Source organism: Rhamphochromis sp. 'chilingali', assembly GCF_963969265.1.
Source record: "Rhamphochromis sp. 'chilingali' genome assembly, chromosome: 2".
NCBI classification, from domain to species: domain Eukaryota; kingdom Metazoa; phylum Chordata; class Actinopteri; order Cichliformes; family Cichlidae; genus Rhamphochromis; species Rhamphochromis sp. 'chilingali'.
Window position 1 is genome coordinate 52,752,783 of NC_137930.1, and position 101,986 is coordinate 52,854,768.

Here is a 101,986-nt window from a genome sequence, read left to right on the forward strand (position 1 = left end):
CAGACTGCCAGCAATGCAAACAGACTCCCCCAGAGTGTCTATGTGTATATATAGTAACATTTAACTTCTAAACCCTCATCAGGCAAATGGTTAATGACAAAGAGAAGACCTCTTATACAGGAAGCTTAAGTCATACAGACACCCACATTCTGCAGGTGCTTCACAAGGTGAGACTGAACTTTCTTGTGAGACTGTTTACAAAATTACTATAATTTAGTGAACTAAATAATAGAACAATATACAGCTTTTACTACTACTGCCTACTTTTGCCTAAGTCACCTTCATGCTTAGAAAACAGCTCGGACTCATCAGGGGACCTTTTGATGTGTACTTTGGTGTCTGGCACTTGGAAGTAGATCCTTTGTGTTATGTTTACATACACTGCTAAGATGGTGAAAGGTTGCTTAACAGGGGGACTGAATATGAACATATACACAGTTACCAGTTGGGGGTTCTGTGACTGATAGAGATAGAATAATGAGAGGAAGAGAGAGAGTATTGTGGTATGTAATGGATGGCTAGCTACTGCTGAATACACGTTCCACTATAAACCAAGCTCCATCTCCGTTCTTCTGTCGAATACACCACACTTTGGATTTTGTGGGCTGAGGGCACCAGGCCTCTGAATCCCGCAGAAGCTCAATCAGATTAGGATGTGAACTCTAGCTATTCTTGAGCTGTCTCCTCGATGTGGCTGTTCTGCTGGGTCCTTGTTATCAGGGAGCACCGCAGCCATCAGGAGAAGGGCTTGATTTGCAGAGATGCTTGGATAGATGGTATCTGTCAAATTGAAATATGCATGCCAAGGTCTCTTAACAGAACACCACCTTGCTATGAAAAGATCAATATTATTTGCATCACTTGTCAGTGGTTTAAATGTTTTGGGTGTAACTGAATCAAGAAAATAAGCATCATTAGGTTTTAATACCCCTTTTTGTCATGCTGCTCTGGTCACAAGTTGTTTTGGTGTCCTGTCAAGACCAAAGCAAGACCATGCTCAGAGTTTTGCTGAGGGTTGACCCCAAAATCTTCACATTTTCAATCTTCACATTACCTGCCGTGTTACAGTGTGTGCTGCACTGTCAAAGGGCTGCTGGACTCTGATATTAGGTCAGCCTGGAATCATCTGCATACAAGTTGTTGCCATGTGGCAGATAGTCTCCACCAGCCCACACCATGGAAATCTTGTGTTTTCTCTAAAACAAATGAAGCATTACTTCAATGTGTTCATAAACAGGGTCACCTTAAAGCAGAGGGGCTGATCTCCCTCTCTGCTTTCACTTAGCTTTCTGTTATTTGTTTTAAGATGATGCAGGGTGCTTGATGGTCCTATTGTATTTCTGCAAAGCAGCTTCTGAGCCCAGTGGATCTTTGGGTTACTCACATAACCGATGGAGAACTGGTTTTGTGATGACATCACATGCTGAGCTGTCCTGGGGTGCTTTGCAGTTTGTTGCACTTTGTATTCCAACTAAGAGTCAGTCAGCATGCTAAGAAAATAAACGCACAGCATGGTATATTTAACAGCCTCTCTTTTGAAGATCCACCACTGCATAGTTCGGCTATTGTAAACACAGCACAATAACCTCTGTAAACCCTGTCATATTAAGAATTTACACTCGTGTTTGTGTCTGTATAGATGCTGTATTTTCATCTTTCAGCAGTGCTGTAATTGAATCCCGCTCACAGAGCAGCCCTCCGCAGTGAACCTTAGAGACTCCTATAAATAAACTGACAACTCTCCTTCAACACTTGCCTATATGGCATATGGAATGATTAGCTCATGGCTGGAGCCCTCTGATCTTACAGTGTGTAGCCACAACTATTTTCTGTCAGCTATTTGCATTGCTTAACTCGTGGATTGCATCAAGAATGGGGTCTCTGAGGAATTCATAAAATGTAGCTGTGTTGCTGTGTGTGTTGGCCAAACATTAACTTATTATGTGTAACATGATATTGTATTAACAGGATAATTTGTTACAAGAAATGTTTATAAGAGGACTTATTAAGATTGGTCAGTATAACTGTATAAATTGTTGTTTTGATCATTAAAAAGTGCAGTGAAATCTGCATCGATGGCAGCAATAGATAAAACAGATGCATTTAATCCCTTTGATTTTTGCGCTGTCCTGTAAAGACTTTGCTATGACATGTTCTTAATACTAATCTTGTCACCTCTACACTGTGGCAGAGGATCTTTTGGCATTTTTCACCTGTGTTAAGGAAAGTCTTACATGGATCAAGAAAAAGGATGGGCCAGCTAAGCTGCCTGCTCTATCCTCTGAACACCTTGCCATCACCGTGACGGAGACAGTGGTCACCTTTAGGTGCCTGTAGTAGAATAGCTCCAGCTCCAGTCCCTGCTTTCTTTTCAACTTTCTCATGTGCATGAAAACAACATGGAGCTTTCATGTCAGCTGTAATGGGTAAACACTCTTTACCCATTCTGAATGAGGCCATTTGTGTTGGATTTAAGACTTTTTTTAGCGCATTGTTAGTACTTATTTTAACATCATTTTCGACATTGCTGTTGATTCCTTCATCGACCACAGGTGTTATAGGTCACCAGTTCTAATGTAGGTATGATGCAGCACAAAACACTGGAGCTGGTAACCCAGTGCACCAGCATTTTTATTCAATAGGAGTATTTTTAGTTTCAAGCACACTGTACAAAAATATGACGCACAACTCTTGTTATGCATTTTACTTTTCATTTATTCAACATTAAGTGAAGTATTAATTTGAGGTAAGCCTTAAACTAACTGTTAGTTTTGATTCTTTGCTGTTAGATGATTTTATTTTGTTGAGCAGTTAATAAAGCTGCTATTTTGACTTGAGTTCAGTTCATTTGCCCTGTTTTAACTGCTCAGTGTTAGTTCATTTTGTACATGTTACGGTTCTGGGTCAGTTTCTACCCAGTATTTTGAGTTTATTATGTTTTGGTTTAATTTTGCATCAGGAATTGTTCTCTTGTTTGTGTTCTCATGCTTTGTGTGGGTTTAGTTCCATGTGTTTTTTTCTGTCGGTCTCTCAGTGTCAAGTCTGCGTCTTTGTGTAGTGTTCTTGTTTCCTGTTTTATTGTGAAGGTCTGCATCTCATGTGAGTGTGTGTGTGTGTTCAGTTTTACCTCTGTGTCGTCTTGTTGATTACTCCCAGCTGTGTTCCCCACCTGTGTGTAATCGCCCTGTGTTTCTCTGTGTGTATTTAAGTCGCGTCTTCTGTGTATCCACCCTGCTTCATCTGTGTGTTTCCCTGCTGTCAACCGTCATCTTTTTCCGCCCACTCTCATTCATGTCCAGGTTCGTGTTCTGTAGTCAGTTTGTTCCCAGTTTAGTTTAGTCTTTGCTCCGTTTGCCGTTTGTCCATTTCATTTTTGTGTTTAATAAACCACCCTCACACCTGTACAAGTGCCTGCGTTTGGATCCTCCTTTATTTTCCACACGGCTCATCTCACTCGCTGTGACAGTATATTTTTGCATTTTGGGGGTAAATAAAATGCACTTTTTCAAAATACCCACCGTGTCCTCGTGTCTAACCATCTCAGTCCCTCACAGTATACATATTATAAGTAAGTGTGTATATATGTATGTGTGTGTGTGTGTGTGTGTGTGTGTGTGTGTGTATGATGCAACGTCTGGGCTTCAACTGAGGCCACAACTCAGCATGAGTAAAACTGCATTATAAGGGATGAAAGAACGATGAAGAGGAAAGTCATACAACACTTGCTGGAAGCCAACTACACACTACTGGGGCACTTATTCTGTCAGTAAGCAAACTGAACTGCTAATACAAAGTAAAACACCACACTAACAAAACATGCAAACAAATGATATCACCAGCACAAGTGAGCAAACTCCCAGGACAACAACCGCTCATGTGACCTGGGTGCAGCCACCTATCAGGGTATGGCACTGACAACCCAAATACAGAGGCAAAATAAGTGAAAGCAAGCTTTAGCTGCTGATGAAAAGTTCAAAGGTAACGAAAAGAGAAGTATGAAAACACAGGCAGCCAAAGACACCGGGAGTACACACTGAGTAAATCTTACAAGGAAGGGGACACATCCAGGAACATACACAGATCCTCTGCCAGAGAGGAGACAGGACTATATTTAAACTGACGACTGTCTGGGGACTGACAAACAGGAGAGGAATGAGATGAAGGTAAAAGTGACACAGAGGTGAGATAATCACAAAACAGGAAGTAAAACAAGACAAGAATGCAAAGAAAGCTTTAAAGAAAAATGGGAAATAAACAAAAAACATCACTAGAAATAGGATTATCATTAAACACACAGAGAGGGTAGAAGTTCTTAGTAGTCTTCACAAGGGGTAACACGGGAAGATATCACATCAAAACTGCAAAAACTAAACAACACAGTAAAAACCTAATTACCACAGCAGCAATAACAACAACTACAGTGAATTAAACTGATTTCAAAATAAAATAAAACTTCCATACAACAGGACCTCTGTGACCGGAGGAGTCGTCCCCTGCTGGCCATTAGAGAGGAATTTTAAAGTTGCCTCGTATTTACTTAGTTTTTCATACCTCTGAGCTACATCCATGTTTTCTTAATAGTTTTTGATCTATCCTCATACTTAAAACACACAAATAGCTCTGATCGTATTGGCTATTGTTCCACAAAGGACCAACCAATCGGCTACGACTGCACAACTTATAGCCTGGCAAGCTATTTAATAACCAGACATTGTTACCTATAGTTTTTTCCCTGCTAAATTGTATTAGCATCCTCTAGCTTTGCCACAATAAAGTTATTTTGACAAATGCCATCAGAACAAGTTCTTTATCACTAATCTTCCTCTGAAAACAGTACATTTGTTTTTGCTACACTGAAACACTCTGCGTGCATTCTTTATTGTCTCACCACATACAGCATAGGGACTGACTACTAGCCTTACTGGTCAGTACAAGTCAGGCCAGCTGTACGGTAAAGAGAAGGCCAAAAGTCAGGGGGCAAGCTGACAGAGGGAGGGGCTGGTTGTCTCCTATTACTTGCTGCCAGAACTCAGCCAGCCTCATTATAACTTCTCTCACTCTGCTTTCTGTTTAACCACAACACCTGATACACAGTCATCATCTTACACCCTCCACAAACTTTAGGCCTGTCTCATCAAAGAGTGTGAACATAGATGTGGGCTTTTATCTGGGACCTGTGATCTTTTTGTGAAAGAGAAATATCAACCGCTGTTGGCGGTGCTGCCATGTGGTTAATCAGCAGCTCTTGAAAGGTTGAGCTCATTTTTAAATGAACATTATTGGTAAGGTTTGATTGTGCAGTTAGGATGTGGTTAAACCCCCAGTAAACAGCTGATCGCATCACCTTATATCATGCAGTCACTGCCCTCAGACAATCACAAAACAGCATTAAGAGAAATATCAAATACAAAATCACGCTTACGTGAACTCTCCAGTGTGAGAGTTTGGACCCGAGGCTTTCGAGATGTCACTTTTGATGGCTCAATTGAATTGTGTGAAGGTGAAAGCTGCGGCTGACCTCTGGGTTCTTCATTACATGTAATGTAGTGTAATACTACTGGATCATATAGTCCATATTTAATAGCCATTAGATGCCAAAGTAGCAAAATTTACTGAATGATTTATGGCTGTTTGGAAGAATAGCTGCTCTGTGAATGGAAACCAGATTTGTGGCAGGGTGGGTGGGGGGTGGAGGTATGTGCACACATGTGTAGAGAATAACAGGAAGCAGACCAGCTTTCTCAAATAAATCATTAAATAATTAAATTTCAAGTTTCTCTCCAAGCAATATTCTACTTTCTGTGTACTTTATGACAAAAAAAAAAAGAGTATCAATATCAGCTGGTTTCTAGTGAGTCTCCCACCCTGTCAATGAACTCAGTGCCCACCATCTTTGACTGCAGCCTCTGGTGGTAACCTTAATCACACACGAGCTAGTTCTACACCTGCTACAGGTTCTGATTAGAGTGGCCCTCCACCTCAAAGCTGGTCATCAGAGCCGAACAAGGACTACAAATTCCACTTTTTTTCCAGATGGATGAGACTGGAGTGCTTTGAACCACAGGATGAGATCCTCTCTGAATGATATGGAGTACTGTCACAACAGCAACCTGAACACTGCAGCGTGTTTTATGAGGCTTGTTATTATATTCCTAGAAACAGAAGCAAATATTTAAGAGAAACACTGCGGCAAAACAAAAGAAAAAGCAAACTGTGTGCAATCAGTGTCCTGACCTTTTATCCATCCGTTTATTTACTGTTAAAAACATAAAACTACAGAATAATTGAGGTCATCATATTAGTTTTATTCTGAAATTTTAGTGTGTAAGTAGTGAAGGTAACAGTGAAAGATTGTGTACAAAGTTTCTCTTAAAAAAAGTGAAGGAAAAAATCCAAACAGGGATACAAAAACATTCAAGCTTCATGATGTATTAAGTCTGAAAAACCTCTACATATTTTTACATTTACACCACAAATACAGACGGTTTCTCTAGTGATTGTGATCTCATGATTCTTCTGAATGTGTTTCTGTTAAAACAGATAAATTGTAATCAGATCTGTATTAATCCTCAAACACATTTCAACATGATGGGGAAAGAAAATTGACCCCCCGATGGTGATGGGAAATCACAGTCATTTGTAAAAATAAAGTAGGATATTGTTTCAAAGACAAATCGTCATTAAGATAGCGATACAGAAACTGATTCCTCCTGCTTTTTAAGGCACATAGCAGATGTGTCACGCCTGAAAATAGACTTTTGATGTCTACTTACTTCTATATTTAAAGCGCACACTTGGAATGGGAAACTGAAATAATCACAAATGTCAACAACAGCAACAACTAAAAAAAATGGCAGACACAGCAGAAATTTTGATTTGTACAAACAGTAACTGTAACAAAAAGGTGTCTTCAGCTCACAAACAAATCAGCTGACTCTAAAGGCTGTCTGTGGTAACACTGGTGACCTGCGGCTGCACCCTGTTCCTGTTACAGCTGAAGAGCCAGGCTGCCCTCCTGTGGCGGTAGCGCTTAGACAGCAGCACATAGAGCACTGGGTTGACACAGGGGTGCAGGTATTGGAGCACAGTACAGATAAAGTGGAATATATCCCAAGCCGCTCTGTGGCGATACAGCCCCAGGTACACACACAGCTCCAGCACATAACTAGGCAGCCAGCACACTGAGAAGGTAGCTGCAGCCAAGAAAACCATGACAGAGGCTCTGCGGGTGTTTTTGGCACTGGACACTGACATTACGGGACTCTTGTGGAGAAACAGAGCCAGACGGACATAGTTGAATGCAATGACTAGCATCGGAATAAAGTAGTAAAGTACAAACTGGCTTAGGACCACTTGGTAGTGGTGCTCATGAATGGTTGGAAGGCAGAAGGTGAAGTTCGTCAGGTTTGGGCCCATGCTCTTTTTGGTAGCAAACATTCGCAGAGGCAGGCTAATAAAGAAGCTGAGGGCCCAGACTAAGACAAACATAAGAATGACCAGATCCATGGTGGGAGGCTGGTACGGGTTGGTGATGATCATGGCTCGGGTCATGGACACAGCGCATAGCGAATAGGTGCTAGCTGCCAGACTGAAGGCTAGCAGGAACTGGTAAACCTTGCAGGAGATGTCACCAAGAGGCCAGGAGTGACTTACAGCAGAGTGCAGTGTGAAAGGGATGAGCAGGAGAGTTAGGAAGTCAGCCAGAGTCATGCTGAACAGAAGGATATCGAGCCGGTTCTTACGCAGTGTGTTGTACTTGGCAAACAAAGAGAAGACCAGCAGGTTGGCACACAGCCCAATGCCCAGGATCACACCACAGGTACAGGCAAAGATTAACCCATAGGTGTTGGGAAAAGCCATGTTGTCATCGGAGTGACATCATCTGTCAGAAAAGAATGACATTTGGATTTTGAGATTTGGGTTAAAAAAGAACAATAAATTAATTAGGGAAATAAAATCCCGATTAATGACTCAACAAACTGAAGTCCTGTTTATATCACATTTACTCTGCTTAATGTTAACACACAAGTGACAGCTTCATCACATGGCACCTGTAAGGCTTGTGTAGACCTACGTGTCACAGTAAATGACACATATATACCAAAACACATATATGATGCAAGGCAGAGTAAATGTACTGATCAACACTTTTGTTTACTGACAAGCCAAATTTATTTCAATATCACTTTAAGACAACGCTGAAAGCTACTAAATATCTACATTTACACTAAATATAGTGTTAAACAAATTAATATGGTTTAACTCAGACGTGATAGCACTGGAAAGAGACATCAGGTTAATCATTTTTTACTTACCATTGTTGTACCTCCATTATTAGCTCATGTCCACAAGTGAACTAACCTCATTATGTAAAATGAAACATTTGCTGGTTTGTATCCCGTTAAAACAAACTGTGAGATGTGAGAGCCTCTAAGGACTCATTACAAAGTGTGATCGCTGAATGTGAAGGCAAGAAAGGCAAACATTACTTGGGCCAGATTGATTCTGGTTGACTAGGTTTAAAGAGAAATGGACTCTGGTCACTCTGGGAGAGATCAGTGATATACAGTGCATACGTGTTTTGTTAGCATTCATGTTTCTTAGTTTTGTTATATGATGTTTGAAGCTCTGTAGTCTAGCAGTACATGAATAGACAACACTGGCCTATTTAGGGACATAAAAGGTGCTTTGTAAAAGGTCTGGTCTGGCAATTAATCATCAAAGCTAACTAGGCACCTATGTAAACCTGAGCAGATGATAAACACACTGATAAATGTGAATGCCCTATAAGATGTGTGGCAACAGCAGCAATGAGCATTGCAAAAGTAAACAGTAGCAGTTTTTCTTTAACCTCTAATCAAACAAAAGTGTTGATCATTTCACTAATGTGATATTTGCAGTACGATAGTGATAAGTTTTACTTGAGGGAAAGATTTCTTTTGCATTTAAAACATGAAAAAGAAAGAAAACGGGGCTACTGCAGTAGGCCTACCCTTGATGGTAGGCCTACTGCAGGAGTTCACAACCAATTCACTGTATTTATATGAAATGTTTAATGTCTGAGTGCGTATGCCCTGTGAGCCAAACACTTCCTGTCAGAAGTCTATTTAGAACTAGAAACGTCTGTTCTTGAACACAAGCAACAGAATGAAAGCTTTTCGAAGATTTGGCAGTTCAAGCTGATATTGTGCCAATTTCACTGTTTTATGTTTGAATGTGATATCTTAGCCCTGAGATGTTTTTCTTGAGATTTTCTTATTATTCATCACAAATGTTCACTTGGACTCAAGGATGAACTGATTAGATTTTATTTTTACTTCATAAAACAAGTTCTTATTCTAATTCTTACAAAAATTTTACACAAATTTCTAATAGGATAAAATGATAAAATAATAATGTTTTAAAACCAAAAGGTCAAAGTTCACCTTCACTACCCCATAAAACACTCCACCACAACTAAGGAACAGAGGGAAAGATGGATTTATGTTATCTATGTTTCGTAAGTAGGCGCAGCAGCGACCTGTCTTTGATGGTAAATGGTAAATGGCCTGCATTTGTATAGCGCTTTTCTAGTCCATAGGACCCCAAAGCGCTTCACACTACATTCAGTCATTCACCCATAGGCAATAGCAAGCTACATTGTAGCCACAGCTGCCCTGGGACGCACTGACAGAGGCGAGGCTGCCGGACACAGGCGCCACCGGGCCCTCTGACCACCACCAGTAGGCAAACATGGGGTTAGTATCTTGCCCAAGGATATTTGGCATGCAGCCAGGATGCAGCCTGGGATCGAACCACCGACCTTCTGATTATTGGCTGACCTGCTCTGCCACCTGAGCTACAGCCACCCCGATAGCAACAAACTAGCATTAGCTTCACAAGCTTTTCACCAGTACTTACCTGCAGTGTGCATTTGGTTATATGTGTGGACCAAAGAGAGGGAGCAAAATACTGACAACTCTACATCAAATGTAACCTGAGAGAATATAAAGATAAATGCATGAATATAAATGTGCTTACCTCTCTCTTTACCACTAGTCTTTGGTGTATTATAAACCATCTTTTGCTCGTATTATGTTTTTTTGATGTTTTGTTTTTGTTTTCTCTTGTTTTGTTGTTTTTCTAATCCCATAATATGGCCAGTGAGCGATGTCAAAAAAACCCCCACCTAGCTCATTGATTATGTTCTCTGTTCTTTCACGTCTATAGATATTAATTTTTCTCTGCACTGTTTGATTTCTTCAGTGTGAGTTGCAGGCTCCTAACGGTGGCTTTATCAGGCTTTCCACAGCTTTTATGACTCATTTTAGCTAATGGTGTACACTGCTGCTCTTAGTTCAGGATAGCTGACGTCGATGCATCTGCTAACCCCTCCATTATCAGTGTCTGTATCTTACGTTCAGTGGCTGTTAAAGTGCCACGTGTTCTCAAGTGGAACATTAACAGCTTCATTGTGTTCTGTTCATGCCGAAAGTCAACAACACTGTTTTTCACGCTGCTACCTTCAGCAAACATTTTAAACGTCTGTTTTGACCCAAATGTTACACTTACTATTATTTGTACTATTTTATCTTGATAATAATACAGCATTTGTAACTATTTTTCAAAGACTTTGAGGGAAAACTTACTATGAGCACTATAATAACAATATAATATAATAATTAATCAGTTATTGGATAAACGTTTTTTCAGACAATGTTGTAATCTTATATGAGTCACAGAATTCATGGAATATGTTTCTATTCTGAAGTGCTGGTTAAAATAAAAAAAGCAACTTGGTAGTGATCTCAAAGGCAACACACGGTCACAATAGGCTCTTAAAAATTGCATTTTCTAGCTCAGATTAGTTATTGATGATGCAAATAATCCCTTGTGTTGTCAGAAAATGTATATATTGCATACATACATCTGTAGGATATAAAAGAGTACTGAACGCCAAGTTTACTTATAATGGGTTGGATCCCCTTTTGCTCTCAGAACTGCCTTAACTTTTTATGTTAAAGATGCTCCTCAGGAATTTTGGTCCACGTTGACATGACAACATCACACAATTGCTGCAGATTGGTGATGTGAATCTCCTGTTTCATCACATGCCAAAGGTGGTCCAGCAGGTAGAGATCTGGTGACTGTGGAGGCTGGTGAGTGCAGTGAACTAATGATCACATTCAAGAAACCAGTTTAAGATGATCTGAGCAAGTTATCCTGCTGGGAACAACCATTAGAAGACGGGTACACTGTGAAAAAGCGATTACTGGGTAACATTACTCAGGCTGTGGGATACAAGTGATGCTCACTTCATTTCTAAGGGGCTCAAGTGTGACAAGACGATATCCCTAACACCATTATACCACCAGCAGCTGGAACCATTGATACCATTGATGGAGCCATGCTCTCATGTTGTTAATGCCAGATTCTAGTCCTACCATCCAAATGCTGCAGCAGAAACCTAGACTCATCAGACCAGGCAACATTTTTCAACTATTTTATTGTCTAGTTTTTGTGAAGTTGTGTAATTTCTATCCTTGGGTTTTTGCTCTTAGCACAGCACTTGGTGTGGGCTTCATCAAAGGTTGATTTGTGGTGCTGTGTGAGTGTATTTCCAATCTAACCATTCTCTGATCTCTGGCATCAAAAAGGCATTTCTTACCCAGAGAACTGCCACTCAGTGAGTATTTTCTCTTTTTTAGACTATTCTTTGTAAACCCAAGAGATGTTTGTGTTGGAAAATTCCAGTAGACCATCAGTTTTTGAAATATTCAGACCTGGCTATTTGGCACCAACAACTATGCCACGTTCGGAGTCACTTAAATCACCTTGCTTTCCCATTCTTAAACTTGAGCTTTAGCAGGTCATTCAGGTCATCGTGCCCATGGCTAAATACACAAGGTGTGACTGGTTTATTAGATAGTTGCATTTGTGAGTAGCTCAACATATCTACCTAACAAGTTGGCCATTGAGTTTAGGATTTCTAGGTGATACAGACGACACAGTTCACTGCATCATAATGTTGTAGTGTGACACCCACGAGGAGCTGGCAATGCCTGGTTAAAGGGGGATATTTTGCTGATAATCATATGATCAGGTCTGTGGTAAAAAACTAAAAATAAAATGTTTTTTTCATGTTTTTTCTTAATTCATCCTCTCTAAAGACTTGAGCTGTGACTTGAACCATGGTTTTAGAGGATTATTAGTCTCTTAGTAATTTGCCATTTCTAAATTTTCTCTTATTTTCTACATTTGTATAATTTGAATAACAAATTCACAATTATCAGTGCCTTTATACGCTTCTTTTTCTCTTTTTTTTTGTTTTTGCTTTATTTTGGTCTCACAGTCAAAAATTAAATATTAAAAATATTAAATGCTTTATTTTTAGAAGGAGTCCCAATTAATCAAATTGTTTGAATAATTTTTCTCAGCAAATCATTTTGGCTCTTTCTTAATGCCAGATTTTCCATTTGAGCTGCATATATCCTGGTAATAAAGACACAGAGAATAAAAAAATAGCTCTAAGGACTACATATTTAATGTTTGAATAACTGGAAAATTATACAGTATGCCCTCAGTGCACGTGCAGAACATTATCCAGTAGATGATTCTGGCTTAATGTAAAAGAAAAATCCAATGTTAAGTGATTGAAGTGGGTTTAATGAAGCGTACGCTGAGTTATCTAAGGTGTGAAAGAAAAGCAGGACCATCATAGAAAAAAAAATTACTAAACCATAATCTCAACCACAAAAGAACATATACAGGATATAGCTAAAGTGCATTATGGGATTTAGTCAGCAGCACTGAAATACATTCACAAAATAAATATACATTTTAAAGTACAATAAATTATGAACTGATGTATTCATTGACCAGTTTGTTGTGTGTAGGTCCATAACGGTCAGCACTCAGAGCCAAACAAAAAGCAGGGTGCCCAGCATCGCATTATTTGTAGAAGTTATCATGTATAGGAAATAAATACTTCCTCCCGTGCTCTTGCATACATCTGAAACTACAAAACATATCACTGCTTGGAAGTATATCAGGGCTGCAGAGTTGTAAAGATTTTCCAAATAAATATGGACCTAAGCAGGTGTTATCATGAAACTAAAATGAAGTGTGAGATTGTTTTACAGCAAAAATACAAACAACAAAGCCAAATATTAATATACACGCACAAACTCAGGGTTAAGATATAAAGTGACTGAGTCTGGCATCGTTAGTCTGTCAGGCATCAGTCAGCCTGCGTCAGTGTCTTAGTGCAGTACATAAAGGGTACTGTTTTTTTTTCATTTTTTGCTTTTAGATAGCCATCCGTGGTGGCGCCTTTGTTAGAACAGACCGTGCTCGCCTCCTCTTCTTATCGTTTTCTCTACGCCGGCCCAGCCTCACCTTTTTTTTCCTCTTGGTGGCAACTTTAAGTGACTCCTTATAAGCCTGAGCTTTGTTGGTCTCCTGAGGGAGGTTAGGGCCCACTCTGTCCTGCCTGAACCTGTCAGAGAGATCTTTGGTGGCTCCCGAGGGCTTCTGGTGGTTTCCACTGAAGCTTTGGCTCGAGGTTCTGCTTTGTGCAGGTGGAGCACGATCATCAGCCGTGTGCACCTCCTCCAGCAGCTCGTGTAGCCACATGCGGCGCGTGTACTCATGTATGGTGCGGCCCTTATCATGCATCAGCTGGGCGTGGCCTACTGACCTCTTCCTTACAGCAAAAAAAAAAGTGCCAAAGTTAGATTAAATTGTATCAAAAACAAAGGTAGTAAAAAAGCCACATGGTGGACTATTAGAAATCCGTTTCAGTCTCTGATATCTCTTAGATTACTGCTGAACATTAATCCCAGAGGAATATATCATTTCCTCTGGGATTAATAAAGTGTCTGATTCTCAGTCAGTCATTTAAGAACTTTTTTTGTTCCAACTTTAAATTTTATTTGACATCTCAGTGTTAAGTTAATAGAAGAAGTGGTTGGCTATTATAAATTTTAGGTCAAGCTTTATGAAACCTCAATACAGTAGGTGGCAGCATAAACAAGTGTGAGAGCTGTCACTAATCTGAGTTTGATATGGACCTAAAACAGAGAAAACATCCCATGCCTTACTTTAAAATATTCAAACTGCAGAAAATCTCAAATATTTTTTTCTTAAATTGCTAGCTTTTCGAGATCTTGCATAGAATTTGTTTTTTCATTTTTTTAAAGGTATCACAAAGGTAACTCACATTCTGCTACTAAGTGCATCAACTGGTCTCCCATCGAGAGTCACCGGAGAGCACAGCAAGAACACAGCCAGACTCCACTGATGAAGCACGACTATAGAGCACATCCCTGAGGCAAAAACGTAAGCAACACAATGAATATCATCAGTCTCTCTAATGAGTAATGAATTAATCCTAAACTGTGTCTGTTTTTTCAGTAGAGTTCGTTTCATCTGAAAAATGACACACACAGCCTTTAAACAGTCCTCTAAAAATATAAACATTTAAACTTACTTTGTTTCCAGTGAAAATCCCCCCAAAAAACCGTAAGCTCTTAAGTGTTGATGTTCTTGCAAAAATGATTTCACAAAAAAGATGTGTGAAAATTAATGTGCCAAACACAGTTTGGCCCATTCAGAACTTGTGAGCAGATCCATTGGTGTAAATGTAGCCTAGGGAAATCCCCTCCGAGTCGACTCCATTAATTTGCCTCCCAACAGTGTGTGTTAAGCTATTTATAACTTCCCAGTGTCCGAATAAAAGTGGGATAAAGATAGAAAGAAGAGAAGCCCATCAGCTGCAGAGCCACAACTCTGCTCAGTCCTGCAGTAATCTCATGTGAAGTCGCACTGAAGCATCATCTGCGGTAGTCAGAGCTGCTGAGCCGAGCTGAGAGCTCTGTGTGTGAGCCTGTGTGAGTCCGTGTGAGAACAGGCACTGAGAGAAAGTCAAACTCCTCTTTGGGTGAAGATGCATGCGCTACCTCAGCCCCTACCCATTAAGTCCAGTGCTAACACCCTGCCCAACCTCCCAACCCTCACCTCACTCTCACTCCCCACCAACCCTTCACTCACACCTGCTGTGACATGAACGTGGCACTGATGCAAAGTCCAGTCATACAACAAACAGCGTACTGAAAAAAAACTAATGAATAAACATATATTTAGAGGAATTTCTATGGAATTTCGCCATACTTTCAAAATGCAGTCTACTAGTATATTTTCATTGGGTGCTCAGAAATGACAGGTGTGCACCAGTGTAGGTAATCACGAGTTACCAAGCAGAGAGTGAATGGTATAAGGGGAGGGGCAGGGTTACTCCAAAGTAAACAGCCAGGCCTAACCACTTTCCCAGGGGAGAATGACCATAACCTCAGAGAAACCCAACCCACAGCCTCTCACTGCAGACCATTCAGTTCACCTCCACTCTGCCTCTGCAAACCAGCTCACCACCAAATGGTTACAGTGGGTTCTGAGGTATCTTTCATATTCAGCTCATAATGAGACTACTGAGGTTTGCATTAAGGCAGCTGTATACAACCTGAGGTTCACTATGCATATTCAGGTGCTGAACCGAGTCTCGAGTGCCTAGTGATTTAATAAATGCACTTGTTAAAGGCTTGGCACTCTCACATAAGAGGTGCCTCTGTGACTAAAAGTGCATGTATTTTTAGTCTCACATTGACAGACAGTGCATCATGTCCCAAGTGTGGAAGTGCATGCAGCAAGAAGGAGTGTCTTTTTTAAATATAATGCATTGCTTATATTTGAACCTTTGTTTTTTGTTTTTTCTGAAAAGCCTGATGTACACAATCAGACACTTGCAGTGCTACTGTGAGCAATAAATTGTGCAGAAATACCAGATGTAGCAAAAATAATAAAAAATTAAAACTCAAATATACAAATTGACATTCAATCTTCAAGTGCCCCAAGTTTCAGTAACATTAGAGTTTCAAAATAATATGAATTTTCTAGCAATTATTTCATGGGTCAGGTTTTACAGTGTTAATTTGAACTACAACTCCTGTCACCATTTGAAAAGCTGGGCTAAAAAATAAGTGAAAATTACATTCATTTATAATTTACTAGACCAGTATGCAAACAAAGAAGTTTTTGGAATAGTTTCTTAATTTGATGATTTTTATATAATTGCACATCTCACAAAACAGATATATTTATGTTTTATCAAACATGCTACCAGTGCCACGCTAAAGTCCTAAATGCGGCACAGCTATTTGTATTGAGCTAAATAGAACTCTACTGTTTTTACAAGCTTTGTCACTTGTTTTTTATCTTTAATCATGCATGCTTTGTCTGGTATCTGTGACAGCAGGCTAATGTTTCTGTATGTTTATGACAAAGCACATCACTAGATGCTAGCAATAGAGTTAACATAGCATGGAGGAAGCTAAAAGCCAAGGGTCCTCTAGTTTAAAGTTTGCACTGCTATGCCAACAACTTTTGTTTGATTGCAAATTTTTGACTTACCTGGAGTTTGCATGGCTCACTAGTTCAGATGGTGCTTTCCCTGTTGGCTTCTTTCATCCATGCTTACGTTTGTAACATTTCGTCAGGAAGATTTTATTACACATGTGACCATGTTTTGTTGTCACCTCAGTTAATATCCTATTGCCGGTTACTTATGAGCTCAACTCCACAAGATGAGGTGCACTCGCAGTAAAAGCATGTAAGTGAGAAACTACCATGACCATAAATGACTGCTGTATGCATAAAGACTCTCACACTAAGCTGAAATCAGACTAATGGAAAATAAATATTAATAAAAGTTGTTAAATAGGAAATCCATATTTAAATTTTTTATTAGACCCCTTGTCATAATGTAATTTTTGTCGTCTGCTTGCAGAGTGAAATAAAGCCTCTTGATTTATTAATCGAATCTGGAATCGGCATATTTTAGAAATCTATATACTGTTAGCATTTATCTAGTTTACTATTCATATTTTGTTCTTTCCTGTTTATATTATGCACACCTGTATTTTAAGCCTTTTAGTTTGTGTTCTCCTTACTGTTTTATAAAGTCTATTATTTGTACTTTGTTTCCTCAGTGTTCTTTTTGTTCAGCGAGTCTGTGTCTGTGTATAAAAGTTGTCCTTTGAGTTAGATTCAAGTTTACTTTGGTAGTTAGTTGTGTCCTGTGTTGAGTTTACTTCCTCCCCTCCCTCACTGTCTTGATTGTCTACAGCTATGTCTAGTTTGGTCCCCTCTATATTCTTGCTTTTTGGACTTTGTGTCTCTGAGTCTTGACCTGGGCTAATGAAAACGGTTGCTTTCTGTTTTCTTACTCTGTCTCCTGTGTTTTGGGTCCTTTTAAAAGACTTCCCTATAACATCAGCTACATAACTCCAGATTTAGTCTTTTCTTTCTTAAATATTGTTTAGGTTGCTGGGATATTTGAATTGCTTTACTGATGAATTTTGTCACGCACTATTTGGTTTTCTTTCTTTTCATTTGGATTTTGAAACCCAGCATTGTGCCTGCAGTTTATTACAATAATAACCAGCACTTATTCAAATGCTGGTTATGTAAGTCTAAATGTAAGTCTTTTTTTTATTATGTAAAAAAATGCAATGTAATGTACACGATGAACAGACTCCACAATTGTTCATCTATTAATATTTATATATTATTTCTAAGGCAGTAAATACAGTTTATTCAAAATCCTGAGTCATTTATGTAGTTGCTGTAGCTTGCTGTTTTACTGGATGGAATAACTGGCATTTATCCTCATGAAAAGGAACCATAAATAATTTCTGTGTGCAGTGATGATTACTAGAATCACTTCAGGGCAGTCTGGAGACCAGTTGGTGGTAAATTATTTAATAGAGGGCTCTGTATTTTACAAGCAGTCATGATTCAGTTCAGCAAGGTGTCCAGAAAGGGTTTGGGGCTAGGACAAATATATGGCGGACCCCCCTGCTGTCTCCCAAATTTTAGCTTTCTTCTCCTGCCAGTGAGTCTGCCCCAAACTTCCAACACTTAAACATTTGGTAGGGAAAAAATACCTCATCTGATTCCGTTCTGCAAAGACTTTACCTACAAGAAATATGAAAAAAATCCCATTTCCTGGCAGACTGCAGCATATGGAATAGGAGCCAGGAAAGCTGCTTTTGATTCATGCTAAATTGCACTCTCAACACAGAACAGTATTCCTGTCGGTTTTTCATCCTTTTCACTTTGCCCCTACTTTACATTCGCACATACAGAACATATACACACCCGCCCACTCTACTTTCAAAAAATGTGGAACCAACCGGCATTGACACACATTGCATTCACAGAAACACCTTCATTTCATCTTTAAATTCAGAGTTCATCATCTATTTTTAGATGCTTTTTACCCATTGCCTGCACTGGCCCACCCTATTAGGTCATAAATCCTGTCTCAAGATGCAGTCACAGTTCCTGCTTTTGTTGTGGAGTTGCATTCAGAGTCACCATGTGGATGTATGATTTTGATTTTAGCAGTTCCCTATGATCGCAGTCAACATCCTTTATTATATTATAACTATCTCAAAGTTCGTCTTTAACTCTGAATGCTGTTTGTTCTTTAAGAGGGATTAAAACATTTTAGCAAAAATAAAAGCAGTAGAATTTCTTTTTAACATCTGTAGTTTAGTATAAGCTTGTTTGATATAAATATGTGACAATAATCAGCTGCAATGAATAAAGTTTTAAGTTTTAATGTGTGTTTGATAATGGTTCCTTTATTACGCAGTCCGGACTTTGATCGTTTGACCATTTGTTCACATGAGAACTTCAGGTTTGTTATCCTGGAAAACCTCACTTGAAGAATGACTTTTGCAGAGTTATTTTCCCCTCTTAATGGTTTTTTAACGGCGAATTTCTGTATGGACCATTTCAGTTAGTTCATCTGAGGCATGCTTCATAATGTCGAATTGTGGGAAGTTGGAGGAGTTTTCTGCAGATCATTCACACCTAACAATCATAACTGTCATCCAAGGAATGCTCTTTATTCCTTTTTACCTTCAGCTATTTTCATCAGCTCGGCTACAGGGGCCCATTTTTATTCACAAGTACTCCTGAGGCAAAATGTTAAATTGATCCGCTCTGTTTTCTTTGCTTTTGGTGGTTTATTGATGCTTAAATCGTCACTTATTTAAGAGCAGGTTTTGAATATCAAGCACATACTTTAGTGAATAAAATGAAATCTGTATTAAGTTGAGTTTACTTTTTTTTTTAACAAACTCACTTAAAATGGGGGAACTTTTAAAAATGCATATGAAGTGTAACTATCATGTTTATAAGTCCTAGGGATGTGGCACATTTAATGCATTGTTTTTGCACTGTATGATCATGAGATTTTAATAATATAAGCATCAAATTGACCAAATCCCCCCACCCTGCCCTGACCTGTATTATTGAGCTTCTAGAATGTCAGAAAAAATTTGGCACACTGTGTTAAATGTAAATAAAAATGGAACCCAATGACTTTCTAATCTCAAAACCAACATTTGGTCAAATGTTTAAATTGAGAGGAAACAAAATGTAGAAAAATAAGGTCATTTTGGATTTGATGGCAGCACCATGTCTCAGAAAGTTGGGTTAGGATCAACAAAAGTCTTGAAAATAAGTTGTACTACAGCTGGGGGAACATTTTTGCAGCCAATTAGAGTAACTGAGAACAGGTCAGTAACATGAGTATGAAAAGTATTAAGAGTGCACATTAGTTTTTCAACAGTAAAGACAGGCAGTGGTTTACCAGTCTACAAAAACTGCGTCTACAAATAATGTTCCTCAACATACAACAGTAAAGACTTTGAATACCTAATTATTTACTAGGGGTGCAACGATACACAAAATTCACGGTTCGGTTCGGTTCGATACTTTGGTGTCACGGTTCGATATTTTTTCGATACAAAAAAAATGTTCATGCCTTTTTAATTTGTCATTTATTAAAATTATAAATATATATATTTTAACTCAAAAGTACAGTTTTTAAATTTAACCCTAACCCTTGTGCGTGTTTTTTATTTTGACAGCGAATGCGCACCTGCGGACCACTTATGTGCAGCCCTGGTTATTTAGCTCGTCATATTGCAGCCACAGAAATTCTTTTGTCCATGAAACCATAAAGCTGCACTTTCTTTTTGCCTTATAGTCTGATTTGTCATAACTTCTCCGTTTTGTGGTAAGCTTTTCTTTGGCTGTCACTTCTTCACCCTGACCTGTCTTATTTGGCTCAGCAGAACTAAAATATATATCCTGCTGCTTTTACACACGCACTCACATAAGCTCAGCGATTCTCTGCGCGATCAACCTCTCACATGTTTAAGCTTGCTGCGGGAGATTTCACTTGTCATGTTTGCATAGTAAGCTAACGATTAATAAGACGATGTCAGAGGAATTGGTGCACAAATTATCATCACTCACAGATCAGTGCTGTCGCTCTCTATACACAGTTCGCACGATTGCAAAGTGAAAGCAAAAAAACAAGCGCAAATTCAAACGCGACTTCAATATGTCACATATTGACAGTGGCTCACCGATGCCAATGACATAATTACCCAGCTACATTTCCGAAAGAATGCAAAAGCATTGACATATATTTTTCCTTCCTACAATAGCCCGACGGGCAGGGAAGAGATAGATTTTGGTACCCCGACTGAAAAAAATCGCTAGCCCCAGGACGTCGGGCTAGCGATATTGCAAGCCCTGTATCTGATTGAGGAATCACTCATCTTTGGAAAAGAGAGTTTATTACAGAGAAATGTCTCTTTCCAAAATAAAAGCTATACTATCCGCTTCTTCTGGGCTATATTCTCAGCAGCATAAGGAGAATCATGTGCTAACAGCTGTCTAAATGACTCGGCTAAAGTTAGTAGCATGCTTGCTTTTTTTTGTCTGCTTCCACTTGTCTTTGCACTAGGATGATGTCGGCGTAAATGTGCAGTCATATTTGTTGTGTTCCCACTAGTGCTTTCAGGTTAATCTCGTTGAAATGACCTTAACGCCACAACACGGCAAATCTCCGTTAACGAGCTACCGCCGATCGCCCGTGCATGGGGCTAGACGGCCAACACGTTAACGAGCTAACTGCGCTAACACACTAGTTCCCACCCATGTAATTGAGCATTGCATGGCACATCCAACATACTGTTTTACTTTAGTCCATGACTCGCTTACCTTCAGGGTCATACGTCACATGAAAACCAAAATAATTCCAAACGCCAGATCTGAATGAGGGTGGGGGAGGTCCATGTTGCAAGGAGAGCTTAACTTCTGTCTTGCTAGCTTGCCCTGTGCTCTTCCTTCTGACTATGCTGTCTGTGTTGAGCGCTCAGTGGATCTGCGCTCGACAATGCAGCCTAGGCGGAGTAGTCGAACGCAGATTCACTGAGCGCTCAACACAGACAGCATCGTCAGAAGGAAAGTTGATAAAATAAATTACAAATGTTGTATTGTTCGATACATATGCATCCCGAACCGAAAGCACTGTATCGAACGGTTCAATATCGATACGAATATCGTTGCACCCCTATTATTTACAGCACATAATGTCATCAAATGATACTGAGAATCTGGAAAAATCTCTGTGTGGAAGGGACAAGGTGGAAAATCAGGCATGAAAATCACTGCATGGGCTCAGGAACACTTTCAGTTCACCGTGACAATGTTCACAAAAAGGCAGAGTAAAGCTCTATCATGCAAAGAAGAAGCACGTGTGGACAAGATCCAAGTTTTAGAATATGAGAGGTGAAAACTGAAGTCTGGGAGTGCCAACTACATGACATCTTTTCCGGCAAAGTCATTTTTCAGTCTCTCACTTTGTAGATGGTCCCTGTACACTCATTTCGCAGACAGCTCCACATGGACACAAGGAGAAAGGAGAACAATATAGAATTTTTACGACTCATACCGATATTTGGTGATTTAAAAATCAGCCGATGTTTTTTTTCCTTCAGACACACAAAACATACACAGATTTCCCTAATATTTGCCATTGCTAAGATCACAAGGCAATGCAGTTTAAAAAATAATCGTTTATTGTCACAAGTCTACTCATTTACTGGCCAGCTCTGCTCGGATGAGCTGGTTGTTGTGTTTGTGGAGTTTCAAACAGGTGGTGCTAACAGAGAAAACACAGAGTGCCCCCTGATGGAAAAATTACGGAACATCAACACTCACAGCATCTCTTCTTTACCTTATAATATTTGTATTAATTGGCCATTATAAATGTCAATACTGATATATCAGGAAATAGCCAACATCGGGATCTTAAAGTTGTTCTTGTTTACCAGATTGGAGGATGACTTGTTTTATTTTAAACAAGCTCATAGTTTGTTGTCTGCCTTAATGATATAATTTGAAAGTGGTGTTATTGATCTTTGAAGAGGTTCAAATATGATACATTTTTTTCCAACTTACGTAAAAACTATTTTTTTAAAAATAAACCCTTCCCATTACCCAGCCCTTGTGTATGTTACTTTGACTCAAAATAACATTTAAAATGGTTTTGTACCACCACCACCACCACCCCCACCCGAATCCACATTCATGTAAAGTTTGACAATGATATGGCTTAATTTATCTCTCATTATAATGTGCCAACATGATCAAGGTCTGCAGCTATTGTGCAACGACATGATCAGCTTGTTGGTTTTCCATTTGGCTGTAATAGAGTTCAGAGTTCCTCTTTGGAGAAAATGGCTGGAATAGTCATAGTTTTTGGCCTTGCAGAATTCACCCCAAGTTTTAAATTCAGGATTTGTTGCCATCCTCCATCCATCCTCAAGATATGCAGGAGGTTAGGTTAATTGCTGGTTCTAAATTGACTTTAGGTGTGATCAGATGGATGGATGGATGTTTACTGTAATTTCTTTGTGTCAGTCGCTGAAAAAAACGGGATCCCAACAATACTGTGAATGTAGCTCAGGGTGTTTAACACTGTATTTCACACCTCAATCTCCATTGTATAACATATATCAATTCACAGCTTTTGGGTTATTTTCCAGCTGCAAATACAGACTTTCACCCACAATGCACAATGGCCTGTTCAGTCAGAATGTCACAGAAGGGTCACTGCTCCACGCTTTAAGAGGCGTACATCCTGAACATTACCTAATTCCTGTTCAGGGTTACCCAAACACGGCCTCCTCCAACATTTATTTGATCTGCAAGTAGCTGCAAGATTTGTCTGTTTCTGCTGCCCGATATATAATAATCCTTCTCAGGTAATGCTTTGGGGCCGATTTCTTATTTACAACTCCTTTTTAAAAAAATGTTAACCATAAATGTCAAGCTCCTGGAGACAGTGAGTCGGGGAGGTCCTGCCAGGACAAAAGCATGCTGTCCAGACTCAGTCTACAGCATAGGTGCATTAAATCATTATTTTTCAGACAGGAAATCTGCCATTGGACATTTTGCCTGTAAAATGTATTTTTAAGATTAAATGATTCCTGCCTGGCATTGCTGAAGTGTTCTTACACTCATCTATTCAGTGTTAAAGCTTGTCTCTAGTGAAAACTTAAAATGTTGTTCATCTTATGATTAATCCGTGCCTGATCAAGGTTTACTTAAATGTGATTCAGACTGATTCCAAAAGGGGGAAAAAACAAGTCCGGAGCTTGAGTCTTTGACCTGGCCTTATGCAGAGCCCACCACATTAGCATTTTTCTCTTGGCAGATGTTAATGGTGAGGTGCCTGACTCTCTGCAGTAGCCCTGTGCTTGAGGCTCTAGGGAAGAGGGGGGGCTTCTTGCTTCTTACTCCTTACTCACCCACCTCCAAACCACAATATGCTCAATGTCTGATGCCCCCCTCTCATCTGACCTCAGAGGCAGGTACCAGAGCAGTTGGACGTGGCTTAAAGCCCCACAGGGCCACCACCAGTGACCACCACCACCCTCCTGTCCCTGACCTATCACCCAAAACATTACCATAAACTCCTGCCCAGGTGCCAAGCATCACAGACACAGCCGTGCTTACAGTTATATGCTCTGCACTGACTCTCCGTGTAAAGATAGCTTTGTCAGAGGGCAGAAAGTGGAGCTGGTGGAGAGGGAGAAGCACCCTGGTTTATAATTGCATTTTACACGCGACGTTAAACCTACTGTGGTGTTTTTACGTTTTGTGGCTTGGGGCATTGCCCGTGGAACGCGCCCCTACCCGCTGCATCAACTACTGTGCGATATTTGAGGCTGATGAAAAATGCGCCCGCCAGTGTGTGAACTGTTTTATAACATGCCACAAGCCAGCATGTGCCATGTCCTTTACTCACTTGACAAATCACGCCGTTTTGCGTTGCCCCAGCCCCTGTGAAAATTGAAGAATCAATAGAGGTCTGAGGGAGAAGACCACACACACATGGTGTTACGGTAATGATGGGCTGAGTCTGTTTGTTTGCACAAGCGAAGAGCAGGCTCAAATCATTAATGAGTACTTTGCGTCCAGCGTGTAACCACAGCTAAGCCAGTGGGTCAACAAGGTAGGCCAGACTAACCACTTTGTGTGTGTCGTGCGCAGATGCATGTGTGTGTGTGTGAGTGTGTGTGCTTAAGACAGAGCGAGAGAGACAGAGATCTGTACATTTCTGCATGTCTTTGAAAATAAAAATGAAATCATTTATTATTAAAATGTGTCTTTTTCTTGATGTGTTAGTCGCTCTTCCATTATCTAGAAAGACTCACTATAACGTTTCTATATTTAACATGGTGCTATATTTACTTGCGCCGTGACACACAAATGCTGTTTTGTTTTCCCAGTGAGTAATATTTCTGAGACATTTCGTTGTGAATATTTAAACACGTCAAAAAAATGCTTCACTTGAAATTTCCAAATCGTTATAATGCAGTTTTAGCCAAGTGCACTTCAGCAACTCAAAGCTGATGCATTTACTGTAAATGAGCTTGTCTCTGTTGGTTTCCTGGCCAATTACTGTACAGTGAACTTAGGTCCTGTATTTATTTATCCATAGGTTATTTTAAATGGACTGCACTCAATGTAGAGGCCTTGTTGAACGGTCTTGTCCTCCCAGCCTGCCCTGGGACATGCTAGCAGTGCTTGGCAGACAGACACGGATGCTGAAGGCAGCCTCTGGACAGCTTTATCCTGAGTCGAGAGAGGCCACCCGCTTCGTTCTCACCAGGGCACAGTGACTGGCACGGCACTCCCAGGCTTCAGTTTTCACCTCTCAATTTTCTGCTTCTCTAAGAAAACTAGAGAACACTGAACACTGTTTAAAACCCAGAGTCCATGAGAGGATATCAACATTACAAGAGAATAGGAAAGTTCAAACTTGGCATAATACATTAGTGAGCAAATTATGCTTTAAAACTTTCCAATAAGATGATAATTAAGGGGATTGAATACATGCATAATGACTAAGTTACAGTTCCCAAGAAGTGTTGTCAAAAATCAAATGAGCTTATGCTGGATCTAAATGGCCACTAGGGAAGTTATACAAAGAAGGGGAGGAGAAAAATGCTTTTCAGATTATCTTTCTGTGCAGCAACAAGGTGCTGGAAAGGTTTCTCAGAGATTTTACTCCATATTTACATGATAGCATCACACCATTGTCACAGATTTGTTGCTTGCACGTCCATGATGGGTGTCTCTCTTCCACCACACTCCAAAGGTGCTCTAATGGGTTAAGATCTGGTGATTTCATGTTCAAGGAACCAGTTTAAGGCGACACAAGGCAAGATTGATCCATGTTCTCAAGTTGTTTCTCCCACATTCAGAGCCTAATATCTGAAATCTAGATTCATCGAACCAGTTAGCAGACAGGCGTTGTCACTCTTACCCAGTGTGGTCTTCTGCTGCTGTAACCCTTCTGCTTCAAGGTTATGTTAGTAGAGATGCTCTCCTGCATATCTTGGCTGTAATAAAGGGTTATTTGAGTTACTGTTGCCTTCCTCTGCCATTCTCTGTAAACCCTAGAGAGTCACATTTGTGGTAACAAGGAGTTGGACACTAACAAAGTGACTAGTTAGTGTATACTCTAATCAGCTGCAATCAGTAAGCAAAAGAATTGTTGCTGCAGTCCTATCAAAGATATCAGTATTAGGCCTTCAGCAGAGCTCTCTAAGAGTATCTATTAATTCTGCTTTATTCAACTATGGGATTTGTTGTTTTGTTGAAAACACTTTCAAGTTTGTTTATAAACCTAAAGTAGTCAAATGTGGTGAACAGTGACATCATGTCCTTTTACTGACAACCACATCTTTTGTTACTGGGGTTTTTAACTAACACAGACAGACAAACATTTAAAATTACATGAGCTCGGTCATCTACGTATTGAGACACAATAAATTACAGCAGCAGTAATAAATGACTAAATGAGAGGGGACGCTGTTCATGGATGTAGTGTTTATGTCTCTGTAGAGCTGTGCAGATGAACAGATTCATAGCCTAATAAAATTAAATGAAGACCAAAGTCAAGCAGGTAAAATGAAGCTACTGTGGCTTACATATGAAATTAAAACTCTGTATACATTTGTAAAATCATCAGCATTCTGCCCATTTAGTTGTTGTATTAAATGTGATTGTCTTGAGAGCAATTTGGCGTGATAGTATTTTAACATAAACCACAATATCGCATTTATAAACCCTTTAAAGTAGCTATTTACAGTCTCTTTAAATCTTTATGAGGCATGTGTTTAGAAGTGTTGTGGCATTTCGTTGGCCTTCGGTTGATGAGGCATGTTCAGTATTTTTCAGAAAGCTTCATACAGAGAAAAATATCTCCACCCTGTTACCAAAAACTCAAAAATAAGTTTCCCTTTCATAAATTGAAAACACGTGTTCGGCCTTGATGATGTAAATGTTCAAAAGTGTTAATTTACTAATGAGCAGTGAGTCCATTAGACATTTGATTACATACTCTGGGCAGGAGGTAAATCAACACTGCGTCTAATTCAAACATGAGCTCTGGCCAGGCAGCTTGTTTTCTGTCCGACTGTGGTTTTCCAACAGTCAAAGTCCATGAAGTGGATTTGCTCACAACAGCCAACATATTTCTCCAATCTGCATCCCCTTGTAAAGCAAAGGAAGGAAGGCAGCGCTCACAACTGTTTGTTTTGCACTGCCCACGGTCTCACAACCCTGTAACATAAGGCCGGGCTTTCATTGCCTCTCGGCTGCATGAGCAAAAGGGAATTAGCTTTTAAAAGTTTGTTTTGTGAGAATTTTAAATAAAGAAACACTGATTTAGACCCAGATCCCCTTTCTCTCAGATGGGGTATGGCTTGTGTGGGTGGCTTTGGAAATACTGAGGCAAGCTGAACATGTTTATGTTACACTGTCCCCAAGGAGAGTCGAGCTTTGTGGTGCAGATGGATTACAGGGGGAAAAGAGCTGTTGTAGACGCTTAAAGTTCAGTGTTAATGGTGGGAGTGAAGTGGCTGTGTAGGTGTGATGTGTTCATTTCACAGGTTGCTGGCATTTCTGTACACGTCAGTGAGGGGAAAGGGGGGGATTCCCACGCCTGCCCAAAAGGGCGTTTAAAGGTACAGATTTTAAAGCTGCACACAGTGGGTCCCATGTGTAAAGGAACGCCTATAATGAGTCCACGGGGAAATATAACCCGAGTATTTTTCCACTTTTTAGCTCACTGTTTTGGTTTTGCCACGAAATTCAGTCTCACCACTTTACTTTCCACAAAACCTACTTAACCTCACCAGCACTAAACAGCAGATATAGTTAGCAAGCTAGCCGGTGAGCATAGCAGACTATTTATTAGTTCTAACCCTAACCCAAGCTGAATATCTTCTGTTTCCAGCACTAAGATAAGGTTAGAGATGCTCGAATTTACCACGACAGTGATTTCTTTTCTTTCTTGGCCAATGAATAAATAAGCTTGTCTGATTATGGTTACATTTATCATTGAGCAGTGTACTCCCATGTTTTTGCTTTAAAATGTCTGACTTGTTACAATATTACAATATTTACACCTAGCATCCACAATATGTTCCAGTGGGTTTTTTGACTGCATTTTAATTTGAAATTTTGGCTGTGTTTTACTATGTACAGGCAAAAACATTATAAAAGAACTGATTTTCAGAAATGATGATGCTGGCGTCAGTATCCCTTCCCAGTTGGTATTGGTTTTGAGGACACCTCACCTGACACTCACTGGCTAATGACGTGATTGACAAGACATGTGCTAATGACTCTAGTAATGACTATAATTTAATGTTATACTCGGAGTCTGGGTACATGAAGTCTTCAGGACAGTGTTTTTCCACTAGTACCAACTCAGTTCGACTCGACTCGGTTTCAGATGTTTCCGACTAGAAATGAGTATCACTATCGTGTGTGGGGTCGTTATTCCAATGTGGCCGAACATCCTGTGACGTCATTTGTATGCGACACAAACACCACAACAATGGAGGACGTCAAGGCAATGGTATACCTGCTGGTTTTTGGTCAGACTCAGATACCACAGTGTTGCTCTTTGTGCAGCCTTTTTCCTCGCTGAAAGATTTCAAAAAAGGCAGTTTGGATTTTTGTGAAGAAGATGCTCTCATGACTCATCGAGTGAGTCACTGACTAGCCAATCTGTGGCAGGCACTCTGACCTCACATTTTCCAATTCCTTGGAACCCCGTACAAGGTACAAGGTACTACCACCTAATGGAAAACCCTTAAAACTGAGTCTAGTCAAGCTGAGCCAAGTAGGTATCAGCGAACGGCTAAGAGAGCCAGATAAGTCGCCCCCTGCTGGTCATTAAATAGAATGCATGTTTTTTATGCTGGTTAAAACTGTGCTGAGATGCTCATCTGGGTGAAAATATGCAATATTTGTGTGGATGTATTCTCAGTATCGCTCAATGTCTAAATAGGCAACTCACTGCAAAAATGCCCATTTTCGGTTTCCAGCATGCTATCCTGGCATCTTGCAACCAAATAATATTTAAATTTAGGTTAAAAGATGGGAATAAAGTCTCATGGCCCGGGGGGGTAAAATACAGTAAAAGATGTCAATGGATTTGTTTTAACACCTCCACAGCTGTAGATATCTGTTCCCAATCAGAACTTTTCTTGTAAGAGCACACCGGCTCTCCGGTACAGTAATGAACCGCAGTGAGAGTTTGCCTATGCTGTTTGGATGGGAGTGTGTGTGTTGTGTGTATATGCGTGTGTGGGCAGGCATGCCTGAGGTTGCTGAGCCTCAGCCTTCCCCTCAACATTAATAAGGACTTCCTTCCTACCAGACAGTCAAACACCTGATCATTTACCAAGGAGGACATGCCCACGCATCCCTCAGAGCTGGCAGTCTTCAGCCTCTAATAAGGATCACTCTGTGTTCTTAAGCTGCCCATCAATCAAACTGTTCACATGCTGGACATCCATACACAAATCATGTTTTCTCTCTCTCTCCACTCCACCCCTAATGTGTTAGAGTGTGTTTGCGTGTTAGGTTTAGACTTAGATATCATGGGTGGCGACTATATCCAGAGAGACAGAGCAAGAAATAATCCCACTCGTACACAGACCACTTCAAAACTCCAGTTGGCTTCTTGTAAAAGTGTTGAGCCAAAATACACTAGGTGAAATGTGCATTTTTATGATGTGCATAACCTCTTATTTCTCCTCCTTAAATATCAAGTTTTGAAATGTTTTTTCCTTAATTGAATTAGAGTGGCTAGTCACAACTGACTCAGAGGCGCAGATGCGGTCGAGAATCACTTGACTAGGCAGTTTGCTGAACAGAAGATTGTCCTGTTTGCAGAGTTAATGCTTTTAACTGCAATCAGAATTACTCTTAAAGTTGAAGTTGAATCTAATTTTCTTTTGACAGTTGTCATGTCTGATGTCTTACTACATTGCTGGCTGTTATGAATCTGGTTGTGTTATGTTAGAGTTTCAGGGTTCATATTCTGTCTCGATACCTCCAACAATGTTTCAGCAACAATGTTTGTGCTCGCAGGCTAAGAGGGGAATAAAATATCCTTAAACTTAAATGGAAACTGACTATTCATAGCTCTTTCATCCCAGGAGTTTATCACAATGCAATTCAGGATAACTTAGTTAATCAAATACAGATCAATCAACCGAAACTCATCTGGTCTTTTGTCCTGTATCCCTCAGAATCAACAGATGCTGAATTCAATTATTACTTTTTGTGTATCAGGCAAAAAGTCAAGATGTGATCATATTGTTGGGCATAAGATTTTGTTTTTAACTAAATACAGTGTTGAAAACTGAAACAAATGGACAAAACCAGCACTAAAGCAACAGAAAGCTTTCTACATGGGAAAGAAGTTTGGGAGATGATGTCATAAATGCTTTGAGGTGGAATAAGATTTTGATGCCAAACCAAGTGCAAGAGATGCCGTTTGAGGTCGTTCTTACTGACACCTGCTGTAAATTGTTCTTTTAAAAAAAACAGAACTATCCCCCACATGAGTGAACAGTTTACCCTGTGAAGGAGTTGATAGAAATTTGTAAATTAGATTTGATACGTTTATTGTCAGTAGCTCATGAAACAGAATCCAGCTACTTTTAAAGATGAAGTCATTAGGTACACCTGTTCAATTGCTTGTTAATGCAAATTTCTAAACAGCCAATCACATGGCAGCACCTCAAAGCAATAGATGTGTAGACATGATCGAGGACACCTGCTGAAGTTCAGATGTGAAGAAAGGTGATTTGACTGCATGCAACTGCTGATCTGCTGGGATTTTCCCATATGACATCTCTAGAGTTTAAACAGAAAAAGAGAAAATATCCAGTGAACGGCAGTTCCCCTTTGATGCCAGGGGGAAAAGAGGAAAATGGCTTGACTGCTTTGAGGTGGAAGGCAACACTAATTTTAAAAAGCATTGGTTACACCCAAGGTGTGCAGAAGCTCGTCTCTGAATGTACAACGCATCAAACCTTGTATAAGATCGGCTGTTGCAGCAGAAGACAACTGGTGGCAACCGGAGGCTGAGGCTACATTTCACTCAGGTTCAATTTCAGTCTCAGTTTCTGCTGCAACGGTCAGATGGTAGGATCATGATTTAGAGTAAACAGCATGACAGCATGAATCCATCTTGCTTTGTATCAGTGGTTCAGGCTGCTGCTGGTGGTGTAATGGACTGGGGTTTAGTTCCTCTGCGCACTTTGGGCTCCTTAGTACCAAATGAAAATCGCTTAAACACCACAACCTACCTGAGTGTTGTTTTGGACTATGTCCATCCCTTTATGACCTGATCTCTGAGAAATGTTTCCAGCACCTCGTTGACTCTGTGGCACAAAGAATTTGAGCAGTTCTGAACTTAGTACTAGCAAGATGTACCTAATAAAGTGTCCAGATTGCCATCCAGACTAAAAAGATTGAGTTATAATGCCCACACACACACACACACACGCGCGCGCGCGTGCACACACACTGGCCAACCCCACTCTGTAGCTGAAGTTGCAGTCAAATATTCCTCTTAACCTCATGTTTGATAGTTGCTCCTGAAACCACGAAATTCAGTGGCCCTATCAAAGACAAACAGCACAAATCTTTATTAAGCGCAATTTCCATAATGTAGTTTCTTTTTGAATATCCCTCTGTGTGGGTTTTCCACAAATTTAAGCCCTGCTTTTCTGCAGTGCGAAGGTTCTTAGCTCTGTTTGATTAGGGCAACACACAGGAGGTCCACTGCCACGGTGTTTTCTTTACCTGGGCCCATAACTCTTAAAAACACACAAACACTTGGGTTGTAAATGACCTGTTCATCACACAGTGACAGGAGAGGTGATTCTGGACTCTTGGTGGGCCAGGTGTGCAGATCAGGACAGCTGTGGCATGCCAAGACCTGTTGGCATGGCGACGCGGGACCGTGGAAAGTTCTGGAATCTGTCGCTGCTGGCAGAGCTGAGCTTCTGAGCAGGACTGGTGTTGGCTTTGCCTCCAGCTGTTTCTTTACAGACATGCTGAACGCCAGCTAGAGCCGGGGGCCAAGATCAGCCCAGAGAGTCTGGCCACACACAGCCCACTTATACACACGCATACAGGCACCCACAGTCATACTACAAGCCCACACAAACAAACACACACGCATTTGCTGCAAGCTGCCAGTCTTTGCCAGAACAACAAAATGCAACAGATCTGTTAAAGCTCCCACAAGCTTGCTGTTACTGTTTATTTTATATTTCAAATCTAGCTTTTTTTGTGTGGTATTTGACTCCTTTCTTTTAATCGCTTTCCCTCCAACCATCTATTTTCTTTTTTGTCGCTTTGCCAGCTTCGGTTCATCCTGTCTCTCCGAAGAAACCAAACCTATTTATTCTCAGTTATTTATAGATGCTTCTTTGCTTTTTAACTTTTCTCACTTTCTAATATTTCTTGTAAGTTTTTCCATATTTTCTGTCTTATACTGGTGAAACATGACCCAGGTTTCCAATAATGACGTTGGGGTATGTACAGATGATAACTGTACACTTAAAAAAAAAAATTAGGCTTTAGACTGCTCGAAAGACTCAATTTCAGAGATTTTTTTTCCTTCTTTAAGATCTGTGTGATGTCAGTGAGAGCTACATTCCAAATATGGTCACCTCTTTAGCAGCCAATCAGAAGACAGTTAACTTTAAGGACCTAAAGGCAAGGTGGAACCAATGCAGTCTGCATAAATACCCAAAACAGCCACATCGATCGTGTTATTGGAGTTTAAATCACTTAGATCACTTTGAACTCTCAGTGGCACCTCAGTATTTGTTTGCATTGGGGAACTGAAAGAGCACCGGGGCGCAGAAAATAACTACTGATTTCTTGCAGCCAAAAAATGCCAAGATATGATTTCATGCTCTTAAACGAGAAGTGTGAATACAGCTAATTTCACACTGTCAATGAACCGAGGTGCACAAATGCTAATTATAAGATAAATAAGGATTATTTTCAATTGTTTTTAACTGTTACCAAGGAAATATATGACTTGTGAGATTAAAAATCTCTGTTGCAGCAGTGTCCTGGCCAAGATAGACAGCATTTCAATTAGCAGTGGTCACACTAACTAAAAATACACATGTATACGCATGTACACTGCAAAGCTAAGGAGAGTGAAAATATCAGAAAATGTAATTGTCCCAATCTTCTCAGGCAAAACAGGTGCAGTAATGTTGAGGCTGAAGGAAGTGTCTCCAGGTAATTTAAAATAACTTTAAATTGACTGTGAATCCAAGAATAAAAATATGGGGCTGGAAATGAGCATAATAGTCTCTTTAAAATATTTATTCAATTTATTATATTGAACTTTTGCAACTGTGAAGCACTTTGACTTTCTTTTGAGCTTATCTTGCATACGATGCCACGTAGTACTTCAATCACCCTCTGTTTTTACATGTGCTGTATGAGTAAACTGATTTGGGTAACTTTACAAAACAAACAGCAACTCATTAATGACTTAAAGTCATACTTTTAACGTGATTCCAGTCAGATTTGCAACATTAAACTTTGCTAAATATACATGTTACTTTTATTCCATATACCAGATAAACACAGCTATATCTTTCCATGCCCTACTAATCATAATGTGACAGTGTATTACACAGTGCTGTAATGTTCCCACTGTTGCTACCCACTATCACTGGTGCTTGAAACCTTTGATTGAAGTACCTTTGAAGGTGGTGTCAATGAATAATTGCTATGTTGAAATGGCTCCACCACAGAAAAATAAACTTACCATCTTTTGTTTTCTTTGTGTGGTCGATGGTAATTCATTGAGTAAAGAGGAATGGGAGGGAATTCTTTTGAGGCTCTTGTTTGCTAATTCATTACCTTCTCAAGACTGGGAAAAAGTGGCTGCGGAAATTAAAATTTATTGAAAACTATTTCAGTGGTAAAGTTGGCTGTGTTTCTTGGAGAACGTTTTGGTCATTGAGGAGCTGACCTGCTTTTGTGGCTGCGCTCAGAGGAGGAATGTGTAGGTTTTGCGGCTGGTGGAAACCTACAGTAAGAGGAACTGGTAGCATAGGCAACATATGGACTGATCAGCAGTCTTTCATGTTTAAAATGAAAACACAGGGATTCTTGTTCCTGTAGGTAAGTGGGCAATATTTTACCAGCAGAGTAGTACATTAAGTGCTAAAGTGAATTTGTCATAAGTATCATTATGCATTATTTACTTTTACTGTCTGAACTTCAGAGTCACAGGCTTCTTCAACCTAGAGATATGCTTTACTGAACAACAAAAGAAAAAACTTTTCTTTTTCTTTAGTAGCAAAGGTATAATATACACTATATGAACAAATATACCGGGCCACCAAAATATTAGAGCTACAGAAGCTGCTTGGGCATGGAAGCCCATACAGCTGATGTTAATGCCAGAGGAGGTTTATTGAGTTTTTTTCTTCATTTCTTAACATTTGTGAAAGAATGGGTCATTCTAAAGAGCTCATTGAATTAGAGCATCGTACTGTAACAGGTTACCGTCATTGCTTATAGTGTATATAGTGTCACGTCCTTTATGCTATCTGAAATTTCAAATCTGCTTCCTTTGCTGGCTTTTAGAGCAGGGATAGCTCAGTAGGTAGAGTGGTCACCATGCTCGCAAGATCGGGGGTTCGAATCCACTGACTACCTGCCATGAGGTACCCCTGAGCAACCTACACTCTGCTTCCCGGGCGCTGGATTGGTGGCTGCCCACTGCTTCACTAAGTGAATGGGTTAAATGCAGAGAAGTAATTTCCCTACAAGGATCAATAAAGTACACATATCATTATTATTTAAGTTCAACTGAAACCAACATTGAAAACAGTTAATATAAAACACTTTAGAACGTGTCTGAAATTACTGACAAAGTCAAATTCAGCAGTTTAAACACAGTTTAAAACGGTTTTTGCACACCAACAGGTTTAAAATTGTTGGATGATGGTAGACTATAATGCAGATTTTATAGTCCAAAAACTTTGTATTTAACACGGTAAAATCTAAAAGATATGATTAGGTAAGTTTGGTATGGGCAGAAATCTGTGCCATCAGAAACTGAATTTGAATAAGTTCAATTTGAATTTGAATTGCTCAGATTGAATCTGAATTGTAACTTGAATAAATGCTTTTGAAAACTGAATTTGAATTAGTCTAATTTGAAATTGAATTTATGGTTTGAAAATGATCATCACTAATTGAAATTGAATTTTATATTTTGAAAATGAATTGATTTGCTTTGAAACTGCATTTTATCCTTTAAAAATTCAGCTCTCGAATAATTTCAGTTTCACTTCTCACCATTCAGTTTCAGTTCTACAATTCAATTTCAGTTCCAAAATTCAGTTTTTTGGAACTTACATCCGGTTCCGGTTCAAGCGCAGATTAATAGAACTACGTTTTACTAGCGGACCGAAAGTGTTACTGACGGGAATCTACAGCGTCTTGAGCTGAATTAAGACTTCAGAAGTCATTCGTCATGTCGAATGACCAGCGGATAAACTCTCAGGTTGGTAATAAATGTATTACATGTATAAGAACAAGCGTCATGTTAACAAATGATAGCCGTAAGGTAACTTTTATGCTTATTGTAGCTGTTAGCTAAAAGCGCTAATTTAGCATAGTTTGCCCTGAATTCAGATTTGACAACAAATATGATCGACTGTTTCTAGTAGAATTCCAGAGTTGTCATCTTGGACCCTCTCAGAGTACCCCTCTGTATGCTTGCAGAGACCCCTACAGTAGGGAAACATGCAAAACGGTGTCCAAACCTTTGTGTTTTAGCTTTATTTATGTCTTATGCTGGGCAGACACTGTGCGATTTTTTCAGTCGCGCGATTCAGCTTCTGCTCAAACTGTACGATTGACTCGCAGGGGTTAGAAGTTCGTAGGTCACGATGCAGGTCTCACACTATACGGCCCGATGCTCTGATGCGACCCGAGTGCTCACACTGTGCGTCCATAAAATGAAGGTTATAAGAGAAATTCTGTTGCTCGCTCTCTCTCTCTGTCTTTCACTCACACAGACACACCACCACCATCAACTTTGCTAAATTGCTAATGAAAAACATTGATCAGGCAGCTGTGATTGAGCAGCAATGTAAATCCAACTATTTTCACGGTTGTTGTGGTCGTGATAATTTTGTGAGGCCACATCGAAAAGGTTCGGGTGAGCTTGCCATAGTTCTACAAGTTGTGCCTCCATCGCTTGTGTGTCCAGATCACACGCTGCACTGCCGTGCTGCGCCGTCTTTTTCGCTGACATTTGTGTTTGCGCGTGCGCAGTGTGAGAAGCTGCGGCGACACCCTCACGACCAAGCGATTGATGATCGGGAGCTGGTCGTGAGGTGTTAATCGCTTCTCGTTACCCCACGTATACTACACGACGCACGATGAAGGCCAAAATCGGGCCGATCGCCAAAACGGTCGCACGACTCAAAAATCGGCTCAAAATGGGCCAAAAATCGCACAGTGTAAGCCCAGCATAACACAGCATCCCAACTCTTTAGCTAACTTAATAACTTTAGCTAAAGTGAATAGTTAGTCTAATTCATTAGTGCAGCATTACTGGATCACCTCTGTTTGAAGTGATATAATATGATATACAACTATCACTGAAACAGCAAACTTTGTAAATAAGCAAACAACACTTCTCATTCTCTAAACGTTTGGCCACAGCTGTAGATTACACTATCAGTGCTTGTTCACTCTTGACAATAATAACATTTCTAAATTTACTTTGTGCATGTACAGGTAAACAATATCTAATATTTTATTTAAATGACTGCTTTGTCTTTGAAAAGGGTGAAGAGCCTGAGGCTGGTGACAGTCCAGTTCTACTCTAAGTACATCCTTACAGTGGCTCACAGGACTAGGCCACATTCCTGTCCTGCCAGAAGAGAAGAGAAACTTCAGAGTCTTCATGCAGTTCAACCACACCTGTCATATTCCATATGACAGGGGTCTCAAACTCCAGTCCTCAAAGGTCAAAGTGTCATGCAACTTTTCCATGCCCTCGAGGACTGGAGTTTGAGACCCCTGCCGTATGGTGTTCATGCTGTTTTCTACCCCACAGTTACAGCATGTCTGACTGCCTGTTCAGCATATGCAAAAATATATGATGAGTTTAAGCATGTGATGACTAAGGCCTTCCATTATGGTGTTTGTCATCACATGTCACAGACATCTGGATGATCATTTGGAATAAATAAAATACTAAAAACGTGTTACTTCATCTTTTATCTTTATTATTATTGTTCTTATTTTACACTTTTCATTGTTAGGCATTAGGTTTATTTGTAGTAGTCCTTTCCAACGTCTTTCCCTCTTCCATGTTACTGTGTCAGCATCTATTTGGGTTTGGAAGTGGAACAGAAAGTAAAGAAATCCAAAGTGCCATTAAAACCAGGAGAGGTTCTTATATTTCAGAAGAAGGGATTAATTCAAAAGAAATGACCTCAACGCCATATTTTATTTAGGAACCCTGGAGAGCACTTTGCAAAATAACACATTCTTATAATTTCACCCTCAGATGAGCCAAGCTACGACTGTCAGGGAAGGTGATGTAGGTACAGAGCATATGAGAGTGGTTAAGTTAATGTCTCTTGTCTAGATGAAGGCACAAGAGGGATCAATGGCAAGGCGTAGAGATTCAGTATCTTCAGTCTTCAGTGGACACTCCATTTCTGGCACAAAACACCTGTAAAAGATGGTCGATTTAGGAGGTGACCCGACAACTTCAGCCTGTCAAACATATTAATGGAGCAGTATGCTTTAAAAAAAAAAAAATTTAATTAAGCATTCACTCAGTACCCTAAGAATTATTATGGTAGTTAAACACAGTGATAGTTGTATATCATATTATATCACTTCAAACAGAGATGATCCAGTAATGCTGCACTAATGAATTAGACTAACTATTCACTTTAGCTAAAGTTATTAAGTTAGCTACAGAGTTGGGATGCTGTGTAAGACATAAATAAAGCTAAAATACAAAGGTTTGGACACCGTTTTGCATGTTTCCCTACTGTAGGGGTCTCTGCAAGCATTCTGAGAGGGTACAAGATGACAACTTTGGAATTCTACTAGAAACAGTCGATCATATTTGTTTGTCAAAGCTGAATCCAGGGCAAACTACGCTAAATTAGCGTTTTTAGCTAACAGCTACAATAAGCATAAAAGTTACCTTACGGCTATCATTTGTTAACATGACGCTTGTTCTCATACATGTAATACATTTATTACCAACCTGAGAGTTTATCCGCTGGTCATTCGACATGACGAATGACTTCTGAAGTCTTACTTCAGCTCAAGACGCTGTAGATTCCCGTCAGTAACACTTTCGGTCCGCTAGTAGAACATAGTGCTATTAATCTGCGCTTGAACCGGAACCGGATGTAAGTTCCAAAAAACTGAATTTTGGAACTGAAATTGAATTGTAGAACTGAAACTGAATGGTGAGAAGTGAAACTGAAATTATTCGAGAGCTGAATTTTTAAAGGATAAAATGCAGTTTCAAAGCAAATCAATTCATTTTCAAAATATAAAATTCAATTTCAATTTAGTGATGATCATTTTCAAACCATAAATTCAATTTCAAATTAGACTAATTCAAATTCAGTTTTCAAAAGCATTTATTCAAGTTACAATTCAGATTCAATCTGAGCAATTCAAATTCAAATTGAACTTATTCAAATTCAGTTTCTGATGGCACAGATTTCTGCCCATAGTTTGGCTACCAAACCTAGTAAAACTAATTCTTAATCCTTTTCAGGGGAATATTTTTTCTTGGCATCTAGAAAATTATGTCACAGTTCTTTGCACTGCCTATAAAGTTTTGTCTGGCTCTATTTTTTCCACTTATGGAAACAGTTGCCAATTTTCAGAGGTCTGGTCTAGGTGACCTATTTGGATGGTAGAAGACATTGGTAGGAGGGAGGGAAGTATAAGCTTTTGTGACTATGAAGGTTTTTGGCAAAACTCAGGATATTGAGATTGATTTTACTGTCTTGACCCCTAATTCCAAGAATAACTATTCCCAACATATTAACAAAGGGAAGAGCTGCTTTTACAGCAGTGAGCTCACTTTTTTCGTTCAGAAAGCTGTTTTACTGCTTCTGTCTTTTGCAATTAAGTTGGGTAAAACAATCAGTTAAAGTCTTGCCATTCACTCATTTGATAGTCTGCTGGGAACCAGTATAACCAGACTGACTGAAAGACTTCCTGTCTTCTGTCCCCCTCTTACCAGGCGCAGAGTTGGTGGATATGGTTAGCAGCAGTCATAACAAGCATTTTTCAAAATGAGCTTAGTCTGATGACAAGCTCAGACAAATTGAATGCCTGACAGTGTTTTCCAGCCCAAGCCTCTGATGACGCTGCTCAACAAGGGCCTTCTCTCCAACGCTGTTGAGGGAGGAAACAGAAAAACATGTTCTTGTAAATGGAGCAGACATCATCTAGGAAGGGAATGTTTTTAGCGTCTTACACCCAGCTGGACATGCAGTTTCCTCAAGCTGCTGCAGGGATTTTTATTGAATTTGCCCCAAATCATTATGTTGTCACTTCAATTTCAGTCTCACATATGGCATTATACTTACAGTATATCTTAATGTGTGTGGTTAAAACATTTATTACCTAGCCAGAGCGTGTCCATCAACTCGCAATGTTTCACCAATAAACCAATTTCCATTTATTGTCTGCTGCTGAAGCACATCCACTCTGTCCATATCCATAGTGACTGCCAGCAGTCGGCCAACCCACCCATCTGGTCTCACTTTGACACCCAAGGCTACCATCTTGTAAGACTGAAAAAAGTAAGAGCTATAGAAAGGTGACAACAGTTTTCCTTCCTAGTTTACCTCCCTGCACCACACTGAGCCTGACAAGCTGCTGAAAAATAGGACCAGGTCACATTTCACCCTCAAAAGAATGTGCAACGGCTGTGAGTAACCCTGTGGTCTGGCTTGGCATGTTTGGTCTGGCTCCTCATAATATCATGTAGTGTGCCACTGAGGACCAAGGGCATGAACACCAAAGAGAAGTGTTGAGGGCGTTCCTACTTTGGTCCAAAATCGATGCCAGAACCTAATAGTAGCACTGTAATCAGTCTCCCCCCCCCTAATATTAGCACCATAGCTTTTTTTCTCCAGGGTGGCGGTTGGTGTGTTTGGCTCAGTGTGTCCTCTTTGACCTTAGATTCAGTCCTGCGGCTGTGTAAAGCACCTCTTGGCATCATCGGCAAGCAGCACATTAATAAAGCACAGTATTAGCCTTGTGTATGATGATTTTACCTGAATGTAACATAGAAGATAATGATACCAGTGATTTAAAAAACATTCTCCGTTTTGACATTAATCCTGCATAACAGAACAGATTACACAGCCGATCCATAACGCTACTCGGCATGTCAGTTATATTAACTTCTTGAGCTATTGTGGCCATATGTTTTTGTCATCGAACACTCCCAAGAACTGATTTCCCTTTTATCAGAACCAGAAGTGCCTTACAATGGTGGGCTAAAGCAGAGACTGCAAAAAGGTTCAGTTACATAAGGAAATAAATTGTGTGTCCCAAAAGGACTGGATATTACCTTAAAGATAACTTGGTCAATTTACTTTAAATCATAGCTGATATTCAATATCACCCCCGCTGGCGGCTCTTACACTGCAGGGTGGCTTTCTAGTGATGCACCTGTGCTGAATTTGCAGGAAAACTCATATCCTTGTCTGAACGAGAAGAGCACGTCACTTTTGACTAGAAGCCGATCTCTGCTCAATCAAACCACCCAGTAGGCACTCTCACTCTAAATTAAAATTAAAATTGATATCCCCAGCAAGGCCAATATTTTTTGTTCTGCCACTAAATGTCGGCGATTTATCATTCAAACATCCTAGGGTTTTGTGTAGGTACTTTTGGACCTCAGGTACAGTGGGTTTGATGCTCAGCCAGAGACAATATCAGATCCATGCCAAGAGTCCAAGCTGTGAACGCTTGTCTGAGAGTTACCGTAAATCCTTCTGCTCGCACCACTAAGAAGCTCAGAAAGCCACAACCCTGCTATTTGCCACCCCTGTGGTCCTTACAGGTAGCCGCTGAGACTCCCTAAATAATGATCGCCATGTATAGGAGAGCAATGCAAGAACAGAGCTCAATGGATAAAGGCTTACCTGTTGCCCCTCATTTTCCTCAGCGGATAAGGACCGGGACTGTCAGTTTTTCTCTGTGTTGATTAATCTGGAGCTTTATTGGATATGATTCTGATGATTAATGGCATATTATCCTGCCCCTCTGATAAAAAACATTCAGCTTTAAGATATTTCCTGATTGAACCTGATATTCCTGGCTGTTATTCCTGAAAACACTAAACTTTTGAATGTAAAAATGTAATCAGCTCACTGTATTTATTGTAGAATTACAATGTTTAGGATTTTGCTGGGACTGTATTCAACCTTTTACCATTAATACTATGTAAACTCAGGAAGCATTTGAATTTGAACATATATACACGTGCATGATTTCGCTTTGATAAATAAAAAGTAAATGTTTTTCTGAGTTGATTGATAGTGGCCGCATGGTTCATTAACGTGGACCCGTGTTCATTAATTTTAATGACCCTGCACATAAAAAGTGATAACTAGGGCAATGTCAATAAACATGATAATGTTCTTAATTTAGACGTTGGCAGATGGAAACTGTTTGATCAAAGCTGTCCAGAGAGGTCAAGCCCAACACTGCCTCCACCAGGAGTTCCCAGCAGGCTCCTGGAGTCACACATCAAGGTCTGTCGCTGGCCCTCGACCCCAAGGCCAAGTTTGAGTGAGCCAGAGGGAGACAACACACCATAGCTATGTGTAACTACACAGTGAGTCCTTTTGCTCGTTGCCATGCTGTAGCTGACCGCAGGATTGCAGTGTTTACTTAAGAGCCGGTGCATAAGAGAAAGGCGGACCACCGGCAGTAGCCACCCGCCGGGCTCTGGGCAGGACCTGGGGTTCATCTTTGTTGAAAATGGCTGTAGAACCTGTCACCTCCCACCGGACTGGCCTATATTTAGCAACAAACTGAAAAACCTCTTCATTCTTAAAAAGCTGTTTAGGTTTCCATTGAGAAGAGGCTTCAGAGGTGAGTGATGCTGCACTCCTGTGGTCTGAGGGATGCTTCTCTTTGGCATGGAGGACATATTTTGCTTACAGTCATAATCTAACTTCAAAGCACAGCCTAATACGATGTGGTCTAATAAAAACATGGAAAAACACATTTTGAGACAGTTATGGCATACAGCTCCACAGCTGAACAGAAAGAAGGCGATAAGAGCAGGCTGTGGAAAATACCTCGAACACATGTGAACACTTTTGCCAGTGCAATTATTTTCTTTACTTGGAAGTAAATTGAAATTTTTTTTAATCATTTCACTCTCTCACCAATACAAAATGTGACTACCAAGTCTGTAAGCTGTGCGCTTCTAATGTGCTGACCAACATACGGCGTAATTGCATGTGAACCGCTCGGCTCATTCCAGACTCACGAGGTGATATCGGATGAAAACGTTAAAAAAAAAATTGCACCTGATCACTGAGGACAAAACAAATATTATATCTTCCCTTTTCAAACTTCCACTAGCAGTTTTGATGAATGGTTGCTGTAGAAAACAACAATAACAATATATATATAAATAAATGTTATGTGTGTATTTGTGCCTAACTATCATTTCTTCTTCTCCATTCTGTAACAAACATGTTTTAAAAGCTAAATTTCTTATACATTTGAATGAGAATTGAGTTTTAGGTTCATTTGCTGAGAAAAAAAAAAGAAAAGATTGCATGTTTTCTGTCCTAATGAAGATGTTTTATTAATGACGATTTGCTGACTCTTGACTTTTTCTGTTTGCACGCCGCTCTCACTTCTCAACGTCTCATTGAGCTCGAGAGGAAAGCAAATCCAAGACAGGACATGCGTATTACATGTTTTCATTTGCCCTCGTATATGCCTGAATGGTGAAACAATCCCTCTTTTCATGCCCATGGTTTCATTCAGTGGGTGGCAAGAGCACCTCTATGATTGGGGATGAGAGAGCTGGGTGATTTTTTCCAAGGTGAGCACCTCACGGGAGATGACTGTTTGCTGCCATTAGTTTAAGTGCAGGAGTGTCAGTTAACCCGACACTGGCACCAGGAATACTTAATACCAGATGGAGGGAGCTGTCCTTGAAGTCTTAACAAGCAGGCGTGCAGAAACAAGCCTTTATTCAGTATGAGAGGACGTAGAAAAAACTGATAACTTAGCAAGGTTACCACAAAGTGTATGTTAAATCCCACATAGGAAAGGGAGGGATAAAGGAGATTGAAGGGGGTGGGGAGGGGCAGAAGTCCAAAGTGGATAAAAACACAGTTTAGATGTTGCTGACTATAATTTTTTATTGCGTTCAAAATACACAGGAATATAAAACAAAGCAGTGGTTGTCACGCTAAAGGGTCCAGCTGGTTAAGAGGTGTCAAATTATTGTACCTCAGCTGGATACATCGGTGTTGGACGCCAGGGGGTGAGAAAAGAGCCAAACTCAGCAGACTTTGGCACATTTGTCCTTTACCGCTGGCATGGACAAGCCACGCTGTGAGGCTTCGGAGCATCGATAGGCTTGCGGTGTTTTACTACCCAAAACTATGAGCTGCTACATAATCTGAACCATCAAGACTACCTCCTGGAAGAACAGCAAACACGAAGACAAGTGCCTTTTTCACATGATTCACCTCGGGTCTACTGACCAAATAGTTCTGGTGTAGGATGAGCTGAAGAGCAGCTCATTCAGGTAATGAGGCCTGAATGTTTTTACATTTCCAAAATTGAATAAGATAAGAACGTATCAGCAAGTACCAGATTTGTCTTGGCTGCAGCAGATACAGAGCTGAGATCTATTACTTAAAATAACTTGACACCAGAAACTCCCAAAACTGGCGAGGAAATTGCAAGAAGCCACGTCGGTCTATGGAAGCACCTCACATGAAGATCCCCAAAGAGGTCTCTGTTTGTCAGCTCTGATAAAATCCATTCCCTTTTCTTTATTCTCTTTTTTTTTTTTTTGGTACTTAATTGAAAATTGAGCTTCAGTTCTGCCAATGATTGCAATAAAATGATGAATGCACTGCATTGTTGGCGAGCTCACAGATCTGGCACTTGGCAACTGTGAGTCCTGCTGAGTCTCTGTTGATTGTCTACTTCTCATTCATTAGGGCCACTTAATGGGCCCTTCTAGCTTGACTGTGGAAACCTGTGAGCTCAGAGCCCAGGTTTCTGCGAAAGAGAGGAAACAGTCGCAGGGCATTGGGGTGTCACTACCGACACATCACAGGAGCCTTTCGAGAAGTCTTTGGCTCTTCCCATGCTGGTCTGGTACCTGTGTTCGGCCATGTAGACAGAAAAACTAAGCAGAGGCAGGTCTGTGTAGAACTTTTGCCAAGTTAAGCACGGAAATATTTCTTTCCTGTTAACTTGAGGCTCTGGCAGTCACTTGTGTGAGGTTGCCCTTTCTTTTTATTCAAGGGCCACTAGCCACTGTCTTCAGCCATGTTAGGCATGTAAAACAAAAAAGCTTACCCAACATCACCACCAGTCCATTCAGGGTTAGGGTGGGATTGGTGGTCACTTACTATCCATCCATTTTTGTAGAAGTTACACCTGTTTGGAACATAATTATGAAAAACAAAAAACGTATTTCAACATCATTTTAAGACTTGATTTCAAAAGCAAAATCTTCTAGTTTCTTAAAATTCACTCCACTCTAACCTTAGACAAGCTGCGAGTGACCTGGTAACTGGTAACCTGGTAACTGTCTCCAACGTGTTTTTTTTTTTGTCTGACATTAACTTTTGTGACATTTGGTATCAAATAGCAGTGGATTCTTGCTGAGACTCTCAAAAGTGATTGCCCTCCTATAACTTGCATTAGTAATATATTTAGCCAACTGAGAGTAGCAGAGACAAACTGTGAAAACAGCACAGCAACTTTGATCTGGATAACTAGTTTGCAGACTGTTCAAACAGTTTCTCTTCACGACAGCAGATACAGAGAAACATTAGGATTTTGTAGGATTTTTTTTTCTGTCACTTTTGCAAATGTACACACACACTCCTTTGTTTGTTCCTGAAGTTATTATCTGAAGAAACATTAGTACTGCTAAAACAATAGTATCAAGGAAGTGCTGACTTTTAATCAAGGATAACAACGCTGACTGATACCCATCACCTGGAGAGAATCTAACATAACCTTAGTGATGGACTCCAGAAGGGATGTTACTCATTTTACATTGTGGTCCAGATGCAGCTTTCTTTGACAACAAGTTCAAGCCATTCCAGAAAAGTGAAACTCCACTTGCTGTCAGTGTAAAGAAGATTAATTACACATTGAATCCCTGAGATAATTAAGAAAAGAGGCACAATTTCAAAAGCACGTCTCAGTTTTTCTACATTACAGAGAAATGCTGTTGTGGTTAATGGAGGGAATCTGACATAGATGTGTAAAATTACAGACAAGTTTTTTGTTAATTGACAGGAAATGTTATTTTTAATTTCTATTGTAAGTAAATACAGGAGCTTTTCTATCATTTAAATGTTACTTAGTTCATTTAATGCCGTTTAAATGGTCATGGAGGACAACTTTATCAGTGCAATGCTGTGATTGCAGCCATTCCCCAACTCTCTGTGAATGGTACTCATGGCCTTTGATCAGTGGTTGTTGAGCAATGGTCATGAGAATTTGCATAATTATGATGAAGGAACTGACCTCCCAGCCCATTGTTCCTTCAGTGGTGCTAGTTTCAATCCTTATGCAAACGTACTGTTTATAAGGTTGGGGAAACCTGCAGTCAGCTGAGACTGAAGAAGTCACTTGGATGAGTGACGAAACGTTTCTCCCACTGAAAACGTCACGTCCAGATGAACAGAATCAACCTTCGGAAACCTTATCAGTAGGAAAAACTGTAAAACTATAAGTCAGAAGTCTACACGCCCTCCGGGATTGGAGTCTTCGGTGGGCCAATTCTGCCCCTCCGGGCCTTATGTTTGACACCTCTGAACTACTGAACTACAGGATTTGAGCAGATTGCTCAGTTTAAAAGGGATAGGGCGTTAAATGTGTTTTCTTGGAATAAACTGCCTTTACATATCAGGACCTCTCCAACACTGGATACTTTTAAAACTCGTTTTAAGATCCATTTTTACTCCTTGGCTTTTAATTCTGTATGAGTCTGTCATTATTTTATTCTTATTATTTTCTTATCTTTTATTTTACTTTCCTTTTAAATTTTATCTGATTATTCTATTGCACAGTACTTTGGTCAACAGTTGTTGTTTTTTAAAGCGCTATATAAATAAAATTGATTTGATTTGATTTCAATAAAAATGGGGCATCAGGTGCACCAGAATTTTGTATCAATAAACTGAAAGAGAACAAGAAGGAAGACTTTGGTGTTTGGTTTGATTTCTTAGTACCTCTCTGAAACATTCATAAATTACTTTTGTAAAAAAATAACATTTTGAACCTTTGTATGTGCTTATTGACAATGAGCAAAACTGTGAAGTGAATTAAAGCTCTAAAGCAGTACAGTGTCACAAGCAACTGCTCCGACTGATAAGAGCTGAACCTTTATTTAGGCAAGTGGATGGCTTGTACTAAATTTTCCACCAGATGAGCTACATGAGTGCCTCGGTGGGGACTTAATAGAAAATCTTCAATGACTACTTGAAATTTCACACACAGTTATGTTTGCCTTAAGTTCAGCGAGGACATGAGCAAGTTTGTCTCTGCTCTCAATAGCCAAATAAAACGGGAAAAAGCCTAAATCATAATAGGAATGCAAATACACGGAGGAGTACGCCTGATACAAACAGGCAGGCCGCCAAATGGGCATCAGCAAGGGCCAGAAGGGCAGTCTCATTTTTCCTTCTGACAGAAATGTCTACAACTAAGTGCGTGTCCGTTAAGTAGAGTTTAGATTGTCAACAGATGAAAATATACTGTGTGAGCATTACTAGATGGCTGTTCCTAAGCCAGGACACACAAAACCCTGGTGAAATACACTGCTGCCCGCATCCTACCCTCCTTTTTGCACAGGAAACTGCCCAGGATTTGATCTTAATTAGTTTGGCAGCAAGTAATAACATCCTTGGAGGATTAGAGATTGTTGTGATAGATTAGTGCAGCAAAACTGACCGTTTTTAGCTTTTCGTGATACTGCAAAATGTTTCACATTATGTAAAAATTTGTGAATCTTGTTAGACGGGGGGGGGGGGGGGAATGAATGCACGCCTGTTGCGTAAATTTAGACCATGCAGCAGTTCTACGCCCGGGAAGTGACAGGTCTGTTGTCATACAGTATGCTGAAGCTTTGTAAGACCGATTAATTTCACAAGTATGTGTTTTGTTGTGTCAGTGGAATTGGATCAGACATTGACTGGGTGGTAAAGGTTGACTTTTCCTAAGGTACTTCTGTGGTTGGCTCATTTTGGATGTAGAGATGCTTAAAATCCAAGATAAACTCAAGCGAGGAGCCTGCGTTCAACATTTTTCTAAATGATCAGAAATCCTCTTTTAGAACATGGATGTTGGCATTTAAGTTCATTTGAGAGGTGCCGTCTTTTCCAAACACAACACAACATTTAATATTTCAATTGCCAATTCAACTCTCTCTCTCGGGGTAGCCGCCTGCTGGCTCTTGCTTTCACCTAAATTGTTTTTTTGTCTTCCTTCAGCCAGTTGTTACATTTGTTCTGTCAGTTTATTTAACAATCATCTGTCAAGAAATGCCATCAAATAAACTGACTGCTCGACATTAGGTGGAGCAGGGCCATTTCAAATGAATTCATTCTGAAAATGTGAACGTTGACGATTAAAGAGTAGTCTTTGATCATTTTTCAGAGGCCATGACTGTTATGCTTAAAGAGGCACTCTCTGTGATTCTTGGCCCAAGTCTTATTTTCTGTATAAATTACATACAAAGAAAGCTTAAGAGGTGTTTCTCAAGGGCTCAACATTTTTTACGCTTACACTCCATTGGCAAATCCGCTATGGAAAAGCTGAACTATACTTCAAGTGCTGTATTTTAGTGTGGTTTGGAGCTGAGGTGGGGATCAATTGCTTGGTTTCTGCAGCAGCATCCCAGAAAAGCCCCAGAGGGGCAGGTCTGAAGGACAGGTGGGGAGCCACACAGTGCCACCTCAAACCACTGTCCCCACACTGAGGGGAGGAGGAGGAGGAGAGTGTTCAGAGACCAAGACAAAGAGGAGGCAGTCGAACACTGCCGTGTCTGTGAGGGAGTGCGTAGATCCGCACCTAGTGATTTTCTGTTAAGGGGTCATTAAAAATAATTGACAGATTGTTTGGGCAACATTTGTCTTCTCCCAGACTCTTGAATTACCACCAACATCACGTGTTTGTTCAGCAATTCAGTGCAGCGAAATGAAATGTCACTTTAGCACAATTACCATCCCACCGAATAAACATCCATCCCAACTTCCGGTGTCTCATTTCTGCAAGTGGTAAATGCTTTTCTACTTTACTTGAGCACTCACAGTGCTTTATACAACATGCCTCATTCACCCATTCATAAAAGCACTTTTTATATGTCTTTTCTACCTAACATTCACACACATTCATCGTTTGATGGATGCATCAGAGAGCAACTTAAAATTTAGTATCTTACCGAAGGATACTCTGGCATACATAAAGGAGCAGCAAGGTATCAAACCACCAACCTTCCAATTAGTAGATGACCCCATTTGTCCAGCACTCTATAAAAAAAACTAAAGATGTGCAACTTGTAATGCAATATAGCAAGCATGTTTTCATCTTTTAAGCTGTCCTTCTGTCTACAAAAGTATTCATGCTTATAGATTAAAATCTGATGATCATGCAGATCCTTGGTAAACATCCATGGAAAAAAGTCTTAAAACATATTCTTGGCTTTTTTTCAGTGCTCTTTTTCTTTCTTTAAATATATTTTTTTATTATTCTTGTGAAAGTTGCCAAGTAATTATACCTGCTTGCCTTATCCCTGCAAAGCAGCATTTGTGCATTTATAACGTTAATAAAGTTTGCTTGCTTTCTGACTTCATAATAAACAGCATTAAGCCTTGGATAACCGATTTCTTTTCAAAAACTATGCGGCATTATGCTGCCCTCTTCTGTTACAGAGGCAGATTTCATCTAAATCGTGGAACATACGCCCATTGCCATGTGTAGCATGAAAATCTGTAGGGGCTCTATATTATTACAGATAATCAAGTTATTTACTACTAATGATTAGACTAAATTCATGTGGCAAACGGGATGGATAGAAACTGCAGCTGTATGAAAGCTTTTAACAGCTATTGCCATTGTAACATTGTTATCTCTTTCCTTGTTGCAGCGAATCAAATTAGTGTTTTAAACTCGCATCTGGCCGCTTCATAAAATCCCAGTATCAATAAAGTCCTGAAAATGAAACTAATATGCGAATTTCGTCGACGGGATTTAATGTAAAGCTGTTCTCCAAAACCCACAAAGCTTCGGTTTCTTTGTCGCGGCAGCCTGCCAAGGTTCCATTCATAGCAAGCCAATCAGAGAAGAGTTTACTGAGGACTTCCATCCAATAGCGGCGCTGTTTGATGTTTGGCCCTGTTGCGACCGCGGACAGACAGAAGCAAGTGGACCGGTTTGAAGCTAAGCTAATTCAGTCAAATTACATTAAGTTAATTTAGCTTTTTTCACTGATTTCATTTACAGCAAACGCGCTTATCTGTTTTCGAAAAATCAAAGCTATCTGTAAATAGTTGAACCGATAGGCTAACGAGAAGAATTGGGCGTTTATCTTAATAAACCGCTTCTGTCCTGCTAGCTTAATTGGCAGCGGGTAGGCGCCACTTCTGTTTGACAACAGCGCTATTCCGTCACGTTCCCGGTGTTGTTTGTAGCGGCTCGGCGAACTAGCTTCCGTTAGTCACGAAGGAAATCGCTCAGAGATTTTTTAACAATAAAAATAAAGTTAGAATGGCAGAATTCCTCGAAGATCCGTCAGTTCTCACGAAAGACAAGCTGAAAAACGAGCTTACGGCAAACAATGTGCCCCTTCCGAGCGGAGAGCATAAAAAAGAAGTGTATGTGCAGCTGTATCTGAAGAACCTGACCGTACTGAACAACAAGAAGACCCCACCTGCAGACACCTTCTCCAGCGATGAAGAGTTACCTGCCCCGGTGGTGTCAAACAAAAGTCGCTCCGGAAGGGTAAGTTTCTAATTGCTAAAAATTAGGTTTTATTTTTACTTTTTCCCACCTGTGGTTTGATGGTAGTCTCCACGCGTCTGATTGGACTGGTTTATGTTTCGAAAATTGCAACACTAATGTTTCTTCTTTTCTTTTTTTTCACCTTTTTTACAGAAAGCTACCAGAAAGACAGACAAGCCTCGCGCGGAGGAAGTGGAGGTGACAGATCTGACTGATGAAGACTTAAAACAGCAGCTGGCAAAGCATGGTGTGGACGTAGGACCCATTGTTGGTGAGTTCCCTGGATTCATTCATTCATGTCCTACACATGCAAAATAAAACAAATGTAATTTATCAAGATGGCAAGAGCACAGATACAAACAGAAAAATTAAAAATATTTTTAAAAAGGAAAATTTTAAAAAAGAAAAAAAGCAATCGCAATAAATCCTTTAAAAACTGAATCAAACAATGATACGAATAGCGTGATATTTTTATACTAATCACAGTTGAAACAGGAAAATCTGGCTTCTTTTTTTTTTTTTTTTTTTTTAGTGTAAGATTTGATCTAATTCCAACCCAACCCAAGACTATACAAATGTACAACACCGTAGTCAAAACAAGTCTAGTCCAACAATAAATGTCAAGACCTATGCTGTCATAAGAGAATATGTTTGTTTTAAAGGTAAATTATATTTTTAAACCCATTTTTTGTAACAGCAAAACAGTTAGTCAAGGGTTTTCCAGTTATAAAAATAAAAATGGCAGTGCATTTGTTACACTGTGCCGTGGATTGTTGCTAAATCCACGACTACAAGGAGCCTAATATATTAGTTATGTGAGATGAACATAATTACTTGCAATGATTAAATACAAAGGTGATGAGAGGTCAGGGAAAAGAAACAGATTAGAGTTGGGCTAAATTAGTGAACTAAACAAATCTAAAACTGAAAACAGTCATTTTTAGTAAGTTTGTTTCTACTGTTAGTTACTGCTGGTAACTCCCACTCCACTTATAATAAATAAGAAAAATGCAAAAAGCAACTGAGGAAAAAAAGCTTGAGGAGAGGGAGACGTGCAGATGAGCCTCCACAGCCAGTCAGTACGGTGAATCAGCGAGCATTTTAACCAGATGATAGAAAAAAAACAATATGCAGGCAGATTAACCAATGCATCAAGGCACACCTAACACAAAACGTTTTATGATAAGAATCAAATCCATTGTCCAAAAAAATTATAAAAATCTGTACTATGCAGAACATTGCATAATCATACAATGAAAATGAAATGATACAAAGATACCGGTAAATCTGAAAAGAAAACTAAGGCAAATACTATGCAAACGTTTAATGAAAGGCATGAATTATTTCCCCTTTAATCCCTCTGTGTCCTTTCAGCCTCTACCCGTAAGGTGTATGAGAAGAGGCTGCAGAAGCTTTTGGACCAGCCTCCAGCTGAACCCGAAGCTCCTACTGTCACAACTCTCCCCAAGGCAGACAGTAATCAGAACGGCAACACAAACTCCGACCAGTACAGCGACAAAGAAGACGGTGAGCCCTTGGGGGGGTGTTGGTTGGTTGGGGGTTTCATCGAGGAAAAAGTTTTCAAATTGGTTGCAATAGGCCCATGAGTATTACACATTATACATATTTGTAATATCCCATGGGTATTACAAATACACATCATGATATTGATGTTCCCTCATTTCAATCTTCACACAGAGGAGGTCCCTGCCCCTGAACCAGAGCCAGTTCCTGTGGTAGAGAAGTCTGTGAGGAGCAGAGGAAAAGCTCCTGTCACTGTCAGAACCAGCAGCAAACGGCAGACAAAGGTGAGGCTCACTCTACCAGCTCTGCATCAGTAATAATAATTGGCAGTCTCAGAGTGCAAAGTGTCTTAAGTGGATTTAGTTATTTAATATTATAGATTACTAAAAAGCCAACAAATAGACTAATATTTTTCTAACCCATCTTATTCACAACAATTCCCACAGAGTAAAACAGACCAAGCATAAAGATAAGTTCATGTGTCACTTGACCCACTCTGGATTCAGTTGATGATGTTTTTCTGCATCACCAACTGAATGCATGCACGTTCTCGTCACTCTGCAGCACGCAGAGTTTGCACAGCTTCAGTTTAACTGCAGGGTGCGATGTGGTGGTATTCCCAATGTTCAGCTCAAAAGGGTGAATGTGTAACACATTTCCTCAGCAAAAGGAAATATTCAGTAAAAATGTGACACTATAAAATATTTGGGCATATTGGGGCCTGATAAATGTAAAAAGAAAGAATTACCAGATTTTTTTTTTAACCTTATTTTTGTTTTTAAGAAAAATAAGAGCCACATGAGGATATTTGTTTCAATTGTTTAGTAGAACAGTATCAGTATAATGTCCTCGTAAGTGGATATCAGGCCCTTGTAGAGCAAAATTGAGTATTTTGGTCTAAATAATCCAAAATGTGATGTCCACATATGTGGACACCAGGTCCTAGGAGGTTAAAGTCAATTTTAAACTAAAACTTCACCAGCTTCAGGCCAGGAGTTGTGGTTAGTTTTATTTAGTATCAGCATCTAGTTAGGTAAAAAGAGTGCCACTAGAATAACACTGAAATCATAACACTAAAGATGTTGACTTCAAGCTCTGCATACCTCACTAACCTGCTCATCTCCCTTCATCGCTCCCCACTATAATTACAGCATAGTTTCAGTTTGCGTGAACATGTTTTATGTTACACTGACAGGTGGTGGAGGAAATTCCTGAAGAGACCCCTAAAAAGGCCACTGAGAGTGTGGTTGAAGATATCCTTGCCAATGAAATAAGCACACCAACCGGCATCAGGTAAACACCTGATAATCATGTTTTATGTTATTTGTCTTTATTTGTTTTGAGACAGTTGTATGGAACATGCGAACCGGATATTTGGAAATATTAAAGAACACGACTACTGTGATGTGTTAGAGAGTCGGAGGGCTTTTGACAGTGCTACAGTGCAGACTCCAGCAAGTGTAATTGTTCTTGGTAGCCAAAAAAAAAACTAAACATGGGTTGTTATTAGAGCTCGGCGATAGAACGATAACGATATGTATCGCGATATAACTTTTACTCGATAGAGAAATTAAGCTATCGCGATAGACCTCGCCGCTCTTGTCCTCTTAAAAAAAAAAAAAAAAAAAAAAAGGTCAGCCGATCCAAATTCAGTAGCGCAGAGCTGAACCAATCACAGCCGCAGCGTCACGTCGCGTGACTTGTTACGTACAGCACAAGTGCCAAGCCGCACGTGTGTTTGTTTGGGAAGCAGCCAGCGGGTAATGGAGGAAATGAGTGTGCCGACTAGAAAAATCAACCGAGCGTGACCGAAGAGAAAACAGATGATGGTTCCAATGCCGGAGAGATTGTCGAACGGAAGAGCCATAGAAGTTCCGTAGTTTGAAGGTATTTCGGCTATTTCAAGTCTGACAAAAAACAGAGTAGCGTGCACTGTAAATTGTGCCGAAAGCAAGTCTGGAAATACAATAAACTGGTGCATGCGTCACACTGTGCGCCACGTTATTGTTTCGGTGAAATGAATTTCTACAATACTGTTACTGTTAATTCTACTCTCTGCAGTGTTTAAATGCTTACATATACACACAGTTACTGTCCCTCCACACATACGACTCGGTTCTGCTTCTGTGCCGCAGCTTTGTTTACTTTTTCCCACTGAGGCTTCTAGACTTCTGATTGGCCAACATTTCTGCACGGTTAGGAATCTAGCGCCACCTGCTGCTTTGGCATGTTCATAGCAGCGTTTTCCTTCATTTCTGCCTTTACGTGTGGACGGGATTATTTTTTAAAACGAAAACCGAAAATCTCCGTTTTCAAAAATACCCGTGTACGTGTGGACGTAGCCTCAGTCTCTGACTGGAAGCGCTAATTCGTCATTCGGCTTTTGTCAGACTAAAGTAACTGTTAAAACTGTTTGAAAAGCTAAGCTATACAACAAGGAGAGATTGAGAATTTCCTTTTAGTTCTCAGTTTATTTGATATTGACAAAAGTTAGTCAGTTTTGTCTGTTCTTCTGTAAAACAAACTAAGATTTATTTTTAGAATTAATATTTTGTTTCTAAGTGGAATTGACAATTTAGTCTGTTTTGTTTGTTCTATTTTGAAACTTAAACGCTTTAGCGGCTGCCTTTTGTGTAGTTTGCAATATTTGCCTTTATTTATCTGAAAAAGTCTCATGTTCCTTAAGTACATCTACCCTGTTGAACTTATTATGGGAAATAAATATTTAAATAAAAACAAGCTGCTGATTATTTCACATTTTACTTGTGAGCAATGGCACATTTAAATCTTACAAATATAGTTATTTGGCTTATATCGTGATATATATCATTATCGCCTGAAATGAAAAAAACATATCGTGATATGAAAAAATCTCATATCGCCCAGCTCTAGTTGTTATAATTTGGAATACACAGAAGGCTGTGACTATGTCTGTTTACTAGGGCTGCTCAATTAATCGAATTTTAATCACGATTACGATCTGGGCTTTCAACGATCATTAAAAATGACTGAGCCGATTATTAGACCCTCCCTCATGCTTTACTCTCGCGCTGCTCCGTGTGGTAAGTCAAGCGCACCGCTCTCCATTTCGAACACGCGTCACAACAATTAAGAGGACCCGAGGGAAGCTCGGAAAGCTAAGCAGAAGTTATTTGGAGAGGAGAGTGACTGCCGTTGGTTGAAAAGAGGTTAAAAAAAAAACTTCAGTGGTGTGGAAACATTATGGGTTGGCGGAGTTAGACGTGGATCAAGTAGACAGTGTGTAAACTTTGCTACGATGTAGTACCTGCACCACAGAGCAACACTGCAAAGTTGACTAAACATAGATGTTTACATTTTTCATTTATTTCTTATATTGCAAACATTTGCACTGTTATCAGTATTTGCACACTATTTTATATTATTTTTTAAAGTCATTATTCAATACATTGTTATTGTTAACCCTTTAAAGCCGGTCAGAGCAGCACACTCCGTTTTGCGTAACTATTTTTAAATCCCTGTAGAACCTGAACCGCTAAGCTAGCGCAATAATTTGTTTTGCATATGAAACCGGAGGAGTTGTACTTACATCTTATGCCATCAGCTTGTCCTCGGTCACGGTTTCCTTCCACATAAAGCTTTGCAAAAAATTGCATAAAAAGCGCTTGCAGGAACAAAAACATAATATTCCAGAAACACGCTTTGCCGATCCATCAGCTGTTCCTAACACTTCCCACTTTGAAAAAGACGTCAACTCGAACTATCGCATTTCCTGCCCGAAACCGGAAGTGATGTCATTTTTGCGGAAAATGTAGTTTTTTACTTGTAGGCCTTAAGTAAAAAACTATACTATACTATACTTATACTAGTGTTTTTATAAGTCATGTTTGACTCTATACTTTTCTGAATAGTTTCTGGGATGCTTAGAACTCGAATTGCACAGCTGGAAATAGTTTATTTTGATGCACGTGCTGTTTTCTTTGCAAATTTGCATCATAGGATTGTTTTTTTTGTTTTTCCTGCAGTATATAAAAATTGCTGTATCTCCAAAATAAAACTATGAAGACACTCAAAATAAATTTCCTGTTGTTGTAAACTATTTTTTGCAACTTTTTTGTATTTAAAGTTTTGAGGGATAAACCTCTTAAATTTCTCCAAGTAGAAATATATGTAAACAAAACAAAAACGATTTTCAATTTTTTTGTAGTTTATTGCACTTGTTTGCAATTAATGTAGTTACTATGGACTTAATGCATACATATTATTAAAATATGGGCTATAACAGTTGTATTGATGTATAGCAACTTGAAATGCTCCCACAAATGGCACTACAGCATGTACAAAAAAAATAATATAAGCTCTGGCGGACTTGGTTCTATGGTAGGTCTTAAAGGGTTAAATAAATATCGTCAAATAATCGTGATCTCAATTTCGGTGAAAATAATCGTGATTATCATTTTTGCCATAATCGAGCAGCCCTACTGTTTACTACGTAATGCTAACACAAAGCCAGTAATCTGCAAGGTGTGTAAGTAAAACTGATCAACATTTGTTAGCTCAAACTAAAAATCTGCTTGGCTTTGACACTTTACCCAAACTACATAAAAAAGCTAAACATAGCATACAAAGACTAGAGATGGCACGATACCACTTTTTTATGTCCAATACCGATATCATAAATTTGGATATCGGCCGATACCGATATGAATCCGATATAGTGTGTTTTTAATCAATAAAACTGTTTTTTTTTAATATCTTGCTGCATTTTGTATAAGTTCAAACTCAAGTTTTAAAAACCCACTAAAGCTATTGTTATACCTGTATGCAAGAAATACACTGCACCCAAAATATTTCATAGTTCAGCAATAATGATCAATCTAATAAACTTAAACCTACTCCATCTTTCCTATTCTGGTATTTTAAGGAGTACTTACCTACTTAACTAATAGGGTTGTAAACTCCCAGCAAAAAAAAATAAAAAATAGGGAACCCCCCCCCCCCCCCCCCACCCTCCACCTCATGATGCTTAATCGACATAATCAACTTTAATTTGATGCAGTGTGGGGAAAAAAAAAAAAAAATCCACAGAAATCAATTATTTTTCTACAATATTTAAATAGATTCAACATCTTTCTTCAACAGAACTGCAGACTGCACAGCTGGTACCTTCCCAAAGGGAAAAAGTACTATAGCTTACTAGGGTATATTAGACTTAATAGGTACTATATACAGTAATGGACTTCTATACATTTTACATCAGATTAAACCTTTGGGTGTAAGATTCAGATAATTATTTATTAAAAGTGTTACGTTCTTAGTCTAGGCAAGTATTGAACGCAACAAGAAGTTGGCCCACTCACACACCACCCAAACAAGAATGACCGCTTCAGCCTTCGTCTGTCTTCGCTGGCGTGTTCTTTATGTTACGTTCTAGGTCTAGGCCTGTCTTGAACGCAACAAAACATTGGCCCACTCACACTCCACCCAAGCAAGAACACAAACAACAATCTCTTTTAAAATGCTAAGCAGCCATTTATTTGCTTCAGCAGTGAGCAGTGCCAAAAATAACAAACAAAACTCCCTAATGGTCCCTATGCTTTCTTACCCAAACTGAAAACCAAACAAAAGACAATTCCCTTACCTAACTCGCTACATGAAAAACAGGAGAAAACTTAATCAACAAAAATGGCTTCTCACGCCTACTAGGCTGCTACAGTGAACAATATATACAAGGTGGAAAAAATACTCAATTGCTACTTTACAAATCTATTTACAGCTATTTACAAAACTACAATACCAACATCACAATGATCACGACCCATGACAAACTGAAACACAGGGCTTAAATACATAGAGGGAGCAATCAGGGAATGAACAACAGGAGGGAAACACAGCTGGGGCAAATCAGAACTGACGAGACAAGGAAGCGTAAACTGAACACACTGAGATAAGACAGACCTTCAAAGTAAAACAGGAAACACATAACAGTCACGCCCAACACAAAACACTGACAACATTGGATCGTAACAGCTAGACATTTTAAATGAGAATAAGAAAGAAAAGTATGTCTTTGTGCACCCTTTTCCCTGTTAATGCCCTATCGGCCCCCCTGGCTAAACTTTGCTAGATCCGCCCCTGCACAGTTACCAGCCGTTAGCTGCGCAGAAATGGATCCTGGTGTAGAAAGTAATATTAAATAAATTCTAACAACAGCTTATCAAGCGTAAACGTGCTGCTGTTGTTCAGCCGCTGGTTTCCTCTTTCTGGCGCGAAGTGGGTGATAAACAAACAAGAGAGACAGTCGCGACAGAAAAGCCGATCAGCTGATCATTAATCAGTTTCATGATTGAAGTAGCAGCAGGAGAGGGAGGGAGAGAGGCAGTCGCTCCATATATCTGTTGTTAAGCTTAACGCTGGAATGCTTTACAAACATTCAGAGATGAACTTACACACTTGCTTTACTTCTCTCTGGGATCACTTTCTCAGAGATGAAATGCCGGTTTGGTAGCGAGGCTCCAAATGCTCAGCCTGACCGCAGACAGGTCCCGCACCCACAGCCGCTCTATCACGTGACGCATACTGCTCCGACGTGCTACGGTTATGAGCCGAGTTATGCCATGTTGCAAGTGCTTTTTGATATTTACTGATATTTCTCTCCGATATCGATCCAGTAATTTAGGTCAGTATCGGACCGATACGTAATATCGGATCGGTCCATCTCTAACAAAGACATTAAAAATGGCTGGGAAATGCTGTAAATCACTTGCAGTTCTTTCCATCTACTTGGAGCACTTTTAATAAAATACCAAAACTTATACAAGTTTTTTTTCTGAACACACAAAAAATCAACTGAAGAAAATACTGAATTTTTGTTTTGTGTGCTGACAATATTGGTCACAAAGGCTCATAAAAATTCCCATTGAAGAAAACTTCAATCAGTTCCTCTCAAAACCCAGCTCACACTTGAAGTATTCACCTCATGCTCTAGAGCAGCCTTTTATTGAACTACTAAATAAACAAATTGGTATTCTCCTTCTGGCCAGATACGCGGCAGCGCTTCAGCTACAGTTTTGTTCGTATTTAGCAAAAGTAAAATGCAGACATAACTGTACACATTAGTTTTTGATTGCTAGTGAAAAAATGTTTTCTTTACAAATACTCTCTCACTGAACTAACACAGCCAATCCCTCAACATGTTTGTACTCTCTGCTCATATGGCCTTCATATTGAATATTTGTTTTTTGCTTTTTAAAGAACTTATTTTAACATTGCACTCAATAAAAAAAAAAACAAATCCTCCCTAACAAAAAATAACTTCAAGGGCCAAATTGCATTATGCAAGTAGGGGTGACGTGGGCCGCGAGTTTGAGATGCCCCTGCTCTAGAGTTTTTGGGGTTTTTTTTTGTTTTTTTGGAACTAGATTAATTCACATTACAGCACAAAAAGATAATGTTGCTTTATTTTGTGCAAAGAAAAGAAGTTCTTTAAATGGCAAGGTTAAATATTTAAAATCTTTAAATTTGGGTCTAGATCCTTTTGATCTGCTCAGAAAAGATCGTAATATGTGAGCGCGAGCTGTGGGGAAAACTGTTGAGTGCACAGATGTATTTATTTAATTTCAGTCTAATCAAATTTTTCCTGCTTTTGTTTTGGGTTTTTTGGGGGTTTTTTTTTTTATCAGTGCGACCTGCAGGCGTCCAATCAGAGGGGCAGCTGGTCGGCCTTTAAAACCAAGTGAGTACTGGCTGGATGAGTCCCGCGTGAAGACCGATGTCCACACCGAATACAACTTGTATTCTGAGTCTCTGTCCCGGCCGAGCTTCACGGTCTCCCCAAACGCAGCACCGGTTCGACGAAGCTTCCTGCCCCTGCTGCTCAAGCTCCTGCTCCTTGTGGTGGTGTGCGCTTCTCTGTTCTTTGTCTACCAGAACCTGGACGCCGATCAGATCAATACCCTCAAAGGCCTCTCTGACAGCGTCGTCGTCCCGGTCCAAAGCGCCGTGGACAAAGTCGCCACCTACCTGGGCATCAGCGGCAGCGGTGTCACAGAGGGCATCCCCAAGTAAAGACCATCAGCAGCCCCTCGCCATATCCACAGCACCTCCCTGCCGCCCACCACAGCACACCACAACTCAAGCAGTAAACCTTGCTCACCTCTTTTCCTCCATGTGTGGACAGATTTAATTGGAACGATTAAAAATTGTCCTCTCTGGACTCTGACTTTCCTCCTGCCACAAGAGGGAGGTATATTCAAACAGTAGCTTCTGGATAACACTGTTTGTGGCAGTCAGAAGAGACTAATTTTAATGTTGATTTTAATCTGTGAATTGTTTGTGTCTTTGTGTGTATTATAACCCTCATATGTAGAAATGAGTGCAGAACGGAGAGGCTATTTTTATCCGTGCATGGTTGTAGTTTTTAAAGGTCATACTGTAGTTTTTTTTTTTTTTTCCGACGCCGTGTGCCAGGTGTTTTCTGACGGTGAAGTGCCTGGACACTATTAGCACTTAGTGCCCTCCCGTACATCTACATATATATAATTTTCTTTTTTCTTTTTATCCCCAAGCACAGAGCAGCGCTTATACTAACACCAGAATGTCTACACCCGTGTTTCTTTATCAAATAGGGACGCACTCATGTATCGAATGGTGTTGGTTGTTACTGGCCTTGTTAACTGATCAGCTTATTGGCAAATATGATGACATTTCATTGGCATTGGGGGAGGGGGTTATTTGTTGTGTGTCATCTGTTTTGTGCTAAATGTTCACAGATGGTTTGATAAAATGATATTTAGTTAATATGATGATGATTTATGTGTTTCCCTGCCACAAAAGAGGAATATAAAAACAAGATAAATAAAAGCCAGCATTAGCTTTAGGCCGTACTGTCACTGTAAGCATCGCTGTCAGGCCAAATTTTCACAATCAGTGCGTCATTGGTATCAATTTCAACATTTTCTCTCCAGCTATAGTGTTAAGTAGAATATTTGATTTATTTCTATGGTGCTCAGGTTGATTCAGCTCAAGCGTTTTTCATGTGGTCTGTGTTGGGAGGAGGCGTGGTGTAATCAGGTCACATCACTGCATGAGGAAAATCGGCCCACGTTCAAGCATGAATTAGAAGCTCTTTTTTTTTTTTTTTTTTTAATCTTTTTTTAAATAGCTGATCACTGCTAAGATCTCTCATAATGGGATTTGTGATCATGGCTTAAATTTTAATTCTCAGCTTTGTGTATTGTAGCGATTTTTACACTTGGCAGGTTGAGGTTATAAAGTTTACTCTGCTTTCTGCCTCTTGCATCGACATTTTCGTTTAAGACTTGCAAACAGAAAATTATGAGGAAAATAAAGAATTCAGCGATCACAGGTTACTGGTTTCGTCCATCCCTGCCAGTCCAGTTCATGTGAGTTTCTACGCGTTGAGTTGTAGTGCTCTGTTGTGCTTTTTCTTTTGTCCTGTTTTTATAAGATTTCTGATCCTTCGGTCCTTTATGCAGGGCTGGCTGTTTAGCGTGCACCCACATAGCCCACCTCACAGGCTGCAGGTGTTTCCAAGAGGAGGAAAGTAAATCCTTTTATTTTTTTATTTTTAATTTTTTCTCTCCTCTTTTTTTTTTTTTTTTCTCCAAACAGTTAGCCTCATTTTATTTTTGTCACAAGTTCCGCCTGGGCAAAATTGTAAAGACGCTCCAGGTTTCTCCGAATGGGGTCGTTTATCCGCTTGGAGTAACAAGCAAGGATGCATTTACTCGAGGGGATGTTGGAAGATTTCTCGGTGGCGGGGATTGTTTCTATTTTGATATTTTTCTAAAGTGGCGTGTTCAACTTTTTATAGCATATTGTAAAGCAATACATGCAAGTAATACTGTATCTTAATCTGAACCTTGCTGAGTTAACTCAAGTGATTTGATCATCAGGCAGCTCTCCCACAACGGACAGAAACGGCAGGGGTTATGTGGGTAAGGATTCTGAATCTGTTTATTTATGATAATGTAGGCAGTGTATCATAAAATAAACTTGGTTGTTGCTAGATTATTTTTTTTTCTTCTGTCTGTGAATCCTTTGAGACCAATAAGTGTTTTATGCATGTTTTGTTTTTCTTTTTTGAACGCCATAGCTTTTCATTTATTGAACATTTGTTGTGATATTAAATAAGAAATCAGATATGGTAGCTTCTGTTGTCATCACTGTAAACTCATGGAGACAATTACAATCTCTGAAGTAAAAATGGTGTTCATTGCTCTCAGAAGCTAGCTTTAATTTGTTTGACAGCGGGCCTCTTCCAGACCAGGCTCCAGGATGGCCCCAGTAACCCTACCCAGGGTAAGGTAACCTGCACCATTGGTCTATAAGTCAAGGTCTTAGTCAGGCCCCTCACCCAGGACCAATTTGCCTTAAGAGACGCTACAAGCAGCAAATTGTCCAGGACAAGATCACTCAGTCACACAGACACCTCCATGACAATAGAGTAGTAGGTCATGGAGTTGAGTTCAGGGGCCTCACTAAGATGCCTACAGAAAGCCTCATAGGTAAGGTGTTTCATGCACGTGGTACTGGGTGAAGACCCAAGACAAGCTGGAGAGATTATGCATCTCAGCTGGTTTAGGTACCTCCCAATATTCCCCCAGAAGATATGTAGGAAGTGGCTGGAGAGAGGGAGGTCCAGGGAACCTCTGCTTGGACTGCTGCCTCCAGGACAGCACGTGCACTGGTGGATTTTTAAAGGCGATGAAAGAATGCGTTTGCACTTTGCTGCATTTCATGCCTTCCCTCATGAACTGCACACAGTGTTTTATGAATCTTTTCTGCATGAGACTGTATCCCCCTGCTGGTTTACTGGTGTGTGTGCTTGTGTTTGACAAAGTGTCCTCATGACACTCAGATCCAGCAGCGTGTAAAAAAGGACTCCGCGTCCAAATGCTCGGTCAGTCCACACCTGCAGCTGAATCACACATCTATTTCTTGGAACAGTTTAAAGAAAAATACAAGCTGAAATAAGTTTGTTTGTTTGTTTGTTTGTTTTTTTTAAAGATAATTGAAAGTCAGGAAATAAAGGCAAAATTACCTAATTTATATTAAGTATATTTACATAGTGAGGTAAAAGGCAGGCCCATCAGAGTGCGTGAGTGTTGTACTGACACTAAAACGCAGGGCTTTTTGTTTGATAATTATTAACTTTGCTAATTCCAACCCAAGACCGGCTAGAAGGACAAACGCCACAAGACCAAATCTGCTGGAGTCACCGGCATGTGGCATTCATTCACCGACTGAATATGTAAAGTAAATGTGACAATAATGTCCGCAACAATAACAGCTCTATTTTTGGTTTATGTTTTTGGAATACGTAGTCATGTTTTGTTATTTTGCATGAAGTGTCAGTGAATGATGTACCAGCTGACTGTGGTGGCCGATGGAGTGCCAAATTGAGTCTTTGCAGGGGACGGAGAGGCTTAGCCCATTAAATCCGGCAGGCTGACAGCACAACAGGAAGAAGAGTAGCCACACCGTACAGCACAACAGAGGAGAGTCTCACTGTAGCCCAAGGAGTTATACCTGGACGCTCAACAAAACAGGTGAACTGCGGTATTTCCGTGTTGTGTAGATAGTATAATTTTATCTTTCTGTTGTTGAAATATGTGTAGCAGTTTGTGACACCTGAATGCCTTTGGCTTTGTTTTGCTTGCATCAGTCCTCTCTTCATTCTCACTTTAGGGTGGTCCATTTCAGTGTGTGCAGAACTGTGAGTCACATTTAAGTTTACATATACGTAGGGTCTGCTTGTGTTTACAGTGGCAGTCAGAGTATTTTTTTTTTTTTAAGGGATTTGTTTTCACAACCACAAATGAAAAGTTTATGTATAAGCAGGGCAATTAGCTAGAAGTTAAAATTCTGCATTACATTAATTTTATAGCTGAGTTTGGGGCTTTAGGCTTTCCTGTTGCTTTGTTTTGTCATCATGTATTCATTATATCTCATCCTCCCCCGCAGTGGCTGTTTAGGTTCAAGTTCAAGGCAGATGTAACTTTTTTCAGACGTCGCAGCCGACTACCTCACTGTGTTGGAGTACCAACCATGCTTCTACTGCAGTTGACTGAGAGTTATGAAAACTGCTGTCACCCTCCCTCCCTCCTTCCCTCCCCAATGACCTTGGATGCTAAGCCATCTCATTAACCGCTCACATTTACATGACTGGAGTGCATGGTGCTGTCAGCTGGTAATCCAGCTTCGGTCTTGGATAATGAATGGATCGTTTCAGCATTGCACTTTCAATAGCAGCATATTCAGCATTCATGCCTGCTATTAGAGACGCACAGGGATGTTAATGTCTGTCTCTTCAAGCATAAGTGCCCCTTGCTTTACATTATTTGCAATTTGCAGTGCATGGTTTTAATCTAATTATTTCTAAACGTATCTGATGGTTGTTTAACAACAGCATCATTTCAGATTCATTACAGGCCAGTGTTTTAAACTGTGCTTAGAGAGACATAAAGCAGGTCCCTTCATTCATTTAGAATAAATTATCAAGCCTTTTAAATAGAAATCAGCTGTTCTTTTGAGACCTCCCATTAGAGGTGAGGTGTAGCAGATGGAAGCAGCGTTAAGGGATTACAGTAACTCCTTTAACAGTCTGCAGTCAGTCAATCAAGTTTGGCATCCGATTATACTGCTACGTCCTCCTCGTTTGGGAAGGAGGGAGGGAGGTGAGGAGCGGAGCTCTGTGCAGCTGACAGCTCCTCCATCTAACCCTGAGTCACATGAGCTCTGTGGGACTGCTGCAGCTGAGCGGATACTTGCCTGGATCGACTGCATTGCAAAAACTGTGACTCAGGGAGGTGTTGTGGATGCAGGAGGGGGGACAGAGCTCTGTAGGAACACGACTTAGTCATCCATCCAGGTGGCCATGCTGATTACATGGTGGTATTTATACCTTGCAGCTCGGAGCTTCATCGGACAATGCAAGTATTGCTGGTGTTTTTGTGTCTGGCCATATGTCATTTCAAGGTGAACTCTCTGCAAATAGAGAACGCGTGAGACAGGACCTAATACGTTTCTGTCTGAGAGCAGATCGCCTTCTTCATACCTGCTAGAAAGGGAAATAATGCACTCTCTAGTTGTCCTTGAAGCCTTTTCTTTTTCCTGCCCTCCTTCCTTTGCCTTCAGTTCCATTTCAAAAAAGAGAAAACTGCTGTAAATGATCGAAGTGTCTGAGAAGTGGTTTTCTTCTATGCCACTGTATGTCAGGCTTGCGTTAGAAATCCCTCTGCACTCTGACTTATTTATGAGTTGTGTGCATGCGAGGCTGCACGCAGGACCATTGGCTACTGTCGTGTCTGTGTAAAATGCTTTGCTGCTTCACCTGACCCTAAACGCTCATCCCTTTCTTCTTTCATTTACACTTCTCAGCACTGAAAATGGCTTCAGTCCTGCAGAAACTGATCACACCGCTGTTCAGTGGTCCACCTGAGCCTCCGAGGAATAAAGTTACAGTGGTGGGTGTGGGCCAGGTTGGCATGGCCTGCGCTCTCAGCATCCTACTCAGGGTAAGAGTCTCACTGGTTCTGCCTCTCAGATTACCACGCTGCCTGCTGGGGTCACGAGATGGGATCATACTCAGGCTCTTCCAAGATTGCCACGAGATTACTGATCTCTTGGTGTCTGATCTGACCGTTATCCCTTTACTGCACTTGTTAACAAGGAAACATGTATTTGTAATCAAAAAGGAAGAATTACAGTGGAGTTCTCCTAAAGCTGTTCAGGTTTTATTTTCATTCACTTAAATTAGATAACCCGTTTCACCGTTGGACTGAATCATACATCATAAAACAATTATTTAAGCCATTAGGCTTAAAACAGACTCACTTGAAGCTCTCTATTATGTTCTTTTTTTCAACTAGTTCTAATGGCAACAAGCAAACTGTACTATGGATCGGTTTGACCTTGTCTGATATGTGCAGGAGCTGGCTGATGAGCTGGCGCTGGTGGATGTGGTGGAGGATAAGCTGAAAGGAGAGATGATGGACCTGCAGCATGGCAGCCTCTTCCTCAAAACCCCCAAAATAGTTGCAGATAAAGGCGAGTTCATATCGCAGACAAACACACATACACACACACATGCAAACACACAGGAGCTCAATCTCATAAAGCAGCCTTAGTTTTAATTAAAACTCTTTAAAAAGTATTTACAGGGTGCAGCTCACTATGGAGCTGTTTAAATTTAATTTCCCACCTTTGCAAAGGTTTGAAGGAGAATGTGAACCCAAACTGATCTGTTTTTTAAAATTTGTATTTCAGACTATTCGGTTACAGCTAACTCCCGCATCGTCGTGGTGACCGCTGGAGTCCGTCAGCAGGAGGGGGAGAGCAGGCTGAACCTCGTTCAGAGAAACGTCAACATCTTTAAGCACATCGTCCCCCAGATTGTCAGATACAGCCCTGACTGCGTCATCATTGTTGTTTCCAATCCAGGTTCAGCCAACCACATAGCTCTTCTTTATTTACGTCCTCAGACATGAAATCTTGCAGTATTCACCTTTTAACACTATAAATCTCTCCCTCTCTCTGACAGTCGATATACTGACTTATGTGACCTGGAAACTGAGCGGGCTTCCAAAGCACCGTGTCATCGGCAGCGGCACCAACTTGGACTCGGCACGCTTCCGTTTCCTGATGGCTGACAAACTGGGAATCCACCCGAGCAGCTTCAACGGATGGATCCTGGGAGAGCATGGAGACACAAGTGGTGAGGATGCTGTAGGCAATAACTGTGTATGGTGTGTACGTGCATGAAGGTTGATGGTTTCCAGATGTGTTACAGTGCCTGTGTGGAGTGGAACAAACGTGGCTGGAGTCAGCCTGCAGACGTTAAACCCTGATATCGGCACTGACAGCGACGACGAGAACTGGAAAGAGACTCACAAGAAGGTGGTGGACAGGTAGGCTGGAGGTCGCTTAAATCTAGTTTATGGATACAATATTTTAAAGTATGATCTTTTTAAACTCACCTGCTAGTGGTGAGCCGATATCTCTGTTCACTGATGGGCAAGTTGATAACACAGTCACAGTCAATGCTGGACATGTGCACTGTCAGCAAAGAGCTGCACCTTATTGGTCGGAAACCCTGACATGGGTCAGATTTCAAACTAAGGCCAACATGGAAGCTCATCTGCAAACTTTCTCTTCAATTCTGAAATTCTTCAGGCTAAAAGTCTCTCTTTCTTTCATGCTGGATCAACATCAGCGAGTTTAAAATATTGTGTAGATGAGTGTAGATCTCATCTTTACCGAGTCAACACCACGTCACAATACAATGGCTGACCGTTTAGACACGACACAGACGTATCACCTATCGCTACCTTAGCTGTTACCTGTCACTGTCTTAATCAATCTCGGTGAATTTTCATGATTTTAGACACTTTAGACATGTTTTTGTTTGTTTGTTTGTTTTACATCTCTTAGTGCCTATGAGGTGATCAAACTGAAAGGCTACACCAACTGGGCCATCGGTCTCAGCGTAGCCGACCTGACAGAGAGTCTCATAAGGAACATGAACAGGATTCATCCCGTCTCCACCATGGTGGAGGTAACAGACGCTCATGTTCATGTACTCGTTAAAGAATTTCCCAGTATTCTTTAAAATATAACTTTAACTAGAATTTTGAATCCAAAATGTATAAAGTGTGAGTGTAATTACCAGTTGTGTTAAATAAAGCTCTTTTTTTTCCCAAGCCACTTTTCTGATAGTAAGAGTGAAACACTAAGCCAAAAAAGAATCATCAGATGTAATCATCTGTTTGGATAATCATTATATATTCCAAAAGGCAAGTTTCAAGGAAAAACGCAGAACATTTGCAGGTTCAGTCGACACGTTCTCTAGAGTTGAAGCCCGGCAACCTCAGTCACCAGAGCAAGGGTGGGGAACTCCAGGCCTCAAGGGCCTGTGTCCTGCAGGTTTTAGATATCACCCTGGGTCAACACACATGAATCAAATGATAAGTTCATTACTAGGCCTCATTACCGGACATGTTGAGGAGGTAATTTAACCATTTAAATCAGCTGTGTTGGATCACGGACACGTCTAAAACATGCAGGACACCGGTCCTTGAGGCCCAGAGTTCCCCACCCCTGGGCTAGAGCATAAGACTGTTGATCTCAGGGTCGTGGGCTCAAGCTCCACGTTGGGTGTTCAGATTTCAACTCCACCCCCTTTGAGCTTGTGCGAGTACATATGTAATATATTTCATGATGTGTAGATGCACTAGATCAGCGGTGTCGAACTGCAGGCCTCGAGGGCTGGTGTCCTGCAGGTTTTAGATGGGTCCTTGAGCCAACACAGCTGATTTAAATGCCAAATGACCTACTCAACATGTCTTGAAGTTCTCCAGAGACCTGGTAATGAACTAATCATGTGATTCAGGTGTGTTGACCCAGGGTGATATCTAAAACCTGCAGGACACCAGCCCTCGAGGCCTGGAGTTCGACACCCCTGTTCTATACACAGTAATGTCATATTTTAATATTTAAAAAACAATTGCTTTCCCTATAGTTCCCCTCTTTAGACCTCTATAGCAAGTCTTTGTTATGACGCTAAGCCCTTCCACATAAAGACAGTGTGCTTTGTCATTAACAGGGCATGTACGGGATCAGTGACGAGGTCTATCTGAGTCTGCCCTGCGTGCTGAACAGCGGGGGTGTGGCTAGCGTGATCAACATGACCCTGACAGATGAAGAGGTGGCCCAGCTGCAGGCCAGCGCTAACACACTCTGGGACATCCAGAAGGACTTGCAGGATGTCTAACCTGCCCGCAGGGGGAGCTAATAGCTACACCTTCCTGACTACTCATGACCTTCAGCATCACTCCACGGTCACACCAGAAAGCTTTGCCCCTCTGCACCTTCAGCCTACTGCACTATGTAGATTCCCAGATTTTTGGAGGGGTTTCATCCAGCCAGATTTAGCCGTAGGGGTCAGTTTGTGCACTTCTGCTCGCTGGAGACCAAAAGGTGACCCCAATAATGAGTGAGATGCTCTGACTCATTTGTCCTTTGCTGTGTTGCACTGTGGGACCACGTGTCATGTTGCTTTGGCAACTAATAAAAGAAGCAGGGACTAAAGCAATAAGTGCAGTGTTTCAGTTCTTCAGTGTTGGCTATTTATGTAGCGTGATAGAAATCTGTGAACATGGGCTTTCTCTTTTGCTGAAAGTGAAGAGCAGAGTGTTACATGTGGCCTATGATCTAACAACATGGTTCAATAAAATAAATCCTAAAACCCTGCTGGAAGCTCATGGTGATTTTACTGGAATGTATTAGTCGATGAACTCTGTCTGATCCCGATCGTCTACCTCCGACACGGCTCTCTCAGTGACCGCTGTGAAGACGGCGCGATGATGAGTGACTGATAGTTTGTCATCCTGGTGTTAATCACTTCATGGTGTGAATGAGTGACTGGCGTAATTGTTTTAATAAGTTGACAAGGATGAGTGTAAATGGAAATCCATCCATGCGTCACACCACCAAACTGCACATGATGACAGTCAAATGAAGAGATAAACTCACGCATAAATCAGACTCTAACATCTTGCAGATGGACATTTTCATTTATTTTGCGCATTTTATTATAAGTTAAGTCAAATTTGCGACACGCAGACAAACATCAACAATAACAATAAAATGTAACAAGCAACATAAGAAACAGAAAAACATAGAACTGGGCTCTGATGAATGTTCACAAGTGGGTTCTATTCACCTCCTGATAGTCCAGGTGATTATCTGGATTGCCTGCATCTGAGGATTAAAAAAAAGAGCCATAAATAATCTTAAAGCAGTTCAGGAGGATCTGGTAAGTCAGGGTGTTGGTGGTGATGAATTCCAAGGTTTTACCTTCTTCTACAGCTCGCTGTAGGAGTTCCAGTAAAATGGATAAAAGCAAAGAAGAGCCTCGGCCATCGCTGTTCTGCTTGTGAGTCCCTGCAGAGAATCGGAGCAGAAATGGCAGTATTTGGAAAAGAAACAAAAAACTGTGCAACCAACAAAATACAAATATAGCTGTGTGAAGAGGAGACTAAGATTTCCTCTTTTTTATCTTCCGTATGAAACCCTCGGAAATAAACACCCAGGATCAGGCTGATGAAATCACATATGTGGCACTTCACCCTCTTAACGCCTCGTGTATCATATTTGACACATACAGTTTTTGAGACTTCTACATCATCAGTGGGGATTGTCTAAAATCTAAATAAATTCCACAATACACTTTGTTTTTTTTTTAAAAATTAATTTTCTGGTAATTATTTCATTGTTCAGGCTTTAAAGGGTTAAAACAAGGAACACAAAATTAATAAGTAAACATAACAAAATGTAATATTTATTATGATTTCTAACTCTGGTAATAAGCCATCACTTCAAACATGATAGCAAAATAATTTATTCATGGAGTTTTTACTCTGATGGAAATAAAATACCTGCAAACTAAAAAATTTAACAAACTCTTAAAACTGCCTAGGATTAAAAAGCAGAAGAAGAAGAAGAAGCTCTCATTAATGACTGATTTCTGAAACATTAGTAAATGTTTCAGAAAATGTAACCAGTTCAAAATCACAATATCAGCCTTATTTCTAGAGTACATTTAAAACAAACAAGCTCGACCATAGTGCTTTACAAGTTAGTGTAAAACAAACAAGATCAATAAAATGAATAAAATCAAGTAAATCATTAAAAAACTAACAAATACAATAAATGTGAGTAAAAACAAACTAAAACAAAAAGTTACCACAATATTAAGTACAAACTTATTCCAAAGGATGATTTCTTACAAATGAATACAGGCTCCTAAGAGCCAAATACAATACTAGTCAGCTTACACAGAATATTTACTTGTTTATCTGATTACACTACTCGAGCTGCATCATGTATTCACACACCTGAGTGAAAAGTGCTTTCTTCCTCTCTTCTGGCACGCTCCAAAAATGAGCGGCGTCCCTCTGTAAAAGATCAGCACACTATATTGTTTCGATCTGATAGACGTCTAAAATCTGGGTGACTGTTTGCTGCCGTCAGTGCGTTCTTACGTGCTCCTTTCAGGTATAGGATCGCCTGAGAAGTCCAGTTTCTCCTCTGAAAAGGGAAAAGAAAATTCTGTTCCAGCTCAGGCTGATCAGGGTTAAACATGACAAAAGAAAAATACCGACTAACCTGTGGAGCAGTCCAACACTGAGAAACCAGCGACAGCAAAAGCAGCGTGACTAGTAGAGACATTGTTGAACTCTGCAACAGAACAAGAGGGGGAAAAATGTTTTTCTGAGAAGTATACGTTTAATTACAGTCATCCAGCACACATCTATTTCTCTGTGTTTAGATGTAAACTCACTGTAAACAAATTTTAAAGCACCTCATCGGCATCTAGATGCCAGTAATTTACAGTAAAATGTTTGCAGTAACTTTACAGTAAATTACATTTTCTGTCATTTTTATTACAGTAAATGTACTTTAAATTAAATTACAGCCACTACCTTCAAGTAAATTTACAGTTGGACACCAGTAAGTTGTGGTTTGTGTACATTATACAGTTAAAATGTATTTATAATAACAGTATTTGTAGCATATTTTCATTAATAGTGTTTTATTTTACTTCAATTTATAGCATTCTGACTTTGTTACATGTTACTAATGTAAACACACTATAATAAATCTCTGTAAGCAGGTTTAAGAAATTGCCCGTGTATTTTTAGCAAGTAAACTTCTCCTGTACACACAATTGTGAGCTGTTGTATTGTACTAACACCTCACTATACTAACTACTACTGAATGACAATAGTTACATGTTTTCTGTCTGTGCTTTATTAGCTTTATGATTTATTATGCTGTATTGTGTTATAAACAAATTTTATTTTGCTCATAAATAGTAAAAGGTAGACTTAGAAAGTAAAAGTTTAATTTACTTAATTTTTTCACATTTAAGAAAATTAAAATATTATATATAACTAAGAAGAGGGATATCTTACCTTTTACTTTAAGCGTTGTGCTCTCCTGCAGGTTGCAGCTGGTTTAAATGTTTAATGTTTCCCTGTCAGTGCAGTCACATCGTTTGTAAGAAAAAAACAACTGATGACGCTGACAGGTGTCTTAATCACTTCACACCTACTTCTTCAGCTGACGGTGCTGTTAAAGATGTCGCTGCACATTAATCGCAGACGCATGAGAGACACTCAAACTTTTAAGTCTTGCAAGCAGCAGAGTATTTTCACAGGGTCACTGCAGGACGACAACGCCGGTGAGATTTTATGAATGAAGTTGATGCGGTGAGCAGTGATGAGGTGGCAGGTGCAGATGCCAGAATAAGACAATTCTAGTCCTTCAAGGGCCCTGTGTAATCTGCAAATCTATTTTATTGGCTACAACTGATTTGTCCATGACTTCAGTAGGTCTTCTCCCAAATTGCGGTCATCATTGTGAGGAGCACTACTTGCTCATAGGGGGCGGAGTCATATGATTGTTCAAGTGTCTTGGTAATATTGCAGGGTCTTTGTCTCTTTAATATAAAGCCTTGGGGCAACTGTTGTTTTGAACTGCAGCTATGTAATAAAACTAAAGTGAATGGTGGTCTTTGCTAAAATAAGACCAGCACTGTATTAATGTGAACTATGGATGAACTTAAGTCTTGCCGTGGCTTAAGTGCATTGGTCCTTCAGCCAGGTGAGCTAAAAATATACACATACTAATACATTTTAACCTCTCAAACATTTTCTAAGAGACATTTAGGCCTTTACTATCACAACATGGCAATTAATGTGTTTATTTCAAAGGCAAATATAAGTGTAGTTAAATTAAATGTGTTTGTTCTACCAAGGGCTCTAGCAAAAATATTTAAGTAACCCATCATTAGTTTTTCTTCCACTTTTATTATGAATGCAGTGCATTTGCTTGAAGATGATGGATTTGTATCAAAGTTTGAGAATGTGGGTTCGACATGAGGAGCAGAAGCCTGGATCAGCTGAAAGCATGAAGGACATTGGATGACATGAGGACCTTGAATTTATTTGTTATTTTTGTTTCAACTGTTTTAGAAATTTCACACATACATAAATCTCTGTGTTTATGACCTGTACACACTGTGTATAAACAGTTAATTCGTTTTGAATTATAAATCTAATCTCTGATATGTGAATGCTTAAAGGGAACGTATTATCATTTCACAGTGGTTGACGTTGTCATATAAAGCTGGCTTAAGACTCATCAGAGTAAACACCAGTTTGATGACCAACCTTTCCATCAGAAGTTGACCGTACAGCACCCTCAACCAGTGAGTGACCACTTTGAATCACAAAGTGACCGCACAGGTCGCCTGTTGGGAGGCAACCTGCGGGCCACTCGGACTAACTGCAATCAGTCTCATGCAGATTGGTGAATATTTACAATGCCGACCAATTAAAAACGCAGAGTGCCAACACACTGCAATCTAAACAAGTCAGTCTGTGCCAATCAGCGCAACTCATCTGCAACACGCCTCTCTGTAACAGGACTCAACTGGTTTCCAGCTGCTTATATAGTTAAATCCCTGTCCTGTAACAACACCGTCACTGTTTTTGGATGAATTTGTTTCAAATCAATGAGTTTTCAGCTGGACTCTGAATCTAAATGGTTTAGACTTCTGTTTATATACATGGCAACAAATTTGGAAATTTATGCTAGTAAATCTTATATATATTATTGAGTATAACCACCGTATTATCACAAACAGATTGCATGTGGATGCCAACTTGAGCACATTCAATCGTACACTGATAGCAGACTGAATCCATTTAATGCTGTTGTATTGCCACCTTTGAATCCAGCAACTGACTACAAGTGGTTGCAGACTTGGTCCCTGCCTCTGAAGCAACCAAGACAATGAGATTAGTTTACTACACACGATCATACAGTCTCCAACCGCCTTCTTCTAAATATGTCCCTGCTGCAACAACCTGAATAAAATTAGTAGGTCATTAGCAAGACTTGACCACATGCTCAGGTGGCAACACCTAACCATACTGAAGTTTAAATAAATGTAAGTAAATATAAGTTTTTGGAAGAAAATAAAACTACTTTTAAAAGTACTTTTATTGTACCATGTTAATTTAGTCATGAGCTGCTGTAACATGAATCAAATGGATGAATTGCCACCTCAGCATCAGTGGAGTTCTATAAAGTCTAATGACCTACTGATTTTATTCAGGTGTGCTGCAGAGGGACACATGGAAAAGTTTCAGGACACCGGCCATCGAGGACTGAAGTTGAACACCTGTGCATTAAAGGGTAAAACAGCTTGTTTCAGAGGACATGTGCATTAGAGGAGCTTCACCAAGGCCCAGTATGGGTGAACCATGTAAAGCTCTTCTAGTAGAGTCCCTGAATAGATGGAGCTGGGCTTCTTTTAGCAAATCATACTGTTATTACCCAAAACGCAGGTAAGATCTGGGACATCTAAATTACTTACGCTACAAAACAAAATTTATAAAATGCACACTTTATTTCAAGCGCTTAGAAAAGTTACAGTTAAACATCTCCATCCAGGACAATATAAACTGTTTTTACATTTCTGCCACATTTAGCTCAACTGCACATTTTTTTAAAGTATAAAATTCCACTAACTCTTCATGGAGGGAAAAAAAAGGCCCTCAGTGTCTGTTCAGGCACACAGATGCTGTCACTGTCCTCCGAGTTAATCCAGTGGTCCCAGATTATCAGTCCATAAATATCAGAGTGGAATGACATAAAAGAGAAACTGCTTTCAGCCTTAAAAAAAGATCTCTTGGTAATGTTTTCCAGTAGCAGTCAGAAACAGTTTCCCTCTAATAGAATTAAATGTACAGTCAGTCAGACATCCACAGATGCGTGTGTCTTTTGTGCAGAGTAATGTTTGGATTCACAGCTCTGGAATGGCAATGGTCAAAATATACAGTCACCATGAGGCGGTAAGAAACGCTGAAACTGTCCTCTTTGTTATACCATCGTGTTGCTCTCACCAATTTTGTCCACCAGCTGAAATAAAACATGAAAAAGGGCAGAATTATTTACGAGTTGTTATGCGAAGGATGATTTAAAATAACATGTATGAAGCAGAACATGCAAGGATGATGATGTTGATAATGCAGTGAGGTTTTTATATTGGTAAACAGCTGTAAAATATTAGCAACCACGGCAGAATTAACTGATCCTGGACGCTGACGGTTTCCAAGAAGCTACAAAAGGCTTCAAAGACACGAGACTGAGCGGGGAATCCCATGAGGTCGTGCTCAGGACAACAGGGACCCTGTTATTAGACTAGATGAGAGAAAGACCAGAGCCCTCTCATCTAAAAAACCTTCCTCAGCTTTTGGAGCCATTTCACTCTAAAAATCTTTAAAGCCCACATAGATCAACAAAGTAATATCAGCTTCTTTAAAAACTTTCAGCTGCTTTTTGCCGTAAATGCCATTTGTATCATCTAATGGAAAAAGTTCATGTTTAGCTTAGAGAACTAATCCCCAAATATTTTGATAATCAATTCTTTGCACTTAACATTATTCAAATACGAATAAAGAAAACAAATCCCTGGTTCCAGCTTCTCAAATGCAAGATTTTAAATGGTGTATTTTAGTCATATATGGTGGTAAACTGAATTTTGTTTAGCACAAATAAAACAAGATAGTTTAGTATTCGTATAATTATACTTGCATGACTTTTTAGACAACGGGCTGCAAATACCAGATTTTTCCATGTCTGCCAAAGACTGTATTTAAAAGATGGAGGAGGCCACCGTGACACCCTTTGATTAGCAAAATTCTGCTTCCAGGCCTTGAGCTTAAATAGATGCAAGGTGCGGATCAGACCATGAGTCTGAGTGACTCGGCCACAATGTAGGTGGCGTACCCTGCTATTTCAACTACAGCTGGAATCTCATGTACACAGTGGACATCATGTTGTATTTAATGAAACCTGAAAGTAGCAACTGAGACCATAACCTAAGCAGGAGAGCCAGAAGCCATTTTCTCATGCACTTCTATAGAATCTGACTTCTTACTGCAACCAGAGAGGCTTGCATAAAAGAAAACTGCAGGTGCACTCAGAGAGCACCTTCTCCACCATGACCAACTTTTATTATTACTGCATCAAAGATTAGTGGAATCTTCCTCTCCACAAAGTTTCATCAAATTCAGACAGTGTTTATTTACTGTTAGTCCTGCAGACAAATGTCATTGAAAGCCTTATAAAGCTAAACAATATTTGTGATTAGTGACCCTTATTAAGGTTAAAGTGCCTGAGAGTGACACTTACCGCACTGATCCCCGGTAAGCTGAGCAAAGATCCGAGCACAGGCACTCGTCTGATGAATCCGACTGCCACCGGGAAGAATCCCCTGTTAACGAGTGCAAGAATAAAGTGAGACTTGGAAATTGTTTTGGACATGTGCAGAGGAGAGATAGTGGACAGTGTTGAATATGGAGGTGCCAGGCAGGAGGAAAGAGGGAAGACGGCAGAAGAGGTTCATGGATATAGTGAAGGAGGACATGCAGAGGGATTGAGGTGACAAAGGACGTTAGGTATAGGGAGAGATTCGGGTAGATGATCCACCGTGGCAACCCCTAATAGGGAGCAGCCAAACGAGGAAGAAGAGGAAAAGGAGTTCAGCCCTTTCTGACTGAGCTGACCTGAATAAGAGGAAGAAACCGTAGATCTCCAGAACAACCCCAACAATCGGCCAGCCAAGCAGAACCACCAACACTCCTCCCAGGAAGAAGCTGGTGGCTTTTAGTTTGTGCCTCTGGAAGAAAAACCTGAAGGTACGCTCGAGGCCGATGACGAACGACAGTCCGGAGACAAATAGAATCTGCACAGGAAACAACATGTCACGGGTCCAAGATCTTTTAGGTTATATAGGATAGACTTTCACACTGTGTTATAATTACTAGGTAGGTTCTGTGCTCACAGCAATTTTTAATCTAATAATTTACCCGATATAAACATTCATTTTTAACATCTGTTTCCTTTTTACTGCCCTGCTCTAGAGCAGCAAAGAAAAGATCAACTTCCACTCACATCAGCAAATGTGATCATATGGACCAACAGCCAAATGGCAATCAACAATACAGGTACTACTCTGATATATCAATGAACCCAAAAACCATCAACTCACATTTCCAATGGCAAGGAGAGCTTTATCAAAAAACAGCATCATCCCAAAGAAGAGGAAAAACACACCAAACCCCGTCAGACCCATCCCAATCTCTGCAGACATCAAGAAAAAGAAAGAAGTTATTAATAAGTCGCATGATCTACTTTGGTTTACATGGATTTCAATTTTATTAAAGAAATGCAGAATGACTATTCATTAAGGGGGGTATTCATATTCATTTCCAGCTTCACATTTTATTACAAGGCAGCTTTGCATGATCCAGTCCAAAATAAGCCTTGTTTTTCTTACAGTGGGACTCTGGATTAGCCAGCTTTAAGCAAGCTTTCTTATTATTGGCTGCCCTTTGCAGACAGAAGGTTTGAACAGCAGGTAGGTGGGACTTCTGTGCTGACATCACACAGCCAAGTGTAAAAAAACAACAACAAAAAACCAAGCAGTTAAATGACTCGTGCACATACGCTAACCTCGTTGGTTTACACTTCGGCCGTGCTCGATATACGTTTTTTTTTTTTTTAAACAAGAAACAAGTGAAAAAGAAAAAAAAACAGTTCCCCTTTACAGCTACTTCACGTGGTGACGTAGCGTTGCTCTCAGCCAATCGTGTTTGAGCTGCTGGCCTCGTACATTCAGCTAAACCCGGTTTCGCACAGAAACACTAGAAAGACAAAGAACAGCATAGAAACAGAAGCGGCTCTTACTTTGTGAATCCGTGAGCGAAATCATTTTGGTATCCGCTGAAGACTCTGTCCAATCACCAAGAGGTCGCAACGACTCAAACTGGCAGCTTTACGAAAGCAGCGTAGCCAAAGTGTTGATGCTACAAGCGGCAGTAGCAGCAGTGGAGGCAAAGGTAGCGGTTCATTACGCAACCACGTCAGCCGGAGCCACGTATACGCGCACGCCAGCAAAGATCGTCTATGATGACACTCACTGATCCAACACACTCTGCCAATTTTGCTGTCTGTGTGTGCACGTTTAGAAAAAAAGTACTTGTTATCCTTTGGTCTTATTAATTTGATTTATTTGGCTGTTGTAATCATTTAACTGTAAGACATCTGTAGTCCAAAAATATATAAGGTGTCATATCAGATAATTATTAGATGTTTCAAATTGTAAATGTTATTGATATTGGATCGATGCTAGCGCGAAATAATCAGTACTTTATTTTTATCCCTCAAGTTTAGTATGTAGATCATTGAATTGTGTTATATATTTTTTTTTAATTAAAACATTTGGAAAAAGAAAAATGTCTGAACCTTTTTTGGCTTGACTGTCATATCTATTTTATCTATAGTCTATAACATATTTAAAAACAAAGTCCGTCAGAGACAGGCATATTTACATTCCAGCTCTCCAAAAAGGTCATTGTTAAAATCCATGAAACGCTGATTGTGTTGACTTTTTATTATGGAAAGTAAAACCACAGTGATTTAAATCTTTTCAAAATTTGCAAATGGATGATGATTCATGTCATAAATCCCAGCACCCTGCTCTTCCCTATATAAGCTCCCTTCATAGATTAAAAGTAATAGTATCAGTAATAATCTTCCTGTATTTACTTGGTATCAAATCGATACCAAAATTTGCACGATCATAGTTCATAGTGAGCAGCTCCCCTGCTCCAACAGCCTTGCGTGGCTTCATGTACCTATAAAATGAGGCAGAGTGATATCTCATTATTTTTCAGTCTGTAATGAGCTGCGCATGCGTGTCGTCAGAGCTGGACCGTGATTACGCTGAACGCATATTTATTCATTCGTTTGTTACATTTTTCTCTAATATTCACATGTAGTGTTGCTTCCTGTACAATACGTTTTTTAACTCGTAATGTGTTACATGAAACTATAAATATTACGCACACGGGAAACCCCTTTTCCTATTTTTTAAATAAACTACAACTCCCATGAAGCACCTGGAACAAGGAAGAGCGAAATCTCGGATTCAGACGTGTTCAGCTGAAACCGGAGTTTGTGTGAAAGCACAAGAAGTCGGACACACAAACCGCTGCCGTAATGCAAACATGCTCCGTTCATTGTCCCGTTTGATTAAGTGACACATCTTCCACCGAGTTTTTCCCGCCGTGAACACCATGGGGCCCGTGTTTGCCGTTGTTCTTGTTTTTGTCGGCTGTTGTAGCAATGTGGTGTTTCTGGAGCTGCTTGTGAGGTCAGTGAGAAACTTACACCGTGTCTACACCAATGACTCATGAAGACTTTACTTCACAAACGTTTGTGTGAACAGTTTGTTTTTAGATTCCTCGTTGCACAGGTGTTTTCACTGAATTCATACAGGAAGTGAAGTCTCGTTTGCATGTTTGTCTAAGTGTCTGAGCGTTACTAAGCTACCCTTCTCCTCCTGAATAATTTTAACTCGTTTTCAACGGTTTTTGCTTCTTAAATCATACTTGATCAAGACGTTTTTTAAGTTACTCCTGACCTCACGTAGTTAATGGATGGTGTTAACGAGAAAACTGGCTACGCTGCGTGCAGTATATGTAGCAGAGCAGTATCACTGTGTGTCATAATCACTTGCATTACGAGTTTATGCTGGAAGGAGTTCAGTCTTTTGACATGTACTTTGTGCTTCTGTGGTTATTCGGTGTTTCTGTGTTATCAGCTGTTGGTCAGTGTTACTGAAGTGAAAGTAAGAGAGTGGTTTCCTGTAGTTAGTGAGATTCTATGGAAATACTTTTACTGCACACTTATTTGGTCCAAGTTTGGACCTTTTGCCTTCAGAACTGTTTAATTCTCCCTGGCAACAGATTTAACAAGGTGCCTATGATTGGCTGATGAGATAATTTATTTAACAAGAGCTGAGCAGGTATTCCAAATAAAGTGTCAGGTGACTATGTGTATGCACAGTGTCAATACTATACACACCCATATTTGGGGTGTCTGTCAGCACCTTGTTTTAGTTGTTTGTTTTTATCCCCCCTTCCTTACCTGTGAAAGTTGTGCGTCCATACAGGTGAGGCTGGGTGTAAATCTGACTGTAAATTTAAGAATTTCTGAATAAATAATCACAGCACTTGTGCAGGCACCTGGCTCATATTCATGTAGATATCCCTATGTCTAGAAACAGCCATGCAAAAGCCTGCTCATGGTATAGTATCCATAGATTGGGCCACATTACCAAAGACTAAAACTAAAGATTTACTTCTATCTTTATTTTCTTTTAGCACATTTATTCTGAAGCTAGTTTTTATTTTCATTACAGTTACATAATGCCATTCAATTATACTAAGTGGGTATGTAGATTAGAGAAAAAGTTATACATGTTCTTTTTTTTTTTTTTTTTTTTTTTTTTTTTTTTTCCAGTGTATTCATTTTTGAAATGTCTGTCGTTAGCATTAAATGATGCATTATTAATTAACTCTTGGCTCTTTTTCTTCTTTTTTTTCATAGAGATTTTCCAGGATGTGGCAACATAGTCACCTTTGCTCAGTTTGTCTTCATCGCATTGGAAGGTTTCATCTTTGAAACAAACTTTGGACGCAAGAAACCAGCAATACCTATTAGGTGAAAATTAAATAATTTATTAACAAAAAAGATTGACGTGAATATTTTTCAGCTGGTGACTTTTTAAAGCTGACACTGAATCACATTGTCCATTATTTATTTATTTTTTTTCAGTAACTATGTGATCATGGTGACCATGTTCTTCACTGTCAGTGTGATCAACAACTACGCTCTCAACTTCAACATCGCCATGCCTCTACACATGATCTTTAGATCAGTAAGTTTCACACTATGACTCTTGAATGTTTCCTGTTATCACTGACCATCACTTCCTTCACCAAAACGTGATCTCTGAACTGTTTTCTTGTTTCTCTGTAGGGATCACTAATCGCTAACATGATCCTGGGAATAATCATCCTGAAGAAAAGGTACCCAGCATCCCCCAACAACATACATAACGTTTCCCCACTATGTTTTTGACTTTGTAAATTTAGCAACTAGAACGCTTCATGGAGTGTACTTAATGACCACACACTTTGATTAAATGCTAATAGGATCAATTTTTTGCTGACAGAGATTATAATGATCAGGGTTTTATTCTGTGGACAGACAGTTGCAAAAATCCCTGCATCTGAACTGATTCATTCATATTTCACAAAGACAATCCCGTGTTCCACAAATTTGGCTGTTTTATAGAAATAAAATCATCTTCACCAGATCCTGTTGGAGCAGGTTTACTACGACAGTCTGATTTACACATTCATCTTCATTGTCTTGAAAGTTTGTAGTGGTGCTGTCTACAGTACCCATCATTATATTTTATACATTGATAGTTTTAAAGATGGACATAGCAGCCAGGTTGGACAAAGGAAGCTATTGTGGAAACACCTGCATTATATCTGAAGGCCACCAGATGACGCTTGCTTAGGTTGCAAAGATACTTCCATACTATAGAAGTCTATGGGAGGAAAAGCTGTCTGTGTTCCCCCTCTCGGTCACTCGGTTTTGGTTATATTCAGTAACAAATACATTCTATTTTGTAAATCTTGGTTACATTATGTTTAGGAACGGAGAATTATCCGCTCATTGGTTAATGAGTCAGCTTTCCTCCCTTCCTTGTCCCAGCCAAGTTTTCAACCAAGGTGGCGACAATGAAAACGCTCATCTCGGGCTTAAAAATGCAAATTTTATTCACTTTTTTCAGCTGTGTAGTTGAAGCTATTGAAAAGAGGAAGCTTTCAAATCGAAATAAAAGTTGAAAAGAGTCGTAGTGAATCTACCCACATTTTTCTTCTCTCTCCGCAGATATTCGGCCAGCAAATATCTGTCTATAGCCTTAGTTTCTGCAGGTATCTTCATCTGCACCATCATGTCTGCCAAACAAGTGGTGAGTCCTCTGCAGAACACTGGGTACTGCTGCAGTTTGACTGTGAGTCATTTTAGCATTTGTTTAAGTGTGCTCTCATAAACTGCACTCCTGATTTTGCAGAATGTGTCAAATGAGGGTTCAGAAGACCAAGGCTTTTACACCTTTATGCATTGGCTTATAGGTGAGTGGCAGCTGATGCTGGCTTTTTGCAGATATGTGAATATCGGTGTGTATGTTTAGTAGTAAGTCACAAGTTTCTGTCCAATCATTTTGTGTGTTGGAGGCATTTGCAGGGGTGGGAAGTCATGTTGATCATGACATGTTGATAATCCATATACATGTTGTACGGATGCATTCAGGTATCGCCATGTTGACCTTTGCCCTGCTGATGTCTGCGAGGATGGGCATTTTTCAGGAGACACTGTACAAGAAGTATGGAAAACACTCCAAAGAGGCGCTCTTCTACAATGTGAGTTTTCCTCCAGCACCAACAGCCCAGGAATTCACTCCACAAATGTTTTCATGGAGCTGTTTTAAAATGTGCAATCCTTTAACATGATTCCTTTGCATCTTTTTGCAGCACTGCCTGCCTCTGCCGGGCTTCCTGCTTCTCTCTACAAATATCTACAACCACTGTGTCCTCTTCAGTCAGAGCAGTGAGTGCCGTCAATTCATTCTGGGAGTCTTTTTCAGAGTGCGTGTTTCATCACAGGTGTCAATGATTACTTTCTTTGCAGCTCCCACGCTGATTCCTGGGGTCGAACTGACCGTGCCGATAATGTGGATCTACCTGCTGATCAATGTCATCACACAGTATCCTACCAAAACAAGTACTTTTGCAGTTTGCTTGTACTGTTTTTCTCTTTTCCTACTAAACACAATATCACAGTTCATAACTTGCTTTTTTCCCCCAGCAGCTAAAAATAGAAACTGTAACCTCAGCTTATTGCTGTTTTATTAAATCACAAATTTAGATCCAAATGACCTTCATCAGATGCAAAAAACAATGTTCATATCATTAAGCACACACAGTTTTAAAGAAATGTTTACACCCACATACCAAGCAGAGTTTAATCATCTAATTAGGCAGAGATAACTGTCGAGCACTTCACATATGTGTGTGCTATTAAAGCTAATATTAAAAAAAAAAAATCGGTTTAGTTTGATCAATCTTGTCTCAGCTTGCACTAAAGACACATTCAGCCCACTGTTGACATTATGAACAGCCGTTGAGTTTGAAAGTATCGCGCTCTTACTGGACTTAAAAACTGTGGTGTCACAAACAGCTCTTCACACCACAGCAGAGGATCTATCTGAGGTGGCCCTCGCTTCAGCAGCCCTGTGGTTTTAGTCACGTCTGGGTGGGATTCACAGAGTCAGCAGGTCTTAGTCCCACAGATGGTAGCGTCGCTTCTCGGCGAGCTCACAGATCAAGTATCCGGACATGTTCACAGCACTGAGCCCGGTTTCTGTGACAACATCAGTGAAGTAATACCTCTCGTTGTGAGAGGCCAGCTCATGTTTCCCCTGAGTGGGTTGACAACTCTGTGCTGATGAAGGCTTGTTTGGATTTTCTTTTGTTTTGTTTAAATAAAGGCATGAAAGGCACTGCTGTAAAGGAAGAAGGTGCTTGGATTTTTATACCAAAAGTCAAAACTGCAGCGTGGTTTTAATCATGGAAATTTTATACATCACCTCTTGCTTTAAGTAGCTGACTCATCAAATTTCATTGTTTCTGAGCATCAGCTGAATTTTGATTACTGACTTTGCCTTTATTTATAATGATAAAACAGAGTTATTTGGGCAAAGCCGCTTATGCGCTGTTTTTAATGCTTAACTCTTATGCTGGTTCCTGGTTGGGCCTCTCAGCTTAGAACCAAAAGCGTGTCTGAGATAACTTTGGTAGTGATATCCTTTTTATTTGACAATACAAAGCCGTGTGTTCAGAGCAGTCTGAAACCAGAGCTTATGGTTCACAGAGATTACTTGTACATATACTGATTCATTTGAAATTCAGAAAATATTCGTGGGGATTCAGCCTTTGTAGCATGTATGTAAACTATAATGCTGTCTCAGTAAGAGAAACAGTATGACCCAGAATCTAAATTCGTGCTGTAACAACTGCTAAAATAGTTCGTAACACAAAGTAATATTATAAGTGAGAAAACTAAAGAGTGGCCCTTATTTTTTTACTTTAAAAAAATGAAAGTTTAAGTTGTTTTCCTAAATATTTGTAAACTAATATTAATTAATGGAACTAAACTATAAATCAGCTGTAAAATAAAACCTTAATAATCCACTATGGGCTTCATAGAAAAATGTTAATTAAAATAAATACTACAATAATTTACCAGAATAATTTTATATTACTACCAAAACTAGGTTTGAATATTTCTGTTATACACGGGATCACAATATTAACTGATTAATCCCTGCCTGATCTGTCCAGTGATGCTGATCGTGAAAAATAACATTAATTAAATGGCGGTTTAGCTTACGAGGTCAATTGACACAGACCGTCTTAGCAACACGTGAAGAAATTAGGTTTTTGTCTTCTGTGTCTCAAGTCTTGTTGCAGTCTTTAACCGTTTCTTCAGGTACGTTTGCATCCGTGGTGTTTTCATCCTGACCACCGAGTGCGCCTCACTGACGGTCACGCTGGTGGTGACGCTCAGGAAGTTCCTCAGCCTCATCTTCTCCATCATTTATTTCCAAAACCCCTTCACCACCTGGCACTGGGTGGGGACGGCCGTGGTCTTCGTCGGTACTCTTCTGTACACGGAGGTGTGGAGCAGCGTGCGGGCGGCTCTACGGGGACCCGACGCCAAAGAGAAGAAGGCAGAGTGACGAACCAGAGACTGGCGGTGGACAGAAAATCAGTTATCGTGTTGGACGTAGAGTGATGTTGTTATCCCGCAGCAGTTTTATACAGTTTTAGGGTCATTTAGATTTATACTTGATTACACGGTGCTCAGTCATACACCACCTGAACAGTTTAAAGGATGGTGGTGTTCTGCATTTTTATTGTTGTCAGCAAATCCCATGAACAGATCAAATCCAGCAGATTATTAAAAATCAGCACAGATTTATTGCTAGGAGCTTTTTGAGTCAGTTGAGCCAGATCTCATTCATGATGGATTTATTTATTTTAATTCCACGTGTGAATGAATCTGTGTTTTGTCTGTCTGTGCTCTCTGACTCCAAGCACCAAGCCCATTCGCTGTGACTGAAGATGTAGATCTCTAAAACCAGCTATAGTCAATATTTTTACACTACTTGATCACGTGACTACTTGATTATGGTGATGAACCCACAGAGAGTTTTCACCCTCTCTTCAGGCCCAAAGAGATACATGCCATCATTTACCCCAGAACTTGTTTTTCTTGTGCTTGATTGCAGAAAGTTGTAAAAACGACTTACTGTGAGCTTCCTGTCAAGCATTTTACCACAAACTTGAAGAGTGATTATTAGTCAGATTAAATTGTCTTTTTTTTTTTTCATACAAAATCCATAAACATTCTTGTTTCCGCTTGACAGACTCTAGGTAAAGATGTTTTCAGTGTTTAATCTGTTATAATTATAATGATAGATTTGAAGGGGAAAGAAATATGTTTGCAGCATGTATATGCTGTGTCGACAGTTTTACTGCCCCCTGTGGCCAAAACGTCAGATTTTCACACTAAAGTCCCACTTTTCCAGCCGGTGTCATTTAACGAAATCATTTCTGAATACAGCTGGAGACTGTTTTTATCAGGACGAGTTAATATTTTATTTTGTAGGTACTGTTCGAAGTGTGTGATTGGGGGTCTGGTGAGAGCTTTGTCAGCCAGTGCAACAGTGTCGGTCAGTGTTGTGTTGTAATACTTTGGCTACACAGATTCTGAGTTTGGTCTTTATTTTGGATTTGCTAACAATAGGAAAAATACGAATACTCTCGGTGTTAGGTGTTTTAACATTAGTACCTCATTATGGTGCGTTCACAGACACAAATTCAGTGCCACTTTTCTTTTTTGCCTATGATGTTGTTTGGATATTTATTTTTTTAGCCTCTAGCTGCTCCAGGTTCGTGTTCATTTTAAGGACTTCACCGATTCATGTGTGAAGAGCTGCTGGAGTCAGATTGCGTGATTAGATAGGGGGACAGGTTATGCAGTGCATATTAAAGTCCCCGTGTCCTTGTCATATTGTCTCAGGTGTATTTGTCAACAATAAATCTTTACACTCCCTGGTGACTGAAATTAAAGTGGGAACATAGCTGAAGACTGAGACTGTTTTTATTTTGTTTTTTTATCTGTGCATGCTTCCTTTTTAAGTGAGTTTTATGAATGTTTAAAGCTGGGACACTCTGTTCTCTTACGTTTCACTGACTAATGCGCAATGGACCAATCCAGGGGGGTGGTGTTCAACTCCATCCAATGGCTGCTCATGTTATTCCCCGTCGGTGGTGGGAAGGGCAGCTGTTTGGGTTTTATGTCACTAAGCACTCGTCCACGCTGTGGGTGCTGTAGTTTCAGCAGGGGCAGTGATGGGGGGAAACAGCCCGAGTCACTTCTGTGAGGAAGATGAAGGCGGAGGAATTACTTTTCTGAAGGGCATTCGGGTGAGTGAAGGCTTGTTTAGAGCTGTTTCCATCAGTATAGCGCACGGCTGCACAGCGCATCAGTGCAAGTCAGTGATTTCCTGTCATTCCAGTGTGTGAATGGGTGGATGACTGGATATGTAAAGTGCTTTGGGGTCCTTGGGGACTAGTAAAGCGCTATATAAATACAGGCCATTTACCATTCCTGTCTCAGACGCCCTTGTTGAAAAATATTTTTCTTTCCATTTTTTAAAGTCTGCTAAAATCACCCCGCACAAAGTCAGCGGCATCCCTCTGGTGTAGGGGTTAAAAATAGAAAGTGCATGCTCGCCTTACATTCCCCACACGTGTGGAAGTGCTGCTTCACAAAGTCTTTAAATTCCTGTAATATCCAAACTATGGGTTAATTCTTTACGGCATCATATCTATAATTAAATCAGCTTTATTTCAGGTAAATAATGCCATTCTCAATCTGCGACCTTTATCGACCTCTATTGGTGACATTACAGTGTAACAACAGCACTTTTACCTTGGTTTGTATCAGGGGTGTCAAATATTAGACCCGCGTGCCTGAATCCGGCCAGTCTGGCCCACAGGATTGGAGTTTGTTCTTTTTTTTTTATTTTGGACTTTGAACTGTATTTTCATAAATTTTACAGCTTGTTCTGCTAATAAAGACAGCCCAGCCACCATTCATACTACACAGAATCAGAATATCTTTATTGTCATTGTAACAAATTAAGTGAAAGTCCCTGCGGGGTCAAGAGAAAAGGTTTAAATATAATTACAAAAGAGTAATATAAGAAAAACAGGATAGAAACTGCTATTCAGTATTTGACTCTGTATTTGTCACCAAAGTTATGAAGTAATAGTTAAATGAAAAACACTAAAGTTACTATTTTTCTCACTATCCACTACAGAAATTCCTTTTTTAATCTGTCTACTTTAAAGTAAAATAAACAAATAAATAAAATAGGAAACTTTCTGTGAATTAACAAAAATATTATTCTTTATAATTACCGGATGGTCTGGGCAATGACCTACCAGAACATCTTTCTGTAATTTTATGCTTTTATTTGTTACAATTTAAGCCAGAATAGTCCTGCTCAAAGATTTCTTTTATTAACTACAGCACAGTTCCTTTGTCACGTAGAAAAACATACTTCCTTTTTCTTACATTGAGATATCACAGGGATTAAGTGTGCAGTTACATTTCTTTACACTGACAGAGGGGATTTTCACCCCAATTAAAATCAAAGTGGGCTGGATGTGACCAACAGGGTAAAATGAGTTTGACATCCCTGGCTTCAAAGAATAAAATTTTACTGCATGAATTGATCGCAATAAAAAATGATCCTAAAATATATAATTCTCCAGTAGGAGCTGGCTCAAGCCTCTGATTTTGTCAAGAATGATCGTATTTACAGATTGTATTAAAGTGTGTCCAAATATGCAGAAGGCATATTGCTAGTTGGTGTTATGTGCTGTCAGTGGGAGGCAGCATAATACCAAAAAAGTCCCGAGAAATGTGAATGATTTAAATACAGGCACTGGGGTCCTTAAATACAGCAAGGTGCAAAAGTCTTGAGCCACCTCTCATTTCTTTCCTTTTTCTCTCATTTTGAAGTGGCAGGCTTAAAAAAACTATGCAGATTAGATGAAACGCATCTGAAAGTTAAGTCCTAATAATAATTATAATAGGACACTTTTTGCTAAAGCTTCATCAGAAATGGTCTCAGTGGAAGGGTGGCTGAAATTCAAGGCCAACTAAATTTATATAGTGATGAAGCTAAATTTGAAGTTGTAGGTTCAAATCTTGAATTTATGGAGGAGGTCAGGAGAGAAGTGTCTACAGAGCCTCCGCTGTGTAAAAGCACGACGGAGGCTCTGTCATGGTTTGGAGCATCATTTGAGCCAGTGGTGTTTGAGATTGTGTTTTAAAAACAGCACAATTTCAATTTAAAAACTGTCAGTTATTGTTTTGTTTGACATATCATTGGATTGATTGGCTTGTTTTCAATGCTGCAATACTGCTGGGCTTTCTATTTTCTTAAAAGTCACTAAACTTCTCCACTGATGTAGCCTTGGTCATGGTATTTGATAAGAACTCTTTTAAGAAAATATATTGTTGCATAAAAGTGATAGGTTCTTCACTCTTAAACAAATAAAGTTATATACCATTTATGCTTTCATCTTTCTCAGTAAGTGTTACTTTTTCAAAGGGCAGCAAGGCTGTACCAAAGTCGCTTCTCTGGATTTTGAATGTGTATTTATGTCACTGCCGGTGGCTGTTCAACAGACAAAAGCACAAATAAAATAACATTATTTCTCATTTGTTCTTATTCTGAATTTCTCTTAGAAAATATTAAAGGTCAGACAGTCTGAAGGTCTTTTCAATTATATTTACAAGAAACAAGACCTATTTTCTGATGTATTTGATATAAAATTCCTTTGGACACTTGTTCAGTGGCACGCTGAGTCTTATGAAATAACGCTGCAGTGTTTAATGGCAGTGATGCGTAAACTTCACATTACTTACGCAAGACTTGAACCTGTGATAGAGAGCAGAGCACCAGCATGGGAAACATTTGAATTTGCTCTTTGTGGCCTGCAGGTGGCGCTTATGGTTATTATTATTCTTCTTTCATCAGCTGTCAGACCGAGTCATCAAGCGGATGAAGCTGTCGCCAGAGGTCGTCTCGCCGCATCTCGCTCATGCATCAAAACCAGTGGCTTCTCCAGATCCCACCTCTTCTGTGGAACACTTGTCACCTCCTCCACCTACAGTTATCGCAGCACCACCTCCTTCTCTTTCTCCTCCTTCTCAGGGAGCCACAGTTCCAACAGTGGAACCTGCTCCTGCTGTTAAGCTCATCCCGCCTCCTCCTGTGCAGTTTCACTCCTTTCCTCCAGCCCCTCCAGAGCCTGCAGCTCAAACTCCATCCACCCCTTCCCCAGGAGTCAAAGCACCTGTAGAGCCCCTTCCTCCACCCCCTGCTGAAGTCCCACCTTCTGCTGAAACCTTAATCCTACCCACGTCTGTAGAGTCATCTCAAGCATCTCTGGCTCCACCTGAACCTTCATCTCAAACACCCCCCACTATTATTGAGCCCGCTACTGTCACTCCATCTGTTGAACCTCTAGAATCTGTTACCCCATCACCTCCACCAGTAGAAACAGTCCAACTTCCACCCACGGTTGAATCTACTCCATCTGGACCAGTGGAGGAAGTGGACCAGCGGTGTCAAGTGGAGGCACCAGTCGTGGTTCCAGCTATTGATCCAGAGCCTCCATGTGCTCAATCTCCACCTCCTCCAGAGGACGCTCTAGCACCTCCAATGCTCTCTTTTGAAGAAACATCTCCATCTTGTCACTGTGTGGAGCAAGCTGTTGCCCCAACTCACCCACCTCTAGCTCCACCGCCACCAACCGAGGAGTCCCCCAAGAACCCATCTGTGCCTCCTTTTGATGAGAAGGAAGTACCTGTTGTCACAACACCACCCCCACCTGTGACAGGTGAGTCTGAACCATCCTAATCTTTTGGCATTTCCAATTAGCTCTTGTGATGCTTTGAAGTGCATGCTGTGGCTAAGGACATGGAGGTTAATAGGACAAACCTTATAATGTTGCTCAGTCAGATAAGATAAGATAAGATAAGATAAGATAGAACTTTATTAATCCCTCGGGTGGGTTCCTCTGGGAAATTCGATTTCCAAAAAAGCACAGCACCGACAGAAGTTACAGAGTTACAGAATATTATATATATATACACACACACACACACACACACACACACACACACACACACACATAAATACAGAGACAATATAAATAAAATATACGAAGGGGATAAATAGAATAAATAGGAATAAAAATAAAAATACAAGTGAATTGCACATTTCAAGTATTGAGTCTATTGCACTGTTGACTATTTACAAAAAGTATTGCACAAGGTATTGTACAGTGAGGTGAAGAGGCACTACAGCTTAGTTGTTCCCCCCTCCTTTGTCCTCCTGTTTCCCCTCCCTCTCCCCTCCAGAGAGGAGTTAAACAGTCTGATGGCGTGTGGGACAAAGGAGTTTTTAAGTCTGTTAGTTCTTGTCTTGGGGAGAAGCAACCTGTCACTGAACAGACTCTTCTGGTTGTTAATGGCCGTGTGCAGAGGATGTCTGGCATTGTCCATAATGTCCATCAGTTTCTTTAATGTCCTTTTCTCTGCCACTGTCACCAGAGTGTCCAGCTTCATGCCGACCACAGAGCTAGCCCTCCTGGTCAGTTTCTCCAGCCTGGATGAGTCCTTCTTTGCTGTGCTGCTCCCCCAGCACACCACAGCATAGAAAAGTACTCCTGCAACCACCGACTGGTAAAACATCCTCAGGAGCTTCCTGCAGATGTTAAAAGACCTCAGCCTCCTGAGGAAGTACAGTCGGCTTTGGGCTTTTTTATACAGGTGCTCTGTGTTGCATGACCAGTCCAGTTTATTGTCCACCCACAGCCCGAGGTACTTGTACTTGTTGACCACCTCCTCCCCCTCTATCTGAACTGGCAGTGGACCTTCTCTGGACCTCCCGAAGTCCACAACCAGTTCCTTAGTCTTTGAGGTGTTGAGTTGCAGGTGGTTTGTGTGACTCCATGCGACAAAGTTCCTCACCAGACTTCTGTACTCCTCTTCCTGATCATCCCAGATACACCCCATGATGGCCGTGTCATCTGCAAACTTCTGAATATGGCATAATTCAGAGTTGTAGCCGAAGTCAGAGGTGTACAGGGTGAAGAGAAGAGGGGACAGCACAGTTCCCTGTGGTGCTCCTGTGCTGCTGACCACTGTGTCAGACGTGATGTCCTTCAGCCTGACGTACTGTGGTCTGTCGGTGAGGTAGTCGGAGATCCAAGCCACCAGGCAGGGGTCCACCTCCATCCTGTTCAGTTTTTCCTGAAGCATACAGGGCCGGATGGTATTAAAGGCACTGGAAAAGTCAAGAAACAGTATCCTGACCGTGCCTTTTCCCCCATCCAGGTGTGAGTGGGCTCTGTGTAGGAGGTACAGGATGGCATCCTCCACTCCGACACCCGCCTTGTATGCAAACTGTAGTGGGTCCTGGGCATGTTGTACCTGTGGTCGGAGGAGGTTGAGGAAGAGCCGCTCTAGAGTCTTCATAAGATGTGACGTCAGTGCCACCGGTCGGAAGTCATTCAGCTCATTGGGCCGGTTCCTTTTAGGGACCGGGACGATGCAGGATGTCTTCCATAGGGCGGGCACTCTCCCCAGTCGCAGACTGAGGTTGAAGACTCGTTGTAGATACACAAGTATGCAGAATTAAAGTCCAAATCACATGACTCTGAGGAAATGAGAGAGATACAGCTGATGAAGCATCCAAAAAGTGTAATAATAACAATAATAAACCACTTGTCTCTAAGGTGGGATTAAGATTTGAGAATGAGCATTTCCGTCTATTGTCTGCAGGATCATTTCAGTTAACAAGAGCTGAAAGCAGCAGTTTGAAGTTTCCAAGCCTAAAATACATTACAGAGTTACAGTGTAACATCCGGAAATCTCTGAGGCAGAGCATTCAGTGGAATTGACCCGAACTGTAGCGTGTGCCAGAACACGCCACCTACCACCTCAGCAGATTTGCCTCCCAGTGAGGTTCTCCGTTTCCTTGCTTCTTACTATACTGACTCTGTGAAGAAGATCAAGCACTCATATCAGAAAAATAAGTACACAGGGACACACCATTTGTTGCTTTTCTTATTACCAATGTGTAACCATTATTTCAGACCATTATTTCTGGTAGAAGTTTCATTTCAGCGTTCTAAAGCAGTGATGTTCAAGTTATGTTTGAGGCTTTCATTTGGAAAGAGTTTCAGGCTTTTAGTAGGAGATCAAATTTAATCAGTAGATTTAACATGTTTGCAATCATTGCTTTGTTTGTTTCTTCTCAAGTGTCGGAAGACGAGTTGAGGCAGAAGCTCAAAGAGGAGATGCAGAGAAGTCTGAAGGAGGAGATCGACCAGAAGAGGCAGGAGCTACAGAGGCAGTAAGGACACAAGACTGAATGTTTTACTGAGTTTTGAATCTTGCTGTCTCATTTGTCCCTTCTGATAAGATAAAAACACAACTGTAGAGGTTTGTAGTCGATCCGTACCGATGCACACATTTCTGCTCAAGATGCCACATTAATTATTTAGTCACTAATTCTATTTAATAGGAAAACATTCAAATTTATTCATTTTTAAGCAAAAACGCCATAAATCAATAATAAATATAATATTTAAATAGCGATAACAAAGATTTTAAAGTTAAACTGCAATCAAAACTTTGAATATCAGAGAATATATTCTTATTTTTTTTAATCAGTGTTTTTATTGAGTTTTCAGAAAGCATATCATTCATACAGAAAAGCTCGAACTCAATTCCTACAACACAGTGTAAGACAAACTATACCCAGACAGAGAAAAGATAAATAAATAAATAAAAGGGGGGGGGGGGGGGGAGTTGCCAGTTATGGAGTAGACGAAAACTCATCTTCAAAATAGGAAATGAAAGGCTGCCAGACCTTAAAGAATTTCTTGGTGTTGCCCTGTATAGTAAATCTGAGATGTTCTAATTTGAGGTGTGCCATCACCTCCTCCACCCAGCGTTTATGGGATGGCAGTGTTGCCTTTATCCAGTTGAATAGAATCAATCTCCTAGCCAACAATGAGGTGAATGCTATTGCCTTCCTCTGAGAGGCTGTTAGTTGAGTTTCCCTCGGTGCCACACCAAAGATGGCTGTCAGAGGCATTGGTTCCATATCTTTAGTATAAATGAATGAGAATGTTCTAAAGATGTTAGCCCAAAAGTCTTTCAGCCTGGAACAAGACCAGAACATGTGGCATAAGTTGGCTGGCACCTGTTTACATCTGGGGCAGGTCGGATCGGCCCCCTGGTACATTCTTGCCAGTTTCTCCCTTGACAAGTGGAGTCTGTGTAACACCTTGAACTGTATCAATCCGTGTCTTACACATACAGAAGCAGAGTGTACTAGATCTACAGCCCCTCCCCAGTCAGAGAATATATTCTTATTAATTAAGTACAATTATCCCAGGATATCTGCACACTTGAGCAGTTGCTGCTGATGCATTCTCAGTTGATCAGCTTATCGATTAATCAACTCTAAGTTCTTTAAAAGATGCACTTTGTGCATGTGAAGGTTGGAGGAGATGAGGGTGCAGGTTCGAGCTGAGGCGAGGGCAGCAGCTCGGGCTCGGGTGGAGGAGCAGGTGAAGAAGATTCTGGAGGCTGAGAGGGCGGCGAGCACGGAGAAGCTCACAGAGACTATCATGAAAGAGCGAATGAAGACGGAAGATGAGAAGCTCATGGTGCAGCTTTATGTAAGCAAAGGAAGACACGCTTGACTCTGAATATGTGAGGAACTCTGCTGTAAATACAAAACTCTTTCCTCCTTTTAATGTGCTTCTTTTTCTTTCTTGCCGCGTTGTTGTTTCAGTGGATGGAGCTGAAGGTAGGACGATAGAGATGCATGCATGCATGCCTCACTCTCAAACAGCTGCAAATCACAGACATGAGTTGCAGCTGTAACTTTGAAAAACAGGAAAAATTGACCCTGAAAAAACCGCATGTAAATTGAGTGTCAGCCTCTAAAAAATTTCAATATGACGTTTTCAGAGCTGTACTGATATCTTCTATGAATGTTACATTATCGCAGGCTCATCAGCTGGAGGAGAAGGAGAAAGAGCTGAAGAAACGAGACGCTCTCTACAAGGAACATCTTGCAAAACTCGATACAAAGGTTAGTTAACATTTTTGAGACTTGAAGTAATTCTTATATGTTTAAAGTTCTTACAGGTTTAAAGCGAGACTATGTTTTGCTAGAGATGTGTCGAGTGGCCGGGGGGGGGAGACTGTAAACAAAAGACAACGTGTATGCCTAACTGGCTTTTTAACTAGTTTTGAAAAATTCCAGTTGTAATCTAATCTAATGTGATGTATATATTACTCCAAAATTTAGGCAACCCTCAACACACAATCAGACATCAGATCTTGATAAATTAAATGTTCAACTTGAAAATCTTTACTGACATATGGTACTGAGCAAAAGTCTTGAGTCACCCTTTATTATATTTTGCTTCTAAGGAGCCAAACTATCTTGTAACTTGTGTAATCTCAGTGTGTCCTTCAAAGTATTAAAGGTAACCAGAGACATTAGGGACAAAAGAGCGAGTTGTAGGCCGAAAAAGTATCTACAGCAAATGATCAAAATCTGAATGTCATGTAATTAAGAAATGGGGGGGAAAATCCAGCAAAGACCTGACACAGGACCTGAGTTTCATTTGGCCTTTCAGCTGTCTGCTGTTCACTGAAGCCGTGTTAGAAATGGTCTCTCTGGTGGATGTCAAGAAGCTATTTTTAAGGCAGGAAAACAGGGAGAAAAAGATAAGCTGGATTAATTCAATTCAATTCAATTTTATTTATATAGCACCAAATCACAACAACAGTCATCTCAAGGCGCTTTATATTGTACAGTAGATCGTACAATAATAGATTCAGAGAAAACCCAACAACTAAAGTGGGAAGGAAAAACTCCCTTTTAACAGGAAGAAACCTCCGGCAGAACCAGGCTCAGGGAGGGGCGGCCATCTGCTGCGACCGGTTGGGGTGAGGGAAGGAAGACAGGATAAAAGACATGCTGTGGAAGAGAGACAGAGGTTAATAACAGACATGATTCGATGCAGAGAGGTCTATTAACACATAGTGAGTGAGAAAGATGACTGGAAAGGAAAAACTCAATGCATCATGGGAATCCCCGGCAGCCTACGTCTATTGCAGCATAACTAAGGGAGGATTCAGGGTCACCTGGTCCAGCCCTAACTATATGCTTTAGCAAAAAGGAAAGTTTTAAGCCTAATCTTAAAAGTAGAGATAGTGTCTGTCTCCCGAATCCAAACTGGAAGCTGGTTCCACAGAAGAGGGGCCTGAAAACTGAAGGCTCTCCCTCCCATTCTACTTTTAAATACTCTAGGAACAACAAGTAGGCCTGCAGAGCGAAGTGCTCTAATAGGGTGATATGGTACTACAAGGTCATTAAGATAAGATGGGGCCTGATTAATTAAGACCTTGTATGTGAGGAGCTGGACTTTGAATTCAATTCTGGATTTAACAGGGAGCCAATGAAGGGAAGCCAAAACAGGAGAAATATGCTCTCTCTTTCTAGTCCCTGTCAGTACTCTTGCTGCAGCATTTTGGATCAGCTGAAGGCTTTTCAGGGAGTTTTTTGGACATCCTGATAATAATGAATTACAGTCGTCCAGCCTGGAAGTAATAAAAGCATGAACTAGTTTTTCAGCGTCACTCTGAGACAGGATATTTCTAATTTTAGAGATGTTGCGCAAATGGAAGAACGCAGTCTTACATATTTGTTTAATATGTGCGTTGAAGGACATGTCCTGGTCAAAAATGACTCCAAGGTTCCTCACAGCGTTACTGGAGGCCAAGGTAATGTCATCCAGAGTAAGAATCTGGTTAGAGACCATATGTCTAAGATTTTCAGGACCGAGTACAATAACCTCAGTTTTATCTGAATTAAGAAGCAGAAAGTTAGCGGCCATCCAGGTCTTTATGTCTTTCAGCCCATTATCTTTACACAAGATAATGGGCTGAAAATCAGTAGCAGCAGGTCTTATGTAGTGATGAACCCAGATTTGAATGACGTTTTTGTTTTCAAGTGATTATCAATCTGTACAGCAGGGGTCAGAAGAGAGGTTCAACAGTGACTGACTGCTCTGTCATCACTTGGAGCTGCATTTCAGTCAGTGGTGTTGGGGATTTTTGTCAAAACTGATGGAATTATGAACGCAGAAAAGTACGTTCAGATTTTGATCCACCATCTAGGATCATCTGGAAAGTGACTTTTCAGCATGAAAATGATCCCAAAGGCACTGCACAAAACATGCAATGACTAACCATGACTAGCACTCATGGATTGCCCCCCCCAAGAGCCCAGACCTGAACATTATTAAAGCAGTGTGGGGTCATCTTGAAAGAGAACAGAATAAAAAGAGGCCAGGATCCAAAGAAGAGCTTTGAATGTCTTTCAAGAAATTTACAGAGCGATTCCTTGAGGACAGTTGTTAGAATTATACAACTTTGTTTTCCATGTATATCTGCACGTTTTGGCTATTTCCCATTTTCCTAACAAAAAAGACTTTTGCACAGTACTGCACACTGAATAATTTGTGGAGAAAGAAATGAAACAACACCAGTTAGTGGAAACCAAAATTATCAAATCGTCAATCCTTTCTGGGCTTGATGTTAAAATTATTAAGTGATCCTTTAATTTTTCAGCAGTATATCTGGAACTATTTGAAACTGTTAATTACTTTCTTCAGGTATCAAATTGCATTGTAAATGCACCCATGTGCCAATCCAAGATACAGCAGTATGCTTTGTTTTCATTTTATTAACAGTGCCATAGGTACATGATCAAACACCTTAACAAATGTCATCACGCTTTAATTCCAACATGTCTGGATCCTAATTAGAGCCTACACACATGTAGCACCACCTTTTACAGACGACACCAGTGATAGAACTGTGAAGTTGAGCTAAAACATGTTTTCGGGGTCTTTAAATGCAAATTTTGGCCACTGAGGAGCTGTCACGTCCTGAATTTCTTTTGTGGGATTTTGTTGAAGCAGTTGTGATATGTTATGTTGAGGGTAATGTGTGTGTTTTTTACCACTTTGGCAGTGTGCAGAGTTTTACAAAGTCTCTGTCGAGAGCTTCCGGAAGGGCAAAGAAGAGACTCTCAGCCGTTTTACGTAAGTCAGAACACTTTAATTTGTTTATGTGTAGTGTCATGTAAGCCTTATTACAGCTTTTATTTGATGTAAGTTAAGTTTGAATCATAAGAATGAGGCAAATGTTATTTAATATTATTTTCTTCATCTCTCTCTCAGTCATTTTAACACCCACCCAGTGTGTGGAGACTTGCAGAGTCAGATATTAAAATGCTATAAGGAGAACACGGGAAAGACTCTGTGCTGCTCGCGCATTGCCGCTGCCTACATGCAGTGTGTGGACGAAGCCAAGAAAGTACGACCCGACTTGACTTAAACACATTATTTGATTTCATACCTCATTTGCTGTGGATCTTTATTGATCATTTTAAACCATCTCTCTCCTCTCACAGAATAAGATGAGAACAGGTGGTTAATGTGGACCGCATCCTGGCAGACTACTGCAGCCTTTCTATGTACCCAAGGAAGTGCCAGACGCATGCAGACGTTAACTAAAAGGACACTTTAGTCTGCTGCTCATCATGGGATCAAAGCAATTATATCGATGCAACGGCAAAATTAATTTTTAAGTGCTTGCTTTTTTCTTTTAAATGAAGCAAAACACAACAGACAAGCAGAACATTTGCAGACTGAGAGCCTGATTAATCATTTTACACACGTGCCTTGAAGTTATAAAAGCTGTTTATCAGAGTGTGAACGCATGAAGGAACTACTGAGTGAGCAGAGTGTAACAACGAAGAAAAAATTAAATCCATCAGTAAACCTTGATGTGGAACATAATGGTTCACGGTTAAAGAAAATATTCGTGCGTGTGTTTGTGTCTGTGCATGTGCTGCCCCCTGCTGATTTTGAGTTCACAATTTAATAAAAAATTTATTACTGTGCTCATGAAATCCAGTTGATGCTCTCAGGGAGGTAAAGCGGCTGTTTTTCTGTGATATAGCTCATTACTTGTGGCAAAATTATGGATGCAAAGCAAAAAAAGAAAACTCATAAACACAACATCCTGAACATCGCAAATAAGACGGAGCACTGGACAGCAGAAGTGCAGGTGCATAAACAACCTACGTAGAAATGCTTATATGTGACAGTGGACATGTGATCATCGTTTTACCACAAATGGAAGATGGTCTCCTTTCTGCACAGTTACTTTTTATGGCATAAAAAAATCAGTATTACGAAAATAGGTTCAAGTTTCTGTCTTGGAGGTCATTTCAAGAAAATTGGTGCAGTTTCAAGAAGTCACACCCGTCAATACAATCAATCAATCAATAAATTGTCAGTCAATTTATTCGCTTTTATCACATTATACTGTTAGTTATTAAAGTAAGAAGTATTTGCAAAAGAAGGGGATTTTGAACTATGTCAGCTGAACATCCATGATGTGAATCTCCTGTTCCTCCACATCCCAAAGATGCTCTATTAGATTGAGATCTGGTGACTGTGGAGGCTATTTAAATACAGTGAATCCATTACTATGTTCAAGAAACCAGTTTGAGATCATTTAAGCTTTGGGACATGTTGCATTATCCTGCTGGAAACTGGCATCAGAAGATGGGTACACTGTGGCCCCACTGAGATGGACATGGTCAACAAAAATACTCTGTGGTGGCTGTGGTGTTTAAACAATGCTCAAAGTGTGCCACTATCTGCCCCACCATTACACCTGAAGCACAAATACAAGGCGTAAAGGATGTTGTTCATGTTGTTTATGCAAAGTATCACCGTTCTTCCCTATTCTGAACTTCACAGGTCAACCTGACCCCATCTAAATGTCTGTGTAGGTTCTCACCCATCCTGATCATGGTAGTCTAATGAGCTTGGAAAGAAAGAGACTGGACTTCTCTAAGCAGTGCAGCGAGGAGTGCTCAGACTTCTACACTAGAGAAACCAACCACCCACTCCATAAATGCATAGCACAATGTAGAAGAGCCACCTCGACTGGACATGACTCAGCTGGACATCTGCATCTAAAGGTCAAAGGTCATTATTTCGAGGATGCCAGTGCTCACTTTTTGGACAGAGAAGACAGATGGTTTGAAAGAGGAGTGAATGATCTTTGAACAAAAGAGGTGGCTTACAACACCAATTGTCTGTGATCTGCGGTGCAGTTTTGAGATCCCTTCCCAGACGCTTCAACCTCGACTCACGTGATCTCAATGGGTCACATGATAGGGTGAGGCAAGGTATCACGATGGTTACGCCCAAAACCTCTGCTAATAATGACCCACACCTTTTTGGTGTGGGTCATGAAGTCATTTGAGCGCCTAGTTCTCTCCCATCTCAGGACCCTCACAGCCCCCCTCCTGGACCCCCTGCAGTTTGCATATAGAGCCAACAGGTCTGTAGACGACGCCATCAACATGGCCCTACACTTCATCCTGCAGCATCTGGACTCCCCAGGAACCTACGCCAGGATCCTGTTTGTGGACTTCAGCTCTGCCTTCAACACCATCCTTCCAGACCATCTCCGAGGCAAGCTTTCCCAGATGAATGTGCCTGATCCCATCTGCCGGTGGATCACTGACTTCCTGACGGACAGGAAGCAGCATGTGAGGCTGGGAAAGAATGTCTCGGACTCCCGGACCATCAGCACCGGCTCCCCTCAGGGCTGTGTTCTTTCTCCTCTGCTCTTCTCCATGTACACCAACTGCTGCACCTCCACCCACCAGTCTGTCAAGCTAATCAAGTTTGCAGATGACACCACCGTTATTGGGCTCATCTCGGACGGGGATGAGTCTGCCTACAGGAGGGAGGTTGAACGTCTGGTGTCCTGGTGCAGCCACAACAACCTGGTGCTGAATGCCCAGAAGACAGTGGAGATTATTGTGGACTTCAGGAAGCACACAGCCCCACTCCCCCCCATCATCCTGACTGACACCCCCATCACCTCTGTGGACTCATTCCGCTTCCTGGATACCACCATCACCCAGGACCTGAAGTGGGAGCCCACCATCAACTCCGTCATCAAGAAAGCCCAGCAGAGGATGTACTTCCTGAGGCAGCTGAAGAAATTCAACCTGCCAACACGGACGATGATGCAGTTCTACACTGCAATCATCGAGTCCATCCTCACCTCCTCCATCACCGTGTGGTACGCTGGAGCCACTATCAGGGACAAACAGAGACTGCAGCGTGTTGTGCGCTCTGCTGAGAAGGTGATTGGCTGCAGACTCCCATCTTTGCAGGACCTGTACACCTCCAGGACATTGCGGCGTGCAGCTCGGATCTCAGCTGACCCTTCTCACCCTGGACACAGTCTGTTTGACCTGCTCCCCTCAGGCAGGAGGCTCCGGTCCATTCGCACCAGAACCTCTCGCCATAAGAACAGTTTCTTCCCCTCTGCTGTTGGACACATGAACAATAACCATATGACTGTACCCGCCACTAACACATGACCCTACGCTGTGTCACTGCATCATTTCATGTCTGGCACTGATCACCACCTGCACTCATGTATATATCTTTCTACGTAGCACTTTTAATTCTTATCCCTACTTTTATTTTTTCATGTCTATTTAAGTGCTATTTATGACACTATGTTTGCACTGAAGCACCGCAGCAATTTCCTAATGTTGTAAACCTGCTCAACATTTGGCAATAAACCCCTTTCTGATTCTGATTCTGATTCTGATTCCACACCTTGGCTCATGATCAATACTTAATCCCACTATGGATTAAGTCCCTGGGACTCTCCACCATCTCCAAACTTAAAGAAGTCCAGTAATTTCTTTCCAAACTCCTGAGACTGACCCAGCAGTATAAAAACAGGAGAGAGATGAAGTTGCTTTAATTACTTTGCACACAAAGTATATGAAGAACTGGAAATATATATTTGGTCATACACTAAATGATCTAAAAATTGATACCTGTACAGCTGAAGCGACTGATTTTGGTGTTTTCACAGCAGCTGTTTTGATACTGGTTTAGAGAACGCATCTAATTTAACAAACCATTGTAGTCAAATACAAAATAGCTCCTCTTCAGTCAACTACAAGTTTTACATTAATGAGCAATAATAATTCAATATAAAACTAGATAAAAAGGGAAATACTTAAAAGCGTATCAGTAAGCTACTTCAAAGACATGGTTAGTTACATTTAGAAAAGCCTCTGCGTCATCAGTTTCCAGTTTTGTATTACTTGGATCCTAATTTTGGTTAAAACCACAAAGCATCTAAATCAAGGCCTGGTGTTCGTGTCTGCTAAGATGTTTCTTGTGTGATCTAAGGTACACCGTGTTCTGCTTCATCTGAGGAGGAAGTGGCTGTTTGCACGCGTGCTTGGTTTCTGCGCGGTTGCAGAGACTTGTCAAGCGAAGAGTTTACATGCAAAGACTGGATAGGATGAGGAAGTTTGTGACTACATTCTGTATTGTTTGTTTTTTATGCTTAACAACCAAAGAATGCTTCATTTTCAGTTCTGAAAATGCTGCAAATGTGTTTTGAAAGTAACTCTTAACGTCTCATCCCCCTCACTGTCTTTCAAAGTGAAGCTGTGGTCTCCTTAGCAGATCTGACGTCAGCTTCTCTCATTGGCCACAGAGGAAGCGGTGGCCAACTTACTAACATTTGTCTGTGGCTTGTTGCGTTTATGCACTAGTGCAGTGTGTGCTTGTGTGTTAAACATTATGTAACTGCATTTCAGTCGCTACTGTACATCTGTGACTACTAACACTGGTCTGGATGTACTTTTTTTGTTTTTCACCTAGTAAAATGTTTATTCACTCAACTAAAAAAAAAAAGATCTCATGAAAGATTAACTGACTAACTATTTAACTCATTTAACTCATCAGATTCAGAGATAATAAAACCTCTAGAGTAAAGCTCCCTCACACACACAGAAATTCAATCAGAAATCTCCAAGGAGATGGATAAAGAGACGATCAATAATCACATCAGTAGCTATTCAAGCTTCTTGGGATCTTTCAAAATTGTAGGACAGGTTCTTCCCTTCCTGTGAATTTGGTATTTTTCTCTTGTCCCAACTTCTTGATAACCAGATTATGTCTGACAATATTTTCATGGACCAGCCTTTAAGGTGTCG

The 101,986-nt window shown here is 40.3% G+C and overlaps 8 protein-coding genes and 1 long non-coding RNA gene across 14 annotated transcripts; 5 read left to right on the forward strand and 4 right to left on the reverse strand.

The window, feature by feature from the left end:
- Positions 1-6,936: 6,936 nt before the first annotated feature.
- On the reverse strand, positions 6,937-8,426 carry LOC308392299 (galanin receptor 2a; the record flags this gene model as incomplete). Its single annotated transcript, XM_080875272.1, has 2 exons — positions 8,316-8,426; positions 6,937-7,882 (listed from the first exon to the last, which is right to left on the reverse strand). Exon 2 carries the CDS (start codon positions 7,858-7,860, stop codon positions 6,937-6,939), a length of 924 nt encoding a protein of 307 aa, XP_080731398.1. The 5' UTR covers positions 7,861-7,882; positions 8,316-8,426.
- A 4,591-nt stretch (positions 8,427-13,017) lies between these two features.
- Positions 13,018-14,304, reverse strand: pthlhb (parathyroid hormone-like hormone b; the record flags this gene model as incomplete). The annotated part of the gene is made up of 2 exons (XM_080875265.1): positions 13,018-13,684; positions 14,201-14,304. The coding sequence occupies 2 exons, from the start codon at positions 14,302-14,304 to the stop codon at positions 13,288-13,290; spliced, it is 501 nt and encodes a 166-aa protein (XP_080731391.1). The 3' UTR covers positions 13,018-13,287.
- A 20,793-nt stretch (positions 14,305-35,097) lies between these two features.
- On the forward strand, positions 35,098-36,802 carry LOC308391620. Its single transcript, XR_013970669.1, has 2 exons — positions 35,098-35,341; positions 36,636-36,802. It is a non-coding gene; the product is annotated as an uncharacterized lncRNA (long non-coding RNA).
- A 12,659-nt stretch (positions 36,803-49,461) lies between these two features.
- Positions 49,462-60,036, forward strand: tmpob (thymopoietin b). The gene is made up of 6 exons (XM_080876232.1): positions 49,462-50,082; positions 50,236-50,353; positions 51,457-51,609; positions 51,781-51,890; positions 52,802-52,899; positions 59,268-60,036. Exons 1-6 carry the CDS (start codon positions 49,849-49,851, stop codon positions 59,650-59,652), a joined length of 1,098 nt encoding a protein of 365 aa, XP_080732358.1. The 5' UTR covers positions 49,462-49,848; the 3' UTR covers positions 59,653-60,036.
- A 1,845-nt stretch (positions 60,037-61,881) lies between these two features.
- On the forward strand, positions 61,882-68,862 carry ldhbb (lactate dehydrogenase Bb). 2 transcript variants are annotated; one of them, XM_080876234.1, is made up of 8 exons: positions 61,882-64,562; positions 64,990-65,126; positions 65,541-65,658; positions 65,878-66,051; positions 66,152-66,325; positions 66,401-66,518; positions 67,042-67,165; positions 68,213-68,862. In XM_080876234.1, the coding sequence occupies exons 1-8, from the start codon at positions 64,487-64,489 to the stop codon at positions 68,378-68,380; spliced, it is 1,089 nt and encodes a 362-aa protein (XP_080732360.1). In that variant the 5' UTR covers positions 61,882-64,486; the 3' UTR covers positions 68,381-68,862. The 2 variants fall into 2 exon arrangements, with proteins under 2 accessions (XP_080732360.1, XP_080732359.1); XM_080876233.1 differs by having other exon boundaries at positions 61,882-63,158; positions 68,213-68,858.
- A 75-nt stretch (positions 68,863-68,937) lies between these two features.
- On the reverse strand, positions 68,938-74,033 carry LOC308392898 (spexin prohormone 1-like). Of its 2 annotated transcripts, XM_080876239.1 has the most exons (5): positions 70,777-74,033; positions 70,653-70,698; positions 70,506-70,565; positions 69,466-69,552; positions 68,938-69,369 (listed from the first exon to the last, which is right to left on the reverse strand). In XM_080876239.1, the coding sequence occupies exons 1-5, from the start codon at positions 70,837-70,839 to the stop codon at positions 69,311-69,313; spliced, it is 315 nt and encodes a 104-aa protein (XP_080732365.1). In that variant the 5' UTR covers positions 70,840-74,033; the 3' UTR covers positions 68,938-69,310. The 2 variants fall into 2 exon arrangements, with proteins under 2 accessions (XP_080732365.1, XP_080732364.1); XM_080876238.1 differs by having other exon boundaries at positions 70,653-74,033.
- A 37-nt stretch (positions 74,034-74,070) lies between these two features.
- On the reverse strand, positions 74,071-77,625 carry golt1bb (golgi transport 1Bb). Of its 2 annotated transcripts, XM_080876237.1 has the most exons (6): positions 77,434-77,625; positions 76,736-76,827; positions 76,251-76,429; positions 75,877-75,958; positions 74,586-74,601; positions 74,071-74,493 (listed from the first exon to the last, which is right to left on the reverse strand). In XM_080876237.1, the coding sequence occupies exons 1-6, from the start codon at positions 77,456-77,458 to the stop codon at positions 74,486-74,488; spliced, it is 402 nt and encodes a 133-aa protein (XP_080732363.1). In that variant the 5' UTR covers positions 77,459-77,625; the 3' UTR covers positions 74,071-74,485. The 2 variants fall into 2 exon arrangements, with proteins under 2 accessions (XP_080732363.1, XP_080732362.1); XM_080876236.1 differs by having other exon boundaries at positions 74,071-74,601; positions 77,434-77,616.
- An 841-nt stretch (positions 77,626-78,466) lies between these two features.
- Positions 78,467-86,842, forward strand: slc35b4 (solute carrier family 35 member B4). Its single transcript, XM_080876235.1, has 10 exons — positions 78,467-78,901; positions 80,140-80,253; positions 80,368-80,470; positions 80,572-80,621; positions 81,499-81,580; positions 81,683-81,743; positions 81,922-82,031; positions 82,143-82,218; positions 82,300-82,375; positions 84,160-86,842. Exons 1-10 carry the CDS (start codon positions 78,825-78,827, stop codon positions 84,407-84,409), a joined length of 999 nt encoding a protein of 332 aa, XP_080732361.1. The 5' UTR covers positions 78,467-78,824; the 3' UTR covers positions 84,410-86,842.
- On the forward strand, positions 86,028-97,800 carry chchd3b (coiled-coil-helix-coiled-coil-helix domain containing 3b). 3 transcript variants are annotated; one of them, XM_080876230.1, is made up of 9 exons: positions 86,028-86,162; positions 88,793-89,657; positions 92,086-92,179; positions 93,335-93,515; positions 93,632-93,646; positions 93,851-93,934; positions 96,892-96,962; positions 97,101-97,236; positions 97,334-97,798. In XM_080876230.1, the coding sequence occupies exons 1-9, from the start codon at positions 86,088-86,090 to the stop codon at positions 97,355-97,357; spliced, it is 1,545 nt and encodes a 514-aa protein (XP_080732356.1). In that variant the 5' UTR covers positions 86,028-86,087; the 3' UTR covers positions 97,358-97,798. The 3 variants fall into 3 exon arrangements, 2 of the variants coding, with proteins under 2 accessions (XP_080732356.1, XP_080732357.1); XM_080876231.1 differs by lacking the exon at positions 93,632-93,646 and having other exon boundaries at positions 97,334-97,800; XR_013970877.1 differs by lacking the exons at positions 93,632-93,646; positions 97,101-97,236; positions 97,334-97,798 and having other exon boundaries at positions 93,335-93,549; positions 96,892-96,945.
- Positions 97,801-101,986: the final 4,186 nt, after the last annotated feature.

What these genes read in the sequence shown, in the direction of transcription:
- LOC308392898 (XM_080876238.1), bottom strand. Translation starts at nt 70,839, where the DNA reads ATGTCTCTACTAGTCACGCTGCTTTTGCTGTCGCTGGTTTCTCAGTGT. An exon ending in CCTATACCTGAAAGGAGCAC is followed by an intron (nt 70,566 to 70,652) that starts GTAAGAACGCAC and finishes GATCTTTTACAG; the next exon opens with AGGGACGCCGCTCATTTTTG. An exon ending in AGAAAGCACTTTTCACTCAG is followed by an intron (nt 69,553 to 70,505) that starts GTGTGTGAATAC and finishes GATTCTCTGCAG; the next exon opens with GGACTCACAAGCAGAACAGC.
- golt1bb (XM_080876236.1), bottom strand. Translation starts at nt 77,458, where the DNA reads ATGATTTCGCTCACGGATTCACAAA. An exon ending in CTCTCCTTGCCATTGGAAAT is followed by an intron (nt 76,430 to 76,735) that starts GTGAGTTGATGG and finishes TTTCCTGTGCAG; the next exon opens with ATTCTATTTGTCTCCGGACT. An exon ending in GGTTTCTTCCTCTTATTCAG is followed by an intron (nt 75,959 to 76,250) that starts GTCAGCTCAGTC and finishes ACTCGTTAACAG; the next exon opens with GGGATTCTTCCCGGTGGCAG.
- tmpob (XM_080876232.1), top strand. Translation starts at nt 49,849, where the DNA reads ATGGCAGAATTCCTCGAAGATCCGTCAGTTCTCACGAAAGACAAGCTG. An exon ending in ACAAAAGTCGCTCCGGAAGG is followed by an intron (nt 50,083 to 50,235) that starts GTAAGTTTCTAA and finishes CCTTTTTTACAG; the next exon opens with AAAGCTACCAGAAAGACAGA. An exon ending in GGACGTAGGACCCATTGTTG is followed by an intron (nt 50,354 to 51,456) that starts GTGAGTTCCCTG and finishes GTGTCCTTTCAG; the next exon opens with CCTCTACCCGTAAGGTGTAT.
- ldhbb (XM_080876234.1), top strand. Translation starts at nt 64,487, where the DNA reads ATGCTGATTACATGGTGGTATTTATACCTTGCAGCTCGGAGCTTCATC. An exon ending in CAAAATAGTTGCAGATAAAG is followed by an intron (nt 65,659 to 65,877) that starts GCGAGTTCATAT and finishes TTTGTATTTCAG; the next exon opens with ACTATTCGGTTACAGCTAAC. An exon ending in CACAAGAAGGTGGTGGACAG is followed by an intron (nt 66,519 to 67,041) that starts GTAGGCTGGAGG and finishes TACATCTCTTAG; the next exon opens with TGCCTATGAGGTGATCAAAC.
- chchd3b (XM_080876230.1), top strand. Translation starts at nt 86,088, where the DNA reads ATGGGGGGAAACAGCCCGAGTCACTTCTGTGAGGAAGATGAAGGCGGA. An exon ending in CTTTTCTGAAGGGCATTCGG is followed by an intron (nt 86,163 to 88,792) that starts GTGAGTGAAGGC and finishes TTCTTTCATCAG; the next exon opens with CTGTCAGACCGAGTCATCAA. An exon ending in AGGCAGGAGCTACAGAGGCA is followed by an intron (nt 92,180 to 93,334) that starts GTAAGGACACAA and finishes GTGCATGTGAAG; the next exon opens with GTTGGAGGAGATGAGGGTGC.
- slc35b4 (XM_080876235.1), top strand. Translation starts at nt 78,825, where the DNA reads ATGGGGCCCGTGTTTGCCGTTGTTCTTGTTTTTGTCGGCTGTTGTAGC. An exon ending in ATAATCATCCTGAAGAAAAG is followed by an intron (nt 80,622 to 81,498) that starts GTACCCAGCATC and finishes CTCTCTCCGCAG; the next exon opens with ATATTCGGCCAGCAAATATC. An exon ending in CTTTATGCATTGGCTTATAG is followed by an intron (nt 81,744 to 81,921) that starts GTGAGTGGCAGC and finishes GGATGCATTCAG; the next exon opens with GTATCGCCATGTTGACCTTT.